Genomic DNA, 144179 nt, shown 5'->3' with positions numbered 1-144179 from the left:
AAGAATATGGCACAAATGAAATGTCATATGGAGCAGTGAAGTGTTATCGCTGCGGCAGAACAACACATGACCATAAGGATTGTTGGTTCAAGGACCAAGTGTGCAGACAGTGTGGAAAAGTAGGACACATAGCAAGAGTCTGCAGGTCGGGAAAGAAAACCAGCAGCAAGAAATCTCCACAGGAGAAGTACAAAAAGGTACATAAGGTGACGGAGAGTAGTTCAGACGAACAGAAAAGTGATACAGACTCCGGAAGCAAGGAGCTGGGTTGTCTGAAACTACATAATGTAATCAAAATGGAGGATCACCAAACTATCTGGGTCACGCTCAAGATAGGCTGAGTCCAAGTGAAAATGGAATTGGACACAGGATCAGCCCTAACAGTCATAAACCGAAGGGACTACAAGCGGCTATTCTCACATATACCCTTGAGAGATACAGAGATTGTCTTGAAGATGTACACGGGGCAAAAGGTCTACCCCAAAGGAAAAATAAGGGTGAACGTGATATACAACAGCAAGGAAACTCCAAAAATGGACCTATATGTATTGCCAGATGGAGGACCACCACAACTAGGACGTGAATGGATCCGGAAGATACAGCTAGATTGGCATTCCATACAAGCACTGACGGTAGATGCCAAAAAGGATGACGACGTCACACCTGGACGACTGTCAAAAATGCTAACTGACGCACAAGAAGTGTTCCAGGAGGGACTCGGAACACTAAAAGGCATAACAACGATGATCAAAATAGAGGAAAATGCAAGCACAAAGTTTTTAAGGCCAGACGGTGCCTTATGCAATCCGCCCAGCCGTCGTGCAGAGCTGGAAGGGTTGGAACGTTCTGCAGTGCTGTCCAAAGTGGACTGGAGCGAGTGGGCTACACCCATCGTTCCTGTAATGAAGAGGTCGTTGAGTAATACGCCTGGGGAACCAAAGAAGGTTCGCATCTGTGGGACTTTAAGGTGACAGTGAACCCAGTCCTTCACACGGTACAATATCTGCTTCCGCGGATTGAAGATATTTTCGCCTCGCTATCTGGAGGAAAACGCTTCACTAAGATTGATCTGGCCCAGGCGTACCTGCAAATGAAGGTAGAAGAAGCCTCGAAACAGTACCTCACGATCAACACTCACAAAGGTCTCTACCAATACAACCGGCTGGTGTTCGGGGTAGCATCAGCTCCGGCTATTTGGCAAAGGGCAATGGATCAAGTCCTGCAAGGGATTCCAGGGACCCAGTGTCATTTGGACGACATCCTGGTCACGGGCGAAAATGACAGTGATCACCTCGCCAACCTGGAGCAGGTGCTCACTAGATTGAAGGAATATGAGCTCCGAGCTAATCGCCACAAATGCGAGTTTTTCCAGAAGCAGATCTCATATTGTGGCCATGTTATTGATGAAGAGGGGTTACATAAGTCCCCTGAAAAGATTGAGGCAGTAGTCAAGGCTCCAGCACCGGAAAATGTGTCACAACTGAGGTCATTCCTCGGGCTGGTGAACTACTACCATACGTTCTTGCCGAATTTGTCTACCGTACCATACCCACTGAACACCCTACTGCAAACGGGGGTACCATGGAAGTGGAATGACGAATGTAAACGAGCTTTCCAGAAGTGCAAAGAATTGATCACATCAAAAGAGGTGTTGGCTCATTTCAACCCAGTACTACCAATTCGGTTGGCGTGTGATGCATCACCCTATGGTATTGGAGCGGTGCTGTTGCACAAATTCCCGGACAGCTCAGAGGGGCCAGTAGCCTTTGCGTCTCGGTCACTAACCTCAGCCGAGCGTAACTACGCCCAGATTGACAGGGAGGCCCTCAGCCTAGTGTGGGGAGTGAAAAAGTTCAACCACTATCTGCACGTGCAGAAGTTCACTTTGCTGACTGACCACCAACCACTTGTCTCCATCTTTAATCCAAAGAAGGGCATTCCGGTGATGACTGCGCAACGGCTACAAAGATGGTCCCTTTTTCTAGGGGTGAACCAATATGAAATAGAGTAGAAGGGCACGAAACAGCATGGAAACGCTGATGGGCTATCACGCCTGCCACTGCCTACTGTGGAGGAAGCACCAGCAGTGGACCCTTTCGAAATATTTTATTCGACTATAATTGAACGCTTGCCAGTAACTAACGCGGATATAGAGAAGGAGACCCGAAATGACCCGACACTGTCTCGGGTATATGATTTGACGGTGAAGGGATGGCCAACACATGGCGACTCACTGTTGCCAGCATTCTCATCCAGAAGAGAACAGCTGTCAGTATGCCAGGGGACCTTGATGTGTGGATCCCGAGTGGTAATTCCACCCAAGTTAAGGGAGAGAGTGCTCAATGAGCTTCACGAAGGCCATCTGGGAGGGGTGAAAATGAAAAGCCTTGCTAGGGCTTATGTGTGGTGGCCGGGGATCGATCAGCAAATCGAGGACCTGACAAAGAGCTGCTCAGGATGCCAGAAGGTCCAAAATGCACCACCACATGCCCCTCTACACCCATGGGAGTGGCCCTCCTCTCCATGGCAATGGGTGCATATTGATTTTGCTGGTCCATTCATGGACTCAATGTTCTTAATAGCCGTGGATGCGTACTCGAAATGGCCTGAGGTGATCAAAATGTCCTCCACCACCACGGAGAAAACGATTGCAGTCCTATGGAGCATATTTGCCAGGAACGGCTTGCCAGAGCAGATTTGCTCTGATAACGGACCACAGTTTGTGTCCGAAGAGTTTCGGAAATTTATGAGAAGGAATGTGGTAAGGCATTACACATCCATCCCTTATCATCCAGCCACAAATGGATTGGCTGAGAGGTTCGTACAAACCTTTAAAAAGGCAGTAGGGGCCATGTGCGATGACGACATTTCACTGCAGCATAAGGTGGACAATTTCCTGTTGGCCTACAGAAATGCGACACATGCAGTTACCAACCGGACCCCGGCCATGATGTTCTTTAACCGAAGGTTGAGATCTCGTCTGGATTTGCTCAGACCAAATGCACGAAGAAATGTTGAGAATAAGCAATTCCAGCACATCCATGAGAAGCCGACAAGGAGCTTCAATGTAGGGCAACTGGTCTTGGCCCGTGACTACCGAACAGAGAAATGGCAACCAGGAACGATATGCACACGGCAGGGGCCACTAATGTACACAGTGGATGTTGGGGAGAACATTGTGAGATGCCATGTCGACCAGGTCCTAGCGTCACAGGAACGAGTTAGCCCCATGTCTCGCGTACCTGGTGATGAACCCGACATACAGGTAGCATCTACCCCAGAAACAGTAGCATCGGAAGCTGATGAACCAACCGACGACAGGGGGGCAGAATCGCCTCCGCACCAAGAGCAAGACACTCAGGAAAGGCGCTATCCAGAAAGGATCAGGAAGCCGCCCCAAAGACTGAATTTATAAATGGACTATTTTCAGTTAATGTTACATGTTAAAAGTGTTAACTGTTAAATGAATGTTATGGTACTGTTAATCTAAAAGGGGAGGAATTGTAGTGTATGTACCTTTAAGGGGAGAACTACTTTTTACAGCTCCTGTATACTGTAGTACCGGCAGTGACCACACCTGTATATAAACCCTGAGTAGGGATCTGTACTGTTAGTTTTAGAGTAACCCTCATCCAGTAAACACCTGTTGATTGTTCCTCTGCAGTCTCTGTCTATTTATTGAAGGACAGCATACAGCAAGATTCACGGATTTAACAGAAAGAGATTACAAAATGCTACAGTTCAGAGGGGCCTGGGGGTCCTTGTGCATGAAACACAAAAAGTTAGCATGCAGGTACAGCAAGTAATCAAAAAGGCAACAAATGGAATGTTGGCCTTTATATCAATGGGGTTGGAGTATAAAAGCAGGGAAATCCTGCTACAACTGTACAAGGTATTGGTGAGACCACACCTTGAGTACTGCTTACAGTTTTGGTCTCCTTATTTAAGGAAGGATATACAGGTAGACTACCCTTTATCCGAACTTCCGAAAACCGAAACCCTCTAAAAACCGAAGGTTTTTTCGTTCAGCGTCAGCGTAAGTCGTGCGCACGACACCCCGCCGACCCCCCCGCGGACCCCCGCCGACCCACCTTCCGAAATCCGAAATTCTCCGAAAACCGAAACACGGCTGGTCCCGAGGTTTTCGGATAAAGGATAGCCTGCCTGTACTTGCATTGGAGGCAGTTCAGAGACAATTCACTAGGTTAATTCCAGAGATGAGGGGTTTGACTTATGAGGAAAGGTTGAGCAGGCTGGGCCTATACTCGTTGGAATTTAGAAGAATGAGAGGTGATCTTATCGAAACATATAAAATACTGAGGGGGCTCGACAGGTTAGATGCAGAGAGGATGTTTCCCCTCATGGGGAAATCTAGAACTCAGGGGCACAGTCTCAGAATAAAGGGTCGCCCTTTTAGAACTGAGATGAGGAGGAACTTCTTCTCTCAGAGGGTCGTAAATTTGTAGAATTCTCTGCCCCAGAGAACTGTGGAGGATTGGTCATTAAATATATTTAAAGTGGAGATAGACAAATTTTTGCAAGATAAGCGAGTGAAGGGTTATGGGGAGTAGGCTGGGAAGTGGCTTTGAGCCCTAGATCAGCCATGATCTTATTGAATGGCAGAGCAGGCTCGAGGGGCCAAGTGGCCTATTCCTGCTCCTATTTCTTATGTTCTTATGTTCTTATTAACTGGGAGATGTTTGCTACGTCGCCTGTTCCAGCCTGTGAGGATCCGCTAAAGAAAATATTCAGGACCACGGTGACCTTGAGGGCCACTGGCAGAGCTGTCATCGTCCTGCTCTGAGGCTGCAGGTCTGGTTCCAATAGGTGGCAGAATTCTGTGACCACCTCCTTGGTGAAGCGGAGCCTCCAAACACACTGCACCTGGCTTAGGTGCAGGTAGGAGAAGTTCTCCCTGAAGGTCCTAACAGGAACCTTCCTCCTCTGCCTGCCTTCATGCAGCAGTTCTCCGACAGCTACATCGGTGAATCTGGGGGCGGCTCACTGCCCAGCTGCACACAGGTGGAAGTGTATCTCCTAGTTGGTCTTATCCTCCTTTGGTGTGCCTCTGTCATTTTCGCTTGCCCTGCTCCTGTTCTGCCTCCGTCATAGAACATACATGGGAATGGCCAAAGTGAGCCTATGGTAAGTGCTCCATGACAGAAGGGTGGGATGAAAAAGATTTCCCTGCCTGAAAATGGTGAAAGGCAATTTGCAGAATCCTTTCTTAGCTGCACAGCTGAGAAATTATTTTTCTAATCACTCCAGTCAAACCTGATGGCCCCGATATTTCTAGGGAGGCGGGGAGGGAGTGGGGGATAGAGGTAGGGGGAAATCATTATAATTTTCTTCTTCCATTTCCCACCCGACAGCTAGCCAAATTGACAGGCTGACCGGCTGACAGAAATGAAAGGCAACGGGACTCTTTTTTAAATTCATTTTTATGGGATGTGGGCGTCGCTGGCAAGGACAGCATTTATTGCCCATCCCTAGTTGCTCTTGAGAAGGTGGTGGTGAACCACCTTCTTGAACCGCTGCAGTCCATGTGGTGAAGGTACTCCCACAGTGCTGTTAGGTAGGGAGTTCCAGGATTTTGACCCAATGACGATGAAGAATCGGCAATATATATCCAAATCAGGATGGCGTGTGACTTGGAGGGGAAGTTGGAGGTGGTGGTGTTCCCATGTGTCTGCTACCCTTGTCCTTCTAGGTGGAAGAGGTTGCGGGTTTGGGAGGTGCTGCCGAAGAAGCCTTGGCGAGTTGCTGCAGTGCATCTTGTAGATGGTACACACTGCAGCCACGGTACGCCAGTGGTGGAGGGAGTGAATGTTTAAGGTGGTGGATGGGGTGCCAATCGAGCGGGCTGCTTTGTCCTGGATGGTGTTGAGCTTCTTGAGTGTTGTTGGAGCTGCACTCATCCAGGCAAGTGGAGAATATTCCATCACACTCCTGACTTTTGGGGATGGTCCCTGGCAATCTGGAACAATCAGGGGTTGAAGTGGGGGGCGGGTGGAAGAGCCCAGCAATGGCGAGGGAGGGAGGGAAAGATCAGGGGTTGGGGGGAGGGTCAGCTAAACGCAGGGCAGGCTGGAGATCGGGCGTTGGTTGGGGGGGTGTCAGCTGATCGTGGGAGTAGGCCATAAATCAGGGGTGGTGGGGGTGGGCGTCGATGATCAAAGCGCTTGGAGAAGCTCCGATCGGCAGAAGGTTTGCTTGAGGGGCCGGGGGTGCACTCCTGCTCCCTCCTGGCCCAAAAGGAATTCCCTAAAAGGCACTTACCTGTTCCAGCCGGCTGTTCCCGTTTCCATTTCACTGCCAGGTTTCCCGTGTGCTGGGAAACATGGCCTTCAGCTGTTAAATTTAAATCAGGCTCCAAAGTGCACTGTGGGAGCCTGATTTAAATATTCTCATGGAGTGTTCCACCTCTCTAAGAAAGGGACACACGCATGTCTTGAAACCTGCCGTCTTAAAATGGCAGCAAGTGCGTATGCATGAGTTGGGGACGTTTTCCTTAGTTTTTATTTTTAAACCCAACCCCTCCCCCCCTCGACTTTGTCATGCCTGTCGTGGGGGTGTTAATATTGACCTCTATATTTCCAATCAGGTTTGTGCACAGTCAGAACTTGTGAGCTCAACCACTTCCTGGTTTGACGAGGTATGCAGATCATTTCCCTTTCTTATATACAAGCTTAAGTTAAATCTATTTCAATTATGGTAGAAATAGCAGAATTTCTGGGACAGCAGCTTTTCCCCTTATTATCTTGTAATTTGCATACATGCAGCACTTTGGGGAAGATGAATCTTCTGCCTGCAGCAAGCTCTACCAGAATTTAGCATGTATCTCTGGCATGTCTGACTTACGCCCCAAATGGCTATCACCTGCAGCAGATCTGCACCAAGTTTGAAGCACAACAAAAATCCAAATTTCAGGCCTGCCATTTTTTTGGGACTGTTTTGAATATTTTTCTTAAAAGGTGACTAATAAAGGAGACAATTTCTGAAGAGAGTTTCTTATTTTCAAAAGCTACTGTGAGCTTACTTCCACACTGTTGGAATGTAACAGGCAGTATTCTAACCCACATATTGTGATGGGCATAGAATATACATCTTAATGCCGAAAGTGGATATAAGAACATAAGAAATAAGAGCAGGAGTAGGCCATACAGCCCCTCGAGCCTGCTCTGCCATTCAATAAGATTATGGCTGATCATCAACCTCAACTCCACTTTCCCGCCTGATCCCCATATCCCTTGATTCCCCTAGAGTCCAAAAATCTATGTATCTCAGCTTTGAATATATTCAAAGACTCAGCATCCACAGCCCTCTGGGGCAGAGAATTCCAAAGATTCACAACCCTCTGAGTGAAGAAATTCCTCCTCATCTCAGTCTTAAATGGCCGACCGTTTATCCTGAGACTATGCCCCCTAGTCCTAGACACTCGAGCCAGGGGAAGTATAGAAATATAGAAACATAGAAGATAGGAGCAGGAGTAGGCCATTCGGCCCCTCGAGCCTGTTCCACCATTTAATGAGATCACGGCTGATCATCCAAATTCAGTACCCTGTCCCTGCTTTCTCCCCATATCCCTTGATCCCTTTAGCCTAAAGAAATATACCTAACTCCTTCTTGAATATTATTTAATAAGTTGGCATCAACTGCCTTCTGTGCTAGAGAATTCCACAGGTTCACCACTCTCTGGGTGAAGAAATTCCTTCTCATCTCAGTCCTAAATGGCTTACCCCTTATCTTTAGACTGTGACCCCTGGTTCTGGATTCCCCCGCCATCGGGAACATCCTTCCTGCATCTAGTCTGTCTAGTCCTGTTAGAATTTTATAAGTTTCAATGAGAACCCCTCGCATTCTTCTAAACTCTAGCGAATATAAGCATAATCAACCCAATCTCTCTTCATATGTCATTCCTGCCATCCCAGGTATCAGTCTGGTGAACTTTCGCTGCACTCCCTCCATGGCAAGAACATCCTTCCTCAGATAAGGCAACCAAAACTGTACACAATACTCAAGGTGTGGTCTCACCGAGGCCCTGTACAACTGCAGCAAGACATCTTTGCTCCTGTACTCGAATCCTCTCACTATGAAGGCCAACATACCATTTGCCTTCTTAACCGCCTGCTGCACCTGCATGCTTACCTTCATGGACTGGTGCACAAGGACACCCAGGTCTCGTTGCACTTCCCCTTTTCCCAATCTATTGCCATTCAGATAATAATCTGTCTTCCTGTTTTTGCCACCAAAGTGGATAACCTCGCATTTATCTACATTGTATTGCATCTGCCATGCATCTGCCCAATCACCCAATATGTCCAAATCACACTGGAGTTTCTCTGCATCCTCCTCACAGCACACACGCCCACCCAGCTTTGTGTCATCTGCAAACTTGGAGATATTACATCTAGTTCCCTCGTCTAGATTATTAATATATATTGTGAATAGCTGGGGTCCTAGCACCGATCCCTGCGCTACCCCAGTAGTCACTGCCTGCCACTCGGAAAAAGACCCGTTTATTCCAACTCTTTGCTTCCTGTCTGCCAACCAGTTCTCTATCCAAGTCAGTACCTTACCCCCAATCCCATGTGCCTTAACTTTGCACGCTAATCTCTTATGCGGGACCTTATCGAAAGCCTTCTGAAAGTCCAAATACACCACATCCACTGGTTCTCCCTTATCTATTCTACCAGTTACATCCTCAAAAAATTCCAGTAGATTAGTCAAGCATGATTTACCTTTTGTAAATCCATGTTGACTTTGTCCGATCCTGTCACTGTTTTCCAAGTGCTCTGCTATTACATCCTTTATAATGGACTCTAGCATTTTCCCCACTACCGATGTCAGGCTTACCAGTCTGTAATTCCCCATTTTCTCTCTGACGTAATAAAACTCACTACGCACTTGGTTTGAGCATAAAGCAAGGCTTTAATCAACTTGTTTCAGAACATGGAGGTCTAGCTGTATTTCACTAGCTCCTTGTCTTATAAAATGTCCCTGGATAGCTGGGGCCCACGCCCGAGTATTTATACTCCTTGGATGGCGCCACCAGCTGGCCGTCCAGCGTTATTTCATAAGTAGTTTGTTGATGATGAGATTTATAACACTCTCTACCACCTTTTTTAAATAGTGGGGTTACATTAGCTACCCTCCAATCCATGGGAACTATTCCAGAGTCTATAGAATTTTGGAAGATGACCAGCAATGCATCTACTATTTCTAAGGCCACTTCCTTAACTACCCTAGGATGTAGATTATCAGGCCCTGGGGATTTATCGGCCTTCAATGCCATCAATTTCCCTATCACCATTTCCCTACAAATACTGATTTCATTCAATTGCTCCCTCTCATTAGACGCTATGTTCCCCGACATCTCTGGAAGGTTATTTGTGTCCTTCTTTGTGAAGACAGAACCAAAGTATGTATTTAATTGGTCAGCCATTTCTTTGTTCCCCATTATAAATTCCCCTGATTCTGACTGCAAGGGACCTACGCTTGACTTCACCAATCTTTTTCTCTTCACATAGCTATAGAAGCTTTTACAGTCAGTTTTTATGTTCCCTGAAAGATTATTCTCATATTCTATTTTCCCCCTCTTAATTAATCCCTTTGTCCTCCTTTGCTGAATCCTAAACTGCTCCCAATCCTCAGGTTTGCCGCTTTTTCTGGCCAATTTATATGCCCTCTCCTTGGATCTTATGCTATCTCTAATTTCCCTTGTTAGCCACGGTTGAGTCTCCTTTTTTGTTTTATTTTTATGCCAAAGAGGGATGAACAAATTCTGTAGTTCATCCTTGCGATCTTTAAATGTTTACCATTGCCTATCCACCGTCAACCCTTTACGTAACGTTCCCCAATCCATCCTACCCAACTCACGCCTCATACCATCGTAGTTTCCTTTATTTAAATTCAGGACCCTAGTCTCTGAGTCAACTACTTCACTCTCCATCTTAATGAAGAATTCTATCATATTATGGTCGCTCCTCCCCAAGGGGCCTTGCACAACAACATTGCTAATTAATCCTATCTCATTACATAATACGCAGTCTAAAATGGCCTGATCTCTAGTTGGTTCCTCAACATATTGGTCCAGGAATCCATCCCGTATACACTCTAGGAATTCCTCCTCCACAGTATTGTTACTAATTTGGTTAGCCCAATCTATATGTAGATTAAAGTCACCCATGATAACTGATGTGCCCTTATTGCACGCGTCTCTAATTTCCCATTTAATGCCATCCCGAAACTCAGCAATACTGTTTGGGGGTCTGAATACAACTCCCACTAATGTTTTTTGCCCCTTGGTATTTCTCAGCTCTATCCATACAGATTCCACATCATCAGAGCTAATATCCTTCCTTACTGTTGTGTTAATTTCCTCTTTAACCAGTAATGCTACCCCACCTCCTTTTCCTTTTTGCCTGTCCTTCCTGAATATTGAATACCCCTGGATGTTGAATTCCCAGCCTTGGTCACCCTGGAGCCATGTCTCCATAATTCCAATTACATCATATCCGTTTACATCTTTTTGCGCAGCTAATTCATCCGCCTTATTACGAATGCTCCTCGCATTAAGACACAAAGCCTTCAGGTTTTTTTAACACTCTTAGTCCTTTTAGAATTATTATTTACTGTAGCCCTGTTTAATTTACACCCTTGATTTCTCTGCATTCCACTTTTGCTTTTCTCCTTCCTGTCTTTTGTTTCTGTCCTTGCTTCCCTTTCCTCTGTCTCCCTGCACAGGTTCCCAACCCCCTGCCATTTTAGTTTAAACCCTCCCCAACAGCACTATCAAATACTCCCCCTAGGACATCGGTCCCTGTCCTGCCCAGGTGCCAACCGTCCAGTTTATACTGGTCCCACCTCCCCCAGAACCGGTTCCAATGTCCCAGGAATTTGAAACCCTCCCCCTTGCACCATTCCTCTAGCCAAGTATTCACCTGAAATATCCTTCTATTTCTACTCTGACTAGCATGTGGCACTGGTAGCAATCAAGAGATTACTAACTTTGAGGTCCTATTTTTAATTTACCTCCTAACTCCCTATATTCAGCTTCTAGGACCTCATCCCGTCTTTTACCTACATCGTTGGTACCTATATGCACCACGACAACTGGTTGTTCACCCTCCCCCTCCAGAATGCCCTGCAGCCACCCTGAGACATCCTTGACCCTTGCACCAGGGAGGCAACTTACCATCCTGGAGTCTTGTTTGTGGCTGCAGAAACGCCTGTCTATTCCCCTTACAAAAGAAACAACCCCTCAGCATCATTGGATGAGACAATGATAATGATTTGAAAAAGATCTAATTGATATTTAATGACATAGATGAAATTACCTTTACTGTGATAACTACAATTATTATCATATTATGGATGATTTCTCCCAAACTAGCACTGCAAAAATCTGTTGCAACTGAGCAGGTCTTTGGTGACATTTAGGTTTAAATGAAGCAGAAACCATAACAGTGGGAGTGGGCACAATAAGCAGTGCACACAATGAACAGTCAGATGGCATCCCTATTCCTCCAGGAAAATATTAATTTGTGCAGAATTGCATAACATTCACAACTCAGGAATGAGCAAATCGTAAAGTATGTAATGGGTTCCAGCTGAAAGTTTAGCTGCTTCATCTACTTGTTAACGAGGCTTCCTCTCAGTGTTTACTTTAAATTTGGTAAAATTTAAATTCATAGAAACCTATAACCTGTACAGATAAGGTGGAAAACCCTTCCTGCTGGAATTATTGTGTAAGTGATATTATGAATGGCAGTAATGAGTTAAGTGGACAGTTGGGAACCTGGTGCTCACTCATCAAATTACCTCAGTCAAGATGTAATTGCGATTGACAGTTCAATGGACCAAACCCCCATCTCAGAGACTTAAGGGGAGCTGTTCCCAAAGTGCATACACTCATGTTCGCTTGTTTTCTCTCTCTCCCTGACACAGAGAGGGGAGTTGGAGTCAGGTGGGAAGTTAAAGTGTTAAAAATCTGAATCCCTACCCCAACCCACCTCCAACCCGCCCACTTCCGGTTTTAACAGAGGCGGGACAGGGGGGGACGGGCAACCAACCCACTCCCAGGAGCTGGGTCGCTTATTTAAATATTATAATGAGGCTGGCGTGCCTCAAATTTAACAACTATTTTAAATTTAACAGTGGCTGGTCTGGTGTTATAGACCTCAGGAAGCCCGACAGCTAAAGTAAGGCGAGGCCTGCTGGATCCAGGAGGTAAGTGCCTTTACATTTACCTCCAGGATCCAGGGTCCCTGCCTAACCCACCCCCCACAATCGGAGACACCCCCCCTCCCCACGAGGTCTCCAATATTCACCTCCCCCCCAGGCCTCCGATTCCCCCCCCCAAGGCCTCTGATTGACTTCCCTGCCTCTGACCCACCGATGATCTTCAGCCCCCTGATCAGCCCCCGGCCCCCCAATGCTTGAGTCCGGCACCCTGATCAGACTCTTGCCCCCCAATGCTCGAATCCGTCACCCCGATTAGACTCCAGCCCCCTAGATCATCTTCCGACCCCCTCCCCCTGATCAGCCCCTGCCTCCCCCTCCTTCCCAAACATGCTTCAGTCCTTCACCCCCCGATCAGCGCCTGGCCCCACTAACATCCTCCGGCCCCCACTCGATCCCTTCCCTCCTGCTCTCTGCAGCCTAGTGCCGTAGGCCTACCCATCTGCAGCCAGCCAGCCTCTCCATCTGGTCGCTGCAGGTGGGAAACAGAGGTTTCAAATGCAAATCAGGCTCTGCCATTAAAATCGGCAAGGCCTGCGGGAAACCCATTCTCCCGGGTTTCCCGACAGCTTCTGAGCCGCCCCCACCTTGGCCCCCTCACCCAACCTACCAAAGGATTAAAATTTAGGCCAGAGTGATCTGTAATGACAGCAGCAGTAATCAGCTGTCTCTTTATTTTACAAATCTGTACCAGCTTAGCACAAGTAGCTTAGCAAAAGGAGATAAGCCAGTTTACAGATTTAGTAAGTTTGTCTTTATTATTTTCCATACCTGAAGAGTGTAGTGAAATGAATTGATTGTACTCACTGTATATTGCTCATTCATGTATTTTATGTAACACTAGCGGGGGGGGCCGGCGTTGCCAGGGCAGTTTAGAGGGCCACGCGGTTGACGGCCGGCCGCTGCCGCTCCCCCGCCCTGAGTGTTGGGCCGCGCAGTTGACGGCCGCCCGCTGCCGTTCCCCCACTCTGTGTCTCGGGCTGAGCGGTTGTGAGACCTGGCCCGAGTGACCCGAACTCACCTCCCACTCTGGCGGGCCGACGCAGCTGCCCTGCCTGAGGAAAAGCAGGGGATAAAATGGCGGCGAAGTTTCGGGAGGCTGCAGGATTAGGTCCCGCCCATGACGCACCAATTGGTCAACCATCAGGTCACTGAACTGTAGGATTGGTGAAGCATCATGTCACTCAACACTAATGAGCGGTAGGATTGGTCAACCGCTAATGAGCGGATTTTTGTATACTGTCTGAACTATTTTTGTCTGACCAAAAAGTAAATACACTTATGACACTCCCCTGATCATCAGCTTTCTTTTGATATAACATATGTGTAGGTACGCTCTATAACTTTTGAGTGTATAGCAGACAGACAGACATACAGACAGACATACAGACAAATGGACAGACAGACATACAGACAGACGGACAGACATACTGCTTTATATATATAGAAGAAGATAGATAAACCAGTTGATGGTTTGAAACTGTTTCTGATCTCAATAAAGTGCTATTTCATCCCATGACACTATTTCGAGTTATCCCCGGTGTCTTGGCCAATATTTACCCCTCAAACAACATAACAAAAAACTGATTATCTGGTCATTATCACTTTGCTGTTTGTGGGAGCTTGCTGTGCACAAATTCGTTACCACGTTTCCCACATTACAACAGTGACTACATTTCAAAAAGTACTTAATTGACTGTAAAGCACTTTGGCATGTCCGGTGGTCATGAAAGGCGATGTAAAAATGTAATTCTTTGTGTCAGCTGTGGCTCTAAGTTAGAAGGTTGTGGGTTCAGAGTCCAACTCCAGGGACTTGAGCACATAAAGCTAGGCTGACACTCCAGTGCAGTGCTGAGGGAGTGCTGCACAGTCGGAGGTGCCGTCTTTCGGATGAGGCGTTAAACCGAGGCCCTGTCTGCTCTCTCAGGTGGACGTAAAAGATTCCATGGCACTATTTCGAAGAAGAGCAGGTGAATTATCCCCGGTGCCCTGGCCAATATTTATCCCTCAATCAACGTAACAAAAAAACAGATTATCTGGTCATTATCACATTGCTGTTTGTGGGAGCTTGCTGTGCGCAAATTGGCTGCTGCGTTTCCCTCAATACAACAGTGACTACACTCCAAAAGTACTTCATTGGCTGTAAAGATGTCCAGTGGTCATGAAAGGCGCTATATAAATGCAAGTCTTTCTTTCTATTTCAATCCACCTTCTGCAAGGAGAGATTTCAAGTGGCAACACATGATACATTTTAGTAACTAACATATGGAGTATGGCTACAATCCCTGGGTCATGCTGTCATTTACTAGATACTGGGCAGGGAAAGGTACACTTTGGATCCCATTGGGCGTGAGATCTATTGATGAGAGTGACTGAAATGCTGAACTTGAGAATATCTAGAAGTTGTAACACTATTATTTATTTCATAAACAGTGACCAAAAGTGTACATTCTACTACAAGTTTCCCCACTGCAACAGAATGTGGCAAGGAAGGGACTGTGGCTGGAGACACAGTAACAAAAGTTAAAAAAAATGTTACTGCTTGTGGTCGAATGTGAGTGTTCAATTTGTCTCTGTGTGTTGTGGAGGGAATCATATGAATTAGTATTACATGTGTTATCCCGAGAAGTACCTGGTGCCTTGTTATCTCATGTGGAGAGTGTGAAAGTAGAAGGTATCTTTTTAGAGTTAGTGGTCCTGAAAATCTGCTGGAGTTGGGCCAGTCGCCTGCAGTAACTCTGGTGGGAGATTGGCAGAACCCATCAGCAAATGGCAGGGTTGCACTAGGTCTCCGTGAGTTCCTGCATTTCTTGGCATGCCTTGTAAGGGGAGGAACCTCTGCCTGCCCCTTACATGGCGATTCTTGTTGGACACAAAGACAGGGGTGAGGATTCTTATGTCTAGAGTTCCCACTTCCAAGCTCATTCAGGACCTGGCATAGTAATTGGAGGCTGCTACACCAAATGAGATGAAGTATATTGGCCTCCAGATGGGTGGTAGTGGACCCCATCAGGCAAGCGGCCTGGACCCCCAAAAAATGGAAGTCTGCATGAGGTCTGGGGAGGGAGGTTGCCTAGAACCCTGGAGAATCTTCAAAGGTAGCCAGATGCCGGATATTCGATTGCATGCAGCAGATAGGCACCAGAGATGCATCCACAGTCATGTCTGTGGCCTTCTGCCCTATGCAAATTAGATGCCCTCCCAGTGACCTCACTTACTCTGATCAGGTCAGCACTGGAAGGTGGGTGTGATCCTGGCATAATTACTGGGGTTGTGTGCTGAGGATTTTCGGTACTGATGTGTTTTTCGCTCTCCCTTCATTGACAAAAGTGCAAATAATACAGGAATGAAACTATAGGTATGGAATTCTTTCCAAAATAACTTAGCCACCACAATGACCTATCAGGTTACAGAAAACAGCCACAAGTTGCAAAAATCCTTTGATCAAAACAAAAAACAACGGCCCAGAAATTCCAGAACGGGGCTTGCAGCGCGTGCAAGCCCCGTATTTACACTTACCCCGCGCTACTGCCGATCAGCTCCAGGGACGCCTGGAATTGGTGTTTCCAGAAGAAGAATCCCGGGCAGCGTATGACATCACGCCGCCCAGGAGTGCAGCCAGCGCGAAGTCAGGAGTGTGCAGTGCAAGTGAGACACGCCCCTTGAGGTCTCAGTTTCACTGGACACGCCCCCAATGTTTCTGTCAAACTGCTAACCATTTTTACATGCAAAGCAGCAGTTTAAATAGGTTTTTGGAAGTTTTTTGAAGATTTTGGTAACTTTCATAAACTTTTTTAAATGTTTACATTATTTTGAGTAATCTGAAGTAGTTTTAAACAGAATTAAAGCAATTTAAAGACTTTTAAAAGCCCTAAAAGAATTTTTTTAATTCCATTTATTTATTTAGCAATGTCGTCGTCATACGTGTCTTCACACTGTTCCCTTTGGGGAACTGTATGAAGTGGTGGAAGGATTTATGGCCATGATTAACGCTCATTCCGTGACCGTAACCATCTTTGAACCAGGCATTAGGGCGGTTAGTCCTATGGCGGGAGGGTTTTACGGGCTCCCACAAGCTATACAAGGAGGGGGGGCCACCCACACCCACGGACGCAAATATCCCACTGGATGTCAACCCAGAATTTAGAGCCGGAGCTCTGACTCCACTTGCCGGGACTGTCTGGAGTGGGGCTCGAAACCCTACCCTGATCTGGCCCAGCGGCGGGGATCCTACCGCTATGACAAAGGCCCAATCCGATTAGCAACGTGAAATGGCAGCATAGGGCTCCAGTCACGGGGAGGGAAAAGGCGCAGGAAACGTATGGGTATCACCTTTTGTGCGGAGTGGGCCTTTTGCGTAGCAGTAAGCATCCCCGCCGCTGGGCCAGAAGGAGTAGGGTTTTGAACCCCACTCCAGACAGTCCCGGCAAGTGGAGTCGGAGTTCCAACTTTAAATTCTGGGTGGACATCCAGCGGGATACTTGCGTCCGTGGGTGTTGGTGGCCCCACCCCACTCAGATGGGTTGTGGGAGCCCGTAAAACCCTCCCGCCATAGGACTAACCACCCTAATGGCTGGTTCAAAGATGGTTACGGTCACGGAATGAGCGTTAATCACGGCCATAAATCCTTCCACCACTTCATACAGTTCCCCAAAGGGAACAGTGTGAGGATACGTACGATGATGACCTCTTGCGCAATGCACCTCCTTGGACCCTCAGTCGCAGATGCAAGGGGGCAAGTCGTGCAATTGTTAAATTTTTCATTTTATTGACATGTAAAATGTTGGCCCAGTAATTCCCTTCCAAATGCGCTAGTACGGTCGGGGTACTTACGCATCTGGCTGGATGAAATGCCGGTTTTCAGCATGCACAGTGCATTTGGGGAAAACCGGCATTTCCTGTCCTCTGAACGAAGGGGTTCAGAGGCAGAACGCGTGCGACTGCACAGGCAGCGCGTGCGCAGTATAATTCGCCGCTTTCATTAATGCTTTCAGTGAGGTCAAGTCATTACAAGTTACACATGAAAAAAGCATGGGTACAGTTGCTCCAGAGGCTGCGGAGGAAGATATTTATTATCGTGGAGCTTCTGAAAGTATGTATGTCTGTATATATTCCTTTGCGTGTTATGTATATATTCCTTTACTTATGTGTATGAATGTATTATTTAATTATGACTTTCAGAGAAAGTAACTTATTGGAAAATCATAATTAAAAACATACATTCATACACATTAGTAAAGGAATATAAAACATACATACATATACGTAAAGGAATATATGTGGACATACATACATAACTCATTCTCACATTCCATTCACACAGCCACAATTGCTCCTTCTACCTACCGTTCTGAAAACCCGTTTAAAAAAAAAAAAATTAAAGTTTAAAACTTAGTTAAAATTTCTTAAAATAACTTCCCTCCCTTTCCCAAACCTAAATATTGCATTTCATAAGCTCCTCCATAAAATATATCTCCTTCCCCAGCCAATGAACAACTTTACACTTGCTTTTTTCACGTGTAAGTTCTAGGGACTTACCCTCACTGAATCCATCAGTGAAATCTACAAAGTTCACTGCGCAAGCGCTGCCTGTGCAGTCACACGCGCTGTGAATAGACCTCGGGTCTGGAAATGCCGGCGTTCCCCGCATGCGCTGTTCCTGCTGAACACCGGCATTTCCAACGGCCAGATGCGTGAGTAACCCGACCGTACTCACGCTTCTGGCCTGGAACCTCTGGCCCAACTTAAAATGTGTGCCCGGTTGTTGAAGATCGATGTAAAAGCATCTAAATCCATTAATAAACAATTATTGAATTTCAGTCACTTGTAACTTTACCAAACAAAAAAGTAATAAGAAGCATAAATTGTCACAAGCAGTTTTTATTTCTAACATGATTCAGTTTTCCTTCATTATACATTGTAATTGTGCATGAAGTAGTCGTACAGTAATCAAAAAAAAAAGCTGAAAAAATCTTGGTGGCAAACACAAGGGGAGAAAAATTCAGTTGGTTGCACCTCCCGTTAGCACCTTAAGAGGGTGCCAAGTGGGGCGCAAAGCAACTAGCGCCCGGGCGCAGCGATATCTGTGCCTCTCGCGAAATTAACTAGATATTTTGCGGCAGCGTTAAACACTACCGCCACGATCTCCTGCGTCAACAGATCATGACGTCAGTCGAGTGCACAATGCCCCGGACCGGATATTGAGTGGCGCCTGTACGGATAACCGTAGCTGTCGTAAAGACAACGGGGTTTGATTGACAGCTGGTTGCCAGCTGACGTCATATCCGGGAGCGGGATCCGACGCCATCTTGGCCATGCTTGAAGTACTGTACTACGAGACACAGAGTCAGGACTGAATAAATGACACTCCACTACAACTGCTTGGGAGACTCGTAATTACGTTATTAAGATAACATTACATGGTACCAGGATTTATAGAACTCACGATAAGGACATACTACAACAATGGAAGGAATAAAACCTCCGGCTAGCCTGCAACTAGAAGGAAATGTGGATGAAAATTGGCGTGTCTTCAAGCAACACTTTCTTCTCTACCTCACAGCGATTGACGCTTCGACTAGCTCTGGAACACGTAAAGTAGCTTTGTTGCTAACAGTGGCTGGCTTGCAGGCAATCGAGCTGTTTAACACATTTACATTGGCAGCCAAAGATGATAAAAATGATCTGGACAAGGTAATAGAACGGTTCGATGAATACTGCACTCCAAAAAAGAATGAAACGTATGAAAGATTCGTGTTTCACTCCTGCGTGCAAAAGCAAGGAGAATCCTTTGATTTTTTTTGACGGACTTGATGATACGCGATCAAGTCGTTTTTGGAATACTCAACAAGAAGGTGAGGGAGAGAATGCTTAGAGACAATGACCTAGATTTGGATGCAGCAGTGAAAATATGTCATGCTAGTGAACTCTCAGTCATGCACACGAAAACTTTCGAAGGGAGCAGAACAGCAGTGGGCGGGTGCGCCCTGGGGCTGAAAAACCTGCCGGTGGATGTGGTACACAAAAGGGACACAAGAGGGCCCACGGAGTTCAAGACGATGATGCCTTACGAATGCAGATGGTGCGGTAATAAACATGTAGCCAGACAGTGTCCTGCTTATGGGAAGAACTGTGCAAAATGTAAAGGCAGGAATCACTTTGCCAAGATGTGTTTTTGGGAAGGGAAAACTGAAGGTAAAAAGACAGTGCATGCTATTGAGACTGAAGAGACAGGAGCAGAGACTTTGTTTGTTGAAATGGTGCAAAATGAGTCAAAACAGGGCAAAAATGCTAATGAAGTGCACTCTGTAGGACCAAAGACTGAAGTTTGGATAGCTCCCTTGCTGGTAAATGGCACCATTGTTCCCTTTAAGCTAGATACAGGTGCTAAGGCAAACCTCATAAGTTGGAGTGATGCACGGAATCTCAAAGTGCGACCTAAAATACTGAACAAGACAGTGTCTTTGAAGGCATACAATGGACAAAGCATTGATACAAAAGGAACGTGTAGGCTGAATGTTAAGGTAAAAAATCACATTCACCCTTTGACCTTTGTTATAGTGCCTGAAGGACATGAGTCACTGTTGGGGGATAAGGCCTGTGTGGATTTGGGTTTGGTAAAACGAGTCTATACTATCAATGAACTGAACTGTGTGCAGAGTGCCCCCCAAGATAGTACAAATCTGACTCATGGGACTATAGCACACAAATATGCAGATGTATTTCAGGGTTTCGGAGCACTGCCCTTTACATACTCCATCAAACTGAGAGAGGATGCACAACCTGTGATTCACACACCCAGGAGAGTTCCAGTGGCTCTCTGTGAAAAGCTGAGGAAAGAGCTAGACTGCATGGAGGGACTAGCTGTCATAAAGAAGATTGAGGAACCGACTGACTGGGTAAATTCCATGGTCTGCGTCAATTCAAAGAAAACTGATAAATTGCGTGTCTGCATGGATCCCAAGGACCTTAACGCCAATATCAAAAGAGAGCACTACCAAATTCCAAAGAGAGAGGAAATAGTCAGCGAAATGACAGAAGCGAAAGTCTTCTCCAAGATGGACGCCTCGCATGGTTTCTGGCAGTTGAAACTTGATGAAGAAAGTGCTAAGCTGTGCACTTTTAACACCCCGTTTGGTCAATACTCCTACCAGCGTCTGCCCTTTGGTATTAGCTCCGCCCCAGAAATCTTTCACTGAGCAATGGAGCAAATCATCGAGGGCCTGGAGGGAGTGCAGGTGTACGTGAATGATCTGGTAGTATGGGGCTCCACTCAGGGGGAGCACGACACCAGACTGGAGAAAACACTTCAGAGAATACAGCAGTATGGACTCAACCTAAATAAAGACAAATGTCAGTTCAGTGTCAATGAAATCACATTCCTCGGAGACAAGATCTCTACAGAGGGGATTCAGCCAGACAAGTCAAAGGTAAAGGCTATACATGACATGGAGAAACCAAAGGACAAGAAAGGGGTTCAGCAGGCCCTTGGCATGGTTAACTACCTAGGAAAATTCATTCCAAATCTAGCAGTGAAAACTGTTCATCTGATAAAACTGCTGCACCAAGAGACAGAGTTCCAATGGGGACATGAACATGAGAGAGAATGGAAGGGGCTGCTGCACATTCTAGCAAGTGAACCCCTACTGAAGTTCTTCTGCCCTAAAAAGAGGACAAAAGTGTCCACAGATGCCTCTAAGAACGGATTAGGGGCTGTCCTTCTACAGGAAGATGAAGGAGAATGGCGACCAGTGGCATATGCGTCACGCTCCATGACGGTACGCGCAAATCGAGAAGGAGTGCCTTGGCTTGGCATTTGGGTGTGAAAAATTTCATACCTACATCTATGGTCTTCCCAAGGTTATCCTAGAAATGGACCATAAGCCACTGCTAGGGATCGCAAAGAAGAATCTGTGTGACATGTCACCACGGATACAACGCCTAATGATGAGACTTCAACGTTACGATTTTGAGCTAACATATGTGCCAGGGACACAAATGTTCATTGCAGACACACTATCCAGGGCTGCGCCTTACGCCACACAAAACAGTGAATCAGAAGAGGATGTGGCTCTTCATGTAGATATGGTCTATGCAGCATTGCCTGCCACACAGGAACAACTGTCAGTGATAGTCACAGAGACATCAAAGGACCCAGTCCTGAGTAAAGTAATGAGAAATCTTCAAGAGGGCTGGAAGAAAGGGTCATGTAAACAATATTATCACATTCAGTCTGAGCTCTCTGTGGTCAATGGACTACTGCTTAAGTGTGACAGGATAGTAGTGCCCACCTCTATGCGACGAGAAATGCTCAACAGGATACATGAAGGGCACCTGGGTGCAGAAAAGTCAAAAAGGAGAGCACGTGAGGCACTCTACTGGCCAAACATGAACTCTGATATTGACCAGTTGATCAGCGAGTGTGCTACATGTCAGGAGTATCACTACAAGCAAACAAAAGAGCCCCTCATTACCACAGAGCTCCCATCACAACCTTGGGAAAAGGTCGGAACTGATATATTTCACTATGAAGGAAAAGACTATTTGTTAATTATTGATTATTATTCCAATTATCCGGAGATGGCTCTCTTGTTCAGTACCACATCAAGAGCTGTGATAACTCACCTGAAGTCAATCTTTGCCAGGCAGGGCATCCCTCTAACCCTGGTCTCTGATAATGGCCCTCCCTATGCCAGTCATGAGTTTCAGTCATTTGCTTCAGAGTATGAGTTTAATCATGTAACCTCCAGTCCGCTCTATCCTCAGGCTAATGGAAAAGCGGAGAAGGGGGTACAGATTGTGAAAAGACTATTAAAGAAAGCAGCACACAGCAACACTGACCCATATCTGGCCCTGATGTCGTACAGGGCGGGCCCGCTAGCAAGTGGCAAGTTTCGAGCTGAGCTCTTACTGGGTCAGAAAATCCATACACGACTTCCCAGTTATGTCACACCTGACCACAGAGATGAGGTGTGGGCAGACAAGGCTCGGAAACTACAACAGAAACAAAAAACACTTCATGACCGCACAGCCACTACACTAGTGCCTCTACAGGAGAAAGATTTAGTTTGCATTGAAGGGCCTGAGTCATGGCCTAAAAGAGCCACCGTTCTACAACAGGTCACCCTCAGGTCATACAGTGTCATGACAGAGAACGGCAATGTGTTTCGCAGAAACAGGAGGCACCTACTGAAAACCACAGAGACCTTTCAGCCTCAGGACAATGGAGAGGATGACGAGATGAGGGAAATGCCACAAAGAGACGAGATGAGGGAAATGCCACAAAGTGACGAAGGACACAGTAGTGATAATGTGACAAGGGACCTGTGTGGTACAGACATGAACTTAAGGGATACAACTGGGGTGATTCAGCAAACACCCGTTCAGCCACGCAGGTCACAGCACACCAGAAAGCCTGTCGTTAAACTTGACCTGTAGACAGGGATTGATAAGATTGTAAACAGTTAATGGACTCCTGGGTGTGGGTAAGGTTTATACCTACCTGCAATTAGTTCAGCGGTGTAGTTACACTGATTATTTCTATATGATGTTAACAAGTGTTCTATATGTTATGTTATGTTACTGTGTTATGTCTTCATTGAAGGGGGAAGATGTACGGATAACCGTAGCTGTCGTAAAGACAGCTGGGTTTGATTGACAGCTGGTTGACGGCTGACGTCATATCCGGGGGCGGGGTCCGACGCCATCTTGGCCATGCTTGAAGTACTGTACTATGAGACACAGTCAGGACTGAATAAATGGCACTCCACTACAACTGCTTGGGAGACTCGTAATTACGTTATTAAGATAACATTACAGCGCCCTCTGCCTTACCGCCTGCCGCTAGCAACGACAGGTTGAGGGGTGCGTTCTGCAGTCAGAAAGGGACTGGGGGAGTGCTATTTAAAGGCGACCACTTCCTGCCTTTTTTTGCTGGTGACATTTTTGCACCACGCATTCTGAGAGAAAGACAGAGAGACTTCTGGAGAGATTCAACACTATGTAAAGGAGTTTAGGATACTAAGCAGCACTTTGCAGGTTCATTTTGATTTGCCCTTCCTTGTATCGATTTAGAAGAGACTGTGGGGGCTGCACTGTGAGCTCTTTCCCTGGGTCTCTCCATTGTTCTTTCCAGCAGATTTGATGTACAAGTCTCTCCAGGCCAAGATTCAAGGCTGCAATGAGCAGGATGTGGATGGAGCACAAGATCAACCCACCCCTTTAAGAACTGGCCGGTGCCATTGTGTCTGTGTTCCATTGCTGACTGACATCACATGAGCTTCGCCCGCCCTCTGAGTTAGTGCCTCGCTCCTCGGCCTTAGCGCCTTAAGACAGGAGTGTAGCGCCTTAAGACAGGAGTGTAGCGCCTGATTTAGTGCTTTAATCACCTCCAGGGACGATAAAAGCCAAGTTTGCTGTCGGAAGCGATAATTAGCGCCAGGCGCTAAACTTTGCGCACCACCAATATTGGCGCCCCAAATGGGGCGATACCAAATTTTTCCCCCAAGATGCTTTTGCCTTCCTTTGTTTGCATAGTGTTTATTTCTTAACTTACTGTACATGGTGCTAGGTAAAGTTTATGATCATGCTTTTGTTAACAAGTCTCATAAGGTTAATTATTCCTCTAAATAAAAATATCCAAATATCCAATAATATAATTTTACAGGAAAGAAAGCAATGCATATAAAGAGCACGTTGATTTTCTAAGGATGTATTTTCTGAATCCAAGCCTAGACATTTCTCTGATATTGTGACTCAATTAAGACTTGAATCATAGATGTTCAGCAGATACCGATTCAGGCGTAATTCCATGGTTCCATGTTCCCAGCGGTAGCAGGCTTGAAGGGAACATGAGTTGGAAATGGGGTTACAACATTGTAGTTTTGATTCTCTGACCAGCACTCCCTATGAACGCAGCTCATCACTAAGAGTGCCGAATTTGTTTCAAGCATAGATTTTCATTGTAGCAGTGTCAAGTGGCCAAGAGTGGAATATGGGTGGGTGTTCCATCCCACCAGAACTCTGTCCACTTTGCACTGTAGTGCACTTTCGGAGGAATGGACCCCAATGGGATAAGAAGCAACTGCATGAAACAGATGTTGCTTCATTTAAGTATTAATTTGGAACAATGACTTCCTGCATGCCATGTCCTGGCATTCAAGTGTATAGGATGTTGGTTCTAAAGGGTGCCCATGTGAAATCAGCATTCAGTGCAAGGGAATCATCTACAGTCATTGCTGATTTGAAAGACACATTGGGCCAGATTTTCAGTGTGCCGTGAGGCAGGCTTTCAGGCATGCGGGGGGCAAAAATCCCGAATTCGGGGGTCCCGACACCATCCCACCCAAAACCCGCCTCCATGTAAGTTTCAAAGGAGGCGGGTACCCGCCCCGCACTGGGACCCGCCAACCCGAGGCGGGAAGGGATTAGTGCCAATTAACTGCCTGTTAACAGGTAGTTAACAGGCAGTTTTTAGCCTAATCCCTATTTTGAGGGGTGTCGTGTGGATTTCCTGACGGCTTCAAACCACGTCAGGTTAGAGCAGGTGGGCCGTCGGGTTGAAGGACTTGGAGGGGCCGCGATGTCGGTGTTCAGGTGAGTGATGGGTGCATGAGTGCAAAGGTAAGTGTGTTTGGTGTGTCTAAAGTGTGTAAAGAAGTTTTACTTACCTGTACTTACAGGTAAGTAAAACTTTACTTACCTGTACTTCAAACAGCTGTGAAACACTGATATTTCATCTGTCAAAAACTCTTGACAGCTGAAATTTCAGTCTGTGATGTCACCTGTTGCCGGGTGGCCCTTAATTGGCCTGCTGAGCTCGCTGGGTGGGCTCAACAAGGTCAATCAAGGGACAATCGCATCGATTGGCTGGACGTCGATGGAGGCAGGACTAAAACCCGAAAGTTATAGTCCCGCCTCCTTCCCGACAGCGTAATGAAAATCCAGCCCATTGAGCCTGATATTCCTGCGAGGGGGTGGTGGTGGGGGGGTGGGCAGGGCAGGGGTGAGAAGCCACAACACAGGCGGATTGCTTGCAGGCTGGAAGAATTTTGGCTTTTCCACCAGGCCAACTTAGCAGGAAGAGGAGTCTTCTGAACTTTTCCAAAAACTTTCAGATTTATTCATCCCTATCCTGACACTTCCCTTTAATTGCCCCCTTCCCTTTAAATTTCACTTGCATGCAATTTTCTGTTCTCGCTGCTAATGTGCTCCAAACACCTGTCCAAATCTATACCTGAAGTAATTCAGATGAGATAACCTTAGAATATTGGGTGCAACAGCCACTTCAACTTGAGTCTGTCAAAAATCTGCCACTATCCATTTGGGACTAACCAGCGCCCATATCGGAGAAATAAGCTGCAGTGTGTACAGCCTAATGATAGTGGTGCCCAGCACCACCTTCTGCCAAAAGTGCCAAGTGGATGATCCATCTCGGCCTACTCCTGAGGTCCCCGCCATCATGGAAGCCAGTCTTCAGCCAATTTGATTCACTCCACGTGATATCATAAAACGGCTGAGCACACTGGATACAGTAAAGGCTATGGGCCCCGACAACATCCCAGCTATCGTGCTGAAGACTTGTGCTCCAGAACTAGCCGAGCCTTTAGCCAAGCTATTCCAGTACAGCTACAACACTGGCATCTATCAACAATGTGGAAAACTGCCCAGGTGTGCCCTGTCCACAAAAAGCAGGACAAACCCAATCTGGCCAATTACCGCCCCATCAATCTACTCTCAATCATCGGCAAAGTGATGGAAGCTGTCATCGACAGTGCTATCAAGAGGCATTTACGCACCAATAACCTGCTCACTGGTGCACAGTTTGGGTTCTGGCAAGACCACTCGGCTCCCGACCTCTTTACAGCCTTGGTCCAAACATGCACAAAGGAGATGAATTCCAGAGGTGAAGTGAGAGTGACTGCCCGTGACATCAAGGCAGCATTTTACCAAGTGCGGCATCAAGAAGCCCTAGTAAAACTGAAGTCAATAGGAATCGGGGGGGAAAACTCGCCACTGGCTGGAGTCATACCTAGCACAAAGGAAGATGGTTGTGGTGATTGGAGGTCAATCATCACAGCCCCAGGACATCGCTGCAGGAGTTCCTCAGGGCAGTGTCCTAGGCTCAACCATCTTCAGCTGCTTCATCAATGACCTTCCCTCCAACATAAGGTCAAAAATGGGGATGTTCGCCAATAACTGCACAGTGTTCAGTGCCATTCACAACTCCTCAGATAATGAAGCTGTCCATGCCCGCAAGCAACAAGACCTGAACGACATTTAGGCTTGGGCTGATAACTGGCAGTTAACATTCGTGCCACACAAGTGCCAGGCAATGACTATCTCCAACAAGCGAGAGTCCAACCATCGCCCCATGACATTCAACGGCATTACTATCGCTGAATCCCCCACCATCAACATCCTGGGGGGTCACCATTGACCAGAAACTTAACTGGACCAGCCACATAAATAATGTGGCAACAAGAGCAGGTCAGAGACTTGGGGGTGAAATTCAGTTGTTAGCGCCACCTGTTAGCGCCTTAAGAGGGCAATAAGTGGGGCGCGAAGCGGCTAGAGCCCGGGCGTGGCGAGAACAGCGCCTCTTGCGAAATTGAGCAGACATTTAGCGGTGGCGCAAAACCGCAACACCCGCTCAGCTGCGCGCGCAGATCCTGACGTCATTTCATGGTGCAACGATCCTTGGGGCGCCCCGAATCGGAACTTCAGTGGCGCCTCCCTCCTTTCCGCCTGGCGCTCCCAGCGACTGGTTGACTGGAACGGTTCCCAGTCGCTGTGGGGCTGGGGGGGCGCTATTTAAATGGGGCTCTTCCTGGCTTCTTTGTGGTAGCCATTTTTGGACCACTCCTGTGAGAGAGAGAGTGATTTGCAGAGAGACAAAGGGAGTGAGCTTTCTGCATTGAGTCAGCGCTCGCACAGGTACTTCTGGCTTCAGCCCAGAACTTTGTAGTTGGTTAGATTTTTCACTGGCATAACCTTGAGTGGCCACATACTATGGGGGCTGCAATGGGTGGAAACGTTGGGTTTCTCCATTGCATTGAGAGGGCTCAGGGACGCCGAGAGAGAGTGCCAATCATGGCCAGATGGAGGAGGGCCAACAGGCATCGGCACAGGAGGCCTTACCCTCCCAGGGTATTCCGCCAGCAGTTCTCCTACCTCAACATGTCTGAGGAGCAATGTTTTCGGAGGCTTCGATTCAGCAGGAAGGTGGTCACTGAGCTCTGCCACCTGCTTCAGCCAGATCGGCAGCCTCAACTGAGGAGCAGGACGTCTCTGTCGGTGGCAGTGAAAGTGACAGTGGCTCTCAACTTCTATGCCACCGGCTCCTTCCAATCCGCTACTGGTGACATTGCCAATGTCTCCCAGTTCGCGGTGCATTGCTGCATCCGCCAAGTCATGAATGCCCTCTTTAAAAGTAGACGTCAGTACATTTCCTTCCCCATGACCCTGGACAAGCAGCAAGAGCACGCAATGGGATTTGCAAGAATAGCGGGCTTCCCCATGGTCCAGGGCGCCATTGACTGCACGCATGTGGCTTTGCGGGCACCGCAAGAGAATGCCGAGGATTATCGCAACCGGAAGGGGTTCCATTCGTTGAAAGTCCAGTTGGTGTGTGATCATAGGCAGCTGATACTAGCTGTCAATGCCCGCTTTCCAGGCAGCAGCCACGACGCCTTCATCCTGCGCCAGACTTCTGTGGCAGACCTTTTCGAAGCCCCGGCTCACCCAGGAGGCTGGCTTCTCGGGGACAAGGGCTATCCTCTGTGCACCTGGCTGATGACCCCGCTCCGTGCGCCCAGCCCCCCTGCTGAAGAATGATACAATGAGAGCCATCAAGCGACCAGGAACATCATTGAGCACACAATCGGCGTGCTAAAGCAACGGTTCCGCTGTCTGGACCATTCCAGGGGAGCCCTTCAGTACTCACCTGTGCGAGTCTCCCATTTCGTTGTAGTGTGCTGCATGCTGCATAACCTGGCAATCCTCAGGACTCAGCCACTGCCACCAGACATTGGAGCACCAGCAGAGGAGGAGGAGGAGGAGGAGGAGGAGGAGCACCAGGACCGGAGGGAGGCACAAAGTGCAAGGGCCGTCCATCAGCAGCTTATTGCAAGTTGGCTCTAGGCCCCCTCTGAGGGAATGGCTTGTGCCATTGAAAGAACATGAATGGAACCGTTCCGCAACCCCTGAGCCGGTCAAGGCAACAAATAGTTCAAAGAGCAAACATGCACAATCTGAATAAAGACACTTCTTTATTTAACAAACTGTGTGCCCTTCCCGCATGACAAAGTAATAGAGAGAAACCCCCAAAAAAACAGTCAGACACATAACTGGCTCTCACAACCTGGAGACAATGAACAAAAGAGTTAACAAAAAATGACCACGATCCTCGGCCTTCACTAAAAAAATTAACAGCATTTTGCCACACCTCCTACTTTTTGCCCTTCGAGGGTGATCTGCTTCGCTTGCGAGATTGGCCCCTTCCCACCCTGCAGCTCCTCCGCAATGGGACCCCAGTGGCTGCAGCAAGGCTGGGGGAAGGCTGCTGAGTGTCAGAAACTGAGTCGGCAGATGCCCTTGATGGACGGCCTGGACCAGCTCTGGGCCTGGAGGGCCCGGCTGCTGACTGCTCCAACTCTGCATGGGTGGCAGCAGTCTGTCCTATGGGTGGTGGCAGCTGCAGTGGAGAAGTGACAGTGTTGGCAGCAGGAATGCTGCCATCCTGACAGAGGACAGGCACTCCCTGGTCGGACGACACACTGGCACTCTCATGGGGCAGCACTGCAGCATGCGGAGCAATCTGCTGAAGCACAGACAGCTGGCCAGCTGCGGCGCGGCGAGGGCCCCGGCGATTCGTGCCCGATCCAGCGAGGGTGGCAGCAGTCAGTGTTCGTGTGGCCTCAATCTGCGTCTGCATCAGACCAGCCACTGACTGCATTGCACCACTAAGCAGTTGCGTGGAAGCCGCCTGTGCTGCCTGTGCTGCACCGAACTCCTGCAGGCTCCTTGCCAGTGCTGCACCGAAGTCCTGCAGACTCCTTGCCTGTGCTGCACCGAAGTCCTGCAGACTCCTTGCCTGTGCTGTGCCGAAGTCCTGGACACTCCTTGCCAGTGGCTCAATGGATTCGGGCACCCTTGCCACTGCAGCCATGAGCTCAGTGTGCCTGTGCTCCACCTGGGCGCCCATTTCAGCGAGGAGCCGCACCTCTTCTGCGCTCACTGTAGCAGAACTGGAGGCCAGACTCTCCCTCCGGGGAGAAGGCCGCCAAGCTTCCCTATGCCCCCCCCCCACGTTACTGCAGCCCGCTGGGCCCTGGAGCTGCACCGTCCTCAGACCCTTCCCCCCTGCTCCCCTCCAGGGAAGACGTGTCCCCATTATGGCCATGGGCTGCCTCGGCTGAGGGTGGCACTGATGGTCCAGCTTCCTCTTCCTCCTCGCCTTCTGATTCACTCACAGTGCCAGCTTGAGGGCCCGCCTCCCCACCTGGTGAATCAGCATCTGAAAGCAGGGAGGTACAAGAGTTGCTTTAGCGTGAGCACAGGGCAGCAGCGAGGGAGGCATGAGTGCTGCAGCGAGGGAGGCATGAGTGCTGCAGCGTGGGAGGCATGAATGCTGCAATGCACTGTATTGATTTGATAGTGGCAAAGGATGCTGGTGTGAGGCACAAGTGGAAGGAGAGAGGTCAAAAAGGTGATGACCTTACCATTGCTGTCCAGAACGGGGTCGGCATCTCCAATGGCGATGGGGCCAATCATCTGGCCTGCCATAATGCTCTGGACTCGCTGCTCCAGATCGTTGAGGTCTTGAAGGTGAGGCCGGCCTCCCCCGGTCCATTGCTGCTGCCTCCTGTTATGGGCCAGCTTGCCCTGCAAGAGAAAGGGCGGGCTCTGAGTACAGTGTGAAGCCCTGATCTTGGCTGCATTGCCTCCCATGGTGGAATAGCCCTTACAGTGTGAAGCCCTGATCTTGGCTGCACTACCTCCCATGGTCGAATAGCCCTTACAGTGTGAAGCCCTGATCTTGGCTGCACTGCCTCCCATGGTCGAATAGCCCTTACAGTGTGAAGCCCTGATCTTGGCTGCACTGCCTCCCATGGTCGAATAGCCCTTACAGTGTGAAGCCCTGATCTTGGCTGCACTGCCTCCCATGGTCGAATAGCCCTTACAGTGTGAAGCCCTGATCTTGGCTGCACTGCCTCCCATGGTCGAATAGCCCTTACAGTGTGAAGCCCTGATCTTGACTGCACTGCCTCCCATGGTCGAATAGCCCTTACAGTGTGAAGCCATGATCTTGGCTGCACTGCCTCCCATGGACGAATAGCCCTTACAGTGTGTGAAGTGCTGAATGTGCATGTGAGTTTCATGAAAGGCCCATAGGTGTTGGATGAGGGCTGGGCATTGGGGCTTTCAGGACCCTTTGGCCATAAAGTGAGGTGCACATGCAGGGATGAAGAGGATACTGAAAAGGGTACTCACCCTGACGACCCGAGTGAGGTCGTTGAACTTCTTCCTGCAATGCACAGGGGTCCTAGGCACCATGCTGCTGGAGGTCACTCTGTGAGCCACCTCCCTCCAAGCTTTGCGATAGTCGGTGGACAGCAGCCTCCTGCCACTGTCTGGAAACAGGATAGATCGCCTGCGCTCCACCGCGCCAACCAGAACCTGCAGGGCCCCCTCACTGAACCGCTGTGCTCGCTCTCTGGCCCTCTCCATGGTCCTAGGCGTTAGAATGTGGCAGCAGGTCTGTCCAGGCCGAGAATCAGGGCTCCAATGTGTAGGGTGTGGCTGCAATCCAAGATCGATCCTCCCCTTTAAGAGCTGACTGGCGCCAGCGTGTCTGCGTGCAATCGCTAACTGGCCGCACCTGCGCTGCGCCCGCCCTCGGTGGTAGCGCCTCGCTTCTCCGGCTTAGCGCCTTAGGACAGTCGTGCAGCACCTGTTTTAGCGCTCCAAGCACCTCCTGGGGCGAAGCAGGTCAATTTAGCTGTAGGTGGTGATAATTTGCACCGGGTGCTAAATTTCGCGCCCGCTCGAGTATAACGCCCCAAATGTGGCGATACTGAATTTCTCCCCCTTGGTATTCTGCGGCGAGTGTCCAACATCCTGACTCCCAAAGCCTTTCCACCATCTACAAGGCACAAGTAAGGAGTGCGATGGAATATTCTCCACTTGCCTGGACCCGCAACCTCTACCACCTAGAAAGACAAGGGCAGCAGGCACATGGGAACACCACTACCTCCAAATTTTACTCCAAATCAACACCATCTTGACTTGGAAGTATATTGCCGTTCCTTCATTGTCACTGGGTCAAAATCCTGTAACTCCCTCCCTAACAGCACTTTGTACCTTCACCACACGGACTGCAGCGGTTCAAGAAGGCAGCTCACCACCACCTTCTCAAGGGCAATTAGGGATGGGCAGTAAGAACATAATATAACAAGTAGGAGCAGGAGTGGGCCATTTGGCCCCTCGAGCCTGCTCCATCATTCAGTAATATCATGGCTGATCTGGTATTGGCCTCAACTCTACTTTCCTGCCCGCTCCCCATAACCCTTGAAGCCCTTATTGTTCAAAAATCTGTCAATCTCCACCTAAATATATTCAATGACCCAGCCTCCACAGGTCTCTGGGGTAGAGAATTCCAAAGATTCATGACTCTCTGAGGGAAGAAGTTCCTCCTCACCTTTGTTTTAAATGGGTGACCCCTTATTCTGAAACTATGCCCCCTAGTTCTAGATTCCCCCATGAGGGGAAACATCCTCTCTGCATCTACCCTGTCAAGCCCCCTCAGAATCTTATACATTTCAATAAGATCACCTCTCATTTTTCTAAACTCCAATGAGTATAAGCCCAACCTGCTCAACCTTTCTTCATAAGACAACTCCTTCATCTCAGGAATCAACCTCGTGAACCTTCTCTGAACTTCCTCCAACGCAAGTATATCCCTCCTTAAATAAGGAGTCCAAAACTGTACGCAGTACTCCAGGTGTGGTCTCACCAACGCCCTGTACAGGGCTCAGTGAGTGGGCGACAGGCTCAGTGAGTGGACAAGAACATGGCAGATGGATTATAATGTGGATAAATGTGAAGTTATCCACTTTGGTAGAAAAAACAGAAAGGCAGAGTATTTCCTAAATGGTGAAAGATTGGGGAATGCAGATGCTCAAAGGGACCTGGGTGTCCTTTTACATGAGTCACTGAAAGCGATTGTGCAGGTACAGCAAGCCATTAGGAAGGCAAATGGTATGCTGGCCTTCATTACAAGAGGATTTGAGTACAGGAGTAAATAAGTCTTACTCCAATTATATAGAGCCTTGGTGAGACCACACCTGGAGTACTGTGTAAAATTTTGGTCTCCTTACCTAAGGAAGGATATACTTGCCATAGAGGGAGTGCAACGAAGGTTCATGAGATTGATTCCTGGGATGGCAGGACTGTCATATGAGAAGAGATTCACTTCACCTGAAGAAGGAGCAGCGCTCCGAAAGCTTGTGATTTCAAATAAAGCTGTTGGACTATAACCTGGTGTTGTGTGACTTCTTACATATGAGAAGAGATTGAGTAAACTAGGTCTGTATTCTCTTGAATTCAGAAGAATGAGAGGGGATCTCATTGAAGCATACAAAATTATTACAGGGCTTGATAGGGTGGATGCTGGGAAAATGTTTCCCTTGGCTGGGGAGTCTAGAACCAGGAGCCACAGCCTCAAGATAAAGGGTAGGCCATTCAGGACTGAGATGAGAAGAAATTTCTTCACACAGAGGGTGGTGAATCTTTGGAATTCTCTACCCCAGAGGGCTGTGGAGACTCAGTCATTGGGTATATGCAAAACAGAAGTCGATAGATTTCTGAATAGTAAGGGCATCAAGGGATATGGCGATAAGGCCGGTGAATGGAATTGAGGCAGAAGATCAGCCATGATCTCATTGAATGGCAGAGCAGGCTCGAAGGGCCGAATGGCCTACTCCTGCTCCTATTTCTTATGTTCTTATGTACAGTTGTAGCAAAACATCCCTACTTTTATACTCCATTCCCCTTGCAATAAAGGCCTTCCTAATTACATGCTGTACCTGCATGCTAACTTTTTGTGTTTCATGTACGAGGACCCCCAGATCCCTCTGTACTGCAGCATTTTGTAGTCTCTCTCCATTTAAATAATAATTTGCTTTTTTACTTTTCCTACCAAAGTGGATAACTACACATTTTCCCACATTATACTTCATCTGCCAAATTTTTGCCCACTCACTTAACCTATCTATATCCCTTTGCAGATTCTTTGTGACCTCTTCACAACTTGCTTTCCCACCTATCTTTGTATCATCAGCAAATTTGGCTACATTACACTCGGTCCCTTCATCCAAGTCATTAATTTTGATTGTAAACAGCTGAGGCCCCAGCACTGATCCCTGTGGCACCCTATTAGTTACAGTTTGCCAACCTGAAAATGACCCATTTATCCCGACTCTGTTTTCTGTTAGTTAGCCAATCCTCTATCCATACTAATATATTACCCCCAACCCCATGAGCTCTTATCTTGTACAGTAACCTTTTATGTGACACCTTATCAAATACCTTCTGGAAATCCAAATATACTACATCTACTGCTTCCCCTTTATCCACCCTGCTCATTACATCCTCAAAGAACTCTAGCAAATTTGTCAAACATGATTTCCCTTTCATAAAACTATGCTGACCCTGCTCGACTGTATTATGATTTTCTAAATGTCCCGCTACTACTGCCTTAATAATGGACTCGTACTCACTGGAGTTTAGAAGATTGAGAGGGGATCTCATCGAAACATATAAAATTATGGCAGGCCTGGACAGGCTGAATTCAGAGAGAATGTTTCCAATGGCAGGGGAGCACAGAACCAGGGGCCACAGTCTAAAAATAGCGGGCAAATCATTTAAAACAGAGATGAGGAAGAATTTCTTCACTCAAAGAGTGGTGAGCCTGTGGAATTCCCTGCCACAGAGGGCTGTGAAGGCTAATTCAATAAATATTTTCAAGAGAGAATTGGATATATTTCTGAAGGCTAAGGGGATTAAGGGTTACGGAGAAAAGGCGGGGACGGGGTACTGAACTGGTAAGATCAGCTATGATCTCAGACGAAGATCAGCCATGATCTCATTGAATGGCGGAGCAGGCTCGAAGGGCCGAATGGCCTACTCCTGTTCCTATCTCTATGTTTCTATGACTCCAACATTTTCCCAATGACAGATGTTAGGCTAACTGGTCTATAGTTTCCTGCTTTCTGTCTCCCTCCTTTCTTGAATAGGGGTGTTACATTTGCGGTTTTCGAAACCGGCGTGACCCCTCCAGAATCCATGGAATTTTGGTAGATTACAACCAATGCATTCACTATCTCTGCAGCCATTTCTTTTAAGACCCTAGGATGTAGGCCATCAGGTCCAGGGGACATGTTCACCTTTAGTCCCATAAGTTTGCCTAATACTTTTTTTCAATTGGTAGTGATTGTTTTAAGTTCCCCCTCCCTATAGCCCCTTGATTATCTATTATTACTGGGATGCTTTTAGTGTTTTCAACCATGAAGACTGATACAAAATATTTGTTCAAAGCCTCTGACATTTCCCTGTTTCGCATTATTAATTCCCCAGTCTCATCTTCTAAGGGATCAACATTTACTTTAGTTACTCTCTTCATTTTTATATGCCCGTAGAAGCTCTTACCGTCTGTTTTTATATCTCTTGCTAGTTTAATTTGTTACCATCCTTAACTTCCTTAGTTAGCCACAGTTGGTTCATTCTTCTCTTAGAGTCTTTCTTTCTCACTGAAATATATCTTTGCTGAGAGTTATTAAATATCTCCTTAAATATCTGCCACTGCTTATCTACCGTCTTACTCTTTAATCTATTTTCCTAGTCCACTTTAACCAACTCTGTCTTCATGCCCTTGTAATTGCCTTTATTTAAGTTCAGGACACTAGTTTGAGACCCAAGTTTCTCACCCTCAAACTGAATTTGAATTTCTAACATGCTATGATCACTCTTCCCTAGAGGATCCTTTACTGTGAGATCATTAATTAATCCTATCTCATTACACATTACCAGATCTAAAATAGCCTGCTCCCTGGTTGGTTCCGCAATGTTTTGTTCTAAGAAACCACCCCGAATACACTATGAACTCTTCCTCAAGGCTACCTTTGCCAATTTGATTTGTCCAATCTATATGAAGATTAACATCGCCCATGATTATTACAGTATCTTTCTTACAAGTCTCCATTATTTCCTGATTTATACTCTGTCCTACAGTGTAGCTATTGTTGGGGGGGGGCCTATAGACTACTGCCACCAGTAACTTCTTTCCCTTATTATTTCTTATCTCCATCCAAACTGATTCTACATCTTGATCTTCTGAGCCAATATCATTTCTCACTACTGCACCGATCTCATCCTTTATTGACAGAGCTACCCCACCTCCTTTTCCTTTCTGCCTATCCTTCCAAAGTGTCAAATAACCCTGAATATTCATTCCTAGCCTTGGTCACCTTGCAATCATGTTGGAGGAGCTGGCCTTGCCAGCGACGCCCAGGTCCCATGAACGAATAAAAAAAAATGAGAGGACGTGCAAACATCGAATCATCTTAACAATTTCAGCCAGTTGCCCACTGAAACTGTGATGGATACATTAGATTTTCATTGGCAATATATTTGCTACCTTACTTAGTTTTTAATGAAATAATAACGGAATATTTAACATCAGATATTAAACACAGTTAACTTCTGAGTGCAGGACTGGCTTAGATGTTAACACCTCTGCATTTCGAGCAAACATACGGGCCCATTTGAATAACCAAAATGTTGCTAGATTGTGAGACCATTAAAATGTTTAGATGATAACCATTTTTGGAGTTTCAAAATGGAATCTTGAAGCTGATTTTATAGGCAGTGTGCCGTTAATAGATGAGTAACAGTTCACATTTGTTTTTTGTCTTTAAAGGGTATTCTTTCGATGTATGGTGATTGAGAATCTTGCCTGACTTTTTAAACAATACTTACTGCTTTACTGAAAGCATGCCACTTTACCATTTCCATAAGATTTTGTTTTAAGTCATGTAGCTTTTACTTGTCCGGAATAAGAACATAAGAAATAGGAGCAGGAGTAGGCCATACGGACCCTCGGGCCTGCTCCGCCATTCAATCGGATCATAGCTGATCCGAATCTAGACTCATGTCCACTTCCCTGCCCTCTCCCCATAACCCCTAATCCCTTTATCTGCTAGGAAACTGTCTATCTCCATTTTAAATTTATTTAATGTTGCAGCTTCCACAGCTCTCTGGGGTAGCAAATTCCATAGATTTACTACCCTCTGAGTGAAGGAGTTTCTCCTCATCTCAGTTTTGAAAGGGCAGCCCCTTATTCTTAGATTATGCCCCCTAGTTCTAGTCTCACCCATCAGTGGAAACATCCTCCCTGCATCCACCCGATCAAGCCCCCTCACAATCTTATATGTTTCGATAAGATCGCCTCTCATTCTTCTGAACTCCAATGAGTAGAGTCACAACCTACTCAACCTTTCCTCATACGTCAACCCCCTCATCTCCGGAATCAACCGAGTGAACCTTCTCTGAACCGCCTCGAGAGCAAGTATATCTTTTCTTAATTATGGAAACAAAAACTGCACGCAGTATTCCAGGTGTGGCCTCACCAATACCCTGTATAACTGCAGCAAGACTTCCCTGTTTTTATACTCCATCCCCCTTGCAATAAAAGCCAAGATTCCATTGGCCTTCCTGATCATCTGCTGCACCTGCATACTAACCTTTTGTGTTTCATGCACCAGGACCCCCAGATCCCTTTGCACTGTAACACTTTGCAGTTTCTCTCCATTTAGATAATAACTTGCTCTTTGATTTTTTCTGCCAAAGTGCATAACCTCACATTTTCCAACATTATATTGCATCTGCCAAATCTCTGCCCACTCACTTAGCCTGTCTATGTCCTTTTGCAGGTTTTTTATGTCATCCTCACTCATTGCTTTCCCTCCCATCTTTCTATCATCAGCAAACTTGGATATGTTGCACTCGGTCCCTTCCTCCAAATCGTTAATATAGATTGTAAAGAGTTGGGGTCCCAGCACTGACCCCTGCGGAACACCACTAGTTACTGATTGCCAGCCCGAGAATGAACCATTTATCCCAACTCTTTGTTTTCTGTTAGATAGCCAATCTTCCACCCATGCCAGTATATTACCCCCAATCCTGTGATTTCTTATCTTGATCAGTAATCTTTTGTGTGGAACCTTGTCAAATGCCTTTTGGAAGTCCAAATACACTACATCCACTAGTTCCCCTTTATCCACCCTGTATGTTACATCCTCAAAGAATTCGAGCAAATTTGTCGAACATGACTTCCCCTTCATAAAACCATGCTGACTCTGTCCTATTAAATTATGTTTTTCCAAATGCTCTGTTACTGTTTCCTTAATAATGGACTCCAACATTTTGCCAACCACAGATGTTAGGCTAACTGGTCTATAGTTTCCAGCTTTTTCTCTACTTCCCTTCTTAAATAAGGGTGTTACATTAGCAGTTTTCCAATCTGCCGGGACTTTTCCTGAGTCCAGGGAGTTCTGGAAAATAATCACCAATGCATCCACAATCCCTACCGCCACTTCTCTCAAGACCCTAGGATGCAGGCCATCAGGTCTGGGGGATTTATCCGCCTTAAGTCCCATTATTTTACTGAGTACCATCTCCTTAGTGATTTTAATCATCTTTAGCTCCTCCCCCCCCCCATTGCCCCCTGTTTGTCCAGTGTTGGGATATTTTTAGTGTCCTCTACTGTAAAGACTGATACAAAATATTTGTTCAGCGTCTTTGCCATCTCCATGTTCCCCACCACTAGTTTCGCGGTCCCATCCTCTAAGGGACCAACGTTTACTTTAGCCACCCTTTTTCTTTTTATATAGCTGTAGAAACTCTTGCTATCTGTTTTTATATTTTTTGCTAGTTTACTTTCATAATCTATCTTCCCTTTCTTAATTAATCTTTTAGTTATTGTTTGTTGGCTTTTAAATGCTTCCCAATCTTCTATCCTCCCACTAGATTTGGCTACTTTATATGCCCTTGTTTTCAGTCGGATACTATCCTTTATTACTTTACTAAGCCACAGATGGCTGTCTTTTCTTTTACTCCCCTTTTTCCTCAGTGGAATATATTTATCTTGAAAGATGTGAAATATCGCCTTGAATGTAGACCACTGCTCTTGTACCGTCTTACATTTAATCTGTTTTCCCAGTCCACTTTAGTCAATTCTACTCTCATACCTTCATAGCCTCCTTTATTTAAGCTCAGTATGCTGGTTTGAGATCCAACTCTCTCACCCTCAAACTGAATATGGGCATTCTGTTGAAAATACACATTTGATGCAGTTTTCCTTGGCCATTTCACTTCACATACAGTGAAGTTTATGTAGCAAAAATCTACTGAGAAAATTGAAAATTACTCACGGCCATCTTTTCTTCGTTTCGTTTATTTCATCTCTGCAACCTTTTGTTGGCTGCCTGTCAGTCTTTGGCCACCAGTATCAGGCAGTCTGGGTAATACACTTTCCCAGGGAGAACATCAGCTCTACTCTGTATCAAGCAACAGCTGCAGGATGACTGCATTTCCTGATTTAATCTTCCTAACATGAACTCTCCGTCATGAGCGAATTTGGCTCGGATAAATAAAATTAAAGAGTTAAATGCGTGGCTCAAAGACTGGTGTGGGAGAAATGGGTTTTGCTTCTTAGGACACTGGCTCCAGTACTGGGACAGGAGGGAGCTGTTCCATTGGGATGGGCTTCACTTGGCCAGTGCTGGGACTAGAGTCCTGGTGGATCATATAACGAGGGCTGTAGAGAGGGCTTTAAACTAATTAGTGGGGGGGAGGTTTCTAGAGAGCAAATAACAGAAATGACAATGGAGAAGGTCATAGACTTAGGTAGCAGTGGGGAAATTAAAAAACGGAACGTGTCAGGAAGGGGCAGAAGGTATGGAGTAAAAGGTAAAGTAGTAAAAGGGGAAAAAACAGGAACTAAGTGTCACAAAACATATTTGAAAGTTCTTTATCTGACTGCATGCAGCATTCGTAACAAAATGAATGAGTTAACGGTACAAATAACTACATATGGGTATGATCTTGTGGCCATTACAGAAACATGGCTGCAGGGTGACCATGACTGGGAATTAAACATACCAGGTTATTTAACAATCAGGAAGGACAGGCAGGGAGGGAGGGGAGGTGGGGTGGCTATGTTAATAAAGGAAGGAATCACTGTAATACAGAGAAATGATATTGGGTCAAAGGAGCAGGATAGTGAAACAGTTTGGGTAGAGATAAGGAATGATAAGGGGAAAAAACACTAGTGGGCGTAGTCTATAGGCCTCCGAACAGTTGCAACTCTGTTGGACAGAGTATTAATCAGGAAATAGTTGCGGCTTGTAATAAGGGAACAGCTATAATTATGGGGGATTTTAACTATCATATTAACTGGACAAATCAAACTGGGCAGAGCAGCCTTGAGGATGAGTTCATTGAGTGTATTAGGGATGGGTTTCTTGAGCAGTATGTAACTGAACCGACCAGGGGGCAAGCAACCTTAGATTTGATCCTGTGTAATGAGACAGGATTAATTAAAAATGTCCTAGTAAAGGATCCCCTTGGAATGAGTGACCATAACATGGTTGAATTCCATATTCAAGTAGAGGGTGAGAAGGTTGGATTTCAAACAAGCGTGCTGAGCTTGAATAAAGGAGACTATGAAGGTATGAGAGCGGAATTGATTAGAGTGGACTGGGAAAATAGATTAAAGGGTAAGATGGTACATGACCAGTGGTGTACATTTAAGGAGTTATTTTACAACTTCCAAAAAATATATATTCCACCGAGGAAAAAAGGGTGTAAGAAAAGATAGCCATCCGTGGCTAAGTAAAGTAATTAAGGATAGTATCTGACTAAAAACAAGGGCATATAAGGTAGCCAAATCTAGTGGGAGGATGGAAGATTGGGAAGCCTTTAAAAGACAGCAAAAAATAACTAAAAGATTGATTAAGAAAGGGACGATAGATTATGAAAGTAAATTAGCAAAAAATATAAAAACGGATAGCAAAAGTTTCTATTGTTATATAAAAAGAAAAAGGGTGGCTAAAGTAAATGTTGGTCCCTTAGAGGATGAGACCGGGAAATTAATGGTGGAAAACATGGAGATGGCAATAACGCTGAACAAATATTTTGTATCAGTCTTTACGGTAGAGAACACTAAGAATATCTCAACACTGGACAAACAGGGGGCTCTAGGGCGAGAGGAGCTAAATACGATTAAAATCACTAAGGAAGTGGTACTTGGTAAAATAATGGGACTTAAGCCAGATAAATCCCCTGGACCTGATGGCTTACATCTTAGGGTCTTGAGGGAAGTGACGGTAGGGATTGTGGATGCATTGGTAATAATTTTCCAAAACTCCCTGGACTCAGCAAAGGTCCTGGCAGATTGGAAAACTGCTAATATAACACCCTTATTTAAAAAGGGTAGTAGGCAGAAGGCTGGAAACTATAGACCTGTTAGCCTAACATCTGTGGTTGGTAAAATGTTAGAGTCCATTATTAAGGAGACAGTAATGGGACATTTGGATAAACATAATTTAATAGGACAAACTCAGCATGGTTTCATGAAGGGGAAGTCATGTTTGACAAATTTGCTTGAGTTCTTTGAGGAAGTAACATATAGGGTGGATAAAGAAGAACCAGTGGACGTAGTGTATTTAGACTTCCAAAAGGCATTTGACAAGGTGCCACACAAAAGATTATTGCTCAAGATAAAAAATCATGGGATTGCGGGTAATATTCTGGCGTGGGTGGAGAATTGGCTCTCTAACAGAAAGCAGAGAGTTGGGATAAATGGTTCATTCTCAGACTGGCAATCAGTAACTAGTGGTGTTCCGCAGGGGTCAGTGCTGGGTCCCCAACTCTTTACAATCTATATTAATGATTTGGAGGAGGGGACCGAGTGTAACATATCAAAGTTTGCAGATGATACAAAGATGGGAGGGAAAGTAGTGAGTGAGGATGACATAAAAAACCTGCAAAGTGACATAGACAGGCTAAGTAAGTGGGCAGAGATTTGGCAGATGGAATACAATACTGGAAAATGTGAGGTTATGCACTTTGGCAGGAAAAATCATAGAGTACGTTATTATCTTAATGGCAAGAAACTGGAAAGTACTGTAGTACAAAGGGATCTGGGGGTCCTGGTGCATGAAACTCAAAAGGTTAGTATGCAGGTGCAGCAAGTGATCAAGAAGGCCAATGGAATGTTGGCTTTTATTGCTAGGGGGATAGAATATAAAAACAGGGAGGTTGCTGCAGTTATACAAGGTATTGGTGAGACCGCACCTGGAATACAGTTTTGGTGTCCATACTTAAGAAAAGACATACTTGCTCTCGAGTCAGTACAAAGAAGGTTCACTCGGTTAATCCCGGGGATGAGGGGGTGGTCATATGAGGAGAGGTTGAGTAGATTGGGACTCTACTCATTGGAGTTCAGAAGAATGAGAGGCGATCTTATTGAAACGTATAAGATTGTGAAGGGGCTTGATTGGGTGGATGCGGTGAGGATGTTCCCAATGATGGGTGAAACTAGAACTAGGGGGCATAATCTTAAAATAAGGGGCTGCTCTTTCAAAACTGAGATGAGGAGAAACTTCTTCACTCAGAGGGTGGTAGGTTTGTGGAATTTGCTGCCCCAGAAAGCTGTGGAAGCTACATCATTAAATAAATTTAAAACAGAAATAGATAGTTTCCTAGAAGTAAAGGGAATTAAGGGTTACGGGGAGCGGGCAGGAAATTGGACACGAGTCTAGGTTTGGAATGGTCATGGCCCTGTGGGTAGTGGAGCGGGCCCAGGGGCCGTGTAGCCTGGTTCTGCTCCTACTTGTGTTCTAATTCTGTGTTAGATTTCAGGAGATGGTTTTATTCCTGTTCCTGGCTGGGGTGGAGATCGTCTTTACAGAAGGTAAGTGCTGTCGAAAATATAGGGACAGAGTGATCTCCTGGAAGAGTTTCGATCGCCTAGATGGGTCGGAGAGGAATTTCCCAGATTTTTTCTCCCAAATTGGCCATTGGGTTTTTTATCTGGTTTTTCGCCTCTCCCGGGAGATCACATGGGTTCGGGTGGGATGGAGAGTGATAGAAGATTTGAGGTTAGGATCAGATCAGCCATGATCTTATTGAATGGTGGAGCAGGCTCGAGGGGCCGATTGGCCTACTCCTGCTCCTATTTCTTATGTTCTTATGTTCTTATTAATTCAAGCCATTCAGCCATAGAGAAACCCTTTCTATTGGACACACATACAGTATTACATTCTAGAATGACTGGAGTCTAGAATACGGTCTCTAAATACTGGATTGACCTCCAACGGGGTACACACATGCAAACGGGGTGATCGCTGGCTCAGTGCTCTAAGAACATTAGGTTTCAGTATCCCAACAAATATATGCCAAGGAGCCAGACACATCCTTAACACCCTCACTTTATGTCCTCACGAAGGAACTGTCTGGGGTTTTACCACCCAGTTTTGGGTCTAGGAGTGAATGATGCCTAAGTTGGCTTGCCGCAATGTCTTACATTAACCAGTTCGAATCAAATTTGACTTTATTTCATCAACACTTGATTAGGATACCCACTGGTTACCAAGTGAATCAACTAACCCTTTCTTGCCAAATTATCAAAGAAGAAGTCAGACAACAAGTCATGCACTAACAACTATTTTGGAGCATCAGCTCTGAATACCAGATTGAAATCTAGTGGGGGAACTTGTGTCCGATGCGTGCGGGTGGGCTCCTCTATTGCAAAGGGTAGGTGGGGCTCTTTAGCCTTGATTGTAACCCACCTAAGAGAAGATATTCTGGATAAAAACTGTGAGGAAGGCAATGGGAAATCACTTTTTTTCTTCTTTTCTTCTTGGCCCAGGGCTACTTTAAGAGCCCCGAAAAAATTAACGCCACCGCGGCCGAAATTCATCGGTAGCACCCCAAGAGGGAAGCAGTGCACTACTGGAAGCGCCCCGCCACCCTCTTGGGGCACTGCGAGGAAATATCACGGCGCTATGTGCTGTGGTACTGCAGGTCTTCCTCCCCTTCTTAAAGGGGAGTGGCCTTGCGCAGCGCGACCTGGGGCCCAGCTGGGCCACTGGGGATCGGAGTGCTGGCAAAAGAGCCTGGCACTCAAGAGAAATGCCGGGCTCACGGAGTGCAGTCGGCAGTCCGTGGGGGGGCTGGTCAGGAGGTCGGGGACGGCAACAGGGGCAGATGCTGGCAGGCAGCCAGCAACAAAAATGGCCACCCAGCACCTCGCCTTTAATTAGCGCCGCCCCGGCCGCAGGTAGGTCCCCCTGACCCCGTTGGACATAGCGTCCAGCGGTAAGTCAGGGGGCACTACTGAAGATCGCGGTCGGGGCGCTGCGCACGGTGATGACGTCATCGCCGGCGGCGCAGCACCACAGGGCGCTAACAGTTACCATCGCCGTTAACCTCCCGCTGAATTTCGCAGGAGGCGTTGGCGGTGCCGCACCCGGTCGCTAGTTGCTTTGCGCCCCGCTAACGGGAGGCGCAAAGCAACCAAAATTTTCCCCCCAGAGACTTAATTATTCTCATGATGCCTTATTTGTATAAGATATGTGATGCGCCTCAATAACTTCAAGGCTCAAAGATAACTGGATAAAACTACGCTTTTATTAGCAAAGAAAGATGCCTGTGTCTTCACCTAGCATTCTGCTGTTCTGCTGCAAGACAAGCCTGGGCTTGTCTTAAGTAGGGCCAGGTATGGGCGGAGCCGACACACCCAATGGGGAGAAAGGGGGCGGTGCACTATATACAATACAAGGTAAAAACACAGGAGCAGGCAATACAATATATGTAGTTAAATACAGAGTCTGATGAATGACATATTTCATCACATTCACCCCTTCTACAGATTTAGTCTGTCTGGGGGTGTGATAGTCCTCTGTGACCGACGTAACGGTTGCGGTGCCGCGGGTGCCGGCTGGGTGTCCCAGGTGACCTCCTGGGTCTCTGCCGGGGGCGCCACCGGGGTTGTTGAAGGAGTAGGTGGTGGGGGTACCGTTGGCTGGTGTTCTTCCGGGGGTGATGAAAGAATAGTGGGTGGAGTGGGTGGGTAATAGTTGTTGTGGTTGTTGTCGTTGTTGCTGTTGTTGTTGTAGTCATTGTCGTTGTTGCTGTTGTTACCGGCTGGGGCGAGGTCTTTTATGGACACAGTGTCCTCCCGTCCGTCGGCGTGCCGGACATATGCATATTGTGGGTTGGCGTGGAGCAGGTGCACTGGCTCCACGAGAGGGTCCATCTTGTGGCCCCTCACATGCTTCCGCAAAAGTACCGGACCTGGGGTGGAGAGCCATGACGGTATGGATACGCCTGAGGTGGATTTCCGGGGAAACACAAACATTAGCTCATGAGGCGTGGCATTAGTGGCGGTACACAATAGTGACCGTATTGAGTGGAGCACATCTGGGAGGACTTCCTGCCAGCGGGAGATAGGGAGGCCCTTGGTCCTTAGAGTTAGAGTGACTGCCCTCCATACTGTCCCGTTCTCTCGCTCCACCTGACCGTTACCCCGGGGGTTGTAGCTGGTGGTACGGCTCGTGGCAATCCCCTTGGACAGCATGTACTGGCGTAGCTCTTCACTCATGAAGGACGCCCCCCTATCCGTGTGGATATAGCTTGGCATACCAAACAGGCAGAACAGGCTGTTGAGGCATTTAATGACCGTGGCGCTGGTCATGTCTGGGCAGGGGAAGGCGAATGGGAAACGGGAGTATTCGTCCACAATATTCAGGAAGTAAACTTTGCGGTCGACGGACGGGAGGGGGCCCTTGAAATCTAAGCTAAGCCGCTCAAAGGGCCGTGTAGCTTTGATTAGGTGGGCTCTATCAGGGCGGTAGAACCGAGGCTTGCACTCAGCGCAAGTGCGGCAGTTCCTGGTCAGAGACCGAACTTCCTCAATCGAGCAGGGTAAGTTGCGGGACTTTATGAAGTGGAACAGCCGTGTGACCCCTGGGTGGCAGAGGTCGTTGTGGAGGGTCTGTAGCCGATCCCCGGTGGCGTTGGCACACATCCCTCGTGAGAGGGCGTCGGGGGATTCGTTAAGGGCCCCCGGCCGGTATATGATGTCGTACTCGAAGGTGGAGAGCTCGATCCGCCACCTAAGAATCTTATCATTTTTAATCTTCCCCCTCTGTTTATTATTGAACATAAACGCTACCGATCGCTGGTCGGTAAGTAGGGTGAAGCGTTTGCCGGCTAGGTAGTGCCGCCAGTGGCGCACTGCCTCCACGCTGGCTTGGGCCTCCTTTTCCACGGAGGAGTGTCTGATCTCAGGCCCCTGGAGGGTCCTCGAGAAGAAAGCTACGGGCCGCCCCGCCTGGTTGAGGGTGGCCGCCAAGGCAAAATCAGACGCATCACTTTCCACTTGAAAGGGAGTGTTCTCATCCATTGCCTGTAGCGTGGCCCGCTCAATATCCTGCTTAATGCTTTTGAAGGCAGCATGGGCCTCAGCAGAGAGCGGGGAAGAGGATGCTTTCAAGAGGGGGCGGGCTTTATCGGAGTAGTTAGGGACCCATTGGGCATAATACGAGAATAACCCCAGGCACCTTTTCAGGGCTTTGGGAGTGTTGGGCAGGGGCAGCTCCCGTAGGGGGCGCAATCGGTCGGGGTCTGGTCCGATTTCCCCATTCTCCACCACGCTGCCTAGTATGCAGAGGCGCGTGGTGTTGAAAACGCACTTGTCCTCGTTGTAAGTGAGGTTGAGTTTTTGTGCGGTTTTCAGAAACCTCGCGAGGTTTGAGTCGTGGTCCTATTGGTTGTGGCCGCAGATGGTGACGTTGTCGAGATAGGGGAAGGTTGCCTGCAAGTGGTGGTCATCGACCATGCGGTCCATCTCCCTCTGAAAGACCGAGACCCCATTCGTCACCCCAAAGGGGACTCTGAGGAACTGGTAGAGGCGTCCGTTTGCCTCGAAGGCGGTGTACGAACGGTCCTCTGGTCTGATAGGGAGCTGGTGGTACGCTGACTTGAGGTCGATAGTGGAGAACACCCGGTATTGGGCAATTTGGCTCACCATCACGGATATGCGGGGTAGCGGGTAGGCGTCTAGTTGGGTATAGATGTTGACTGTTTGACTATAGTCAATCACCATCCGTTTCTTCTCGCTACCCCTCACCGCCACCACTTGGGCGCGCCACGGGCTGTTGCTGCGTTCAATAATGCGCTCCCTCAGGAGCCTGTCTACCTCGGTCGCGATAAACCACCTGTCCTCCCAGCTGTACCTCCTGCTTTTGGTCGCTATTGGCCGGCAGTTAGGGGTAAGGCTCGCGAATAGCGAAGGCGGCTTTACCTTCAGGGTAGCCAGACCGCACACTGTGAGGGGCGGCTGGATCCCACCGAAATTGAGCGTGATGCTTTGGTGGTGGCACTGAAAATCCAAGCCCAAGATCACACTCACACATAAATTCTTCATAATTAACAGTTTAAAATTATTATATACAGTGCCTTTAACGGACAATCGTACCGTGCAGTAACCCGCAATAGTCGATATCTGGGTTTTGTCGGCCATAGAGATCGTGCCCTGAGTAGGGACTATAGTTAGAGAGAGTCGTTGTACCAGACCAGGGTGAATGAAGCTCTCCGTGCTCCCGCTGTCAATTAAACATTTAACCTTGCACCCGTTTACCTCGATGTCCACCATCGATTTGGATAGTGGGTGCGGTCTGGACTGGTCCACTGTGATCGACGCCACTGTAGGGCCCTGATCGGGACAAGATGGTGGGCCACACGAGGCCGGGTAAGATGGCGTCCACGATGTCTGCTCGCGAGATGGCGGACCCCACGAGGTCAGACAAGATGGCGTCCAAGATGGCCGCTCCCACGGCACGCACGCGGCGGTGGCGGGTTTGCCTGCGGGGTTCCCTCTGCACACCTTCCCAAAGTGCCCCTTCTTACCGCACTTACAGCAGGTGGTGCTTTTCGCCGGGCACAGGTTCCTGGTGTGCTTCGGCTGCCCGCAGAAGTAGCATTTGGGGCCCCGATGCGTCGTGGCGGTCGTAGGGCTTCTGGGGGGAGAGCAGGGCCCCGACGGTGTTGGGCTACCAGGCGGGGAAGATGTCTTCCAACATGGCAGCGCCCTTGGTGCGTACGAGGCGGTGTGGGCCGCGCGGCCTGAAGAGTAGGAGTCAGAGTTCTTCTGAGCCACATCCAGCGATCGCGCTGTGTCCACAGCCTGTGTCAGGTCTAGGCCCGTTTTCTCTAGCAGTCTCTGCCGGATGTAATTAGAGCTAAGGCCTGCGATAAAGGCATCCCGAATAAGCTCGTCTGTGTATACCGTGGCTTTCACGTCTTTGCATTTGCAGTCTTTGCCAAGCAATTTTAGGGTGACTAGAAAGTCCTCTAGCAACTCTCCGGGTCGCTGTGTGCAGGTAGCAAGCAGATGCCTGGCGTACACCTCGTTGGTAGGCCGCTGATAGTGGGCCTTTAGAATGTTGCAGGCATCCAGGTAGGTGGCGGCGTCTTGGATGAGTGGAAAAACCCGGTGGCTTACCCGATTCTGCAGGATCCCGAGTTTCACATCTCCGGTGGCTCTAGAGGCTGTGACGGCTTCGGAGTTGGCCATAAAAAATTCCAAGCACTGGAACCAGTGTCCAAACTGTGCCGATGCATCCGAAGCATGCGGGTCCAAATCCAAGCGTTCCGGTTTCAAAAGTTGATCCATCGTTGAAAGTTTGCTAATAAAATTGATGCGCATCAAGGCTCAAAGTTAACTGGATAAAACTAGGCTTTTATTAGCAAAGAAAGATGCCTGTGTCTTCACCTAGCATTCTGCTGTTCTGCTGCAAGACAAGCCTGGGCTTGTCTTAAGTAGGGCCAGGTATGGGCGGAGCCGACACACCCAATGGGAGAAAGGGGGCGGTGCACTATATACAATACAAGGTAAAAACACAGGAGCAGGCAATACACTATATGTAGTTAAATACAGAGTCTGATGAATGACATATTTCATCACAATATGTTCAGTGTGATAAGTTATTATTAGACACAGCATAGTATAAAAAATCACATTGTTAAGATTCTGTGACTGGCAGATACAAAGTACAAAGGGCTGTGTGCTGTTTTTAGTGTTATGCACACGGAGATATCATTTGGTGTATTTAGATTATTTTCTCCTGTGGGCTCGATTTACTGATCATGCCATCTATTGATTATTTTAGTAAACCTTCAAGTTGCCTGCAGCTTCATCCATCTGATGTTGTGGTTGCTTGGGTTCAATAGTCGCAATACTTAAAAAGGATGCTTTTTCACTCCAAATTCTTGGTGTAAGTTTCAATTACACCACTCCCACAGCTCCAATTCCCAGGATTATCATCCCTATTCAACAAGGCCGCTGCCTCCAATACAAAGCCACTGATGCTTTTGTTGGTTACACCCTGTTACTTCTTGTCTCTGTTGCAAGAAATCAATGCCCAAAAAATTGAGAGAGAGAAAGGGAGAGTCTTAGCCTTCATACTCCAGCACAGCATTGCAGATTCAGTGGTGTTAATAGCAGGGAGTGAAACTACAAAGTGCTGATGAAAATTATTGAGGAAACCAATTAAAACATGCGCTAGCAGCCAACCTCAAAACAATTGCAAAATTCCTTTATGATAAGATTACTAGGGGGTGAAATTGGGTGCCTTTGCACCTCCCGCTGGTGCCCCCGGGGAGTGCTAGCGGGGCGCAACTGGCTTTGTGACCAGGCGCGGTGCTGACATCAACTCCCGCCATATTTGGCGGGAGTTTTGCGGCGGCGCTACAGCGTTGTGCCCCGATTTCCTTCGCCCGGAGATCACTCTGCTTGAGTGTTGGGCTGATCGCGTGGGATCGCAGCTGCCTTGGTGGTCCATGTAGGCACTTTTAAAATTGCAGAGCCTGCAGTGATGGCCCTTCCCGTTAAAGGAGGGAAGGAGCCTTTGAACGTGGCAGCGCTGCACGGCCCAGTGTGCAGCGCTGCTGAAGTCTCCACCCCGCTCTCTGATGTTAGCGCCCTAAGAAGGAAGTGGTGTGCCTGATTTAGCTCTCCACTTCCCTCTTGGGGCGATAAAACTCAATTTCATGGTCTCCAGCACTAATTAGTGCCCAGGCGATGTTAGTGCCCCAAAATGGACGATACCAAATTTCTCCCCCCTTGTGCCTTCACCCAGTCACTTACAACTGCTCTTTCTAAATCCCAACTGCATAGCCTTGGCCCTCCATTTGCAAAAATGCTTCTGCAGCCATTGATCTGCTCATCCCCTCCCTCACATTCATCTTTGATGCCCTTGGCCCGAGCAAAATCTTTATTCTTTCCCATCCCATTCAATCCCACTGGTATGGCCCCATCTTTGCTCCCTCAAGTCCAGGAGGTGCAGACTTAAGCATACTGGTGTACATCTGATTAGCCATCCATCACCAGATCTGGCTGGACCCCATCAAGTGCTGTCAAGCCTCAGTCTCCTCTGCCAAAGCTGATCACTACTCCAGGATCATCCTGGAGAGCGATTAAACCCCTGTGTCTTTTCTACAGTACCAACCATCTCCTTAAACCCCTCCTTATCCTCTCCACCCTCACCTCCAATAACAAGTGCGAGGAGTTCATGAACTTCTTTGTCAGTAACATTGAGATCATCCATTTACTTGCCAATTACTCATGATCTAATTGAAATCCAGAACACAGTCAAGGGCTGAATAGGAACATTAGGAACAGGTATAGGTCATTCAGCCCCTCAAGCCTGCTCCACCATTCAGTTAGATCATGACTGACCTATACCTCAAATATATTTACCCACCTTTGCTCCATATCCCTTGATAACCTTACCTAACAAAAATTTATCAATCTCAGTCTTGACAATTTCAATTGACCCAGCATGTTGTAGGGGGTGGCGGGTGGCACGTGCGCCCAGTCAGTTATGCCCCTGACTGCCTGTGAGCGGTTCGAAATGCTCCAACGCCCCTGGGTTCTAGACACCGGACTTAGGTACAGGCGGCGATACAGAAAGACTCGAGTAGACAAGTGGTTTGGTGTAAGAAAAACCAAGATTTTATTAAAACAGAAACGAGAACACAGTCTTAGGAGAAAAATTACTTAGTATAAAATACAGGCAAATACGAAAATTATATACTTGTTTGGTCTTTTGTCCTTCTAGGTACCCCGTCGCCACGTGGTCTCAGGGCGCGGTGCTGGAGCTGCTGCTGTGACACACCTTTCTTCTCCTCAGCTGCCGTCATCGTCTCGTCACGATGGGTTCTCTTCTTCTTCTCCCTCGGGCGGTCGTCGGTGGTAACATTATGTTTATAGGGCAGTTGGCAATCGTAACTGCTTAGATTTTCCTACCCAAGTGTCAAACGCCCGTATATTCGTAGTGGCGTGGACACCTGCGTTATTGCAGTGTTCAACAAGGGTCTTGCCTCACTGTCCTCAGATACTTTCTTCTCCAAGCGTCAGCTTATAACTCGGCGCTCGGGTTTTAATTATTAATACGTCTTCTGCTGCCCTTCTCTGCACTTTGTCGGTTCTACCGTAATCTTTGTCTCGATTCGCCTTGATTCGTTGGGCTACTATACAAGTCCTGGGCTACCTGCTCAGTTTCGTCTCGCCCCTTTTTGCGGTCTGGGCGTCCTGGATGACTATGGACTCGGGTTTCGTTCCCCTCCCCTGCGGTTGGTATGGTTGTCCTTGACTGCTGGAATCTTACTGCAGGGAGCGAGGAGAGACCCGCCACGAGGCCAGGGCACGAGTGCGAGCAGCGGCAGCCCCAAGACCAGACGAGAGGTCAGAGTCAGGAGAAGAGAACAAGAGAGCGAGACTACTACTAGGGGTCTACAGTTATACTGCTTTGGATGGCCCTTATCTGCGCGCCAAATCAGGTTAGTTCATTGTTTCAATTTTGGCGGGCTGTTTTAAATGACTGTACCAATCTAAAATAACTGGTTTTAGATGGCCGTTTATCGCACCTAATGGCCTGTATTGTCATTAATGCATTTTAATCGGCCTGTCCAGCCTTGATGGCTCCCATCATAAGCTGTTTCCGATTATTTATGCGGACAACCTAATGGCCTCAAGTATAGGCCTAACTGGTTTTGATCTATCTACGATCTGACGTAATGCATATTCCATGTTTGCTGTCTGGCTTCCAAAACACAAAGTCCTTTTTCACAGAAACTGCATTTTTAAAGTTTGATTTCCCCAAAGCTGCTTGTGCTGCCACAGAGTCCAAGCTTTTAGAAATCTTGCAGGCTTTTGGTCACGAGGTGCGGATGCCATCTTTTGGGTACCCCTTTTTAAAAATGTCCATGCAGGGTCCCTTTTATTAATAACCTTGGGGGAATGTGGGAATTTTGCGAATCTTACACTCCCCCCTGTGATACTAAAACTTGCTTGAAGTGTCATTCTTACAAGGTGAGCAAAATTTTCTGATCCTCCATAGTCAACCTTCCCCCGTAATTACCTAACTAATATACCCACGACACATGCACTTCCCATTCCGTGAAAATGTAGTGTACATAAGCATACATAGAATAATTACAGGTTTTCACACATCCAAGCATGGAGGGGGTCCAACACCCCTGCACCACTTGGTACATATACATCTTTATTAACAACTCATCGCAAGAGTCTTTATTAAAAACAACAAACAAAAAAACAACAATCTTTAATCAAAAATGCAAGAAAAATACTCAAACAGGCGTATCTCCCGCCACCTTCACATAATGTTCCTTCCAGATCTTCTGGTTTCGGAACTCTAACAACTGAACTTTTCCCTTGCACTGGATGCAGACTAGATACAACACTATCCCTAACTGGCAAACTACGAGAATGTGGGAAGCCAGTCTGATCCACGAAGGGACCTCTATGCTATTGAAAATGTCCCACCAGGGTGGAATCACAATATCCAATATCTTAGCCCCTATCTCTACTGTTTTCTGCTCTAGAGTGTAAAAATGTTTCTGCGAAACTATAACGGCTTTGAGTATTTTGGTAAGGTGTTCAGGGAGAGGGGGAATTTCATAGTCAAAATGACTACGTGCTTCTGCAAATTCGTAAAATTCTCCTTCACAGTGAGGTGAACAGTGGAGGGTTCAGGAATGGGGACAATTCACGCCTGGGCCACTTGAACTTCTGCCTCGGGTTTAAAACAGAAACTGCTGTCACTAAGTGGACACCAGCTATGCTGTCCATGCTGGTAGTGGGACGCGCCGGTGGTGACACAATATGTCCCACCCCCTATATATGCTACCTGCGGGGGAACATGGCCTTGTGCCATTGCCTCCATGGTACAATTTATAGGTTTCGCGCCAGCAGCTCTGAACCCACACTACGGTTTCGAATAGGCATTCAAGTGCTGGGGACACAGTATTATGTGTGCTCCCCGGCTCCGGCACCCTGAGAGGTCAGTACCTGTCATAGCGTGCTCCCACTTTATGGCGTAAGGCGGGACCGCTGTGAAATGAATGTGTGCACCCCCCTGAATGACTCCAATGTTCTCTACCCTGTATACCGGTGCGGGTCGGGCTGTCCTACCCATGACCGGCATCCTAACTACTACTCCCATGATTGTGTGGTTGGACCGCCCACAATCCACGGGGACTGGGTAGGCTTCGGAGGCTAGCCGGAGTTGGCACAGGCTTAATGCATTCTCAAACGAATGGAGGGCTGCGAGGTGCTTGTTGCTGATCCAGGAGGGGACTAAACCCTGTTTAAAATCCTCCAGGTTACTGCGGCCCTCGGCCAGCAACCACGCCCCGTATAGCATGCACATCTTATTCTGCGCAGCCTGGTCAGAAGCATTTCTGTCCTCCCTTATGAGGGCATTTACCGTCTTTGCGTACTTCTCCAACTCCGCTATAATCTCCTTTAAATGGACCATCATGGCCTGGTCCTCATGCAACTCCGAGCCCACTACCTTGTTCTCATCCATTAATATCTTCCTTAACTGTGTTTTTAAACCATTTATCTGGGTCTGCAGCTCTATGTCATCCAAACTGTTGATGACAGAGGACCCAGTATTAAACGCAGTAAAAACATCATTCCATACTCCCCTTCTTTGTCTCCCTGCATTACCCAAAAACTCTCGGTGTGTGGTGTACAGTTCGGTTTTGTCAACATTGGTGAAATCGAACTCATAAAACTTCCTGAACATGTCCTTTAATAGGGCCTGGTATAGCTGCTCTGTTTCTTTGGGGCACCACTCCGGCAAGTGTACCTCGGTGAGATTTAAAATCACGGAGGCTACCACGTAGTGTACCCCCTGGTACAGCACCTGGTCTGTAGGCACTCTAACCAACCCATTCCCTGGTCCCTTGGTGGTGGTGGGGCACCCTTCCCTGTGTATCCTCGCTGCCGGCGCCGTGGGCGGGGGCTTTTGGGGGCGGGTTACAAGCTCAGTGGTATTGACTGGGATCAGGGAGAATGGGACTGCGCCCACTTTCCGGCTGGCATCCCACTTCATCCCCTCCCCGGCGTCTTGCCACTGCTGGTGGAAAATGATGGATATGCCTGCGGGGCACACCCTCTCTGACCCCCACATACAGATATAAATCCCTTGATCCGGTTCCCACTACTTGTCCCAACACACACTTAATCCTCCATGAGTCCCTGTAATCGTCCGGTGGGTATTGTTCCCCAACCGTTCCCACTTGACAGCGGGGCTTCTCATATCTTTGCTCAGCTTCCTGAGCCACCACCACCTATCCAGAGGAATGTGTCCCTTGCACGTTAAACATACACGTTTCCCTACGGTGACGCTGACCCTCGTGGTAACGACCCGTACCCTGGGGCACAGGACGGAGGCCTCCCCGTATGTGAATCCGATTTGGCTGGAGTACTGAGATGAATTGGACCGCAGCCATCCTGGCCACCTTCCCTTGTGGATGTAGATGGCGGTCTCCTCCATCTCCCGTTCACCACTTCCATCGGTTGCTATGGGCGCTCTATCTCACGAGCACCCGTAGATGTGGGAGTCTTCTACATCGCCCCTCCTTCCCCGGCTCAGTCCCATCAGGGCGAGTAGGATTAAGATCCCCTTCATCCCGACAGTCTTTCTGTAACAGATACAAAACATACAGCCAGGTCCCCAAGAGATTCTCTGGCTTGGGTGAAGCATGGTTGGGTCTCGTGACCTCGACCCAAACTACACACTCTTAGCAGGTTACTTTTTTTAACTAAAACTACCCATCACCTTATTTAACTTAAGTTAAAATACCCAAACTTAAGCTAAATACTTAAACTTAACATAAACTTACATTACCTAAACTATGTACATCCGCCGCCCGTCTCCGGGCGGCCAGGCTAATTCCTGGTTGGACTGCGGCACACCGCTTCCCCTGGCGTGGCCGCACCATCCTTCACTTTTGGTCCCTCGCCGCCCGTGGCTGCTGGCTGGGGACCTCTGTCCTTGGACTTCCACCTAACTCGAGGGGCGGCCCTTGGTAACTGGAGAGCTGGTGACCATGGCTTTCTCGGCTGGGGCATCCATGGGGACCTTCTAGGGGCTTTGGCGGGTGGGGCTTTCTTGGCCGATGGGCCTTTAACCCGGACCGCTGCTCCCTCAGGCTTGACCTCTCCTGAACCTGGGCTAGGGGCAGGCAACTCTTCGCAGCTTGCTGCTGCGAGCTGAGAGTCTCCGCCCCCAGGTTCCATGGCTGGGTCTGCGGCGGGGTTTTCGACCTCGGGTCCCTCCCCCTCTACACCTGGGTTAGGGGCGGGGTTTTCACCCTCGGGCCCCTCCCCTTCGCCTGGATCCCAGAAGAGTGGGGGAGTGTCCCAATCGATGGGCGGGATGGCCCCTCACTTTAAGCAAGCCACAGTGCCTGCCTGTGCAGTCTGTGAACTCACTCCTGCTGCAGGCTGAGGATCTTTATCCTCAGACCTTACCCCAAATGGCTGTTCTCCCCTTTCAGGTTGAAACAGTTTGCACTAGTTGATATGGAACCATTTTGTACGCCGGGGCATCTTCACGGCGTATACCATGGGGCTGGCTTTATCTACAATGCTGTAGGGCCCCATGTACAATGGTTCCAAACTACCTACTCGGGCATAGTTTCTCACCATGACCTGATCCCCTACCTGCCACTCGTGCTGCTTTCGGGGTTCAAGCAGCAATCGGTTGCTCCGATGCTGCCTTCCCATGTTCCCAGCCGCCTGCTCGTGGACTTGCTTCAGGTGCTCAAAGAGGTTTTGGGCGAACCTGTCCCGGTTTACCTCTCTGAGCTGACCCTCCATGAGCACCGGGGCTAGTACATGGGTGGGGGTCCACATAACCCTGCCAGTCATTAGCTCGTACGGGGAGTACCCCGTGCTTTTCGACTGGCTGGCCCGGATCCTCATCAGAACCAACGATAGGACCTCAGCCCATTTGCGGGGCGAGTTCACCGTCTCCTTCCTCAACCTTTCCTTTAGGGTCCTATTCATCCGTTCCACAATCCCCGATGACTGCGGGTTGTGGGCCACGTGCCATTTCCCCTCAATGCCTAACAGCATAAGGGTGTTCTGCATCACCTGTCCGGTGAAGTGGCTCTCTTGGTCGGACTCCACATACTGTGGTAGTCCCCACCACGAGAACACTTTCCGGACCAGGATCCTGGCAGTACCCAGAGCTGTGGCTGTTCTGCAGGGGAAGGCCTCTACCCATTTGGTAAACACGTCCACCAGGACTAGGCAGTACTTATAGCCTCCCTGGGCGGTGGGCAGGGGCCCGATGTAGTCGACTTGTATCGACTGCCATGGTCCCTCTACCCTCCTGATGTGTCCCATAGGTACCTTCCTTTTGTGGGGGTCGGGGTTATTTGCAGCGCACACAAGACAGCCTGCACAGAACTCGCGGACATCATCCCTGAGTCCCGGCCACCATCCCGCCTGTTCCACCCGCTGCCAGGTGGCCTCAGGCCCGGGGTGTCCCGCTCCTGGACCCTCATGGGCCAGTTGAAGGAATTCCCTCCGGTGCTGCTGCGGCACAACCCACTGTTCCCCCCGGAACAGCATGCCCTCTTTTACGCAGAGGGTTGCAGTGCCGTACGGACCCTCTACCCTTTTTCCCTCAGCGACTGCACTGAGGACTGCCTTGAGGACAGGGTCTTGGGCTTGGACCATCTTAAGGTCCAGGGCTAACGCTACCCCTGCACTCCCTTGGGTCCCGTCCCTACCTCTGACCGCCGCCATGGGTCTGGACCCAAATGAGTCGCAGAAAGTGCCTGGGCGGGCACCCTCCTTGGCGAGCAAGTCAGCCCGTTGGTTGCCCTGGCTGCGGGGTTCTGTGGAGGAATGGGCTTTCACCTTGTGAATGAAAACCTCCCCTTCCTCCCCCACTGCTGCTAGGATCTTCTCCAGCAGGGGTTTTACTGTGAGGGGTCTCCCATTGGCGGAGGTATATCCACGGTGGGACCAGATGGCCAGGTACTCCGTACACGAATTGCACATAAACATGCTGTCCGAGCAAATCGTGTAGGGGGTGGGGAAGATTTTGGGGTGTGTAACAATGTACACCACCGCGGACAGTTCAGCCTGCTGGGCGCTCATGGTGCTGGGGAGCTTAATCGCCAGGGCAATGTTCGCCGCTGGGTCATAAACTCCACACCCCGTGAGACGCTCGCCAGCAGATACCGTGCTGGAACCGTCTACATAGATCTCACGGCCCGTGGGATGTATCCCGGCCCATAAACCTATGTTCACTTCCCAAACCCCTTCAATGGAACACCGGTGGGCTGTTCCAGGATATACCAGGTTGGCTGCGAGCTTTGGCTCGCAGAGACCCTTCACTCTAAGATCCATCTGTGAGAGGAGCAAGGTCCAGCGGGCAATGCGGGCACTGCGGGCACTGCTCACTGTTCCATCCTTGATCCTCCCATCCAGAAGCATCTGGGTGGGTGTGTGATGGGTGAGGAGGGTGATGGGAGAGGTGCCTGTGAAGATCAATTATCTTTTCACAGCCCAATGTGTGGCCAAGTGGTGCCGCTCACAGTTGGAGTAGCTCCTCTCCACATTCGTGAGTATCCTGGAGGAGTAGACCACCGGCCTCAGCTGGCCGTGCCGCTCTTGGAGCAGCACAGCACTCAGGCTATCCCCGCTGGCTGCCACCTCCAGAAAAAACTCTTTCCCCCATCTATGGCCCCTAGAGTTGGTGCAGTCTGCAAGTCCCTTTTGAGCCTGACAAATGCTGCCTGGCAACCCTCATCCCAAAGCCACTCCACTCCCTTGTGTAGGAGTCGGAGCAGAGGGGCTGCGGTGGCTGCATAGTCCTCAATAAAGTCTCTGCAGTACCCGGTTAGCCCTAGAAACGACCTCACACCCGTTACTGTGTTAGGGACCGGTAACTCTTGTACCGCCTCCCTCCTAACCTTATCTATGGCCCTTCCTCCAGCGCGCACAGTCAGACCTAGGAATTTTACCTCCTACTGGCCGATCTGCGCTTTCTTTGGGTTAACCTTAAAACCCTTTTGCCCAAGCAGCTCCAGCAGTTCGGTCAATAGTGGGCCATGCTCCTCTTTCGAATCAGTGAACAGGAGCAGGTCATCCACATATTGTACCAACTGTCTGGGCTGGCTAAAATCCTTTAAACTGTTTGCCATGCACTGATGGAAAATGCTGGGGCTGTTGCGGAAGCCCTGCGGCAAGTAGTTCCACGTGTACTGTTGCCCTTTAAATGTAAAGGCAAACTTGTATTGATCCTCCCTCCTTAAAGGGATGGACCAAAACCCGTTGGAAATATCCAGCACCGTGAAAGTGGTCGCGGATGCTGGGATGCTCCCTATCAGGTCGGCAACTGCTGCTACTGTGGGTGCACAGGCTGGGATGTTACTATTGAGCACCCGATAGTCCACCATGGCCCTCCAGGAATTGTCCGGCTTTCTAACCGGCCACAATGGAGAGTTCATGTGGGTGGCTATCGGCCTCAGAACTCCTTGCTGTACTAACGAGAACATGGCTGCTTCCATGTCTGGCTCCGCTTCCCTGGGGAAGTTATACTGTTTCTGTGGTCGGGCCATGGGGTCCCCGTCTACGCTGACCTCAAACCCGTTGACCCTCCCGCAGTCATGCTTGTGTGTGGCAAATGTGGCTAGGTGGGCTCGCACAAATGCCTGGAACTCCTGTGGGGTGCTACTGACTATAAGCTCGAGGTTATAACCCTCTTTGGGCTTCATGGTGCACAGGGTCCCCTTCCCTTTCTTTCCTGGGATCACTACGACCTCACCGTTCTTTACTTTACCTGCCCCCCAAAGGCAGTGATTCCTCAAATCCACTAGGATCCCGTGGCCTACAATAAAGTCGGCCCCCAGGACCCCTCTTCCACCCTCCACTTCCCATTTCCTCAGGACACAGGTCCACTTGGAGCGGAGCGGTCCTAACCGAATGGCGAGCGGGATGGAAAACGAGCCAGCCTGTTCTTTGCCTGTGAACCCCGACAGACTGTATGGGACCCCATTAGAGAGAGGCGAGATGTTGGGGTTAGCTGAGTAGACCACGGTGCATGATGCCCCCGTGTCCAACAGATAGGTCCCCGCCACCTTTTCTACCTCCATCTCCAAAAGGGGTCTTTTCCATTCATCATACCGGAGAGAACACAGGTAAACAGGCTGCGCTGGCTCTAGTCAGTGCTGTGGGTTGGATGGGGCTGATGGGGTCAGAGCACCGGTGGCGGCTGCTACTCTCCCCTAGCCAGTCAATAAGGACCTCATGGTGTCCAAAAGTGACTCGACCACTGCGGGAGGGATTCCTATCCCCGCCCTTTGGGCTGGGGCTGTGGAATTCTTTCCCTTGTTATCTTTCCAAGGGTTTTTGCACTCCTTCCGCCAGTGACCATCCTTCCCGCATCCGTAACAATTCGTGTTTGTGTTGGGGAGGTTACTCCCTTCCTGGTGCCACTCTTTCCTACCCAGTCCGGGTTTCACCTCATGCACCTTTCCCTTGGGTGGGTGTGCATCGGTTCCCCTACCGTTTTTATAGGCTAGAGTTAGCTGCCTGATTACCGTAAGTTCGGTGGTCTGGGCGTATTTGGGGTCGAACCAGACTTCTGCCTTGGCCCGGACCTGTGGTAAGCTGTTCGCCACCAGGCAACGGAGCCAATGGGCCAGGGGATCCCTGTTCAGGAACGCCCGGTTCGGCGCCCCGGGCAGGCCCTCCGGTACACCGGCCATAACCGGTCCGCGAAAACCTACGGGGTTTCCCCTGCGAGCTAGACCGTCTTCTCCACACGGGAGAAAGGACTTCCCTCATTCATCCCCATGGCCTCCAGAACTGTACCTTTGAGCTCCTCATACCCGCTCTGCCCCCTCTTACACTCGTCAGAGAGGGATTGGAGGAGACTACTCTCCAGGGAGAATAGCAGCATCTTGGCCTGCTCAGCGCCATCACAGTCATTGACGCTGGCTGCCTGCTCTATGTTCCTGAAGTGGATCGAGGGGCCCCCCTTTTCGGACAGCTTTGGGATATGGTTGACCATAGCCCTAAGCTGTTGGGTGCTATAGGGTAATACGAACTGGTTTTGGAGGGGCCCCTCATCTTCGCCATTGACGGGTGGGCCGAACCTCCGATGCCGTGCTGGGCACATCGGTCCCAGCTCCGACCTCTCTGGCAGGGGTTGCTCTACCTCCGCTTCCACCCCTGGCTCCACCACCCACCTTGCTGCCAAACCGCGCTGAAACTTGACGCTACGGGTGGTGGTCGTGAGATCTCCTGTCCCTCAACAGGGTTGTCCCTGGGCACTACTGGTGACATTGGAACTGTCCTCCCCTCGTTCCCATAAAATCCGCCTGACCTGCCTTTGGGCTTATGAGGCATACTATGCCTTTTGCCCTCTGGAGGGCCCGGCTCAGATTTTCTAACCGCCCTTTACAGGAGCCGTGGTCTGCCTCCTCAAACCCCTGTTCACTTGCTAGCTTGTAAGTGGCCTTTACCTCCTGTACTTTCTCTTCCTGTTCCCTGATCTGCCTTGACAAGCGGGCGTTCTTCTCCCGCAACCTTAACTCATTTCCCTTGGCCTCGGTGACTTGGCACCGTAGATATTCCAACTGGGCCTTGTGTTCTCCCATTAAATGTACTCTCTCCTGATTCAAGGCCTGCAAAGCTACTAATAACTTCTCCCCTGCTAGAGCATTATCCTGGATCTCCAGGGCTGACTCCCTTAACTCGACTGCCTGTGCTGCAACGAGCCTGTCCAAAAGCTGGACCTGCTTTTTGAAACACATCAGCCAAACTGCCTTCTCTAAGGACTTCTTGTGTTCCTTTCCCTCTGTCCACTTAGCTGCTGCATCTACCGGACGCCCAGCCCTTAACAGAGTGGTGATCCACTTCTTAGTGATATTCACCTTGCTAAACACATAATCAGAAATCCTTTCCTCCATCATGGTTTGCTCATCCGAACCACTGTCTACTGCATCGCAACCCTGTTGGCGGTGTCCTGCCGCGGCCGCCATTTTCTGTAAGGGGTGGCGGGTGGCGCGTGCGCCCAGTCAGTTATGCCCCTGACTGCCTGTGAGTGGTTCGAATTGCTCCAACGCCCCTGGGTTCTAGACACCGGACTTAGGTACAGGCGGCGATACAGAAAGACTCAAGTAGACAAGTGGTTTGGTGTAAGAAAAACCAAGATTTTATTAAAACAGAAATGAGAACACAGTCTTATGAGAAAAATTACTAAGTATAAAATACAGGCAAATACGAAAATTATACTTATACAGGGAATGGGGAACACACGGCACATCGAGGGAAAACAACTACTTTAACAATCCCCTTATTCTTATCCCACCCCTATACCTAGCTAGATTAAGCTATGAGGGGCCAGAATTCATGCTCACCAATCCAAAGTAAAGCCAGCTGTTTTAACGGATGCGGGTTTTGAGGTTTGGTCTTTTGTCCTTCTAGGTACCCCGTCGCCACGTGGTCTCAGGGTGCGGTGCTGGAGCTGCTGCTGCGACAAACCTTTCTTCTCCTCAGCTGCCGTCGTCATCTCGTCATGATAGGTTCTCTTCTTCTCCCTCGGGCGGTCGTCGGCGGTAATGTTATGTTTATAGGGCAGTTGGCAGTCGTAACTGCTTAGATTTTCCTACCCAAGCGTCAAACGCCCGTATATTCATTGTGGCGTGGACACCTGCGTTATCGCAGTGTTCAACAAGGGTCTTGCCTCACTGTCCTCAGATACTTTCTTCCCTGAGCGTCAGCTTATAACTCGGCGCTCGGGTTTTAATTATTAATACGTCTTCTGCTGCCCTTCTCTGCACTTTGTCGGGTCTACCGTACTCTTTGTCTCGATTCGTCTTGCCTCGTTGGGCTACTATACAAGTCCTGGGCTACCTGCTCAGTTTCGTCTCGCCCCATTTTGTGGCCTGGGCGTCCTGGATGACTATGGACTTGGGTCTCGTTCCCCTCCCCTGCGGTTGGTATGGTTGTCCTTGACTGCTGGAATCTTACTGCGGGGAACGAGGAGAGACCCGCCACAAGGCCAGGGCACAAGTGCGAGTGGCAGCAGCCCCAAGACCAGGTGAGAGGTCAGAGTCAGGAGAAGAGAACAAGAGAGCAAGATTGCTACTAGGGGCCTACAGTTATACTCCTTTGGATGGCCCTTATCTGCGTGCCAAATCAGGTTAGTTCATTGTTTCAATTTTGGCGGGCTGTTTTAAATGATTGTACCAATCTAAAATAACTGGTTTTAGATGGCCATTTATCGCACCTAATGGCCTGATGTCCGGGCTGTATTGTCATTAATGCATTTTAATCGGCCTGTCCAGCCTTGATGGCTCCCATAAGCTGTTTCCGATTATTTATGCGGACAACCTAATGGCCTCAAGTATAGGCCTAACTGGTTTTGATCTGTCTACGATCTGACGTAATGCATATTCCATGTTTGCTGTCTGGCTTTCAAAACACAAAGGCCTAGAAAGTCAGTATAGCCAGTTTTGGGGCGGAAAAGTCGGGCGGCCGGTAAAGTTTGCGCCCGGCGCAAAGTCGAGGCCACTTCGCCGATATTCAGTAGCTTCGCACTAAGAGTTTGCTCGAGCGCTAAAACTGGCGTTACACAACTATCTTTAGGCGCAAAGCCGGCGGTACTGAGCTAAACCGCCGAGGCCTAGGCGCAGCGCAGGTGTGGTCATTTCTTGATTGACAGCAGACACCCTGGCGCCGGCCAGCTCTTAAAGGGGGAAGGGTCGAGTTCGTCTGCTGCCACGCCCTGGACACTGCAGCCCTCCAGCTAGGCCTAAACACTGCTGCTGAACAGAAATAGCGCCGGGAAAGATGCAGAAGGCCCGTGAACGAGCGCAGCGCTTCACTGGCCATGATTTGAGGGTGCTGGTTAGGGCTTTGGAGAGGAGACGCAAACTCTTGTTCCCGGACAGTGGCAAGAAGCCTACCACCAGCGTCTACAGGAAAGCCTGGAGGGAGGTCGCCCACAGGGTCACATCCAACAGCGAGGTCCCCAGGACTGGTGTCCAATGCCGGAAAAAATTCAATGACCTCACAAGGATTGTCAGGGTGAGTGCCCTTTCCAGTGTCCTCCTCATCCTTGCATGTGCACCTCACATTATGGGTAAAGGGACCTAAAAGCCCTAGTGGCCAGCCCTCATCCAGCAGCTATGGGACTGGCATGAACATCAATTGCACATTCTGCACTTTACACACTGGCCAAGCTATTCGACCATGGGAGGCTGTGCACACAAGATCAGGGCACCACACTGGCCAAGCTATTCGACCATGGGAGGCAGTGCACACAAGATCACGGCACCACACTGGCCAAGCTATTCGACCATGGGAGGCAGTGCACACAAGATCAGGGCACCACACTGGCCAAGCTATTCGACCATGGGAGGCAGTGCACACAAGATCACGGCACCACACTGGCCAAGCTATTCGACCATGGGAGGCAGTGCACACAAGATCACGGCACCACACTGTACTTAGAGGCCGTCCTTTCTCTTGCAGGCCAAGCTGGCACACAATCAGAAGAGCCGGACTGTGACCGGGGGAGGCGGTCCCCAGATCCAGCAGCTCAGTGACCTTGAAGAGCGTGTGGGTAGCCTCATGGGTGCCCGGGTGATTGGCCCCGTTGCATCTGGAGATGCCGACCCTGTTCTGGGCACCAATGGTAAGGACATCACCTTTTCGACCTCTCTCGTCCCACTTGCGCTTCAGATCTACATCCTTTGCCACTGTCCGACCAATGCGCTGAATGCCACCACTCATGCCTCCCTCGCTGACGCCCTCTCCTCACTCTAAAGCTACTCTTGTGCCTTCCTGCTTTCAGATGGTGAGGAGGAGGTCCCTGAACTTGCCAGTGACAGCCCCTCAGAAGAGGAGGAGGAGGAGGAGGAAGAGGAAGAGCAAGGCGGCCCATCAGGGGAACCCTCAGCCACGCCAGGGGATGCCAATGGAGGGGACACGTCTTCCCTGGAGAACAGCCAGGGGGAAGTGTCGCAGGGGAGTGTAGCTCCTGTGCCCAGTGGCGTGCAGCAACGCGGGAAGGGTCAGCCAGCTCGGCGGCCTTCTTCCCAGAGGGGGGAAGGGTCGCAGGGGAGTGTAGTTGCTGGGCCCAGTGGCATCCAGCAACGCGGGAAGGGTCGGCCAGCTCGGCGGCCTTCTCCCCAGAGGGAGAGTCCGGCCTCCAGTCCGGAGATGGTCCTCGCCAAGGAGGTGCGCCTCCTCGATCAAATGTCCGTGGACTCGGATCGCCGGCACACCGAGTTCATGGGGGTTGTGGCACGGTTGCCTGAGGCCATCGAGCCCCTGGCTCATAGTGTGGCCGATTTCGGCACCTCACAGGCCAGGAGTTTCGAACAATTCGAAGCAGCACAGGCCGCGAGTCGGGCAGAATTCGGGGCAGAGCAGTCCGCGAGTCAGTCCGATTTTGGGGCAGAGCAGTCCGCGAGTCGACAGGTGATCAGTGGTGCCGTGCAGTCACTGGCTGGTCTGATGCGGGCACAGACCAGGGCAGTACGGGCACTCACTGCTGCCACACTCGCTGTGTCAGCCAGGCATCGCCAGGGCACCCGCCGCGCTGCATCAGCACAGCGGTCTGTCCTTCAGCAGATTGCTGTGCATGCTGCAGTGATGGCCCGGGCGAGTGCCAGTGTCTCAGGCGAGCAGCGAGCACCTGCCATCAGCCAGCTTGCCCCCATTCCTACATCCGCCACTGCCACTCCCCCAGTGGAGCTGCGACGAGCTGCTGGAGAGCCTGCTGCTGCCCAGCCACAGCTGCAGCAGTCACCAGCCGGCCCCTCGAGGGCCAGAGCTCGTCTAGGCAGACCCCCAAGGGCATCTCCCGTCACGCCATGTGCCCCTCAGGAGCCTTCCCCCAGCCTTGCAGCAGCCACTGGGCACACTTTGAGAAGGAGCAGCAGGGCGGCCAGGGGCCGCAAAAGGCTGGTCAAGGAATCGCCCTCGCGGACCACAAAGTAGAGGGTGTGGGCAAATGTGTTTTTATATGGGGGTGGTTGTTTTGTTTATGGGGATGGTTGTTTTGTTTATGGGGATGGTTGTTTTGTTTATGGGGATGGTTGTTTTGTTTATGGGGATGGTTGTTTTGTAAGGCCGAGGATGAAGGCCATTTTTGTGGAAATGTTTTGTTATTCCTCCCCAGGTTGTGGGAGTGAGTCATGTGTGTGACTGTTTTTTGGGGGTGTTGTCTGTTTTTGGGTTTCATGTGGGAAGGGACCTGAGTTTGTTCAATAAAGCATTTTATTTATTCAGCTTGTCCATGTTTGATGTTTGAAGTGGTTGTTGCCTTAACCGGCTGAGGGCTTGCGGAGCGGCTGCATTCAGGTCCCTTCATTGCCACAAGCCATTCCCTGACAGGGGGCCTAGAAGTGACGTTCAATAAGCCGCCGACGGGTGGCCCTTGGACCTTGTGCCTCCCTCCTGGGCTGGTACTCCTCCTCCTCCTCCTCATGCTCCTCCTGCTCCTCCTCCTGAGGTGGTGCTCCAGCGTGAGGTGGCAGTGCCTGAGTCCTGCGGATAGCCAGGTTGTGCAGCATGCAGCAGACGACCACGACCTGGGAGACTCTCTCCGGCGAATACTGCAGAGATCCTCCGGAACGATCCAGGCAGCGGAACCGTTGCTTGAGGACACCAATCGTTTGTTCTATGATGTTCCTAGTGGCTTGATGGCTTTCGTTGTATGCCTCCTCAGCAGGGATCCTGGGCGCGCGGAGTGGGGTCATGAGCCAGGTACACAAAGGATAGCCTTTGTCCCCGATAAGCCATCCTCTTGGGGGAGGCTGTGCCTGGAACATGTCAGCCACAGTAGTCTGTCGCAGGATAAATGCATCGTGGCTGCTGCCTGGAAAGCGGGCATTGACAGCTAGGATGCGCTGCCTGTGGTCACACACCAGCTGTACATTGAGGGAATGGTAGCCCTTCCGGTTGCGGTAATCCTCGGCATTGTGGATAGGTGCCCGCAAATTCACATGCGTGCAGTGAATGGCGCCCTGCATCATGGGGAAGCCCGCTGTTCTCGCAAATCCCACTGCACGCTGCTGCTGCTTCTCCAGGGTCATGGGGAAGGAGATGAATTGGTGTCTCCTTCTGAAAAGGGCATTGGTCACCTGGCGGATGCAGCAATGCACGGCGAACTGGGATATGTTAGCAATGTCCCCAACAGCGGCTTGGAAGGAGCCGCTTGCATAGAAGTTCAGAGCCACCGTGACCTTCACTTCCACCGACAGAGACATCCTGCACCTCAGCTGTGGACGCAGATCTCTGTGAAGCAGATGGCAGATCTCTGCAACCACCTCCCTTCTGAAGCGCAGCCTCCTAACACACTGCGCGGCAGGCATGGTGAGATAGGACACCTGCTGTCGGTATTGTTAAGTCTGTGTGTTATAGTGAGAATTACTACACAGGCCACAAGAGTAAATTCAACAGGTCTTTACTGGTTGGAGGTCGGACTATACTGAATACAATATTATTACACTGTGCTTATATACCGGTGTGGTCACCACCGGTATTACGTATACAGCAGCCAAAGAAAGTAGTACCTTTCTTAAGGTGGACCAGGCTTAAGTTCTCTTAAGGTGGAACAGGTTACATACACCACAATCCTCCCTTTTTAGCTTAACAGTCATATCCCCAAATAAACATAACATATATACATATATAACTTCATGTATAACAGTTCAAAGGTTCAGTCTCTCAGGAGGCTTTCTGATTTGGCTTGGATAACGCCTTTCAGTGGTCTCTGATTCTTGTTGTTGAGGTGCCTCCTCTAGTTGGTTGCCAATGTATTGGGTGTCATCATCATCAAATACATTCTCGGCCGAGGTAGATGCTTCAGGTTCATGAACGTCTTCCACAGCTGTCTCTGTCACAACCATGGGTTCGACCCTTGCTCTCGACTCTACCAGTTGATCCGCATGACGCCTTATCACATTATGACCAATATCTACGGTGTACATCAGAGGTCCTTGTCTGGCCCGGATTGTTCCGGACTGCCATTTGTCGTTTCCATAGCCCCTTGCCATCACTGGTTGTCCTACGTCGAAAGTTCGAGTGGTCTTGCTGTTAATATGCCGAAACTGTTTGTTTTCCACTTCCCTCCGCACATTTGGTTTTAACAAGTCCAACTTGGACCGCAACCTCCTGTTATAAAACATCATAGCAGGACTTTGGTTAGTCACGGCATGATCGGCGTTTCTATATGACATCAGGAACTTATCGACCTTGTGTTGCAGTGGAATCTGATCATCATTCATGGCCTTAATAGCCTTTTTGAATGTCTGGACAAATCTTTCAGCCAACCCGTTTGTCGCCGGATGATATGGGGCAGAGGTATAATGTTTAACTCCATTCGTCTTTAAGAATTGTTGGAATTCTTCCGATACAAACTGTGGTCCGTTGTCCGAACAGATCTGTTCTGGCAATCCGTTCCTTGCGAATATTGTTCTTAACACCGCAATTGTCTTTTCTGAAGTAGTGGTATTCATCTTGATGACTTCCGGCCATTTGGAATGTGCGTCCACCGCGATTAGGAACATGGAGTCCATGAATGGACCAGCAAAGTCAATGTGTACGCGTTGCCATGGGGCTGAAGGCCATTCCCATGGGTGTAGCGGTGCTATCGGAGGTGCATTTTGCACTTTTTGACACCCAGCGCAGCTTTTCGTTAACTCCTCAATCTGTTGGTCAATACCCGGCCACCATACGTAAGCCCTAGCAAGACTTTTCATTTTAACTCCCCCCAGATGACCTTCATGTAGTTCTTTTAAAACTCTTTCCCTTAACTTGGGAGGAATAATCACTCTTGTCCCGTACATCAAAGTACCATGGCAGACGGACAGCTGGTCTCGCCTTGCCGAGAATGCCGGTAACAGAGGATCACCCCGTGTTGGCCATCCTTTCACTGTCACCTCATAGACTCTGGACAGTGTCGGGTCGTTCCTGGTTTCTCTTTCAATACTTGCGTTGGTGACAGGTAAACACTCGATAATGGTCGAATGAAATAACTCAACAGGGTCAACTTCCGTCGTGTCTTCATCTTCAGGTAGTGGTAGGCGCGACAGGCCATCAGCATTGCCATGCTGTTTCGTACCTTTGAATTCTATCTGATATTGATGTGCCCCTAAGAAAAGAGACCATCTCTGGAGACGCTGTGCTGTCATCACCGAAACACCCTTCTTAGGGTTAAAAATGGACACCAACGGTTGATGGTCCGTCAGAAGTGTGAATTTTTGGCCCTGTAGGTAATGATTAAACTTCTTCACTCCCCATACAAGGCTAAGGGCCTCCCTGTCGATCTGCGCATAGTTGCGCTCAGCGGAGGTCAATGATCTGGATGCAAACGTGACTGGCCTTTCCGTGCCATTTGGCAATTTATGTGAGAGTACTGCCCCAATACCATATGGAGAAGCATCACAAGCCAACCGAATAGGCAGTGTCGGGTTGAAGTGAGCCAACACTTCCTCTGAAGTGATCAATTCTTTGCTTTTGCGAAATGCCTTCTTACAGTTTTCGCCCCAGTCCCATGGTACCCCTTTCTGTAAAAGAGCGTTCAACGGATGCAGCACCGTGGATAGATTTGGCAGAAATTTATGGTAGTAGTTAATTAATCCTAGAAATGACCTCAACTGAGAGAAATTCTCCGGAGCGGGAGCCTTTACAACTGCCGCTATCTTGTCAGGAGACTTATGAAGCCCCTCCCGGTCAATGACATGACCACAGTACGAGATCCGCTTCTGGAAGAACTCACATTTCTGCCGATTTACCCTAAGTCCATACTCTTTCAGTCTGTTGAGCACCAGTTCCAAGTTAGCGAGATGCTGTTCATCACCATCACCTGTGATCAGAATGTCGTCCAGGTAACATTGTGTGCCTGGAATTCCATGTAATACCTGCTCCATGGCCCTCTGCCAAATTGCTGGAGCCGATGCCACACCAAAAACCAGCCTATTGTACCGGTACAACCCTCGATGCGTGTTGATCGTGAGGTATTGGCGTGACTCTTCTTCAACCTCCATCTGCAAGTACGCCTGCGCCAGGTCTATCTTGGTGAAGTGTTTCCCGCCAGACATTGAAGCGAAAATATCCTCAATCCGTGGAAGCGGATACTGCACCGTGTGAAGCACCGGATTTACGGTGATCTTGAAATCTCCACAGATGCGAACCTTCCCTGGATCTCCTGGCTTATTGTTCGCAGGACGTTTCATAACGGGAACAATGGGCGTAGCCCACTCACTCCAATCTACTTTAGACAGTACCCCTGAACGTTCTAGTGCTTCCAGCTCCGCTTCAACCGCAGGTCGTATTGCATAGGGTACCGGTCTGGCTTTAAAAAATTTTGGTTGTGCATGTTCATCAATCTTGATGTTTGCCATAATTCCTCTCAGTGTTCCCAGTCCCAGCTGGAACACCTCTTTAGCCTCATCCAATATTCTGGACAATCGTTTAGGTTTGACAGCTGTTTCCCCGGAATCTACCGTTAGTGCTTTCAAGGAGTGCCAGTCCATATTCATTTTCCTAATCCACTCCCGTCCTAGTAGTGGTGGACCTCCTTCAGGTAGCACATATAAGTCCATTACTTGGCTTCCTTCGCCCTTGTGGACCACTTCTACCTCTATTTTTCCGATGGGGTACACTCTTTGCCCCGTGTACGTTTTCAATATAATCTCCGTATCCTGTAAGGGAATATGTTGGAATAACCTTCTGTAATCTTTCTTATTCATGACCGTCAATGCCGATCCAGTGTCCAATTCCATTTTTACTTGGACTCCTGCTATCTTAAGAGTGACCCAAATTGTCTGAAGGTCTGTATCCTTACCAACATTGTGTATTCTTAAGCTATCCAGTTCATTACTGCTAGCGTCTGAATCTGACTTCTGTTCAGTCAAACTGTTCTTTGTCACCTTGTGTACCTTTGCATATTTTCCTTGCGGTGACTTTTTATTGCTGGTCTTCTTTCCTGACCGGCATACTTTAGCTATGTGGCCAAACCTGCCACACGTTCTGCATTCTTGGTTTTTAAACCAACACTGGTTCTGATCGTGCGTTGTCTTTCCACAACGATAACATTTGACAGAACTCAAACCCAATTTGTTTGTACCGAGTTCCGGTGGCCGTAGCTGCATTACTGCCGTGCCTCTCGCTGCGGCCTCGTGTGCTGCTGCCATAGTGACCGCCTTCTCGAGAGACAGCTCATTCTCCTCGAGCAGTCGCCTTTGTGTATCCTGTTTAAATAAACCACACACAAATCTATCTCGAAGTGCCTCTGTCAGTCCCGTTCCAAACTGACAATATTTTGCTAGCTTACGTAATTCCATCAAATATTCAGCATTGCTTTCATTTTGCCGCTGTCTTCTATCGTAAAATTTAAATCGTTCCGCTAGCATCAGCGGCGTGGGGCTAAGATGATTTTTTAGGACAGTAACAATCTGTTCGAACGTCTTATCCGCCGGTTCATCTGGTGATAACAGGTGTTTCAATTGCCCGTATGTCTTCGCACCCATTAAGTTTAGTAATGTTAGTGCTTTATCTGTCTCAGGAATTTTATTTGCCTTACAATAGTTTTGTATGCGTTCTACATACATAGCCCAGCCTTCTATATCACTGTCGAAGGCATTAATGTTCCCATGTTTAGGCATCGTAGCAATTTATCGTATTTTTAATGTTATCTAAGATGGCGGCTTCCCGCTCTTGCCGTCGTCCTCCGCCCACAAAATGGCGGTTTTCCCGCACTTGGCGGTCTTCACCCGTCCCCCGACGCTGTCTCCGTTTCACCGCGGCTCTCGCGCCTTCAGTTTCCCCAGACACTGCGCTTTTAGCCCGAATGCGGCCCTTATCTCCGGTCGCGATCGATGTCCCGCGCTGCGCCTCTCGCTCGAAAGCGGCCCGGCCCTTATCTCTGGTCGTGATCGACCTCACCGTCCTTATTCCTCCGTCTTCCCAGCCCCGTCTGCACAGCCAACGCGGTTGACTTTCTGTCGCGTCGCTGCCCGGCTTACCCACCACGAGGTAGTAGAAGAAGCTGACAGTCGCTGATGGAGGCTTCGAGGTCAGGATGTCTTCTGCACTCCAGTTGCTCGATGCCTGCCGCTTGACGTGTCTTCCCGTAGGTGATGAGGGTGGAAACCTCTCTTCGACGTCCTGTCTGTGGACGAAGTCGCCGTGGAAATTACTGCAGCAGGGTAAGAATCGGACTCGTCGCCACTGTTAAGTCTGTGTGTTATAGTGAGAATTACTACACAGACCACAAGAGTAAATTCAACAGGTCTTTACTGGTTGGAGGTCGGACTATACTGAATACAATATTATTACACTGTGCTTATATACCGGTGTGGTCACCACCGGTATTACGTATACAGCAGCCAAAGAAAGTAGTACCTTTCTTAAGGTGGACCAGGCTTAAGTTCTCTTAAGGTGGAACAGGTTACATACACCACAGGTATTTCCTGAGTGGGTAAGGCCTAGGTTGCGGACGCCTGTTGCCCCCTCTGCGTCTAGCCAGGGCTGCCCCTCTCACACAGCGTCTGCGAGCCCTTCGCACATAATGCTGAAACTGAGGGTTGGCACCCCATGCAGCCCCCATAATATACTGGCAAACAATGACCTCACAATGAAGGCGAATTGCCAAGCTCTGGCCTGAAGCCAAAAATACCTCTCCTATGTTGGGCCAAAGCAGTAAGCTCTCTTCCTTGGTCTCTGTCCAGAAATCCGTTGCACAAGGGTGATTGCTGCAAAATGGCTAGCCTTTATAGTTCAGGGTAAGTGCCCTTTAATTAGCGCTCCCCGAGGCCCGCATGTCCTCTGCTGCGTTCCAGTTCACAGTTCTTAGGAGCGCCACGCCCACATTGGGCGGGCGCGACTGAAGTTCCGGATTGGGGCGCACAAAGGGCGTTGCACGAGGAAATGACGTCATAATCTGCGCGCGCAGCTGAGCGCGCGCAAACACTTTGCGCCGGCGCTAAATGTCTACTGAAGTTGGGCGTAGGCGCAGATCGCCCTGCGCCCGGCCGCTAAGTGCCTAGCGCTCGAGATCTAGTCCTCCTAAGGCGCTAATGGCTGGCGCACGCAACTGAATTTCTAGGCCAAAGTCCTTTTTCACAGAAACTGCATTTTTAAGTTTCGATTTCCCCAAAGCTGCTTGTGCTGCCACAGAGTCCAAGCTTTTAGAAATCTTGCAGGCTTTTGGTCATGAGGTGCGGACACCATCTTTTGGGTACCCCTTTTTAAAAATGTCCATGCAGGGTCCCTTTTATTAATAACCTTGGGGGAATGTGGGAATTTTGTGAACCTTACAATGTACAGACTTTTGGGGGAGGAAGTTCCAGATTTCCACTACTCTTTGTGTGAAAATGTGCTTCCTGATTTCACTCCTAAATGGCTTAGCTCTAATTTTAAGGTTATGACCTCTTGTTCTTGATTCCCCCACAGGAGGAAATAGTTTCTCCATATCTACCCTATCAAATCCTTTTAACATTTTAAACAGCTCGATCAGATCACCCCTCAATCGTCGGTACTCAAGGCTTACTCCTGTTTCTAGGTAAGATGCTTGAAGGAATCATTAGGGATGCAATATATGAATGCTTGGGTAGAGAGGGACATATTAGGGACACCCATCGTGGTCTTATAAAAAGGTCATGGCTTACAAATCTAATTGTATTTTTTGAAGATGTTACAAAATTGGTGGATGAGGGAAGTCCAGTAGACATTGTCTACTTAGACTTCCAAAAAGCTTTTGATAAGGTACCACACAAGAAGCTTCTCTTTTAGATTGAAGCCTCTGGTATTAGTGGTAATATATTGAACTGGATTGAGAACTGGCTGGCAAGATGTAGGCAAAAAGTAGTTATGGATGGATTTGGATCAGTTTGAACAATGTCGTGAAGTGATAGCTAGAGCAAATAGGGTGTTGGGGTATAACCATAGGACAATTGAATGTAAGACAAGACATACTATGTTGTCCTTGTACAAGACCTTGGTCAGGCCTCACTTGGAATACTGTGTCCAGTTATGGTCTCCTCACATGGTGGGCGATATTAAGCCTTTGGAAAGGGTGCAGAGGAGTGCCATTAGACCAAGTCCCAGTTTAAGGCATCTTAGTTATCAAGATAGTCAAAAACAGAAAAACAGTTGGGACTCTACACTTTAGAGAAGCGTAGGCTTAGAGGTGATCTGATTGAGGTTTATAAGATAATGAAGGGAATAGATAATAATATAATAATAATAATCAACTTTATTGTCATTGTGATGTGCCATCAATAACTCAAGGACAAGAAGTTAAAGGATTCAACTGAAGGCTTTTAATCGCTAAGAACATTGCACGTCATTCCACATCGGATTCGTCTGGCAGAATGAATCATACAGCTCTTGAGACCTTTATATGACAAAAGACAGGGGCGGAGCCAATACACACAATAGGGGAAAAGGGGGCGGTACACACAATATAATGCAGGTAAAACACAGGGGCTGATGAAGACATATATTTCATCACATTCACCCCTTCTACAGATTTAGTCTGTCCGGGGGTGTGATAGTCCTTCCTGAACATCGCAACAGTACCTCGGGTTCCGACCGGGAGTCCGTGGTGCTCTCCTGGGCATACCCATGTGCTGGGGGTGATGCAGGTACTTCTGGGGGTGGTGAGTATACCTCTGGGGATGGTGGAGGTTCTTCTAGGGGTGGTGAGGATGGGTCGTCGTCGCTTCCTGCCGAGGCGAGGTCCTTTATGGACACGGTGTCCTCACGCCCGTCGGCGTGCTTAACGTACGCGTACTGTGGGTTTGCGTGGAGTAGGTGTACTGCCTCCACGAGGGGATCCGTTTTGTGGCCCCTCACATGCTTCCGTAATAGGACTGTCCATGGGGTGGAGAGCCACGAAGGTAGGGACACTCCCGAGGTTGATTTGCGGGGAAAAACAAACATCTTCTCGTGAGGAGTGGCATTAGTAGCAGTACACAGTAGCAACCTTATCGAGTGGAGTACGTCTGGGAGGACCTCTTGACAGCGGGAGGTAGGGAGGCCTTTAGACCTTAGTGCTAAGGTGACCGCCTTCCACACTGTCGCGTTCTCCCTCTCCACTTGCCCATTACCCCGGGGGTTATAACAAGTGGTCCGACTCGTGGCTATCCCCTTCGACAGCAGGTATTGGCGCAGTTCGTCGCTCATGAACGACGCCCCCCTGTCAGTGTGGATGTAGTTCGGTATGCCGAACGTGCAAATCAGGCTGCCGAGGTACTTGTTGACCGTGGCACTGGTCATTTCTGGGCAGGGGTAGGCGAATGGGAAGTGGGAGTACTCGTCCACAATGTTGAGAAAGTACACATTGCGGTCGGTGGAGGGGAGTGGTCCCTTGAAATCTAAGCTCAGGCGCTCGAATGGCCGTGTAGCTTTGATCAGGTGGGCTCGGTCGGGCCTGTAAAAACGGGGCTTGCATTCCACACAGGTGCGGCAGTCCCTGGTCATAGGCCGGACCTCCTCGATGGAATAGGGCAGGTTACGGGATTTTATAAAGTGAAATAGCCGGGTGACCCCCGGGTGGCAGAGGCCATTGTGGAGGCCCTGTAGCCTGTCCCCCTGGATGCTGGCACACATCCCTCGTGATAGGGTGTCGGGGGATTCGTTGAGGGCCCCCGGCCTATATATTATGTCGTACTCAAACGTGGAGAGTTCGATCCGCCACCTGAGAATTTTGTCGTTCTTGATCTTCCCCCTCTGTTTGTTGTTAAACATGAAGGCTACCGACCGCTGGTCGGCAAGCAGGGTGAAGCGTTTACCGGCTAGGTAGTGCCTCCAGTGCCGCACTGCCTCCACTATGGCCTGGGCCTCCTTCTCTACCGAGGAGTGCCTGATCTCGGGCCCTTGGAGGGTTCTTGAGAAAAAGGCTATGGGCCGCCCATCCTGGTTGAGGGTGGCTGCTAAAGCGAAGTCGGACGCATCGCTTTCGACCTGGAAAGGGATGTTTTCGTCCACTGCCCGCAGCGCGGCCTTCTCAATGTCGTGTTTAATGCTGTTAAAGGCGGCGTGGGCCTCGGCCGTGAGCGGGAAGGACGTTGATTTCAGGAGGGGATGGGCCTTGTCGGAATAATTGGGGACCCATTGGGCGTAATAGGAGAAGAACCCCAGGCACCTTTTCAGGGCCTTGGGAATGTTTGGTAGGGGTAGCTCCTGTAGAGGGCGCAATCGGTCGGGGTCCGGACCGATTTCCCCGTTTTCCACCACGCAGCCCAGGATACAGAGGCGCGTGGTGCTAAAGACACACTTATCCTCGTTGTAGGTGAGATTGAGTCTGAGGGCGGTTTTCAGAAATCTCGCGAGGTTCGAGTCGTGGTCTTGCTGGTCATGGCTGCAGATGGTGACGTTGTCTAGGTATGGATAGGTGGCTGTTAACTGGTTCTCATCGACCATGCGGTCCATCTCCCGCTGGAAGACCGAGACCCCATTCGTTACCCCAAAGGGGACTCTGAGGAAGTGGTAGAGGCGTCCGTTCGCCTCGAAGGCGGTGTATGGACGGTCCTCCGGCCTACTGGGGAGCTGGTGGTATGCCGATTTTAGGTCGATGGTGGAAAACGCCCGGTATTGCGCAATTTGGTTAACCATATCCACTATGCGGGGCAGAGGGTAGGCGTCTAGCTGGGTGTATAGATTAACCGTCTGGCTATAATCTATCACCATCCGCTTCTTTTCGCTACCCTTAACTACTACTACCTGGGCGCGCCACGGGCTGGTACTGCATTCGATGATACCCTCCCGCTTGAGCCTTTCTACTTCAGACGCAATGAACCGTCTGTCCTCCCAGCTGTACCGCCTACTCTTGGTCGCTATGGGTCGACAGTTGGGTGCGAGGTTGGCGAACAGAGAGGGTGGCTTGACCTTCAGGGTAGCCAGACCGCACACTGTGAGGGGCGGCTGGGACCCACCATAGGTAAGCGTGATACTTTGGTGGTGGCACTGGAAGTCCAGACCCAAGATCACGCTCACACAGAGATCTGGCATTATCAACAGTTTAAAATCTCTGTAATCAGTGCCTTTTACCGACAACATAACCGCGCAGAAACCTGTAATTTTTGAGGTATGAGTCTTATCAGCCATGGCGATTTTGCCCTGTGTAGGGACTATCGTTAGTGAAAGTCGTTTTACCAGGCTAGGATGAATAAAGCTTTCGGTGCTCCCGCAGTCAATCAAGCATTTAACCTTGTTCCCGTTTACCTCTATGTCCATCATCGATCTAGACAACGGATGCGGCCTGGATTGATCCACTGTGATTGAGGCCACCAGTGGGTCCTGGGGGTCCGTGTAGTCGGGACAAGATGGTGGACTCCATGAGGGTGGACAAGATGGCGTCCAAGGTGGCCGCCCCCACGGCGCGCACGCGGCGGTGGCGGAGTTGGAGGCGGGGTTCCCTCTGCAGACTTTACTGAAATGTCCTTTCTTCCCGCATTTAAAACAGGTGGTGCCCTTCGCTGGGCACAAATGCCTGGAGTGTTTGTCCTGGCCGCAGAAGTAGCATTTCGGGCCCCGATGCATCGCGGCAGTAGTGGGGCTCCTGGGTGGAGGCTGGGGCTCCGACGGTGCTGGGCTGGCCTGAGACCTGGGAGGTGAAGATGGCTTCCAAGATGGCGGCCCCCACGGCGCGCACGAGGCGGAGTGGGCCGCGTGGCCTGAGGAACAGGATTCAGAGTTCCTCTGGGCCATATCCAGCGATCGCGCTATGCCCATAGCCTGTTTTAAGTCCAGTCCCTCCATTTCAAACAGTTTCTGCCGAATGTAATTTGAACTGAGGCCCGCAATAAAGGAGTCTCGGATCAGCTCCTCCATGTACACGGTGGCAGACACGGCCTTACAGTTACAGTCTCTGCCCAGTACTTTTAGGCTTAGCATGAAGTCCTCTAGTGACTCACCATGCCGCTGCGTGCGAGTAGTCAGAAGATGCCTGGCGTACACCTCGTTTATTGGCCGCACGTAGTGGGCCTTCAGAATGGTGCAGGCATCCTCGTAGCTGATGGCATCTCGGATGAGAGGGGAGACCCGATGACTCACCCGGTTTCGCAGGATTCCCAGTTTCACGTCTCCGGTGGCGGTCGCGGCTGCTATGGCGGTGGCTGAGGTTTCGATGAAAAATTCGAAGCATTGGAACCAGTGTCCGAACTGTGTGGCTGCGTCTGAGGCATGGGGGTCCAGATCCAAGCGCTCTGGTTTCAGGAGTCGATCCATCTTGGTGTTTTAGCGATTAAAATTGATGTGCCATCAATAACTCAAAGACAAGAAGTTAAAGGATTCAACTGAAGGCTTTTAATCGCTAAGAACATTGCACGCCATTCCACATCGGATTCCTCTGGCAGAATGACTCATACAGCTCTTGAGACCTTTATATGACAAAAGTCAGGGGCGGAGCCAATACACACAATAGGGGAAAAGGGGGCGGTACACACAATACAATGCAGGTAAAACACAGGGGCTGATGAAGACATATATTTCATCACACATTGTTAGTGCACAAGTGCAGTACAACGAAATGTAGGCTTGCGGCTCCCGAGAGTGTACATTTAGATTAAGACATTTAAACATTCAACATTCATTTGGCTTGTAATACATTAACATAAACATAACCATAATAAAGTGCATTGGCAGATGTGCAGGCTTTAGAGTTTATTTGTGGAATTCAGTAGGATGACAGCCCTGGGAAAGAAGCTGTTCCTAAATCTGGTCGTTCGGGTGCGAATGCACCTGTAGCATCTCCCAGATGGTGAGAGTTTGTTTAAATTAAATAGGTTAGGGAGAACCAGGGGGCCACAAATTTAAGTTGTATAAGGTCAGATCTAGGTTAGATGTCAGGAGGTGGTTCTTTTCCCAGAGAATAGTGGACCTCTGGAACAGGCTGCCATCTCATGCGGTAGATGCTGATTCACTGAATTCCTTCAAGCGAGAGCTGGATCTGTTTCTGGCTGGGGCGAAGATCACCTCTTACAGAAGGTAGGTATGGCAGGGGATTCAGGGCCAGTGTGATCTCCTGGACTAGTTTCGATCGCCTAGATGGGTCGGAGAGGAATTTTTCAGATTTCTTTCCCCCAAATTGGTCTGGGTTTTTAATTTTTTTTGCCTCTCCCAGTAGATCACATGGTTTTGGGGGGGCTGGAGAGTATATAGTGTGATACACAGGGTATTGTAATTGTGCGGGACAGGCTCGATGAACCAGAGGGTCTTTACCTGTCCGTCATTGTTCGTTCGTATATCCATTTATGTCTGATTATGCCTCTGTGAGGCGCCTTGGGATGTTCTTTCTACATTAAAGGTGCTATATAAATGCAAGTTACCTAGAAACAGAAACAGGTCATTTGGCCCAACTAGTCTGTGCAGGTGTTTATATTCCACAGGAGTCTCCTCCCATTCTATCTACCTCATCTCAGCCTTTCAGCGTATCTTTCTATTCCCTTCTCTCATGTACTTGTCCAGTTTCCTTTTGAAAGCATCTAAGCTATTTGCCTCAGCCACTTCCTGTGGTAGCAAGTTCCACATTCTAACCACTCTCTGAGTAAAGAAATTGCTCCTTATTTCCCGATTGGATTTATTAGTAACTATCTTGTATTTATGGCCCCAGTTGTTGCCTGTTATTATCCATTGGTTTTGCCTGTGAATTTTCTTTTTCCCCATTGGTTAAATTTTCTTCCTCATTTTTAAGTTTCTGTGTTTTCATCTTTTTTTAATTGATTATTTTGACTATTTTCCAGTTTTGTGAGTCACTAATCACCTTTCAAGCCAAATATAAATTTTCTCCCCATACACATCCCAACAGAAATAAATTCTACCAATCACAATGCAGCAAATTAATTTTCTCTTACATACAGCTGCTATGATCCTCATTTCAGGCAATAAGTGGTGGTCCTCCTAACAATAGACCTCGACCCCCTAATGAAGAAGAAGCTTTTGAATATTCTGGAGAGCCATGTGACCCAAATCCTTCGGGTGATACATGGCAGAGGGTGAGTGGCACCTGCAGGTTTGTCTGGGCCATCTGCGGCTTGTCTGTATAATGGTTTGAGAACACAAACACACAAACAGGAAACATGATCAGGCACCTTCAAAAGCTACAAAGGAACAGTCACGGTAGCCGTACAATATTATAAACATCTCTTCATTTTCTTTTTCTCTAGATAACCCAAAACAAGATTCCACTAAGGTAGAGGAGGAAGAAAGAGGCAATTGGCCTTCTATCTCTGTCCAACCAGCCACGTCTTCACCCATGCCATCATTCCCCCCTTTCTTTTTCACTCACCAGCCCAGAAAACTCTATTTGGGAAGAACATAAATAGTTCTGATGAGGATTTTTTACTGCTGGAGACACAGCACACCAGGGTGTCAGGGGAGCCAGCGGTAACAGTGGGATCTGACAGTGAAGGCTCTGCAGAAGTCAATCTCTGGCTCCTACTCTAAAAAGAACAAACTGAATGAGCATCGCACACACATGAGGCACTGAGGGCCATCTCAGAGGCCTAAGAAAGATGGTAGGTGCCATGGTGCAGTCCAATGTCATCCTTCGTGCCAATATCTGAGAATAATTCAACACAATGCAGTACTTTCTTTATTTGACCCTGAACTAAGCTTCCGAAACTAGGGCCTAGAAATTCGAGACTGCTGGAAACCTGCCGGTGGCACCATGGGCCTCAGTTAACGGCCACCGAAATTTATAGTGCTGGCAGTACCGGTAAATTGGGGCTGCTTGGTAATTAACAGTAGCGCAGCGCTAAATTCACTATAAAAGACTGGTTCTCCTGGCGGTAGTCTCAGCAGGAGGCCCAATGTAGCGTGGCCGTGGCATAATTGCAGCAAGAACAGCATTTTCTTAAAGCAAGGCTGTCATTTTAGAAAGCAGTGCGGTCCCTTAAAGTGGAACTAAAATGAAAAAAAAAATCATTTAAAAATAGGCAGTTTTTAGCCCTTACAGCTCAACTGCCTTCTGAAAAAAAATTACATTAAAAAGAATTCCCAAATGGGAGTCTTCAGCACTTAAAGATGAATTTCCTCTGCACCTAAAAAAAACTGGGAAAAGTGCTTCAGCACTAACACGAATGGCTCAGCAAGCCAGGGAAAGGGCACCCAGAGTCTCGCACACAGCACTCCAGCTTTGTGCCGGGGATCAACACTGCAAGAGGAGCCACAGGGGCCAGGAGGCCCTCCAGAAAGAAGGACGTGGGACCAGATCAATGAGGCCGTCACTGCCAGCAGTGTCGCTCCCACGACCTGCCTCCACTGCCCAAAGAAGCTTCCTGACCTCAGACCAGTGGTTAAGGCCAGTGAATGCATCTTCAAAAGCCATCTTCTACCAACTGCAGCATTAGCCACTGCTCAATGCACAACAACCCCCTGCACCACCCCCCCCCATCACTCACCTACCAATAATCTGTACCAAACACGCGCCGCACCTCCCATTCCCAGCTTCACCTCACCCCATTGGAGGAGACGGTGCTGGCCATTCTTGGCAGGGGCATGGCTGAGCCCTTGGCCAGCAACGGGGCTGCAAGGATACAAGATGCTAGTACCCTCGCGGTCAATAACAGAGGGAAGGTAAAGTGTGGAACAAATGTTAAAATGGGAATTGGGGTTGTGGTCACTGGTACCGCAGGCGGATGATTGCATCCCAGATATCCCGGCCAGAAAGGGGCTGTCTGGGTTGCCTCCTCCCTTCTGCGTCTTTCTCTTCTGCGTCTTCCTCTTCCCCCTATGAGCAGATGCTGGAAATCCAAAATAAAAGCTGAAAATGCTGGAAATACTCAGCAGGTCAAGCAGCATCTCGATCTGAAACATTAACTGTTTCTCTCTCCAGTGAGCTTAGGACCCAGCGCTAAACTCAGCGCAAAGGTGCAAATTCGTAGAGCGAGGTGTGAAGTCTCTCCATATTTGCATGTCCAGGGCCAGCACTGCTATTGGCAGCACTATGGCCCTCATCAAAATGGCGGTCACCAAGTCCCGTGCCAGAGGCGGGTGTTAGAGTGGCGGCCGCCATTTTTTTTCAGGATGCCGGCACTAACAGGTGGCAGTAAGTAGCCCAATTTCTGGGCCTAGATCTTCTCCATTCCAAAAACAGCCTACTTCCACCTTTGTAACATCACCTGTCTCTGCCTCTCTCATATTTTGCCAAAATCCTCATCCATGGTTTTGCCACCTTCAGACTTGACTATTCCAATGCTTTCTTGGCCGGCCTCCCATCCTCTTCCCTCCATGCACTTCAGCTCATCCAAATCTCTGCTGACTGTATGTATCCTATCCTGCACCAAGGCCCGATTACCCATCAACCATGCTCATTGACCTACATTGGCTCCCAGTCTCCCAACACCTACAAATTAAAATTCTCATCCTCATGTTCAACGATGCCATCCACTCCCCTGTTGACAACGCATGCGACTTTTCCAGTAAGCCTCTTCAGGTGCCTTCTAATGTATCACCTGCATGGGAAAAATTTGCAGGGCTATGGAGAAAGGGTAGGGGTGTGGGACTAATTGGATATCTCTTTCAAAGAGCTGGCACAGCCACGATAGGCTGAATGACCTCCTTCTTTGCTATATCATTCTATGATTCTATGATTAGGATACAAGGCCAGGCTGCTCACACACCTACAGTGGAACCACAGCCTGCTGAAGAGTCCCCCTGGTACCCAGACACCCTGAGATGAGGACCACCTCAATCCCAAGAGGTTCCTAAAATCACAGCACCAAGCTGCACTAGTGTCCTGGTCTCTCAGGTAGCGCCTTGGTGCAGCACAGAGATGCACCAGGGACAGACACAGTGGCAAAAGAAGCACCTGTTGTCAATACATAGAACCACTTGGTGGTATTGGGGTTACATTAGATAACCCCTGAAAACAAATACAGGGAAGTGCGATTTACCCGCACCCATTGATTGCAATGCAGGCAGGACACCAACTTCATGCTGCCTGCTCATTTCCATGATTTCTGTAAGCAGCTGTTCATTGGCTGCACGCATCAGCAGGGGGGCCCAATATCATGAGTGTTTAGCAGTTAAAGCTAGCCTGCACCTCTTAAAGGGGAGGTGTATTATGACTTGTGGTGATGTTGAGATCATTCTGAATATTGTGCCATGGATGAATCAACAATGGTTGCCCATGGGAGAGAGTGCGTACCAAGGTTTTTGGACGCTGCACTGGCGATCTTGGTGGAAGAGGTGGAAAGAAGGGGAAATGTCCTGTATCCTCAAAGGGGCTGGAGGCCCTCAGACACATGCTCAGAAGGCAGTGGCTGTCAGGGTTGGGGAGCCACGGGGCCGTGTAGATACGGGGCCGTGCTCTCCGGGCAAGGTAGGTTCTGGACCCAAGTGCAGAAACCAGGCTAGAGGCAGGTATACAATCTTAAGGAACAGTACTTTATTCATTACTTAACTAGATTCACACGTAACTAGATTCATACAAGGAACACAACAGCATACATAAGAACTCGAGACAGGAACACCACATCATACATAGAACTCGAGAGAAGAACAATATACATAGAACTCGAGACAAGTTACAAAATGGCTAGTCAAGAATAGGAACCCAGGACAGCTTCCATGAGGCAACATACTTGTCCATACTGAGCTGGGATAAGCTTACCACAAGCGCAACCAGCTTGCCGAGACGAGACTCGAGACAAGCTATCACGAGGGGCTGCCGCAGGGGTAACAGGCTTCTCAATACAAAGCTCAAGACAAGCGCCAGCATGGCAACACGCTAGTCCAGCCAGCACCTTATCAAGACTAAGAACAACAAGAACACAGAGTTAGTTACATCTTAAATACAGAACTCGAGAGAACCATGGCACCCAGCTAGTCAAAGCCAGGAGCCACAGAGCAAAGGCTAGTCCCCGGATCCCCGGTTAGGACTGAGCAAGGAAGGAAGCAACCACAGAACTTATATACCAAGAAAACCAGGTGCAACCCATGAACAGCTAACAGGCCGTTAAGAATTAACACAGGAGGCTAGGAACAATTAACAAAGGGCTAGAGCCAAACAAGTGAAGGTGCCATCTAGAGGCTAGAAAAGGAACTGACTGGCACCGTCACAGGACCCCCCCCCCCAGGAACGGCTCCTGACGTTCCCTACACAGGGCTCGAAAAGACACAGGGCTCGAAAAGACACAGGGCTCGAAAAGACACAGGGCTCGAAAAGACAAAAGGCTCGAAAAGACACAGGGCTCGAAAAGACACAGGGCTCGAAAAGACACAGGGCTCGAAACGACACAGGGCTCGAAAAGACACAGGGCTCGAAAAGACACAGGGCTCGAAAAGACACTGGGCGCTAATACACAGGGCGCTAATACACAGGGCGCTAATACACAGGGCGCTAATACACAGGGCGTTCTTCTTAACTTTTCAAGCAATGATATTCCCCATTCCAACTGTTCACAAACTGCAGATGTTCAGAAATCTCAAGACAGAATCATCCTCTTCATCCACTAGCGGCAGAGACATGTCGTGGCGATCATCTGACCAAAATCTTGGTAAGCAACGGAGCCATCGTTTCTCCAGAGTTAGCACGCTCAATGGACTATATTCCGAAGGGATGCAAGAAGGACGAAGACTCGAGAATTTAACTTGTCCAGGAGAGCTTGAGAATTTAATTGTCCAGGAGAACTCAAGAATGTCTTATCCAGTAGAGCTCGAAAGTTTCATTTGTCCAGAAGAACTCGAAAATATTCCTATCCAGGAGAGCTCAAAAATTTAACTTGTCCAGAAGAACTTGAGAGTTTACCTTGCCCAGGAAAACTCGAAAATTTAACTTGTCCAGAGGAACTTGAAAACTTAACTTGCCCAGGAGAACTTGAAAACTTAATTTGCCCAGGAGAACTTGAAAACCTAACTTTTCTAGGAGAACTTGAAAGCGGACTTGAAAGTTTAACACAACGGGAGGCCCAGGAAGCTTGAGAACTTACTTGGGGTTTAACACGGTAGAGGCCCAGGAAGCTTGAGAATTTACTTGGGGGTCTAACAGTAGAGGCCCAAGAAGCTTGAGAGTTGACTTGGGGGTCTAACAGTAGAGGCCCAAGCAGCTTGAGAGTCTACTTGGGGGTCTAACAGTAGAGGCCCAAGAAGCTTGAGAGTTTGACTTGAAAATATAACACAGCAAAGGCCCAGGAAACTTGAAAGTTCACTCGAAATTTTAACACAATGAAGGCCCAAGAGACTTGAAAGTTCACTCGAAAATTTAACACTATGAAGGCCCAGGAGACTCGAAAGTTTTACTTGAAATTTTAACACAAGAGACTTGAAAATTCACTCGAAAATTTAACACAGGAGGCTCAAAAATTCACTCGAAAATTTAACACAAGACTTGAAAGTACACTCGAAAACTTAACACAGTGGGGGTCTCCTTCCAAGGAGAACTGAATATTGCCCAAGAGAACTCGAAAATTAACTCGAGAGTTTCAAACCTTAGCCGGTTGGTTTCTACTGGGTCCATGTATGGCTCAGTCCTACTGTCAGGGTTGGGGAGCCACGGGGCCGTGTAGATACGGGGCCGTGCTCTCCGGGCAAGGTAGGTTCTGGACCCAAGTGCAGAAACCAGGCTAGAGGCAGGTATACAATCTTAAGGAACAGTACTTTATTCATTACTTAACTAGATTCACACGTAACTAGATTCATACAAGGAACACAACAGCATACGTAAGAACTCGAGACAGGAACACCACATCATACATAGAACTCGAGAGAAGAACAATATACATAGAACTCGAGACAAGTTACAAAACGGCTAGTCAAGAATAGGAACCCAGGACAGCTTCCATGAGGCAACATACTTGTCCATACTGAGCTGGGATAAGCTTACCACAAGCGCAACCAGCTTGCCGAGACGAGACTTGAGACAAGCTATCATGAGGTGCTGCCGCAGGGGTAACAGGCTTCTCAATACAAAGCTCAAGACAAGCGCCAGCATGGCAACACGCTAGTCCAGCCAGCACCTTATCAAGACTAAGAACAACAAGAACACAGAGTTAGTTACATCTTAAATACAGAACTCGAGAGAACCATGGCACCCAGCTAGTCAAAGCCAGGAGCCACAGAGCAAAGGCTAGTCCCCGGATCCCCGGTTAGGACTGAGCAAGGAAGGAAGCAACCACAGAACTTATATACCAAGAAAACCAGGTGCAACCCATGAACAGCTAACAGGCCGTTAAGAATTAACACAGGAGGCTAGGAACAATTAACAAAGGGCGAGAGCCAAACAAGTGAAGGTGCCATCTAGAGGCTAGAAAAGGAACTGACTGGCACCGTCACACAACCTCAGTCTAGACCTTGCTCTCAGTGGAGCAGGTTGTGCTGCTGCTGCTGCTGCTGCTGTGTAGGAGGTGGTGGTCGCCTTGGCCTGGGAGTGGAGGGGAAGGAGTGACCCCAGGCCACCACTACCAGCAACCTACAACCATCTACAACCATCTACATCTACCGAGGTGCCTGGGGAGAGTGGAGGAGAGGACAGAGGAGGAGGCCAGCATTACACTTGGAGAGGCCTTCCATCACTGCCTCCCAATTTGGCCTCCAGTCCAGGAGAGGGAGAGAGGGGAGAGGAATACCACTCAGCTCCAACTTGGAAGGAGGGGAGGAGCTGCATCCTTTAACATCTGCAGGTGGGTGTCCTTTATGCATTCCCCTAAAGACTTTGCATTCTAGGCGGGGGGAGGAAAGAAGACGGGCCGGAAAGCCTGGCCTGGGTTGGCTGGAGCCTGCCCAGGTGAAGCCTTTTCCCTTACAGTGAGAAGACCTGGTGTGGGGCTGAGCCTGGGCTTTCTCCAGCCTCCCCAGGCGAAGACATCTTCTCCCCCTGCCCGAAGACCATCTGCCTAAGACTTTGTTTTTCCATCGGGGAGTGCACCCTGCCGACACCCACCCACAGAATACCACCTTGAGTGGGGACCCTGCCTTTGCGGCCCCCCCTCCTTCCCACCCCCCCTCTCTCTCTCTCTTTGTCCTCGCTTTGCCTCTCTGGAAAGGCACCTTCTTTAAATCTACTAATTGCCACTTGAGCAGAGGGAAGAAAGGCCCCTCTCCCAATTAATTCCATCAGGGGGAGAGGTGGGCCAGTTACTTTACACTCCCTCTGCTCAAGGGAAGACTTTTTTTACCAAGGCCATTAACATCTTCAGGCCTGTGACTTGGGGTGTGTGTGGCTCTTTAAAGAACCACCCCACTATGGCGTCCACATCTACGGCGGTGACGGGGCCAGCAGTGACTTATGCGGCAGCGACGGCCAAAGCCACGGCTGCTCCCGCTTCTGCTGCTGCCCCGTCGCCGTTCCGACTGATAACAAAGAAGCTTGGGGTGAAGAGCTACACCCACCCCAACATGACCATCGAGGCGTGCGTGAGGGCCATGGCTGGGGTTGTCGGCCCTCCAGCCATACTCGCCGCCTCGAAAATGTATGGGAAGGCTGTGTTCTTCCTGGAGTTGGAGCGGGCGGCGGCCCTGGCCATCACCAAGGGGCTCACCGTGGGCGGGACCTTCCTGCCGGTGGACCCTCTAGAGGCCACCGCGCAGAGGGTCGTGTTATCGAACGTCCCGCCCTACGTCTCGAGCGAGCTCCTCCTCCCCCACTTGCTCCAACTTGGGGAGGTGAGGTCGGGCATCACGCCGATCCCGCTCGGATTCCGGGATGCCAGCCTTCGCCATGTCTTCTCCTTCCGGCGCCAGGCCTTTGTTCAGCTGGCGCGGGAGGGTGAGACTGACGGGGCTTTTTCGGTCCTCCATGAGGGGACCCTTCACCGCGTCTTCTGGATGACGGACGGCGTGCGGTGCCACGCCTGCAAGGAGGTGGGGCATGTACGAAATAACTGCCCCGCCTCCAAGGCCGCCAGGTCGTCTGGCGTGGCTGAGGCTGGCGCCGCCGCCGCTCCTCCCCCCGGGTCTGGCCGTGCCCCCCCCCAAACAAATACTACCGGGGTGCGGTCGTCGTCGGAGGTCGATGCCATCCAGGCCCCCGGCGAGGGGGAGGAAGTGTGTCCGGTCGGGAGGAAGGCGCGGGGGAAAAATAAACACCGTAGGGCGGGTCCCCCCATGGAGGGCGTGCCCCATGACATGGAGCCCCTGACGCCCGAGAGCATTGCCGCGTTGATCGCGGGGGCAAGAGTGGGAGGGGCCTCGTGCCCGAGCCTGTGGCCGCGACCGCCGAGGCGGAAGCGCCAGAACCTGCGGCCGGGCTTGGGCCCGAGGGACCCGACGAACCTGCTCCACTGGAGGGAGCAGGGGAGGCCCCTGCAGAAATGGAGGTCTCCCCCTATCCCTCCACTTTAAAAAGAAGGCGCGACCCCCAGGATGAGGAGGAGGACCGGGAGGAGGAAGGTCCCTCCGGTCAGGGGGAGTCGTCGCCCGCCGCGGGTACTGCGCCCCACCCCACCGCTGTCACCATCGTAAGTGATCGGCAGGGTTCGCACATCCCTGGGGAGGCTGAGGCAGAGGTGTCTGCCCAGCTCGTGCCTCCCGGGGATGGGGACGAGACCCTGCCCGTGGGGGGGGTCGCGGAACAACCCGCGGCCGAGATCGATCCCCTTTCGGTGGCGTTACCCCTCGACGAGTCGGGCGGCTTGGAGTCTGGGTCGGGCGAGCTCGCGGAAGATGAGCTCGCCCAAAGCGGCCCGGACTTTTCCCAGGTGCTGCTCGACCTCGTCGAGGATTTTACTTGAAATACCCCTTCTGCTGGGTCAGAGGCCGGTGGCGCGGTAGCGGAGGGCCCTCTGTCTGTGTCTCTGGCGCCGGGCGACTTGGAGGAGATCGGATTTACATATTCTCCGGTCTCTCCGATCTCTCCAGTCGTTCCGGCGCCCGGGGCGGAGGGGGGCTCCGAACCGCCGCCGTCTTCTGGCCCGGTGCCCCTGCAGGAGCCCCTGGAGGAATCCTCCGCCACCGATCCTGGGGGTGGGATCCGGGCGGAGGCGGGGCCGGCCGTTGCGGCCGAGCCGTTCACTGCGCTCTGCGTGACGGACGGGTTGGCCGCTGGTGGCAACCCCCCGGAGGAGGACGGGGACTCGGTGGTGGGGGCGGAGGACGACTGGGATTCCATCGCCGATGAGGCAATGGATGACCTCCCATCCCTCGCCGGGACCCCCCTCATTCCCATTGAGGAACTCCGGGACTTTGTGGCCACGTGCCAGGGTCGTCACAGGATTCGTGTGGCCCTTGACAGATGGCCGGACCTGGCGCTGCTCCTTGGGTCGGCCCGCACCGCCGTCAAAGCCATGGACGCGGGCGCGGGAGAGAGCCCGCTCGTGCGGCGTCGGCTCCGGTCATTCCTCACTGGGCTGCTAAGGGAGTGGCGGTTGACTAGCGGCCGCCCTCTCCCTTCCCCCGTTAGTCTTAAGTAGAGGGTGGATTATGCTTCTGAAATGAAGATAACCATAGCCAGCCTCAACATCAACGGCAGCAGGGAAGCTAGCCGCAGATTTAATAACTTTTCGGTCCTTCGGGATGGGAAGTATGCGGTGTGCTTCCTGCAAGAAACCCACACCGTTCCGGGAGACGAGGCCACGTAGCTCCTGGAGTGGCAAGGAGGGGTCAGCATGAGTCACCTCTCCAGTGTTTCCAGTGGGGTGGCTATCTTGCTGGCCCCGCATTTTCAGCCGGAGATCTTGGGGGTCAAGGAGCTCGTGCCGGGCCGCTTGCTCCAGGTCACTGTTCACCTGGGGGGCGTGCCGCTCCATCTAGTGAACGTGTACGCCCCTGGGGACGGTGCGCAGCAAGCGCGCTTCTTTGAAGAAGTGTCCACTCTTCTGGGCTCCATCGACGCGGGCGAGTGCGTCATCCTCGGGGGGGATTTTAATTGTACCCTCGAGGCGAGGGACCGCATGGGCACCCTGCCATGCCCGGCGGCGATGGAGAAGTTGAAGGACCCGGTCGGGTCCCTCGACTTGGTGGACGTCTGGCGAAATCTCCATCCCGACTCCAGCGCCTTCACTTGCGTGAGGTCTGGGAGAGGAGCGTCCAGGATCGACCGCCTCTACATTTCCCGGGCATACGTCTCCTGCGTTCCGGCGGCTTCCATGCGGCTGGTGCCGTGCATGGACCACCACCTGGTGTGGGCGGAACTCGTTCCGCTGCGCGCACGGGGTGGGTCCGCGTATTGGCACTTTAACAACCTGCTGCTGGAGGACGCACGGTTCCGGGATTCGTTTAGTCGGTTCTGGGCCGGCTGGAGAAGGAAGCGGGGGTGTTTCCCCTCCTTGAGGCTATGGTGGGATGTGGGCAAGGCTCACATCCGTCTCTTCTGTCAGGAGTACGCGAAGGGGTCGACCAAGAGGCGGGAGGCCCGGGTCGGGCAGTTGGAGAAGGAGGTGCTCGACCTGGAGTCCCGTCTTGGTCAAGTCTTCGAGGACCCGGCCCTGCAGACGGTGTACGAAGAGAAGAAGGGCGCGCTGAAGGACCTGCAGCTCGTCGGGTCCCGAGGCGCGTACGTGAGGTCGCGGATCCAGTTCCTGCGGGACCTGGACCGCGGCTCCCCCTGCTTCTACTCGCTGGAAAAAAGACGGGGGGTCCGTAAGCAGCTCTTGGAGCTGCTGGCCGACGACGGATCTCTGGTCTCGGATCCGGATGGAATCCTGGCGGAGACCCGCGCCTATTACGGGGCTCTGTTCTCTCCGGATCCGTCCAGCGAGGATGCGCGCGGAGTTTTGTGGGAGGACCTGCCGAAGGTCGGCCTGGAGGACGCCGAAAAATTGGACGCTCCTCTGAGTCTGGAGGAGCTGACCGGCGCCCCCCGCCAGCTCTCTAGGGGAAAGTCCCCGGGGCTGGACGGTCTGACCGTGGAGTTCCACAGGGCGTTCTGGGACGTCTTGGGGGGCGACTACGCGCGGGTCCTGGGGGAAAGTCTGGCGACCGGGGAGATGCCCCTCTCTTGGCGCAGGGTGGTAATTGTCCTGCTGCCTAAGAGGGGTGATCTCCGCCTCCTTAAAAACTGGCGCCCGGTGTCCCTCCTCAGCACGGACTATAAAATTTTTGCCAGGGCTATGTCTGCTCGCCTAGGCGCGTGCTGGCCCACATGATCCACCCTGACCAGTCCTACACGGTCCCGGGCCGGACCATCCATGATAACATCCATCTGGTCTGGGACCTGGTCCACCATTCCCAGAGGGCTGGTCTGTCGGTCGCCTTCCTTTCCCTGGATCAGGAGAAGGCGTTCGACAGGGTGGATCACGAGTATCTCTTTGGGACTCTGCGCGCATTCGGGTTCGGGACGCATTTTGTCGCCCGGATCCGACTTCTGTACGCTGCCGCGGAGTGTCTGATTAAAGTTAACGGGTCCTTGACGGCGTCCCTTCGCTTCGGGAGGGGGGTGCGTCAGGGATGCCCCATGTCCGGCCAGTTATATGCCGTTTGCGTAGAGCCTTTCCTGCGCCTCTTGCGGAAGAGGTTGACGGGACTGGCTCTGCAAGGGCCAGGCGTGGAGGTGGTCCTCTCGGCTTACGCCGATGACGTGCTCCTCATGGTCACGGATCCCGCTGACTTGCGGAGGATGCGGGAGTGCCAGCAGATTTACTCGGACGCATCCTCCGCCAAGATCAATTGGGAGAAATGTTCTGGACTCCTGGTGGGTCAGTGGCGGGTGGACTCCCTGCCGGAGGAGTTCAGGCCCTTTGCCTGGAGCACCACGCACCTCCTCTACTTGGGAGTCTACCTCAGCCCTGCCGAGGACGCCTGGCCGGCGAACTGGCAAGAGTTGGAGGCCAAAGTCACCGCTCGCTTAGGACGCTGGACAGGATTGCTCCGAGTGTTGTCCTACAGGGGGCGAGCGATGGTCACAAACCAACTGGTGGCCGCCATGTTGTGGTACCGGTTCGTCACTTTGATCCCTCCCCCTGCGTTTGTCACCAAGATACAGAAGAAGCTCGTCGACTTCTTCTGGGACAAAAGGAAGCACTGGGTCTCTGCCGCGGTTCTGAGTCTCCCGCTTAGGGAGGGCGGTCAGGCGTTGGTGTGCCTCCGCACCCAGGCTGCAACTTTCCGTCTTCAGACGCTGAAGAGATACCTGTACGTCGAGAATCCTCCGAGATGGTGTGCGCTGGCGACGTATTTTTTCCGCCAGCTGCACGGCCTCAATTACGACATGCAGCTTCTGTTTTTGGAAGTGGGCGGCAGGCGTGCCAGCCTGCGGGAGCTGCCTGTCTTCTACCAGGAACTGCTATGGGTTTGGAACTACGTCGCCTCCAGGCGGAGCTCTCCCCCGTCAGGAATGGCAGCTGTCCTCCGGGAGCCGCTGTTCAGGAATCCGCACCTTCACGTCCGCGAGTTCGGGTGGCTGGCGGAACGCAGGGCTGTGCCTGGCAGGGTGACTAGAGTCGGGGACCTACTCGATGGCGGAGGAGCGGGCTGGATGGCGCCGGAGGAGTTGGCGCGGTGCATGTCTTGGGACAACGTCCGGCTCGCGGTCGATGCCATCGAGGCGGTGAAAGCGACGCTGCACCCCGGCGCCACGAGGTGTATCGAGGCGGCTCAAGCACGTGGGGCGATCCCGTCCGAGCTTTCCCCCGTTCGGACGGAATTCCTTATCGGCGCCCTGCCCCAAAACTCCCCTCGGGGATCGGCGCCTCACAACTTGAGCCGTCTCGAGGAGATGCCCTCCGTGCCTTTTCATTCTGCACGGAGGGGTTTCCTGTACGGGCTGCTCCTGCACACCTTCCACTTTGTCATCTTCGCCTGCCGTCCGGTCACGCCGTGGCGTGCCGTTTTGCCTTCCGGCGGAGGCGGAGGTCCCCAATGGAGGGCTCTCTATGCGGGAGTCCTCCCTTGTTCTATTGGGGACTTGGCCTGGAGGGTGTTGCACGGAGCAGTCCCGTGCAATATATTGTTAAATAGGTTCACGGACACCCAGACCGCCTGTTTGTTTTGCGGTCTGGAGGAGTCCGTGTTCCACGTTTATGTTCAATGTGTGAGGTTGCAGCCCCTCTTCCATTATTTGAAGGGGCTGCTCCTTGATTTTTGGTTGCACTTCAGTCCCACGCTCTTGATCTACGGTCACCCGGTGCGGAGGGGAGCGGGCAGGCTGGAGGACCTCCTCGTGGGTCTGCTCCTGGGCCTGGCAAAAAAAGCCATTAATTGGTCCAGGCAGCGGGCGGCCGAGGGGGTCATCCAGCCAGATTGCCTCCCTCGCTTCCGCGGCCATGTTCGCGCCCGGGTGGCCCTGGGGATGGAGCACGCGGTGTCCGCCGGCGCGCTCGAGCACTTTCGTGACCGGTGGGCGCCGCGGGGACTGGAGTGCATAATTGGTTTAAACAACCAAATTTTTATTTGATTTGTTAAGTTTTATTTAAAGATTTATTAGAGTTTTAGTTACAGTTTATTTGTTTAATTTATTTTGGTCTTACAAAAAGAGGGCCAAACAAGTGAAGGTGCCATCTAGAGGCTAGAGAAGGAACTGACTGGCACCCTCACAAGCTCATTCTGGACCTTGCTCTCAGTGGAGCAGGTTGTGCTGCTGCTGCTGCTGTGTGGGAGGTGGTGGTCGCCTTGGCCTGGGAGTGGAGGGGAAGGAGTGACCCCAGGCCACCACTACCAGCAACCATCCATCTACAACCACCTACATCTACCGAGGTGCCTGGAGAGGGAGGAGTAGAGGACAGAGGAGGAGGCCAGTATTACAACTGGAGAGGCCTTCCATCACTGCCTCCCAATTTGGCCTCCGGTCCAGGAGAGGGAGAGAGGGGAGAGGAATACCACTCGGCTCCAACTTGGAAGGAGGGGAGGAGCTGCTGCATCTTTCAACATCTGCAGGTGGGTGTCTTTTGTGCATTCCCCTAAAGACTTTGCATTCTAGGCGGGGGGAGGAAAGAAGACGGGCCGGAAAGCCTGGCCTGGGTTGGCTGGAGCCTGCCCAGGTGAAGCCTTTTCCCTTGCAGTGAGAAGACCTGGTGTGGGGCTGAGCCTGGGCTTTCTCCAGCCTCCCCAGGCGAAGACATCTTCTCCCCCTGCCCGAAGACCATCTGCCTAAGACTTTGTTTTTCCATCGGGGAGTGCACCCTGCCGACACCCACCCATCGAATACCACCTTGAGTGAGGACCCTGCCTTTGCGGCCCCCCTCCTTCCCACCCACCCCTCTCTCTCTCTCTTTTTCCTCTCTTTGCCTCTCTGGAAAGGCACCTCCCCTTTAAATCTACTAATTGCCACTTGAGCAGAGGGAAGAAAGGCCCCTCTCCCAATTAATTCCATCAGGGGGAGAGGCGGGCCAGTTACTTTACACTCCCTCTGCTCAAGGGAAGACTTTTACCAAGGCCATTAACACCTTCAGGCCTGTGACTTGGGGTGTGTGTAGCTCTTTAAAGAACCACCCCACTATGGCGTCCACATCTGCGGCGGTGACGGGGCCAGCAAGAACTTATGCGGCGGTGGCGACCAAAGCCACGGCTACTCCCGCTTCTGCTGCTGCCCCGTCGCCGTTCCGACTGATAACAAAGAAGCTTGGGGTGAAGAGCTACACCCACCCCAACATGACCATCGAGGCGTGCGTGAGGGCCATGGCTGGGGTTGTCGGCCCTCCAGCCATACTCGCCGCCTCAAAAATGTATGGGAAGGCTGTGTTCTTCCTGGAGTCGGAGCGGGCGGTGGCCCTGGCCATCACCAAGGGGCTCACCGTGGGCGGGACCTTCCTGCCGGTGGACCCTCTAGAGGCCACCACGCAGAGGGTCGTGTTATCGAACGTCCCACCCTACGTCTCGAGTGAGCTCCTCCTCCCCCACTTGCTCCAACTTGGGGAGGTGAGGTCGGGGATCACGCCGATCCCGCTCGGATTCCGGGAAGCCAGCCTTCGCCATGTCTTCTCCTTCCGGCGCCAGGCCTTTGTTCAGCTGGCGCGGGAGGGTGAGACTGACGGGGCTTTTTCGGTCCTCCATGAGGGGACCCTTCACCGCGTCTTCTGGACGACGGACGGCGTGTGGTGCCACGCCTGCAAGGAGGTGGGGCATGTACGAAAAAGCTGCCGTGGCTCCAAGGTCGCCAGGTCGTCTGGCGTGGCCGAGGCTGGCGCCGCCGCCGCTCCTCCCCCAGGGACTGGCCGTGCCCCCCCCCAAACAAATACTATCAGGGTGCGGTCGTCATTGGAGGTCGATGCCATCCAGGCCTCCGGCGAGGGGGAGGAAGTGTGTCCGGTCGGGAGGAAGGCGCGGGGGAAAAATAAACACCGTAGGGCGGGTCCCCCCGTGGAGGGTGTGTCCCATGACATGGAGCCCCTGACGCCCGAGAGCATTGCCGCGTTGGTCGCGGGGGGCGACAGTGGGGGGGACCTCGTGCCCGAGCCTGTGGCCGCGACTGCCGAGGCGGGAGCGCCAGAACCTGCGGCCGGGCTCGGGCCCGAGGGGCCCGACGAACCTGCTCCACCGGAGGGAGCAGGGGAGGCCCCTGCAGAAATGGAGGTCTCCCCCTATCCCTCCACTTTAAAAAGAAGGTGCGACCCCCAGGAGGAGGAGGAGGACCAGGAGGAGAAAGGTCCCTCCGGTCAGGGGGAGTCGTCGCCCGCCGCGGGTACTGCGCCCCACCCCACCGCTGTCACCATCGTAAGCGATCGGCAGGGGTCGCCTGTCCCTGGGGAGGCTGAGGCAGAGGTGTCTGCCCAGCTCGTGCCTCCCGGGGATGGGGACGAGACCCTGCCCGTGGGGGGGGGGTCGCGGAACAACCCGCGGCTGAGATCGATCCCCTTTCGGTGGCGTTACCCCTCGATGAGTCGGGCGGCTTGGAGTCTGGGTCGGGCGAGCTCGCGGAAGATGAGCTCGCCCAAAGCAGCCCGGATATTTCCTAGGTGCTGCTCGACCTCGTCGAGGATTTTACGAGAAATACCCCTTCTGCTGGGTCAGAGGCCGGTGGCGCGGTAGAGGAAGGCCCTCTGTCTGTGTCTCTGGCGCCGGGCGACTTGGAGGAGATCGGATTTACATATTCTCCGGTCTCTCCGGTCATTCCGGCGCCTGGGGCGGAGGGGGGCTCCGAACCGCCGCCGGCTTCTGGCCCGGCGCCCCTGCAGGAGCCCAGGGAGGAATCCTCCGCCACCGATCCTGGGGGTGGGATCCGGGCGGAGCCGGGGCCGGCCGTTGCGGCCGAGCCGTTCACTGCGCTCTGCGTGACGGACGGGTCGGCCGTCGGTGGCGACCCCCCGGAGGAGGACGGGGACTCGGTGGTGGGGGCGGAGGACGACTGGGATTCCATCGCCGATGAGGCGATGGATGACCTCCCGTCCCTCGCCGGGACCCCCCTCATTCCCATCGAGGAACTCCGGGACTTTGTGGCCACGTGCCAGGGTCGTCACAGGATTCGGGTGGCCCTTGACAGATGGCCGGACCTGGCGCTGCTCGTCGGGTCGGCCCGCACCGCCGTCAAAGCCATGGACGCGGGCGCGGGAGTGAACCCGCCCAGGCTGCGTCAGCTCCGGTCCTTCCTCACTGGGCTGCTAAGGGAGTGGTGGTTGACTAGCGGCCGCTCTCCCTTCCCCCGTTAGATATAAGTAGAGATTGTTCTATGCTTCTGAGATGAAGATAACCATAGCCAGCCTCAACATCAACGGCAGCAGGGAAGCTAGCCGCAGATTTAATAACTTTTCGGTCCTTCGGGACGGGAAGTATGCGGTGTGCTTCCTGCAAGAAACCCACACCGTTCCGGGAGACGAGGCCACGTGGCTCCTGGAATGGCAAGTCGGGGTCAGCATGAGTCACCTCTCCAGTGTTTCCAGTGGGGTGGCTATCTTGCTGGCCCCGCATTTTCAGCTGGAGATCTTGGGGGTCAAGGAGCTCGTGCCGGGCCGTTTGCTCCAGGTCACTGTTCGCCTGGGGGGCGTGCCGCTCCATCTAGTGAACGTGTACGCCCCTGGGGCCGGTGCGCAGCAAGCGCGCTTCTTTGAAGAAGTGTCCACTCTTCTGGGCTCCATCGACGCGGGCGAGTGCGTCATCCTCGGGGGGGATTTTAATTGTACCCTCGAGGCAAGGGACCGCATGGGCACCCTGGCATGCCCGGCGGCGATGGAGAAGTTGAGGGACCTGGTCGGGTCCCTCGACTTGGTGGACGTCTGGCGAAATCTCCATCCCGACTCCAGCGCCTTCACTTGCGTGAGGTCTGGGAGAGGAGCATCCAGGATCGACCGCCTTTACATTTCCCGGGCATACGTCTCCTGCGTTCCGGCGGCTTCCATGCGGCCAGTGCCATGCACGGACCACCACCTGGTGTGGGCGGAGCTCGTTCCGCTGCGCGCACGGGGGGGGTCCACGTATTGGCACTTTAACAACCTGCTGCTGGAGGACGCACAGTTCCGGGATTCGTTTAGTCGGTTCTGGGCCGGCTGGAGAAGGAAGCGGGGGGGCTTCCCCTCCTTGAGGCTATGGTGGGATGTGGGCAAGGCTCACATCCGTCTCTTCTGTCAGGAGTACGCGAAGGGGTCGACCAAGAGGCGGGAGGCCCGGGTCGGGCAGTTGGAGAAGGAGGTGCTCGCCTGGAATCCCGTCTCGGTCAAGTCTTCGAGGACCCGGCCCTGCGGATGGTGTACGAAGAGAAGAAGAGCGCGCTGAAGGACCTGCAGCTTGTCGGGTCCCGAGGCGCGTACGTGAGGTCGCGGATCCAGTTCCTGCGGGACCTGGACTGCGGCTCCCCCTTCTTCTACTCGCTGGAAAAAAGACGGGGGGTCCGTAAGCAGCTCTTGGAGCTGCTGGCCGACGACGGATCTCTGGTCTCGGATCCGGAGGGAATCCGCGCGGAGACCCGCGTCTATTACGGGGCTCTGTTCTCTCCGGATCCGTCCAGCGAGGATGCGTGCGGAGTTTTGTGGGAGGACCTGCCGAAGGTCGGCCTGGAGGACGCCAAAAAATTGGACGCTCCTCTGAGTCTGGAGGAGCTGACCGGCGCCCTCCGCCAGCTCTCTAGGGGAAAGTCCCCGGGGCTGGACGGGCTGACCGTGGAGTTCCACAGGGTGTTCTGGGACGTCTTGGGGGGCGACTACGCGCGGGTCCTGGGGGAATGTCTGGCGACCGGGGAGATGCCGCTCTCTTGGCGCAGGGCGGTTATTGTCCTGCTGCCTAAGAGGGGTGATCTCCGCCTCCTTAAAAACTGGCGCCCGGTCTCCCTCCTCAGCACGGACTATAAAATCTTTGCCAGGGCTATGTCTGCTCGCCTAGGTGCCGTGCTGGCCCACATGATCCACCCCGACCAGTCCTACACGGTCCCGGGCTGGACCATCCATGATAACATCCATCTGGTCCGGGACCTGGTCCACCATTCCCAGAGGGCTGGTCTGTCGGTCGCCTTCCTTTCCCTGGATCAGGAGAAGGCGTTCGACATGGTGGATCACGAGTATCTCTTCGGGACTCTGCGCGCATTCGGGTTCGGGACGCATTTTGTCGCCCGGATCCGACTTCTGTACGCTGCCGCGGAGTGTCTGATTAAAGTTAACGGGTCCTTGACGGTGCCCCTTCGCTTCGGGAGGGGGGTGCGTCAGGGATGCCCCATGTCCGGCCAGTTATATGCCGTTTGCGTAGAGCCTTTCCTGCGCCTCTTGCGGAAGAGGTTGATGGGACTGGCTCTGCAAGGGCCGGGCGTGGAGGTGGTCCTCTCGGCTTACGCCGATGACGTGCTCCTCACGGTCACGGATCCCGCTGACTTGCGGAGGATGCGGGAATGCCAGCAGATTTACTCGGACGCATCCTCCGCCAAGATCAACTGGGAGAAATGTTCTGGACTCCTGGTGGGTCAGTGGCGGATGGACTCCCTGCCGGAGGAGTTCAGGCCCTTCACCTGGAGCACCACGCACCTCCTCTACTTGGGAGTCTACCTCAGCCCTGCCGAGGACGCCTGGCCGGCGAACTGGCAAGAGTTGGAGGCCAAAGTCACCACTCGCTTAGGACGCTGGACAGGATTGCTCCAAGTGTTGTCCTACAGGGGTCGAGCGATGGTCATAAACCAACTGGTGGCCGCCATGTTGTGGTACCGGTTCGTCACTTTGATCCCTCCCCCTGCGTTTGTCGCCAAGATACAGAAGAAGCTCGTCGACTTCTTCTGGGACGAAAGGAAGCACTGGGTCTCTGCCGCGGTTCTGAGTCTCCCGCTTAGGGAGGGCGGTCAGGCGTTGGTGTGCCTCCGCACCCAGGCTGCGACTTTCCGTCTTCAGACGCTGCAGAGATACCTGTACGTCGAGAATCCTCCGAGATGGTGTGCGCTGGCGACGTATTTTTTACGCCAGCTGCACGGCCTCAATTACGACATGCAGCTTCTGTTTTTGGAAGTGGGCGGCAGGCGTGCCAGCCTGCGGGAGCTGCCTGTCTTCTACCAGGAACTGCTATGGGTTTGGAACTACGTCGCCTCCAGGCGGAGCTCTCCCCCATCAGGAATGGCGGCTGTCCTCCGGGAGCCGCTGTTCAGGAATCCGCACCTCCACGTCCGCGAGTTCGGGTGGCTGGCGGAACGCAGGGCTGTGCCTGGCAGGGTGACTAGAGTCGGGGACCTACTCGATGGCGGAGGAGCGGGCTGGATGGCGCCGGAGGAGTTGGTACGGCACATGTCCTGGGACAACGTCCGGCTCGCGGTCGATGCCATCGAGGCGGTGAAAGCGACGCTGCACCCCGGCGCCACGAGGTGTATCGAGGCGGCTCAAGCGCGTGGGGCGATCCCGTCCGAGCTTTCCCCCGTTCGGACGGAATTCGGCGCCCTGCCCCGAAACTCCCCTCGGGGATCGGCGCCTCACAACTTGAGCCGTCTCGAGGAGATGCCCTCCGTGCCTTTTCATTCTGCACGGAGGGGTTTCCTGTACGGGCTGCTCCTGCACACCTTCCACTTTGTCATCTTCGCCTGCCGTCCGGACACGCCGTGGCGTGCCGTTTTGCCTTCCGGCGGAGGCGGAGGTCCCCAATGGAGGGCTCTCTATGCGGGAGTCCTCCCTTGTTCTATTGGGGGCTTGGCCTAGAGGGTGTTGCACGGAGCAGTCCCGTGCAATATATTGTTAAATAGATTTACGGACACCCAGACCGCCTGTTTGTTCTGCAGTCTGGAGGAGTCCGTATTCCACGTTTATTTTCAATGTGTGAGGTTGCAGCCCCTCTTCCATTATTTGAAGGGGCTGCTCCTTGATTTTTGGTTGCACTTCAGTCCCACGCTCTTGATCTACGGTCACCCGGTGCGGAGGGGAGCGGGCAGGCTGGAGGACCACCTCGTGGGTCTGCTCCTGGGCCTGGCAAAAAAAAGCCATTAATTGGTCCAGGCAGCGGGCGGCCGAGGGGGTCATCCAGCCAGATTGCCTCCCTCGCTTCCGCGGCCATGTTCGCGCCCGGGTGGCCCTGGAGATGGAGCACGCAGTGTCCGCCGGCGCGCTCGAGCACTTCCGTGAACGGTGGGCGCCGCGGGGACTGGAGTGCATAATTGGTTTAAACGACAAGATTTTAATTTGATTTGTTAAGCTTTATTTAAAGATTTATTAGAGTTTTAGTTACAGTTTATTTGTTCAATTTATTTTTTGTCCTACAAAAAGAGGGCCAAACAAGTGAAGGTGCCATCTAGAGGCTAGAAAAGGAACTGACTGGCACCGTCACAGTGGCAAGAGATAGTGGTGTGGGTCAATGCCAGGAGTTTAGCCCCACGGACCAGAATGCCAAAGAAAAATAAGAAAGATTTGCAGACCATCTCAAAGTGCTATGCAGCCAATAAATTACTTTTGAAATGTAGTCACTGTTGTAATGTAGGAAACATGGCAGCCAATTTGCACACAGCAAGCTCCTACAAACAGCAATGTGATAATGACCAGATAATCTGTTTTAGTGATGTTGATTGAGGGATAAATATTGGCCAGGACACCGGGGATAACTCCTCTGCCCTTCTTCAAATTAGTACCATGGGATCTTTTACATCCACCTGAGAGAGCAGACAGGGCCTTGATTTAATGTCTCATCTGAAAGACGGCACCTCCGATAGTGTAGCACTCCCTCAGTACTGCACTTGTACCCACACCTTCTGACTCAGAGGCGAGAGTGCTACCAACTGAGCCATGGCTGAGACTGCGCAGGAAGAAGTTTAAAGATCTCATAGAAGTTGTCAACATCAATGAATGCATCCTCAAATGGAAAATGCTACCAACTGTACCCCTGGCCATGCAAGTTCAAACTGCTGCCATCATGGCTCTGGATACCAGTGTGCAAAGGGGCTTCCAGGGCATCACAGCAGTCCAGCAATCTGTTCTCAAACAGAGTACTCGGATTGCTGAGGCGCTGCCTCGAGAGAGTGGCAGTGGTGTGGGGTTTAAGTGGTCCTGTAGGATTGACACAATGGGCCAGAAATTCCAGGCCAGAAGCGTGAGTACGGTCGGGTTACTCACGCATCTGGCCATTGGAAATGCCGGCGTTCAGCAGGAACAGCGCATGCGGGGAACGCCGGCATTTCCAGACCCGAGGTCTATTCACAGCGCGTGCGACTGCACAGGCAGCGCTTGCGCAGTGAACTTTGTAGATTTCACTGATGGATTCAGTGAGGGTAAGTCCCTAGAACTTACACGTGAAAAAAGCAAGTGTAAAGTTGTTCATTGGCTGGGGAAGGAGATATATTTTATGGAGTGATACGCTTATCAATTACTTCATAAAAGGTGATGAGTCGAAGAAGAGATGATGAGTCGAAAGAAGAGATGAATAAGGCTTTTATTAGCTAAGAAGAGACCATGCTTCTTCGTGAGTGACTGAACAAGTCTGAACGAAACCCACACAGTGGTGGGTGGAGTCAGCTGAGGCATGCCTCCATACACAGCACCACCCAGAGGTGGCAATATACAATACAGTGGTTTACCACATTCACCCCTTGTTTAATGTGAAGTCCGGCGGGGTGAAGGGTACTACAAGTTAAGTCTATCAGGAGGCCTTGTCTGACGTCCTGATCGTCGTGGTGGCGGCGGTGGTGTTGCAGCATCCGACGTCGGGTCTGGTGTCTGGGTGGTTGGCGAAGATTCCTGGGGCTTTGGCATGCCGTCTGCAGGGGTTGGGTTGGGAGGGGTGGTGGGGGATAACAGTGGTAAGGGGGATAACGGTGGTAAGGGGGATAACGGTGGTAATTCAGGGGTACCCGAGGGTGCGAGATCTCGTATGGAGACCGTGTCCTCCCGCCCGTCTGGGTATGTCACCCAGGCATACTGGGGGTTGGCGTGTAGGAGGTGCACCCGCTCGACCAGGGGGTCCGTTTTATGCGTCCTCACGTGCCTCCGCAGTAGGACGGGCCCAGGAGAGGTCAACCATGCCGGTAGCGAGGTTCCCGATGTAGACTTCCGGGGGAAAACGAACATTTTCTCATGAGGGGTCGCATTAGTGGCAGTACAAAGCAGTGACCGAATGGAGTGAAGCGCTGCAGGGAGGACCTCCTGCCAGCGGGAGGTCGGAAGGCCCTTAGATTTTAGTGCTAAGAGGACTGCCTTCCAAACCGTCGCGTTCTCCCTTTCCACCTGGCCGTTCCCCCGGGGGTTGTAACTGGTGGTCCTGCTCGTGGCGATACCTCTTGTTAACAGGTACTGCCGAAGTTCGTCGCTCATGAACGATGAGCCCCTGTCGCTATGTATATAGCTGGGGAACCCGAACAGAGCGAAGATGTCATTCAGACACTTGATGACCGTGGTACTGGTCATGTCTGGGCAAGGGATGGCAAAGGGGAAACGGGAGTACTCATCAACTATGTTGAGGAAGTACACATTGCGGTCAGCGGAGGGGAGGGGCCCTTTAAAATCGACGCTCAGGCGTTCGAAGGGGCGGGTGGCCTTGATCAGGCTTGCTCTGTCCGGCCTATAGAAGTGCGGTTTGCACTCGGCGCAGATTTGGCAGCTCTTGGTCATGGTCCTGACCTCCTCGATGGAGTAGGGCAGGTTACGGGATTTGATAAAATGGAAAAACCTGGTGACCCCCGGGTGGCAGAGGTCATTGTGGAGGGACTGCAGCCTATCACTCTGCGCGTTGGCGCATGTACCACGTGATAGGGTATCTGGGGGCTCATTGAGTTTCCCTGGCCGATACAAGATATCATAATTGTAGGTGGAGAGTTCGATTCTCCACCTCAAGATCTTGTCGTTCTTGATTTTACCCCTCTGCTTATTATTAAACATAAAAGCTACTGAACGCTGGTCAGTGAGCAGGGTAAATCGTTTCCCGGCCAGGTAATGCCTCCAGTGACGCACCGCTTCTACAATAGCCTGGGCCTCCTTTTTGACGGAGGAGTGTCTCGTCTCGGGGCCCTGGAGGGTCCTTGAGAAAAAGGCCACGGGTCTGCCCGCCTGGTTAAGGGTCGCGGCTAGGGCGAAGTTGGAGGCATCGCTCTCCACTTGGAAGGGGATGGACTCATCCACCGCGTGCATTGCGGCCTTCGCGATATCGTTCTTGATAAGAGTGAAGGCTGCACACGCCTCTGGTGTCAGGGGGAAGGAGGTGGCTTTGATGAGGGGCCTGGCTTTGTCTGCATAGAGGGGCACCCACTGGGCGTAGTAGGAGAAAAACCCCAGGCATCTCTTCAGTGCTTTTTGGCAGTGGGGAAGGGGTAGCTCCATTAGGGGGCGCATTCTGTCGGGGTCGGGCCCGATGACTCCGTTCTCCACCACGCAGCCGAGGATGGCCAGGCGCTTGGTGTGAAACATACATTTTTCCTTATTGTACGTTAGGTTCAGCCGTTGGGCCGTACGGAGGAAATTTGCTAGATTAACGTCGTGGTCCTGCTGGTCGTGGCCGCAGATGGTGACGTTATCCAAATAGGGGAAGGTTGCCCGCAGCGCGTTCTGGTCAACCATTCGGTCCATCTCCCTTTGGAAGACCGAAACCCCGTTGGTGACGCCGAAGGGGACCCTAAGGAAGTGGTAGAGGCGGCCGTTTGCCTCGAAGGCAGTATACTGGCGGTCCTCATGGCGGATGGGCAGCTGGTGGTACGCTGACTTAAGGTCGATGGTGGAGAATACTTTGTATTGCGCAATCTGATTGACCATATCAGATATGCGAGGGAGGGGGTACGCGTCCAGCTGGGTGTACCGGTTTATGGTTTGGCTGTAGTCGATTACCATGCGGCGTTTTGCAGTGGTTTTAACGACTACAACCTGGGCTCGCCAGGGGCTAGTGCTACCTTCGATAATGCCCTCCTTCAAGAGCCGCTCCACCTCAGAGCTGATAAAAGCTCTGTCCCCGGCACTGTACCGCCTGCTTTTGGTAGCGATGGGTTTACAGTCGCGGGTGAGGTTAGCGAACAGGGGAGGGGGGGGACTTTTAATGTGGAAAGGCTGCAGGTGGTTTGCAGCGGGCGATTTAAAAGTTGTTGGTTGCAGACTGTGAGTGGGGGGAGGGGTCCACCGTATGCTAGTGTGACACTCTTAAGGTGGCACTGAAAATCCAACCCTAGCAGGACGGCAGCGCAAAGACGGGGCAGGACTAGCAGTTTAAATTTTTGATATTCAGTGCCCCCTACTGACAGGGTCACCACACAGTAGCCGCTGATGTCCATTGACTGGGACTTGGACGCCATAGAAATGCGATGGTGCGTTGGCAGAATCGTGAGGGAGTGGCTACGTACCGTGTCGGGGTGGACGAAACTCTCTGTGCTCCCGCTGTCGATCAGGCAACTGGTGGCACGGCCGTTTACCGCGATATCCATCATGGAGCTGGATAGATGGTGAGGGTGGCCTTGATCCAGCGTCACGGAGGCCAGTATGTGGCTTAGTGAGTCACTATAGTCATCCGCCGAGACGGTGGTCGGTTCCGGTGACGAAATGGCGGTTGAGTGCGTTGGATACGATGGCGGCGGATGCCATGCGGCCGGGGGTACACAAAATGGCGGATAAGATGGCTGCTCCCACGGCCCGCACGCTGCGCTGCTGGCTGGCTTCCCCTTGCAGGCGTTAGCGTAATGGCCTTTCTTCCCGCAGCCCGAGCAGGTAGCTGTCTTAGCTGGGCAGTGCGCTCTGGGATGTTTTAACTGGCCACAGAAATAGCATTTTTGGGCCTGGTTACTGGGCATCGAAGCAGTTCTTACCGGAGGCTGCTGTCTCGGTTGGGTCGCTGCAGCGGTTGGTGCCGGGGGCGGCGGTCCCGTGTCCCACGGTTTCGATTGCCATGTCTCGGCGCCGTTACGGGGGTATGCCTCGAGGTTTCGGTGGGCCTCCTCTAACGAGAGCGCAAGGGCAATGGCCGTCTTCAGGTCGGGTTCCTTGCTTTCTAGCAGTCTCTGCCGGGTGTGGTCTGACTGGAGGCCCCTGACGAAGGCATCACAGGCGAGTCCCTGCGCGTGCTCCACAGCCGTTACCGCTTTACAATCGCAGTCTCTGCAGAGTGCCAGTAGCGCCCGTGCAAATGCCCCTACCGATTCTCCCGGTTGCTGCCTGCGGGATCCCAAGAGGTGTCGGGCGTAAATTGTGTTCACTGGGCGCGTATATTGCCCTTTTAGTAGCTCGAGAGCCGCCACGTACGTATTAGAGTCCCGGATTAGCATATATACTTGATGGCTCACCTGGGCGGTCAAAATTTTCAGTTTGTGATCCTCCTCTGTAACCTGTGAGATTGCGAGGAAGGATTCAAAGCAGCTCAGCCAGTGTTCAAACTTGGCTGACGCACCCACATCTTGAGGGTCGAGGTCCAGGCGTGGTGGTCTGAGGGCTCTCAGCAATGTCTGCTGTATCCGTTGCTGTTGTTGCTCCTCAGGTGTCGCCATTTAACTTTTAGCTAATAAAATTGATACGCTTATCAATTACTTCATAAAAGGTGATGAGTCGAAGAAGAGATGATGAGTCGAAAGAAGAGATGAATAAGGCTTTTATTAGCTAAGAAGAGACCATGCTTCTTCGTGAGTGACTGAACAAGTCTGAACGAAACCCACACAGTGGTGGGTGGAGTCAGCTGAGGCATGCCTCCATACACAGCGCCACCCAGAGGTGGCAATATACAATACAGTGGTTTACCACATGGAGGAGCTTATGAAATGCAATATTTAGGTTTGGGAAAGGGAGGGAAGTTATTTTAAGAAATTTTAAGTAAGTTTTAAACTTTAATTTTTTTTTTTTTAAACGGGTTTTCATAACGGTAGGTAGAAGGAGCAATTGTGGCTGTGTGAATGGAATGTGAGAATGAGTTATGTATGTATGTCCACATATATTCCTTTACGTATATGTATGTATGTTTTATATTCCTTTACTAATGTGTATGAATGTATATTTTTAATTATGATTTTCCAATAAGTTACTTTCTCTGAAAGTCATAATTAAATAATACATTCATACACATAAGTAAAGGAATATATACATAACACGCAAAGGAATATATACAGACATACATACTTTCAGAAGCTCCACGATAAGAAATATCTTCCTCCGCAGCCTCTGGAGCAACTGTACCCATGCTTTTTTCATGTGTAAGTTGTAATGACTGGACCTCACTGAAAGCATTAATGAAAGCGGCGAATTATACTGCGCACGCGCTGCCTGTGCAGTCGCACGCGTTCTGCCTCTGAACCCCTTCGTTCAGAGGACAGGAAATGCTGGTTTTCCCCACATGCACTGTGCATGCTGAAAACCGGCATTTCATCCGGCCAGATGCGTAAGTACCCCGACCGTACTAGCGCATTTGGAAGGGAATTACTGGGCCAACATTTTACATGTCAATAAAATAAAAAATTTAACAATTGCACGACTTGCCCCCTCGCATCTGTGACTGAGGGTCCAAGGAGGTGCATTGCGCAAGAGGTCACCATCGTACGTATCCTCACACTGTTCCCTTTGGGGAACTGTATGAAGTGGTGGAAGGATTTATGGCCGTGATTAACGCTCATTCCGTGACCGTAACCATCTTTGAACCAACCATTAGGGTGGTTAGTCCTATGGCGGGAGGGTTTTACGGGCTCCCACAACCTATCTGAGTGGGGTGGGGCCACCAACACCCACGGACGCAAGTATCCCGCTGGATGTCCACCCAGAATTTAAAGTTGGAGCTCCGACTCCACTTGCCGGGACTGTCTGGAGTGGGGTTCAAAACCCTACTCCTTCTGGCCCAGCGGCGGGGATGCTTACTGCTACGCAAAAGGCCCACTCCGCACAAAAGGTGACACCCATACGTTTCCTGCGCCTTTTCCCTCCCCGTGACTGGAGCCCTATGCTGCCATTTCACGTTGCTAATTGGATTGGGCCTTTGTCATAGCGGTAGGATCCCCGCCGCTGGGCCAGATCAGGGTAGGGTTTCGAACCCCGCTCCAGACAGTCCCGGCAAGTGGAGTCGGAGCTCCGGCTCTAAATTCTGGGTTGACATCCAGTGGGATATTTGCATCCGTGGGTGTGGGTGGCCCCCCCTCCTTGTATAGCTTGTGGGAGCCCGTAAAACCCTCCCGCCATAGGGCTAACCGCCCTAATGGCTGGTTCAAAGATGGTTACGGTCACGGAATGAGCGTTAATCATGGCCATAAATCCTTCCACCACTTCATACAGTTCCCCAAAGGGAACAGTGTGAAGACACGTATGATGACGACATTGCTAAATAAATAAATGGAATTAAAAAAATTCTTTTAGGGCTTTTAAAAGTCTCTAAATTGCTTTAATTCTCTTTAAAACTACTTCAGATTACTCCAAATAATGTAAACATTTAAAAAAGTTTATAAAAGTTACCAAAATCTTCAAAAAACTTCCAAAAACCTATTTAAACTGCTGCTTTGCATGTAAAAATCCTTAGCAGCTTGACAGAAACATTGGGGGCGTGTCCAGTGAAACTGAGACCTCAAGGGGCGTGTCTCACTTACACTGCACGCTCCTGGCTTCGCACTGGCTGCACTCCTGGGCGGCGTGACGTCATACGCTGCCCGGGAATGTGCTTTCTATTTCTGCAAGTTCAGGCGTCCCAGAAGCTGATCGGCACGAGCGCGGGGTAAGTGCAAATACGGGGCTTGCACGCGCTGCAAGCCCCGTTCTGGAATTTCTGGGCCTATGTTTTAAATATCCTTTTCCACTGGCAGTGGCTCCATGGAGTACAATGTACACATGTAGTGTATGTACCTTTAAGGGGAGAACTACTTTTTACAGCTCCTGTATACTGTAGTACCGGCAGTGACCACACCTGTCTATAAACCCTGAGTAGGGATCTGTATAGTTAGTTTTAGAGTAACCCTCATCCAGTAAACACCTGTTGATTGTTCCCTGCAGTCTCTTGTGTAATTATTGAAGGACACAACATCAAGATACACGGATCTAACATTGGCGACGAGAAGATTCAAACCTACCTGCAACTCTGCATCACCTCCCAGGGATTCGCTCCGGGAGAACAGTGGAGGAAGGCCGAGTCCAGAAGCACGGGCGTCGACCACGGGAAATCCCCCAGTCATCCAGTGGAGATTTGAGCATCGCAGGGGAGGCTGTCGAGAGACAGGCTTGGTTCTCCAGTTCACGGTGGTCCAGCGAAACGGGCTGGCAACAGGTACTGCACAGACCCTTCCCGGACAGCAGCGGCTAGAGCCAACCGACGGCACAGAAAAAGGCCGAGCAACGTCGACGGGGGGGAGAGAGAGGGTAGAGCGCACAGGGCGCAGCCGGTGTTCAGGACCGAGCGGCGTCAACAAGAGAGAGCAGAGCGCAGCCGGTGTTCAAGGGCCGAGCAGCGTCAACGGGAGAGAGAGGCGCGCAGGAAAACGCGCAGAGTGCAGCCGGTGTTCAAGGGCCGAGCAGCGTCAACGGGAGAGTGAGGCGTGCAGGAAAACGCGCAGAGTGCAGCCGGTGTTCAAGGGCCAAGCAGCGTCAGCGGGGAAGAAAGGAAAGCGTGGGAGACGCCATTTTGAGCCGCAGCGGGGAAGAAGGGAGAGCGCGGGAGATGCCATTTTGAGCCAGTCTAACCACACCCAGGGATGCCGAAGAGTGGCAGTGTCACAGTGTTCGACAATGAAGTCGAAGATTGGACGACATATGTCGAATGCATAGAAGTGTACTGCAAGGCGAATGAAGTGCCAGATGACAGGAAAGCGCTGGTATTGTTGAATTCAATGGGTGCAAAAACGTATGGCTTACGGCGAAACCTAGTAACCCCAGAGAAGCCAGTGGAAAAGGATTTTGAAAACATAGTGTCAATCCTACAGGACCAGTTAAACCCCACACCGCTGCTGATAGCAGAAAGATTTAAGTTTCACAAAAGGAACCAGCATAAAGATGAAAGTAATGCTGAGTGTTTAACGGAACTGTGCAAGCTATCGAAACACTGCCAGTTTGGAACGGGACTAGCAGATACTTTAAGGGACAAGTTTGTGTGTGGGCTTCAAAGTGAAGGAACCCAGAAACGGCTTCTATCAGAAAAGGATCTTACACTGGACAAGGCTTTCAGCATTGCAGTATCACATGAAGCAGCAGCACGGGGCGCTGCAGAGATACAACGGAGACCGCAAGAATATGGCACTAATGAAATGTCATACGGAACAGTGAAGTGCTATCGTTGCGGCAGAACAACACACGACCATAATGATTGCTGGTTCAAGGACAAAATGTGCAGACAGTGTGGAAAAGTAGGACACATAGCAAGAGTCTGCAGGTCGGGAAAGAAAACCAGCAGCAAGAAATCTCCACAGGAGAAGTACAAGAAGGTACATAAGGTGACGGAGAGTAGTTCAGATGAACAGAAAAGTGACATAGACTCTGGAAGCAAGGAGCTGGGTTGTCTGAAACTACATAATGTGATCAAAACGGAGGATCACCAAACTATCTGGGTCATGCTCAAGATAGCAGGAGTCCAAGTGAAAATGGAATTGGACACAGGATCAGCCCTAACAGTCATAAACCGAAGGGACTACAAGTGGCTATTCTCACATATACCCTTGAGAGATACAACGATTGTCTTGAAGACGTACACGGGGCAAAAAGTCTACCCCAAAGGAAAAATAAGGGTGAAGGTTATATATAACGGCAAGGAAACACCAAAAATGGACCTATATGTATTGCCAGATGGAGGACCACCACTACTAGGACGTGAATGGATCCGAAAGATACAGCTAGATTGGCATTCCATACAAGCACTGACTGTAGATGCGAAAAAGGATGACGACGTCACACCTGGGCGACTGTCAAAAATGCTAACTGACGCACAAGAAGTGTTCCAGGAGGGACTCGGAACACTAAAAGGCATAACAGCGATGATCAAAATAGAGACCGGTACCTATGCGACCCAGCCGTCGAATCAGAGCTGGAAGGTTTGGAAAGTTCAGGAGTACTGTCCAAAGTGGACTGGAGCGAGTGGGCTACACCCATCGTTCCTGTAATGAAGAGGTCGTTGAGTAATACGCCTGGGGAACCAAAGAAGGTTCGCATCTGTGGGGACTTTAAGGTGACAGTGAACCCAGTCCTTCACAATGTACAATATCCGCTTCCGCGGATTGAAGATATTTTCGCCTCGCTATCTGGAGGGAAACGCTTCACTAAGATTGATCTGGCCCAGGCGTACCTGCAAATGGAGGTAGAAGAAGCCTCAAAAGAGTACCTCACGATCAACACTCATGAAGGTCTCTACCAATACAAGCGGCTGGTGTTCGGGGTAGCATCAGCTCCGGCTATTTGGCAGAGGGCAATGGATCAAGCCCTGCAAGGGATTCCAGGGACCCAGTGTTATTTGGATGACATCCTGGTCACGGGCGAAAATGACAGTGATCACCTTGCCAACCTGGAGCAGGTGCTCACTAGATTGAAGGAATATGGGCTCTGAGCTAATCGCCACAAATGCGAGTTTTTTCAGAAGCAGATCTCGTATTGTGGCCACATTATTGATAAAGAGGGGTTACATAAGTCCCCTGAAAAGATTGAGGCAGTAGTCAAGGCTCCAGCACTGGAAAATGTGTCACAACTGAGGACGTTCCTCGGGCTGGTGAACTACTACCATAAGTTCTTGCCAAATTTGCCTACCGTACTACACCCACTGAACACCCTACTGCAAACGGGGGTACCATGGAAGTGGAATGACGAATGTAAACGAGCTTTCCAGAAGAGCAAAGAATTGATCACATCAAAAGAGGTGTTGGCTCATTTCAACCCAGCACTACCAATTCGGTTGGTGTGTGATGCATCACCCTATGGCATTGGAGCGGTGCTGTCGCACAAATTCCCGGACGGCTCGGAGAGGCCAGTAGCCTTTGCGTCTCGGTCACTAACCTCAGCCGAGCGTAACTATGCCCAGATTGACAGGGAAGCCCTCAGCCTAGTGTGGGGAGTGAAAAAGTTCAATCACTATCTGCACGGGCAGAAGTTCACCTTGCTGACTGACCACCAACCACTTGTCTGCATCTTTAATCCAAAGAAGGGCGTTCCGGTGATGACTGCGCAACGGCTACAAAGATGGTCCCTTTTTCTAGGGGCGCACCAATATGAAATCAAGTATAAGGGCACGAAACAGCATGGAAATGCTGATGGGCTATCACGCCTGCCACTGCCTACCGCGGAGGAAGCACCAGCAGTAGATCCTGTCGAAATATTTCATTCGACGATAATTGAATGCTTGCCAGTAACTAACGCTGGTATCGAGAAGGAGACCCGAAATGACCCGACACTGTCTCGGGTATAAGAACATAAGAACATAAGTAATAGGAGCAGGAGTAGGCCAATCGGCCCCTCAAGCCTGCTCCGCCATTTAATAAGATCATGGCTGATCTGATCCTAACCGCCAATCTACTATCACAGAACCATCTCCTGAATCTAACAGAATTAGACACACGAAATAGGAGCAGGATCAGGCTACACGGCCCCTGGGCCCGCTCCGCTACCCACAGGGCCATGTCCGATCCGAACCTAGACTCATGTCCAAATTCCTGCCCGCTCCCCGTAACCCTTAATTCCCTTTACTTCTAGGAAACTGTCTATTTCTGTTTTAAATTTATGTAATGATGTAGCTTCTACAGCTTTTTGGGGCAGCATATTCCATGGACCTACCACCCTCTGAGTGAAGTAGTTCCTCCTCATCTCAGTTTTGAAAGAGCAGCCCCTTATTCTAAGACTATGCCCCCTAGTTCTAGTTTCACCCATCATCGGGAACATCCTCCCCGCATCCACCCGATCCAACCCCTTCACAATCTTATATGTTTCAATAAGATCGCCTCTCATTCTTCTGAACTCCAATGAGTAGAGTCCCAATCTACTCAACCTTTCCTCATATGTCCATCCCCTCATCCCCGGGATTAACCGAGTGAACCTTCTTTGTACTGACTCGAGAGCAAGTATATCTTTTCTTAAGTATGGACACCAAAACTGTATGCAGTATTCCAGGTGCGGTCTCACCAATACCTTGTACAACTGAAGCAATACCTCCCTATTTTTATATTCTATCCCCCTAGCAATGAAAGCCAACATTCCATTGGCCTTCTTAATCACTTGCTGCACCTGCATACTAACCTTTTGAGTTTCGTGCACCATGACCCCCAGATCCCTTTGTACTTCAGTACTTTCCAGTTTCTTGCCATTAAGATAATAGCTTGCTCTACGATTTTTCCTGCCAAAGTGCATAACCTCACACTTTCCAGTATTGTATTCCATCTGCCAAATCTCTGCCCACTTACTTAGCCTGTCTATGTCCCCTTGCAGGTTTTTTATGTCCTCCTCATGCACTACTTTCCCTCCCATCTTAGTATCATCTGCAAACTTTGATATGTTACACTCGGTCCCCTCCTCCAAATCGTTAATATAGATTGTAAAGAGTTCGGGACCCAGCACCGACCCCTGCGGAACACCACTAGTTACTGATTGCCATTCTGAGAATGAACCATTTATCCCAACTCTCTGCCTTCTGTTTGATAGCCAATCCTCTATCCATGCCAGAATATTACCCCCAATTCCGTGATTTTTTATCTTAAGCAATAATCTTTTGTGTGGCACCTTGTCAAATGCCTTTTGGAAGTATATGATTTGACGGTGAAGAGATGGCCAGCACATGGCGACTCACTGTTGCCAGCATTCTCATCCAGAAGAGAACAGCTGTCAGTATGCCAGGGGACCTTGATGTGTGGATCCCGAGTGGTAATTCCACCCAAGTTAAGGGAGAGAGTGCTCAATGAGCTTCACGAAGGTCATCTGGGAGGGGTGAAAATGAAAAGCCTTGCTAGGGCTTATGTGTGGTGGCCGGGGATCGATCAGCAAATCGAGGACCTGACAAAGAGCTGCTCAGGATGCCAGAATGTCCAAAATGCACCACCACATGTCCCTCTACACCCATGGGAGTGGCCCTCATCTCCATGGCAACGGGTGCATATTGATTTTGCTGGTCCATTCATGGACTCAATGTTTTTAATAGCCGTGGATGCGCACTCGAAATGGCCTGAGGTCATCAAAATGTCCTCCACCACCACGGAGAAAAATATTGCAGTCCAAGGACCATTTTTGCCAGGAACGGCTTGCCAGAGCAGATTTGCTCCGACAACGGACCACAGTATGTGTCCGAAGAGTTTCGAAGATTTATGAAAAGGAATGGGGTAAGGCATTATACATCCGTCCCGTATCATCCAGCCACAAATGGATTGGCTGAGAGGTTCGTACAAACCTTTAAAAAAGCAGTAAGGGCCATGTGCGATGACGACATTCCACTGCAGCATAAGGTGGACAATTTCCTGTTAGCCTACAGAAATGCGACACATGCAGTCACTATCCAGACCCCAGCCATGATGTTCTTTAACCGAAGGTTGACATCTCGTCTGAATTTGCTCAGACCAAATGTACGAAGAGATGTTGAGAATAAGCAATTCCAGCACATCAATGAGAAGCCGACAAGGAGCTTCAATGTAGGGCAACCAGTCTTGGCCCGCGACTACCGAACAGAGACATGGCAACCAGGAACGATATGCACACGGCAGGGGCCACTAATGTACACAGTGGATGTTGGGGAGAACATTGTGAGACGCCATGTTGACCAGATCCTAGAGTCACAGGAACAAGTCAACCCCATGCCTCGCCCATACGTACCTGGTGATGAACCCGACGTACAGGTAGCATCTACCCCAGAAACAGTAGCGTCGGAAGCGGATGAACCAACCGACGACAGGGGGCCAGAATCGCCTCCGCACCAAGAGCAAGACACTCGGGAAAGGCGCTACCCAGAAAGGATCAGGAAGCCTCCCCAAAGACTGAATTTATAAATAGACTATTTTCAGTTAATGTTGCATGTTAAAAGTGTTAATTGTAATTAGTTTGATATTTAATTGTTAATTGAGTGTTATGGTACTGTTAATCTAAAAGGGGAGGAATTGTAATGTATGTACCTTTAAGGGGAGAACTACTTTTTACAGCTCCTGTATACTGTAGTACCGGCAGTGACCACACCTGTATATAAACCCTGAGTAGGGATCTGTACAGTTAGTTTTAGAGTAACCCTCATCCAGTAAACACCTGTTGATTGTTCCCTGCAGCCTCTTGTCTAATTATTGAAGGACACAACATCAAGATACATGGATCTAACACTGTCCTTTCTCAGGATGACAGCATATGTACTCGCACCCCTGCCACTTGCTGTTGCCTGTCAGCCAGCCAGCCCAGACTGCTGAAGACCAGGCTGAAATGGCACAATCTGAAGCCAGGCCTTCTAGGCTCAGAGCTGCTCGAGGTCACCCTCCAAGGCCATCTGCAGTCTTCACCACTGAAAGTCAGCAGTCATGCTGTAGCCACTGAGGAAGCACCTCGTAGGAACACTAGGACAGGCAAAGTCACACAGAAGAGGCACTAAGGGAATACACAAGGGTGATTATTTTATTTTTGTATGCAGTATGGCATGATTTAAATTTGGATTGGAATGTGTATTTTGTGTTGGCTTTTATTTCTGCATTGTGTGAAAGAGGACAATACGATGCTCAGTGACAGAGGGAAGGGAAAGGGTGTGGAACTGTTGGTGAATGGGGAATTGGAGTTGAAGTTACTGGTATCGTTCATGAATTGTTTGTTCACGTAGTGCCTGGGCAGAAAATGGCTGTCTAGGTTGTAACCTCCCTTCCTCTTTCTCCTCTTGCACCCCCTCCTCTCCTGCTCTTCCTCAGCTTCTCACCTGATAGGTGGTGGCAAGGGCTGTTCCCTCATGATGGCCAGGTTAGGCAGCCTGCAGCATACCATGACAAATCTTGAGACCCGCTCAGCTGAGTACTGCAGGGCTCCTCCAGTGCAGTCCAGGCTGCAGAACAATTGCTTGAGGGCACCAATGGTCTGCTCTAAGATTCCTTGTGGCAGCATTGCGCTCATTGTATGCCTGCTGTGCATGTGTGCGTGGGTTCCAGACCGGAGTCATGAGCCATGTCATGAGTGGATAACCCTTGTGGCCCAGTAGCCACCCTTCGGTTTGCCATGGTGGTTGAAATACAGCTGGCACAGAGGACTGCCACAGAATTAATGGATCATGACTGCTGCCAGGATACTGGGCACTGACCTGCAAAATGCGCTGCCTATGGTCACACGCCAGCTGCATATTGAGGGAGTGAAATCCCTTTTGGTTCAGATACATGGCCGAGTTCACATGAGGCACACGCAAAGCAATGTGTATGCAGGCAATGGCACCTTGCACCATGGGAAAGCCTGCAAATCCTCTTGCTTGCTCCGCCTGCTTGTCTCTGGCAAGCGGGAATGAGATGAAGTTGTCTCTCTTTGCTGCAATAGCCAGAGGAAATAATCCAGCAACTAACCTGTAAGTAGTTCATAATCCCTTTAAATAGCGATGGTGGGGGGTCCTTCATTGCGTTTAATGCCATCTTCAGCTGTGCGAGGTTAAGAGAGGGCATAGGCTGGAGCATGGAGGTCCAACATGGCAGTGCTGGCATCAAATCAGCATTACACGCTGATTGACGTCATGATCTGCCTGCTCTGCATGCTGCCAGCGGTCGTTAGGTGCACGCGCGCAAACCCCTTTACCAAGATGATGACCAGTGCACTTCCTACTGGAAGTGTGCAAGCATGTGGCATATGCCATTTTCATAACTTAAGAGGCCTCATAGCGCCCAAAATACGGGGGCTACAGAGCCAAAAAAATCTAATGTTTTGAGGTATGTCTGTTCTTGTCTTTTTTTGTTTGAGAGGATGTTTGGAGGTCAATTTGCAATGAAACACAGTTACTTCTAAGCCTCCTTACCAACTGTTGCCTCTTAAGCAGACCTCTTCTGAAATATTACTGAGGAAGTAGTGTGGTCTATAGACTGGTGGAAGGGTATCTGCTGTTTGCCTTTGCCTCTTTTGATGTAGACGATGCTGCATTTCCTCTGTCATTTCCTCTTCCTCCTATTCCTGTTCTGCCTACATTATAAGGGCATATATGGAAATGCCCATAGTGAACCATAGGTTAAAGGCCCCATGACAGAATGGTGGGAAGAAAAATATTTCCTTTCCTGAAACTGCTGAAAGTCAATTTGCAGAATCCTTTCTCAGCAGTACAGCTGATAAAAAAAATTCTAACTGCACCAGTCAAAGCCGGTTTTTCAGACAAAGATGTGAATAAAGCCTGTGAACTCCACCACTTCCTGGTTTGACAAGTCATGCAAGTAACTCATCTGGCTTTTTTGCAGGCTTAAATTAAGTCAGGTGCAGTTCTAATGTAATTAACAGAATTTGTGAGACAGTGGGGTAGATTTTGACCTTGAGCGATAGTTAAAACAGGTAATAGCAAATCAGCAGCCAGTTTTAAATCTCATCTGAGTTTTATTTCCATTGAAGTCAATGGAAATACAAATCAGGAGAGAAGTAAAACGGGCCGGCGATTTGCTATCACTCGTTTTACACTATCACTCAAGGTCAAAATCTACCCTTATCGGGTTTTGCCCTCATTATCCTGTCATTTACATTCATGCATCACTTTGGAGGTGGGAGCATCTTCTGCCAACAGCCAATTCTACTAGAATTTAGTATTTCAGAACAAGTGTAACTCTAGCTATTAATGTTGTTTCTTTGGGGGTTCTATCAGTCTCCCATGGAAGTTACAACAAAGAAGACTGAAAAAAAACCACAGAATTTAAGGGCCAGAATTTCATATTTTCCCAACACATATCTAAGGAGGAACTTTAACTTCCTCCACCCAGCATAAACTGGGAGGAATGTGGGCTAAAACCCAAGTGGTACACTTACTGCTCGTTTCCTGCCCCATGTCTATACTCACGCCACTGGTCTTTTGGCTGGTTGAGGTGCCCGCTTGACTCACTCGGGAGCCTCATGAATACATGTAAATTGGCGTCCAATTATGTAATTACGTTCCTGATACAATTTTAACTACCTTATGAGTATAGCATTTGCTGCTGATGCTCTGCTCATTAAAACCTGGCGAACACCCAGCAGAATAAGGTAAGTGAGAAACTTGATTTGTGCAACCCAGAGGAGCGGTAGTGCTCCTCAGGGCCCCAAAATGCCCCAGCCCCCTCCCCCCCGCCACCCTCCTGAACCCACTCCACAACTTGCCTGACTACCAGCCTGGTGGCTCAAAGCCAGCAAGCTGCCTCTGGATGCTCTATTCAGGTGGAAAGTTAGCCAGCGGATTGTTAATAATGCCCTTCCACTGCAGTTTCTGGGCAGGTGGCCTGGGACTCTTGCTAGCTTTCTGCCCATGAGATAAAATACCCCCTCAAGAGAGGTGAGGGAAGATGAGTTTTCCACATGTGTCAAATGAATGAGGTTTGGATTGTGAATCAAGCCTTACTATTAAATACAGATGGCAGCTGTAATGTGGCTTACCGAGGTGCAACTGATATTTTAAGATTTCAAAGTAAAGGATTTGGTTCAACAGGATAGAAAAAGAAAAGTCAAAGCCCACAAAACACACGGCCTCTTAATTAAGTTTAACTGATTACTGATCAAGGCACTGGACCATTTTCTTCATCTCTATGATTTAAGAAAAAATTGTTTCCAGCATATTGACCTTGCATTTCTATAGCTTGCAGCTTTTCTGGATTGATTCATTTCTAGCTGAATTTTCCTCCGCTGTACCAAAAAATGTAAATGATAAATGGGGGGCGGCTTTGGAAAAGGGCTAGGTTTCCTGCCTCCCCACTGCAGTACTGGTGACCCCAAGTACTGGCAGAAGAGTGGTGGCAATATATGGTGAGGCAGTGGCAGGATCATGCTGATGGTCCTGTTGGAGCGAAAGGGTCTGGTAGTGGCCATCAATTCCTCTTCTTCACTGCCTCCTCCACTGACCCAAAAGGTTGATGCCAAACTTTCACTGCCTGACTGATGACAAGACCTGGATGGGCCAAAGTTTCCTCCAGCCGACTGTTGGTAAAACTGAGACCATTCTCTTCAGTGCCCATCAGCACCTCTGTGCTTCTGCCATGGATTTCATCAACTTTTCCAGCTGCTAAGCCAAGTAGCTGCAAAACCTTGTCAGATCACCTGACCGTGTGTTCAGCTTCCTCCATCATATGCACTCTTTTTCCAAAACTGTTTTACATAGCAACATAGGAATTGCTAAACGAAAAAAGACGCTGGTCCATCTAGTTCACCTTCTACCATCATGGTTGTCACATGATACGACAATAATGAAGTTGTTGACTAATCATAGCAATCAATCTCTATCAATTAGACCCAGAATTAGACACAACAGACCCAGAAATGACATAAGGAGAGCTTTGGGAACCATAGGTCCAAAATCACCTGTTCCTTCCAAGCATGCTACACTTACCACATGTCATGTCTCAAAATTACTCATCTCCCAAAATATTGTTTTCTGGAAGAAAGCTATCTCATTTACATTTTAATGAATCAATACTAACTGCTTCCACCATCTCCCTAGGGAGCCTGTTCCATAGATTATCCACTTGCTCACTAAAATATTCTGCAGATTAGTTTTGAATTTACTCCCCTTCAAGGGCAGTCTGTGTCCTCTGGTTCTACTGTCCTGGACAAGGTGAAATAGCTGGTCATGATCTACATTATCTAGTCCCTTTAGAATCCTAAAAGCAGTAATCATATCATCTCTCAAACATCTCTTTTCCAGTAAGAACATTCCCAATTTATAGATTGACCACTAGCCTCTGAATTATTGGGGGTAATTTTAACCCTAAAAAATGGGTGGGTTTGGGTCAGATGAGAAGTTAAAAATGTTAAATTTCAAACCCATCTCGAACCCACTCACTTCCGGTTTTAACTGAGAGGGGATGGAGGGTGTGGAGCAGGCAACTAATCCGCTCTCAGGTGGCGGGTCAGTTGGTAAAAGCTTTTAAAGAGGCTGCTTGCCTTTATTTTATCATGCTTTTTATTTTTAACTCATGTCGGTCAGGTTTCCCTGACCTCGGGAAACCCAGCAGGTTAAAGGAGATGATAAGGGCTGGATACATAAGCTAAGTGCCTTTACAGCACTGCTTGTGGGCCAGGAGGTGCAGGAGTCTTTCCTCCAGGCCCAGCAAGCTAACCTGTAAACTCCCTCCCACTATCTGTCCGACGCCCCCCACCCCCGCGATCTCCCCCGCGTGATCCGTCCCCCACCCCCGACCACCATCTAGCACATCCGGCACCATCTTATCGCCCCCCACCCCCCTTGACCACCATCTCACCCCCACAACCACGCACTATCCCCCGGCCACCATCTCGCCCCCCCACCCTGTGATCTCTCCAAATCCTCACTCGACCCCCCACCCATGATCTCTCCCTGTCTCCCTACCTGCTCCTCCGCTGCGTCCTGCTGCAAGCCTTCCTGCCTGACAGGCAGCCACCCTGTCAATCAGGCTGCTGTCAGGCAGGAAACCTGGAGAAAAAATTTGTTTTGAACTTACCCCCTTCAAGCGCAGATTATCTTTCACCTCTGCAACACTTTATGCCTCCATTGCTTCGCTTCCCCTCTGTTTCAAAAGTTCTAGTCCATGGGTATGTCACCTCAAAGCTTGACCTCTCTAATGACCTCCTAACTATTATCCCTGATTCAACTTTCCACAAGCTTCAATTAATCCAAAAATCCACTTTGCACGTCTTCACCACACTAAATCCCACATCCCCATCACTCCTGTCTTCTGAAAGCTCCACATGTTCACCGTGTCCCAACATGTTGATTTCAAAATTCTTGTCCTTTTTAAAATCTTACCATGGCATCACCTCACCCTACCTTTGTGACCTCCTCATTTCCTTCTCTTCACCTTTGGTGGCCATTTGTTCAACCATTACACTCTTATCCTCTGAACCTCTCTGTGCAGTTTCCTCTGTCTTCCTGTTTTCAAAAATCCATTCAGAAGCCTTCTCTTCAACTGTATCTTTAGTTTCCCCATCCTAACCTTTCCATATTTCCTCCACTTTCCTTATGCTTGATGTCCACGATATCTTTTTCCTCCTTATTGTAACACATTCTGAGATGTCTTCCTGCCCGTGAGTAGTGCTTATAAAATGCAAGTTGTTGTTATTGAAGTCTGACATCCTCTTCCAGCTATGCTAACAGACTTTCCTTGCAGATGATCCCATGTTGATCTCCTGTGTAATGATCAAATAGCTGTTTGGCTGTCTCGTGAGTTAAGCAGCATTCTTGCAGATCCAATTGACCATTCAGTTGTGCATTTTCTTAGTGCATCCTATAGAACTTGAACTTCCATAAACTGACAGCAAAGTTGTGTATTTATGCAAGTGCTTTAAAAAAGGACAAAAGAAATTAGTTTTCATTTAATACACTGCTTTGCTCTAGAAATAATTCCAATCTCAAAGTGTTTGAAAACATCATGTAGAACAAAATGTTTTTAAATATATAAGTGGGGAAATGTGAGGTTATTCACGTTGATAGGAAGAATAGAAAAACAGATTTTTTAAATGGTGAGAAACAATTTAATGTTGGTGTTCAGAGAAATTTAGGTGTCCTCATACAAGAAACACAGAAAGTTAGCATGCAGGTACAGCAAGCAATTAGGAAGGCAAATGGCATGTTGGCCTTTATTGCAAGAGTAAGGAAGTCTCACACCAATTGTACAGGGCTTTGGTGAGACCACACCTGGAGTAATGTGCACAGTTTTGGTCTCCTTATCTTAGGAAGGACATACATACCTTAGAGGCGGTACAACAAACGTTCACTAGATTGATTCCTGGGATGAGAGGGTTGTCTTATGAGGAGAGGTTGAGTAGATTGGGCCGATACTCTCTGGAATTTGGAGGAATGAGAGGTGATCTCATTGAAATATATAAGGTTCTGAGGGGGATTGACAGGGTAGATGCTGAGAGGTTGTTTCCCCTGCCTGGAGAGTCTAGAACTAGGGGGCATAGTCTCAGGATAAGGGGTCGGCCATTTAAGACTGAGATGAGGAGGAATTTTTTCACTCAGAGGGTTAGGAATCTTTGGCATTCTGTGCCCCAGAGGGCTGTGGATGCTGAATTGTTGAATATATTCAAGGCTGAGATAGATAGATTTTTGGATTCTATGGGGTTCGAGCGGGAAAGTGGAGTTGAGGTCGAAGATCAGCCATGATCTTATTGAGTGGTGGCGCAGGCGCGAGGGGCTGTATGGACTACTCCTGCTCCTAATTCTAATGTTCTTATGTTGGGCCCTCTGACGCACTCCTGCTTTAAATCCTTTGGTTATGCAGTGGAAGGTCCCGGGAATTGGCCAGAACCTGGATAGGCCGGGTTTTGGCCTTTGCTGGGAGTTTCCAGATGGCCTTGTCAGAGGCAGATATGACCTGGAGCCCTGAAAAAAATCATCCCCCTTTGTAAAAGGGCTGAAGGGACAAAAAAATAATTTCCCAAAGTGGGGAGGGGATCCGGGACCCACCAAGACAGGAGCAGGCGCTGGAGTTTCCAGCCTGTGTGCTTTGGGAAGTGTCCAAGATGCGCCTGTAGCGACATAGGTACACATCAGGCCCGTGAAAATGAGCTGCCCTCCCAATGACTCTGTGAACTCTGCGGGGGGCAGCGCTGGAGGTCACCACAAGTGGCAAATGTGACACCATTGTTCAAGAAAGGGTTTAAGGACAATCCTAGTACTGTAATTACAGTTTAACACCAGTGGTGAGTACAGTTTTAGAAACAATAATCCAGGAAAAAATTAACGGGCGCATGGAGAGGTTTAAGCTAATTAAGGAGAGCCAACACAGGTGTGTAAAAGGCGTGTGTGCTGTGAGGAGGATGCAGAGAAACTCCAGTATGATTTGGACAGGTTGGGTGATTGGGCAGATGCATGGCAGATGCAGTATAATGTGGATAAATGCGAGGTTATCCACTTTGGTGGCAAAAACAGGAAGACAGATTATTATCTGAATGGCAGTAGATTGGGAAAAGGGGAAGTGCAACAAGACCTGGGTGTTCTTGTGCACCAGTCACTGAAGGTAAGCATGCAGGTGCAGCAGGCGGTTAAGAAGGCAAATGGTATGTTGGCCTTCATAGTGAGAGGATTCGAGTACAGGAGCAAGGATGTCTTGCTGCAGTTGTACAGGGCCTTCGTGAGACCACACCTTGAGTATTGTGTGCAGTTTTGGTCGCCTTATCTGAGGAAGGATGTTCTTGCCATGGAGGGAGTGCAGCGAAGATTCACCTGACTGATACCTGGGATGGCAGGAATGATGTATGAAGAGAGATTGGGTCGATTAGGCTTATATTCGCTAGAGTTTAGTAGAATGAGAGGGGATCTCATTGAAACTTATAAAATTCTAACAGGACTAGACAGACTAAATGCAGGAAGGATGTTCCTGATGGTCAGGGAGTCCAGAACCAGGGGTCACAGTCTAAGGATAAGGGGTAAGCCATTTAGAACAGAGATGAGGAGGAATTTCTTCACCCAGAGAGTGGTGAACCTGTGGAATTCTCTACCACAGAAGGCAGTTGAGGCCAATTCATTAAATATATTCAAGAAGGAGTTAGATATTTTTCTTAAGGCTAGAGGGATCAAGGGATATGGGGAGAAAGCAGGGACAGGGTACTGAATTTGGATGATCAGCCATGATCTCATTAAATGGCAGAGCAGGCTCAAGGGGCCGAATGGCCTACCCCTGCTCCTATCTTCTATGTTTCTATGCAAGACAGATTCTGTTTGCCTAATCTAATTGAATTTTTTGATGAAGTAACAGGGAGGATTGATGAAGGGAATGCAATGGATCTTGTCTACATGGATTTTCAGAAGGCGTTTGACAAAGTACCACATAGAAGGATGGTTAACAAACTTGAGGCTCATGGAATGGGTGGGCCAGTGGCAGCTTGGATAAGAAATTGGCTTAAGGACAGAAAACAGTGAATTGTGGTAAATGGCTGTTTTTCAGGTTGGAGGATGGTAAACAGTGGTGTTCCCCAAGGGTCAGTGCTGGAGCCACTGCATTTTTTGATGTATATAAATGACCTGGATATTGGTATACAGAGTAGAATTTCTAAATTTGCCGATGACACCAAACTTGGGGGTGTGGTAAACAATGAGGATGATACCAATCGACTGCAACAGGACACAGAGGGGGGAAAATTCAGTTGTTTGCGCCTCCCGTTAGCGCCTTAAGAGGGCGCTAATGGGGCACAAAGCAACTAGCGCCCGGGCGTGGTGATGTTTGCGCCGCTCGCAAAATTAACTAGACATTTTGCGGCGGCGCTAAACACTAACGCCACGATCTCTTGCGCCGGCAGATTGTGAAGTCAGTCGAGTGCGCAACGCCCTGTTAGCGCCCCAGACCGGATATTGAGTGGCACCCCCTGCCTTACCATCTGCTGCTAGCAATGACAGGTTGAGGGGAGCGTTATGCTGTCAGAAAGGGACTAGGGGAGCGCTATTTAAAGGCGACCGCTTCCTGCCTTTTTTTGTCGGTGACATTTTTGCACCACGCATTCTGAGAGAGAGAGAGAGACTGACTTCTGGAGAGATTCAACGCTGTGTGAAGGAGTTTTGAGTACTGAGCAGCACTTTGCAGGTTTATTTTGATTTGCCCTTCCTTGCTTCGCCAGCGCTCTGAGGTAGCGCCTCGCTCTTCGGCCTTTGCGCCTTAAGACAGGTGTGAAGCGCCTGATTTAGCGCTCCAATCACCTCCAGTGGCGATAAAAGCCAAGTTTGCTCCAGGAGGCGATAATTATCGTCAGACGCTAAACTTTGCGCACGGCCGATTATGACGCCCCAAACGGGGCGATACTGAATTTTTCCCCCAGAAAGTCTAGCAGAATGGGCAGACAAGTGGCAGGTGGAATTTAATACAGAGATGTGTGAGGTGATGCATTTTGGCAGAAGGAACAGGGAGAGGCAATATACACTTAATGGCACAGTTTTAAAGCGTGTGCAGGGACAGAGGGACCTGGGAGTTAATGTACATAGGTCCCTGAAGGTGGCAGGACATATTGAGAGAGTGGTTAGCAAAGCATATGGGATCTTGGGCTTCATAAATAGAAGTATTGAGTACAAAAATAGAGATGTTATGCTGAACCTTTATAAAGCGCTGGTTAGGCCACAACTGGAGTATTGCATCTAGTTCTGGTTGCCACACTTTAGGAAGGATGTGAAGGCACTTGAGGGGGTGCAGAGGAGATTTACCAGAATGGTTCTGGGGGTGGGGAACTTAGCTACAAAGACAGGTTGGAGAAGTTGGATTTGTTTTCATTAGAGCAAAGGAGGTTGAGGGGTGATTTAATAGAGGTGTACAAGGTTTGGATAGGCTAGACGGGGAAAGGCTGTTCCCACTAATTGTTGGTACAAGGACTAGGGGACACAGATTAAAGGTTTTGGGCAAGAGATACAGAGGGGACGTGAGGAAAAACTTTTCTACGCAGCGAGTGATGAGGACCTGGAACGCGTTGCTGACGGAAGTGGTGGAAGCGGAGACATTCAATGTTTTCAAGGGGTAAACTGGATAGGCACTTGAGGGAAGTAAACTTGCAGGGATAGAGCGGGGGAATGGGACTGACTGGATTGCTCTACAGTGAGCCGGCACGGACTCGATGGGCCAAATGGCCTCCTTCTGTGCCTTTGACTCTGAGAGAAAAATTCGGTTGCTTTGCGCCTCCCATTAGCACACTAAGAGGGTGCTAATGGGGCGCAAAGCAACTAGCACCTGGGCCCGCTGTCGCCAACGCCTCCTGCAAAATTCAGCGGGGGGTTAGTGGCATCGGTAACCGTTAGCACCCTCTTAGTGTGCTAATGGGAGGCGCAAAGCAACCGAATCTTTCTCTCAGAGTCAAAGGCACAGAAGGAGGCCATTTGGCCCATCGAGTCCGTGCCGGCTCACTGTAGAGCAATCCAGTCAGTCCCATTCCCCTGCTCTATCCCTGCAAGTTTACTTCCCTCAAGTGCCTATCCAGTTTACCCCTTGAAAACATTGAGTGTCTCCGCTTCCACCACTTCCGTCAGCAACGATGACGTCATCGGCGTGCGCAGTGCCCCGGCCGCAATCTTTGGTAACGCCCCCTGACTTACCACCGGACGCTATGTCCGACGGGGTCAGGGGGGCCTACCTGCGGCCAGGGCAGTGCTATTTAAAGTGGGGGTGGCGGGCGGTCATTTATGTTGTTGGCCGCCTGCCAGCTCCTGCCCCCGTTGCTGTCCCCGGCCCCAGTGAAGCCCCCCCCCCCCCCCGTGGGGTTCCAGCTGCTTTCCATGAACCCGGCACTCCTCTTGAGTGCCGGGCTCGTTTGCCGGCACTCCCGATCCCTGGTGGCCCAGCTGGGCGCTGGGACGCGCTGCGGCAGGCCCCTCCCCTTTAATAAGGAGAGGAAGGCCTGCAGTACTGCGGCTCATAGTGCCGCGATATTGCCTCACAGCGCCCCAAGAGGGACATGGGGCGCTTCCAGTAGCGCCCCTCCTCCCTCTCAGAGCGCTACCTGGGAAAAGCGGCCGCAGGGGTGCTAATTTTTTCGGGGCGCTAAAAGTAAGTGCCCCAAAGCGGGCGCAACTCAGTTTCCCCTCTATGACATGCACGGTCCCAGTGTAACTGATGGGAGTGCAACCCATGCAAATTCCAGCAAGATACTGGGTTCGAACTCTGTTCCGGACACTCCCAGCGAGTGGAGACCAAGGCCGCGATTTTCTCCTCGGTGTCGGGATGGGTCCGGGCCAGTTGGTTTCCGGGTTCAGGTCTCGCCCTCAGCTGCCTCCGCTCCACAGACATGATTTTCCCTTGATTCGCTTTGTTCCTGCGGGCTTACCAGCCAATTAACAGGAAGCAGGACCATGCACAATTTTATTTTGTCTGTTGATTTTTCAGTGTTTGCCAGCATTGAGTTGCTGAAAACACTGACAATCACTGCACAAAGGTGAACTCTTGCACCCAGGCTCTCCAATGACTCCCTTCATATGCTGGAATAGATGGCAGCTGCAGGTGAGATGACAGAAGCGACCTGTCACTGGTGAAAGAGATTCTCCCAATGAGGTGGCACTGGACATACAGTTGGATTTAAAAACTTGTAAGCTAAAGAAATCTGTATATGTATTAAAAATGCAGTAACCAACATTTTCTTTGCTCTGAAACTCACCAGGTGCAACATTGCATCCTTGACGCCACTTCTGCAGCTGTCATCTTTTCACAAACATTAGACTAGACTCACAACACGTCACACTTACCTGGCGTGTTGTCCGGACATCATGGAACCCGACCCAGAAGCTGGGAAATCGAAAAACAACATGAAAACTACTGACAAGTACCTGGTAATAGGCAGTTAATTGCCTTTAATCCGTTTCCCGCCGCTAGGTGTCGGGTTCATTCACAAATCGGGGACCCAACACTTGGGAAGGTTGTTTGGAGGCGAGTTTAACCTCTGACCCACCTCCAAACCCACCCTCTGAGCGCCAACAAAACCGCAGCCCAGATCTCTGGCACTGAATTCTGGGTTCACATCAGGTGGCCCCACCTTCATCATATAGCTCGTGGGTGACCATAAAATCCTCCCACCATATAGGACTAACCACCCTATCGGCTGGTATAAAGATGGTTAAGGCTTGTTCACATCATGGCTTTTCAGAGTGTTAATTAGCCTACGAATCTTTCAACTACTTCACACTATTTTCCAAGGGTGAAGATATGAGAAACAAACAAACCACCTGCAAAGAGGTGTTTTGGTATGAAACAGAACTGTTCTTAAAGCAGTAATTTGTATCATGGAAACACCTAAAAGGAAACAGGAAGTGAGCCTGAAACTTCTTGAAGTGTATATAACTGACTGAAATTAGACATGAGAGAGGGGGGAATATAATAGTGGAATGGATTGCAAGAGAAATGCCAACACACCAGCTGGGGACTATGGTGAAGGAAGCAACATTGGTAGTGAGGGACAACGCTCTAACTGCGAGCAGCCCTCTCCAATGCAGGATGAGGTTTAGTGATGTCACAAGGTCAGAAAAGTTAACAAGTGCCAGAACATTTATATGATTGTTGTCAGAAATATTATTGTGATATTCATGATTTTTCTTCTGAAAACAAAGCTGTTGTGGAACTGAAAAATATGTTTACAGACTTGAGACCCTCATGGGAGTGTTCTGAAGAGTATTTCTTCCTTTCAGACGCTGATTTCCAACACTTTTTGTTTTCATTTCAGATTTCCAGCTTATTGCATTTCTTTCTTTTGATTTTGCTCAAATCTACATCCAAAAGAAATGAAAAAAATATTTATTTTGACTTTAAACAGTTGAGATTACATTAAAGTGCATGGAAAAATAACTCTATGGAAATAGCACTGTGTACATGATGATTTGCTTGTGGCTCAACAAAACATCCTGTCTGCATACTGAGAATCAACATGATGATAATGTGACTTTCATTATATAATGCTGTATGACTGCCATTTTAGCCCCTATTTTATTCATGAGTTACCTTTAAGGGTCTCTGTCAGCTTGCATTTAGTTAATAGCAAGGCACAGTGTAAATAATAGAAAAACCTTATAGCCTTAACACTTTGAGTTCCACTTCTCCCAAATTCCAAGGCCTGCGATCCATTGCAACCACCCACTCAGGCCGACACCGACACTGTCTGAAATTCTGGGGTCAGCATATTTAAATTTTGCTGTGCAAAACAAAGACTCATATCCCACCAGCAATCAGAGAGTAACACTCGGAGGCCTGGAAAATTCATGGGTGGGTGGGGAGCGGAGGAAGCCTTTGTAAAGGCGGAAGTGCTGCTCTTAAAGCTGGACTGTTCTTAAAGCAGTAAATTGAATCATGGCTCTAAAAGGAAACAGGAAGAAGAGAGCCTGAGGCCGCTAAACTCAGCTGCGTAGCGACAGGTCTTTCAGCGCTACAGGTGCCGATTTGGGTCCAAAATGGCATCCATGGCACACGTGCACAATTCTGGTGCGGGCCACGCTGGATGCCATTTTAGGTACGTCATTAGCGCGGACGCTGTAAGCGTGTGCTGAAAGTATGCAGAGTACACAGATCATGACATCAATCAGCGTGTAATGCTGATTTGACACCAACGCTGCCATTTTTGACCTCAATGTTGCAGCTAACGCCCTCTCTTACACACACACAGCTGAATATGCGTTCAACAGCAGGAAGGACCCCCACCGACGCTATCTAAAGGGACCATCACCTGCTTTCAGGTTAGTTGATGATTGGTTCCTACTTGTTCTAGGTGAGTTTGTAGAAGTGTTGTTCTCTGTTATCATATTTGAAGTTGCTGAAGTGTCCAGGGAGCGGTGTGTCAGGTTACTTCAAGGCTTCTGTTCAGACCACTTGCTCCGAGACATGGGTGCAGTAGTTTGTATCCCCTTTAGCCTGCAGCATGACAGGGAGAATGAGCAGAGGCGACACAGAGGAGGACAAGCTGCTCAAAGAACTGAGGAGGAGGAAGAGAGGAGCAACCAACAGAGCTCCTTTCTGGGCAGGATGTCCGTGATCAACTCATCCGACTGCAGTACTAGTGAACGCAACCCCAATTCCCCATTCACCAACAGTCCCACATCTTACTTCCCTCTGTTGCTGACCATTACAGCGTCCTCTTGGCCACAGTGCTACAGTTAAAAGCCACCACAAGACAAACATTCCAAACCAGATTTATAAATCATACCATCAAATATTACATATCAAAGTCAACTAATCCCCCTTGTGCATTCCCTTAGTATCTGTCTTCTGTGTGCCTTTGCCTGTCCTAGTGCTCCAATAAAGTGCTACCCCAGTGGCTGCAGCATGGCTGTTGGAAGGCTGCTGACTTTCAGTGGAGGAGACTGCAGATGGCCTTGGAGGATGACCTTGAGCAGCTCTGGGCCTAGAAGGCCTAGCTTCAGATTGTACCACCTCAGCATGGGCAGCAGCAGTCTGGATAGCAAGGGCAGTGGTGGGAGGACAAATGCTGTCATCCTGAGAGAGGACAGCAGGTTCGTCCTCCATGGAGCCACTACCACTCCCCCGGGGTGGCGCTTCAGCAATCCTAGTATTCCGTTGGAGGATGGACTGCTGTGACACCCTTTGAGCACTGTTATCTGCAGCCATGCTGGCAGCAGTCTGAGCTCACGTGGCAGCAAGCTAAGCTTGCAGGACTTCAGACTGAGCTCATGTAGCAACAAGCTAAGCTTGCATGACAGAGGTCTGAGCTTCCACTGCAGCACTCAAACATTGGATGGCTTCTGCCTGTGTTGCAATGGAATCAGCCATCAGATGCTGCATCATGGTTGGGTCCGCAAGTGCGTTAATGGAGTTGCCCATCATTTCCATACTGGAAAGGATGGGCTCCAAGCTCTGAGCAAAGCCCTGTGCAAGGTTGGTGCTGAACTCCTCCACACTCCTTGACATTGCACTCAGGATTTATGGTAGGCATGCCAATGCATGAAGCATTTCATTGTGCATACTTCTGTAGGAGTGTGTCAGTGAGTGTGGTGCAATGTGTTTGGGTGATGTGTCTGTTATGGTTGAATAGCTGGTAGTGTGTGCAAGCTGTAAGATGTGGGTATGAGGCTTGCAGCAGTGGTAATTGTATGAAGGTGAGGTGAAGCTATGAATGAGAGATATGAGTCGTGATAGATAGAGATTGTTGGTAGCTGAGTGAAGTGGGTGGTGAATTGAGCAGTGTCTCAGCCTAGTGGTACAGTTATAAGGTTTATGGAATTTGAGGATGAATTCACTGATATTGACCACTTGTGTGAGGTCATTAAACTTCTTGCGGCACTGGATCCAGGTCCTCGGGGCTACATTGCTGGCATTGACTGCGATGGCTATCTGCTTCCATTGCCTTCTCAGAGTTTTTCTGGAGGGTCTCCTGGTGCCCTGTGGATAGACGACCTCTCACCTCCTGCATCAAGGCCTCCAGTGCTGTGTCAGAGAATCTTGGAGCCCGCTCTCTGCCCAGTTGCACCATTACTCCGTGTTGTTCCTACTCAGAATATGTTCTCAGCAAGATGAATCACCTGCTGCAGCCAGAAGGCAGCTCCCCTTTAAGAGGTGCAGGCTGACTTTAAGAAGCAGCTTTAAGTGGTGCTAGCCTTGCACAAACATGGACCCCTTGCTGAGGCATGCAGCCACTCAGAAGCACGTTCAGTGGTGGGCTACATGCCACAATCATTATAATGAGCAGGCAGCACAAAGTTTGCCTGCTGCCTGGATTACTTAGAATGGACGTGGGTTGATCGCGCATCCCGCGCTCATTTTCAGGGGCAATCAAATTTTTAGCCCAGTAATTTTTGAAGTGTATATAACTGAAATTAGACATGAGAGAGAGGGGAACATAATAGTGGGAGTGGATTGCAAGAGAACTGCCAATACAGCAGCCAGTGACCATATTGAAGGAAGCACCATTGGTAGAGCTTCAGACACTGCGACACATCAGGGAGGGGGAGAAGTACCTGGACTCTGTGTATCAGGAGGTGGTCACACCTATGAAGTTAAGTAATTCAGATGTAGCCCATGGTCAGGGACAGGACAGTGTGACTACGAGTGAGGCAGGTACGGGGATCCAGGAGGTAGAGCTGGAGGAGCCACAGCCCTTGCGCTTGACCAACAGGTTCGAGGTTCATACTCCCTGTGGGGATGGGAGCAGGGACTGCAGGGAGGATGAGCAACCTGGCCACAGCAGCGTGGAACGGGGGGCCATTCAAGAGGGGGGAGTAAATAGAAATGTTGTAGTGGTAGGGGATATTATTATTAGGGGGATAGATAGAGTTCTCTGCAGCCAAGAGCGAGAGTCCCGAAGGCTGTGTTGCCTACCCGGTGCCAGGGTTAAGGAGATCTCCTCTGGGCTGGATATAAACTTGCAGTGGGAGGGGGTGGATCCAGTTGTCGTGGTCCATGTTGGTACAAACGACGTAGCTAGGACTTGCAAGCCGGTTCTGTTAAAGGAGTATGAGCAGCTAGGGGTCAAATTAAAAAACAGAACCTCAAGGGTAATAATCTCTGGATTATTACCTGAGCCATGAGCGAATTTGGCTAGGACAAATAAAATTAGAGAGTTAAATGCGTGGCTCAAAGGCTGGTGTGGGAGAAATGGGTTTTGCTTCCTGGGACACTGGCACCAGTACTGGGGCAGGAGGGAGCTGTTCCGTTGGGACGGGCTTCACTTGGCCAGTGCTGGGACTAGAGTCCTGGCGGATCATATAACTAGGGCTGTAGAGAGGGCTTTAAACTTACTAGTGGGGGGGAGGTTCCTAGAGAGCAAATAATAAAAATGACAACAGAGAAGGTCATAGACTTAGGTAGCAGTGGGGAAATTCAAAACCAGAGCGTGTCAGGAAGGGGCAGAAGGTATGGAGTAAAAGGTAAAGTAATAAAAAGGGCAAAAGCAGGAACTAAGTGTCACAAAACATATTTAAAAGTTCTCTATCTGAATGCACGTAGCATTCGTAACAAAATAGATGAGTTAATGGCACAAATAATTACATATGGGTATGATCTTGTGGCCATTACAGAAACATGACTGCAGGAAGATAGAACAGATGAATGCGTGGCTAAAGGGATGGTGCAGGAGGGAGGGCTTTAGTTTCCTGGATCACTGGGTCTGCTTCTGGGAAAGGTGGGACTTGTACAAGTCGGACGGTTTACACCTGAACCAGAGGGGAACCAATATCCTTGCGGGGAGGTTTGCTAGCACTGCTGGGGGGGGTTTAAACTAACTTGGCAGGGGGATGGGGTACAGAGTGGAGCTATAGTAGGGGGTGATTTACAGCCAAATACAGAGGAAAAAACAAGTCAGCTGGGAAGGCAGAGCAAATATGTGAAGGCAAAAGGGAATATGGCAGGGCTGGAAGGCATTTATTTTAATGCAAGGAGTCTTGCAAATAAGGTGGATGAACTGAAGTTGTTGTTGAACACATGGGAGTACGATATTGTTGCCATCACGGAGACATGGTTGAGGGAGGGTCAGGACTGGCAGCTCAATATTCCGGGGTATAGAATCTTCAGGCGAGACAGAGGGGGGTGTAAAAGGGGAGGGGGTGTTGCAATATTAATTAAGGAGTCAATTACTGCTGTAAGGAGGGATGATATATTAGCGGGTTCCTCAAATGAGGCCATATGGGTAGAACTTAAAAACAAAAAGGGGGCAAGCACTTTGCTGGGAGTGTACTATAGGCCCCCAAACAGTCAGGGGGAGATAGAGGAACAGATATGTAGGCAAATCTCAGAGAAGTGTGAAAATAATAGGGTAATAATAGTGGGGGATTTCAACTTCCCCAATATAAATTGGGATAGTCAGAGTGTGAAAGGCTTAGAGGGTGCAGAATTCTTAAAGTGCATCCAGGAGAGCTTTTTGAGCCAACATGTAGAAAGTCCTACAAGAGAGGGGGCGGTACTGGACCTAATTCTGGGGAATGTAGCCGGGCAAGTGGTGGAAGTGTCAGTAGGAGAGCATTTTGGCGACAGTGACCATAATTCGGTGAAATTTAAGGTGGTCATGAAAAAAGACAAAGACGACCCGGAAATAAGGGTTCTAAATTGGGGGAAGGCCGATTTTAATATGATAAGGCAGGATCTGGCCAAAGTGGACTGGGAGCAGCTGCTTATAGGAAAATCCACATCAAAACAGTGGGAGACTTTCAGAAGGGAAATAGAGAGAGTACAGCGCCAACATGTTCCTGTAAAGGTCAAGGGTGGGACCAACAAGCAAAGGGAACCTTGGATGACAAGGGAGATACAAAAATGCATTAGAAATAAAAGGGGGGCTTTTGGCAGTTACAAAAGACTAAAGACGGAAGAAGCCCTAGAGGAGTATAAAAAGTGCAGGGGCATACTTAAAAAAGAAATTAGGAGGGCGAGGAGGGGCCATGAAATAACACTGGCGAGCAAAATAAAGGAAAATCCTAAGAAGTTTTATAAGTATATTAAGGGCAAGAGGATAACCAGGGAAAGGGTAGGGCCCATTAGGGACCAAAGTGGCAACCTGTGTGTAGAACCAGATGATGTAGGCGGGGTTTTAAATGAATTTTTTGCATCTGTGTTCACTATGGAGAAAGACGATGCAGACATAGAAATCGGGCAAGGGGATTGTGACATACTTGAACATATTAGCATCGAGAGGGAGGAGGTGCTAGCGGTTTTAGCAGGCCAAAAAGTCGATAAATCCCCAGGACCGGACGAGATGTATCCCAGGTTGCTGTGGGAGGCAAAGGAGGAGATTGCAGGGGCTCTGACCCAAATTTTCAGAACCTCTCTGGCCACAGGGGATGTACCAGAGGACTGGAGAACAGCTAATGTAGTACCATTATACAAGAAGGGTAGCAGGGATAAACCAGGGAATTACAGGCCAGTGAGCCTAACATCTGTGGTAGGGAAATTATTGGAAAAAATTCTGAGGGACAAAATTAGTCTCCACTTGGAGAGGCAAGGATTAATCGGGGATAGTCAGCATGGCTTTGTCAAAGGTAAATCATGTCTGACAAATCTGATTGAATTTTTCGAGGGGGTGACTAGGGAGGTGGATGAGGGAAATGCTGTGGATGTGGTTTACATGGACTTCAGTAAAGCTTTTGACAAAGTCCCGCATAGGAGACTGGTCAAGAAGGTAAGAGCCCATGGGATCCAGGGTGCCTTGGCGCGTTGGATCCTAAACTGGCTGAGTGGCAGGAGGCAGAGGGTGATGGTCGAAGGTTGCTTTTGTGACTGGAAGCCTGTGTCCAGTGGGGTACCTCAGGGATCGGTGCTGGGTCCCTTGTTGTTTGTGATCTACATAAATGATTTGGATGAGAATGTAAAAGGGATGATCAGTAAGTTTGCAGATGACACGAAAATTGGTGGGGTGGTAAATTGCAAGGGGGAAAGCCTCAGGCTACAGGACGATATAGACGGGTTGGTCAGATGGGCGGAAAAGTGGCAAATGGAATTTAACCCTGAAAAGTGCGAGGTGATGCATTTTGGACGGACAAATAAGGCAAGGGAATACACAATGAGTGGTAGGACCCTAGGAAGTACAGAGGGTCAGAGGGATCTCGGTGTACATGTACATAGATCTCTGAAGGCAGCGGAACAAGTAGATAAGGTGGTTAAAAAGGCATATGGGATACTTGCCTTCATTAGCCGAGGCATAGAATATAAGAGCAGGGAGGTTATGATGGAGCTGTACAAAACGCTGGTGAGGCCACAGCTGGAGTACTGTGTGCAGTTCTGGTCGCCTCACTATAGGAAGGATGTGATTGCTTTGGAGAGGGTGCAGAGAAGATTCACCAGGATGTTACCTGGGATGGAGCGCCTCAGCTATGAAGAAAGACTAAACAGGCTGGGGTTGTTTTCCTTGGAGCAAAGAAGGCTGAGGGGGGACCTGATTGAGGTGTACAAAATGATGAGGGGCATAGATAGGGTAGACAAAGAGGAACTTTTCCCCTTAGTAGGGGGGTCAATAACAAGGGGGCATAGATTCAGGGTAAGGGGCAGGAGATTTAGAGGGGATTTGAGGAGGAACTTTTTCACCCAGAGGGTGGTTGGAATGTGGAACTCAATGCCTAAAAGGGTGGTAGAGGCAGGAACCCTCACAACATTCAAGAAGCATTTGGATGAGCACTTGAAATGCCATTGCATACAAGGCTATGGACCAAATGCTGGAAAATGGGATTAGACTGGACAGGGATGGATGGGCGGCGCAGACACGATGGGCCGAAGGGCCTCTTCCTGTGCTGTAAAACTCTATGACTCTATGACTCTAGGGTGACAATGCCTGGGAATTAAACATACCAGGCTATTTAACGATCAGGAAGGACAGGCAGGAAGGAAGGGGAGGTGGGGTGGCTATGTTAATAAAGGAAGGAATCACTGTAATACAGAGAAATGATATTGGGTCAAAAGATCAGGATAATGAAACAGTTTGGGTGGAGGTAAGGAATAATAAGGGGAAAAAAACACTCGTGGGCGTAGTCTATAGGCCTCCGAACAGTTGCAACTCTGTTGGACGGAGTATCAATCAGGAAATAGTTAAGGCTTGTAATAAGGGAGCATCTATAATTATGGGGGATTTTAACTATCATATTAATTGGACAAATCAAATTGGGCAGGGCTGCCTTGAGGATGAGTTCATTGAGTGTATTAGGGATGGGTTTCTTGAGCAGTATGTAACTGAACCGACCAGGGGGCAAGCAACCTTAGATCTGGTCCTGTGTAACGAGACAGGATTAATTAAAAATGTCCTAGTAAAGGATCCCCTTGGAATGAGTGACCATAACATGGTTGAATTCCATATTCAATTAGAGGGTGAGAAGGTTGGATCTCAAACAAGCTTGCTAAGCTTGAATAAAGGAGACTATGAAGGTATGAGAGTGGAATTGAGTAGAGTGGATTGGGAAAATAGATTAAAGGGTAAGACGATACATGATCAGTGGTGTACATTTAAGGAGTTATTTTACAACTTCCAAAAAAAAATATATTCCACTGAGAAGAAAAGGGTGTAAAAGAAAAGACAGCCATCCGTGGCTAAGTAAAGAAATTAAGGATAGTATTCAACTAAAAACAAGGGCGTATAAGGTAGCCAAATCTAGTGGGAGGATAGAGCATTGGGAAAACTTTAAAAGACAGCAAAAAATAACAAAAAGATTGATTAAGAAAGGGAAGATAGATTATGAAAGTAAATTAGCAAAAAATACAAAAACAGATAGTAAGAGTTTTTATAGTTATATAAAAAGAAAAAGGGTGGCTAAAGTAAATGTTGGTCCCTTAGAGGATGAGACCGGGAAATTAATGGTGGGAAATATGGAGATTGCAAAAACACTGAATGAATATTTTGTATCAGTCTTTACAGTAGAAGACACTAAGAATATCCCAACACTGGACAAACAGAGGGCTATAGGGGGGGAGGTGCTAAACACGATCAAAATCAATAAGGAAGTGGTACTCGGTAAAATAATGGGACTCAAGGCAGATAAATCACCTGGACCTGATGGCTTACATCCTAGGGTCTTGAGGGAAGTGGCGGTAGGGATTGTGGATGCATTGGTAATAATTTTCCAAAACTCCCTGGACTCAGCAAAGGTCCCAGCAGACTGGAAAACTGCTAATGTAACGCCCTTATTTAAAAAGGGCAGTAGACAGAAGGCTGGAAACTATAGACCGGTTAGCCTAACATCTGTGGTAGGTAAAATATTGGAGTCCATTATTAAGGAGACAGTAACAGGACATTTGGATAATCATAATTTAATAGGAGAAAGTCAGCATGGTTTTATGAAGGGGAAGTCATGTTTGACAAATTTGCTGGAGTTCTTTGAGGAAGTATCATATAGGGTGGATAAAGGAGAACCAGTGGACGTAGTGTATTTAGACTTCCAAAAGGCATTTGACAAGGTGCCATACAAAAGATTATTGCTTAAGATAAATAATCACGGGATTGGGGATAATATTTTGGCATGGATAGAGGATTGGCTATCTAACAGAAGGCAGAGAGTTGGGATAAATGGTTCATTCTCGGACTGGCAATCAGTAACTAGTGGTGTTCCATAGGGGTCAGTGCTGGGTTCCCAACTCTTTACAATCTATATTAACGATTTGGAGGAGGGGACAGAGTGTAACATATCAAAGTTTGCAGATGATACTAAGATGAGAGGGAAAGTAGTGAGTGAGGAGGACATAAAAAACCTGCAAGGGGACATAGACAGGCTAATAAGTGGGCAGAGATTTGGCAGATGGAATACAATACTGGAAAGTGTGAGGTTATGCACTTTGGCAGGGAAAATCGTAGAGCAAGTTATTATCTTAATGGCAAGAAACTGGAAAGTACTGAAGTACAAAGGGATCTGGGGGTCCTGGTGCACGAAACTCAAAAGGTTAGTATGCAGGTGCAGCAAGTGATTAAGAAGGCCAATGGAATGTTGGCTTTCATTGCTAGGGGGATAGAATATAAAAATAGGGAGGTATTGCTTCAGTTGTACAAGGTATTGGTGAGACCGCACCTGGAATACTGCATAGAGTTTTGGTCTCCATACTTAAGAAAAGACATACTTGCTCTCGAGTCAGTACAAAGAAGGTTCACTCAGTTAATCCCGGGGATGAGGGGATGGACATATGAGGAGAGGTTGAGTAGATTGGGACTCTACTCATTGGAGTTCAGAAGAATGAGAGGCGATCTTATTGAAACATATAAGATTGTGAAGGGGTTGGATCGGGTGGATGTGGGGAGGATGTTCTCGATGATGGGTGAAACTAGAACTAGGGGGCATAGTCTTAGAATAAGGGGCTGCTCTTTCAAAACTGAGATGAGGAGGAACTACTTCACTCAGAGGGTGGTAGGTCCATGGAATATGCTGCCCCAAAAAGCTGTAGAAGCTACATCATTACATAAATTTAAAACAGAAATAGACAGTTTCCTAGAAGTAAAGGGAATAAAGGGTTATGGGGAGCGGGCAGGAATTTGGACTTGAGTCTAGGTTCGGATCGGTCATGGCCCTGTGGGTAGCGGAGCGGGTCCAGGGGCCGTGTAGCCTGATCCTGCTCCTATTTCGTGTGTCTAATTCTGTTAGATTCAGGAGATGGTTCTGTGATAGTAGATTGGCGGTTAGGATCAGATCAGCTGTGATCTTATTGAATGGCGGAGCAGGCTCGAGGGGCCGATTGGCCTACTCCTGCTCCTATTTCTTATGTTCTTATGTTCTTATGTAGTGAATGGCATGCACTAACCCTTAGCACCACTCTGCAATGCAGGATGAGGTTTTAATGATTCCAAAAGGTCAGCAAAGTTAACAAATGCCAAAACATTTATATGATTAAAGGATGAAAAGGCTGGGTCTCTTTACTCTTGAAAAGAGAAGACTGAGGGGTGGCCTAATAGAGTTCTTTAAAATTATGAAAGGTTTTGATGGAGTAGACACAGAGAGCGTGTTTCCATTTGTGGGGAAGAACAAATCTAGAGGCCATCAATATAAGATAGTCACCAAGAGATCAAATAGGGAATTCAGAAGAAACTTCTTCGTCCAGAGAGTGGTGAGAATGTGAAACTTGCTAAGATAGGCAGTATTTTTTAAAAATTTGTTCCTGAGATGTGAAAGTCCCTGGCAAGGCCAGCATTTATTGCCCATCCATAATTGCCCTTGAGAAGGTGGTGGTGAGCCGTCTTCTTGAACTGCTGCAGTCCGTGTGGTGAAGTTACTCCCATAGTGCTGTTAGGGAGGGAGTTCCAGGATTTTTGAAGTCAGGATGGTGTGTGACTTGGAGGTGGTGGTGTTCCCATGTGCCTGCTGCCCTTGTCCTTTTAGGTGGAAGGGGTCGCGGGTTTAGGAGGTGCTGCCGAAGAAGCCTTGGAGAGTTACTGCAATGCATCTTGTAGATGGTACACACTGCAGCCACGGTACGCCGGTGGTGGAGGGAGTGAATGTTTAAGGTGGTGGATGGTGTTATGAATCTTGTGATCCATGAAGAAAGACTCATGAAATAACACTGGACGGCCAGCTGGTGGCGCCGTCCAAGGAGTATAAATACTCAGGCGTGGGCCCAGCTTTCCCAGGACATTTTGTAAACAGGAACTAATGAAAGATAACCAGACCTCCATGTTTTGAAACAAGTTGATTAAAGCCTTGCTTTATACTTGAAGCAAGTGCGTAGTGAGTTTTACTACGTCAATTTAATCAACTTGATATCGACTCCATGCTCTGAGTGATTTCGGGAACAGCCAGCTACGACTTCAACTGCAGAAGGGAACTCCGGCGTAGTAATCAATCCATCATGGACAAACTACTTAGACCCGCCCGTCTTGACCTGGACCCAAATTCACTTACAGCTGCTAAGGTATGGAAACACTGGTATCGTACCTTCAGCAACTTCCTCAGGGTTTGTGGAGAGAATGTTCCTGATAAATTAGAGATACTTGCCAATTATGTATCTCCTCATGTGTTTGACTATGTCGAAGACTGTGTAGACTATGACTCCACTATCCTAATATTACAGCGACTATATGTTAAGGCCTCAAATGAAATCTTTGCTCAGCATCTATTGGCCACAACTCAACAACAACCCGGGGAATCACTTGACGAATTCCTTCAAAAGCTTCGCAGGCTCAGCAAGGATTGTAACCTTAAAGCTGTCACAGCTGAGTAGTACCAGAAGGAGCTAATTCGCGATTCATTTATTAATGGAGTTACATCTCCCTTCATACGCCAGTGTCTGTTGGAGAATAAAACCCTCGAGTTACAGGCTGCCTATGACCAGGCGTGTTCCCTGGAGTTAGCAAAGAGGAATGCAGATACCTATCTTTTACCTCGTGCATGGGCTGCTGCTATCACTTTTAATGACTCCTTCGATAGGTCTCAGGTGGAAGCCCTCACTGATGATGACTCTAACCTAGCAGATGACAATCCTACCCTAGAAGCCTTCACTGATGACGACCCTGCCCTAGCGGCATCTTGGCAATCTGGAAGGAAGTGTTTCTTCTGTGGAGGTGCGTTCCATTATAGAAAATTTTGTCCTGCTCGTAACGCAACCTGAAATCATTGCAGCAAGAAAGGTCACTTTTCTAAGGTATGCCAGTCAAGAGCCTCTGTTAGTAAGAAAGGCTCCTTTTCTAAGGTATACCGGTCGAGAGCTCCTATTAGTTTTGCAGCTACTATCTATAAAACTGCTCCACCCCCAAGAGCCACTACTAAGGTTATAGCTGCTATGATTGAAACTGCTCCTCTCCCAAGAACCACTACTAAGGTTACAGCTGTCAAGGGTATAATTGCCCCTCCTCCCATCACAGCTGTTTTTCCCCAAAGTCTGTCCCATGCAGCCACGAAGGTTTCGGTAAATGGACACATTCTGAACGCACTAATTGACTCATGCAGCTCTGACAGCTTCATTAGTGAATGGGCTGTCAGTAAGTTAAAACTGAGTATTTACCCCTCGGACAGGGAAATTGCAAGGGCTCTGACAACACTGACCACCAACTCTTCCGGCTTTTGTCTTGTCGACCTTATTCTCAATGGCTGCACTTATTTCTCCACCCAGCTCAGGGTGCTCAAAAACCTATGCAGTGATGTGCTCCTGGGACAGGATTTCCAGAAACAACACAAAAGACTCACTTTCGAGTCTGGAGGGTCAAAGCCGGAGCTTACTATTTCCAAAGGACCGTTTTGTGCGCTTTCGGCAGATTTGCTCGACGAGCCCTCCTTGTTTGCCAATCTTTCCCCCTGATGTAAGCCCATAGCCACTAAATCACGACATTTCAGCCAAGATGATCGATCCTTTATCGAGGCAGAAATCTCTCACCTTCTAGCTGACGGTATCATTGAGCCATGTTCATCTTCCTGGTGGGCTCAAGTCGTCGTTGTTAAAAATCCTCTGAAGCAACACAAGAAACGTCTTTGCATCGATTACTCGCAAACTATTAGCCAATATACCGACCTGGATGCCTACCTACTACCATGTATCGATGACATGGTCAATAACCTTGCCAACTACAAGGTATTTTCAACTTTTCATTTAAAGAGCGCATACGATCAAGCACCGTTAAAGGACTCTGATAAAAAGTATACGGCCTTTGAGGCCAATGATCGGCTTTACCAGTTTTGTCACCTTCCATTTGGGGTCACCAATGGGGTGGCCGTTGTAATGTATGTACCTTAAAGGGAGATAACTACTTTTTACAGCTCCTGTATACTGTAGTACCGGCAGTGACCACACCTGTATATAAACCCTGAGTAGGGATCTGTACAATTAGTTCTAGAGTAATGAGGAAATCTACATGATATAAGGGGTTAATTTCAAGTGCTTGCTGGGTAAAAGTTTTCAGACTTGACACTGGGCAAGTGTCGATGTGTAACTAGAGCTATTGCACGTACTCGAACTACAGCCAAGAACAGATGCCTGCCCACCTAATGAGAATGTAGAAGTGGAATAATGAGTTTCTTTGATGTACCAATGACCTGATAACTTGTGACCGAAAGCAAAGCTTGCCTCCCTTATATATGATTAAAGAGGACCTCCGGTTACACGATTCATGCCCTGTTATAGATTAACGGTTGACTTATGTGTCCAGGATCCTTCTGTCAATATGTTATTTCTACCTGATGATTAATCTAAAATGTATCCTGATAGAGGAACAAAGGGATTTCAATCAAACTTGTTTGTTACACTGTATAAATATAGAACGTTTACACTGTATCATTGGAATAGTAGCCTCACCCCTTGAGTGGAGGTACTGATTCCCCTTGCAAGAGAAGTTAAATAAAAGGCCTGTCCGTCTGACGAATCCAAGTGTGTATTGAGTCATTACCCAGAGCTAAGAAGTAAGGCACTTCTACAATTTGGAGGTTCCACCGAGATGGCTTGCTGTACCAATTGGTGAGTTAACAGACGCCGAGTACGTTGCTCGGTTGGGAAAATCCCATCGGCCGAAGGTGGTGTTTTGCCACATTTTTGGGACTTTCCCTGCCATAAGCATAGCTGCGCACAGTCTGTTTATTCCATTGGACAGCACTGCCATCAGGTAATTGACTCACAAGGTTCGGGGGTTAAACTGCCGTTGTGACTGCTTCCCTTTCAGAAACGGAACAGAGGACCAGCCATGAGGCGCTGACGCCCCGCGAACAGGATCGTGCAGAAAAGGACTGTAGGAAGCGCTGAAATAAAGGTACCAGAGAGAGAAGGTTAAGTCAGGAATTTGATTAACTAAGGAGCTAGCGATTTATTGGAAATTGAACTAGCCAGGTTCCAGCTTGCTGAGAGAGAAGGTTAAGTCAGGAATTTGATTAACTAAGGAGCTAGCGATTTACTGGAAATTGAACTAGCAAGGTTCCAGCTTGAAGTTAGCTGGGACAAATTGAAGGCCCTTTTTGCTAAAGATTTGGCTAAAGGGAGTAGGGTAGAAGGAGAGAAGAGCTTGAAGTTAGCTGGGACAAATTGAAGGCCCTTTTTTTGCTAAAGATTTGGCTAAAGGGAATAGGGTAAAAAAAAAGAGAGAAGAGTGGGCGGTTGTCTGAAACACAGTGTCAATGTTTAATGTTTATGAGAGTGAGTATTTAACTACTTGTTATTATCAATCAACTTTGCAGCTTTGTCCAGTAAGGCTGCATAGGTTGGGGATTTAGTAACACTTTGGTTGTTGTTTAACAAGTGTATTGTTTATTGTTTATTGTTATATGTATTAATGTTTAGTCATGTCTGATCTGTAGAGGCGTCCCACGCAGATCATAGAGTGTTACGGAATTGTTGTATGTTTTAACTAAAATATTTAAGCTGAAAAAAAACTGCAGAAGGGGTTGGAAAAGACCCAAGCCGGGGAAGTGAGTCCCGCGGCAGAATGTATGGTTGAGAAAATAGTGATGTCTTTTACATGATCCACTAAGCTATTGTGGATTCAGTATTTTCCCCAGTTAGAAATACCTTCCACGAGGGTTGAGAACCCTCGAGTTTTATACGTATGTATAGTTTATTAATCTGATCTGTAGGGGCGTACAACGCAGATCATGGATTGTCACGGGAGTTTAGATTGTTTTAAGTGAACCATTTAAGCTGCTAAAATGAGTGCTAGCGCCAGTAAGCCACCCGAGAAAGGCACGCCAGCAGCCTTTATGTTAAAGAACTGGTCAATCATCCATTGATCACCTACCAAATTGGTCCAAATGGACTGTAAATAAGACTAGACCCTTTCCCTCAGATAGTCATTTAACATAGAAAGAATTACTTGCCTCGAGAAATGTTTAACGGACGAGAGAGAAATAGAGAACAGCCAGATAAAAAGACTGCCTCTATGTTTGTTGAGTCAGAAAAAAAAATTACCCCGAAGAAACACCTTTCTCCTCTATTATGGTAGGATAACAAGGTAACTATAGAAGGATGAATAGAGGGGAATATAGAGGAAGACGTGGTAGAGTAAGAGGGTATGGACGATCTGGTAATTGTTACAATTGCGGACAACCCGGACATTGGGCAAACCAATGCCCTGCGAAAAATCGTCAGAATAAAACCTCCAATAATGGACCTCCGTTAGAGAATAAAGGTCCTAATTTCACTGTCCATAACCCTTTTTCGGACCAGTCAGGAGGTTACCCTACAAACGGACAGGGATTTAGGAGAAATAGAGATCAGAATTACTGACTGACACCAGCAGCCCCAGGCGCCACAGACCACCAAATGCCCGTTGTTTCTTTAAATTCACGCAGCGAACCTGAAATTAAAATGCAAATAGCTGGGAGACCTATGTCATTTTAGTAGATACAGGAGCAACCTTTTCAGTGTTAGGGAAAGGATATTCTGAAGGAATGCCTATTAATGGGAAAAAGACCCCGATAGCTGGATTGGCTGGAATACTACAACGCTTGAATCAATCGACTCCCCTCACAGTAAAAGTAGAAGAATTTGAGGAAGAACACTCCTTTCTGTTATCAGGAGATGTCTCTATGAATTTATGTGGAAGAGACTTGCTGTGCAAAATTAATGCTACAATTATTTGCTCCCCATCAGGAGTAACGGTAGAAATCCAAGTAGATAAGGCATATGCGTACCCAGTAACAGAAATAAAACACCCTGTTCTTTACGCATGGGAAATTGCCGACCCAAGTTTGAGTCCCAAACTTGTCAGTCTGTTAGGAGCGTGGGGATTCGTTACAAGCTCCATTAAACAATACCAGGAATCCCTGAAACTAGGGAAATGGCATTCAAAATTGCACTGCACGGCCTGCTATGACAAAACAGGACAAGATTTAAAATACCTCCTAACTATTAGACTGCACAGCCCTATAAAGTTACAATTAATCCAGCTGCACCATTACCCAAAAGGTCACAGTATCCATTGTCAGAGAAAGCAGAAAAAGGAGTTGAGCCAGTGATGAGATCATTGTTAAAACAGGGAGTTAACGCCGGATAGAATAAAGGTTGTTTGCAACACATCGTTGCCAAAAACTAAAGGAGAAATGAAGCATTTTCTAGGAATGACTGGCTATTGTAGACAATGAATACATGAGCATGACAAATTTGGAAAATTCATGGTTACCTGACTTCCTCGGGAACCCAGATTAAAAATGCACAAGAAGTGAAAAATCTTTTACTAGCTATTCAGAGACGTAAACAGATTGCAATTATTAAGTGCCAAGCGCACACGGGGCATTTGGACAAGGTTGCGCTTGGAAACGCTGCTGCAGATAGCGCTGCTAAGTCAGTAGCTATATCAAGTACTGAACGACAAGTTTCAGCCTTCCCTGTTAGGGAAAAGCCAGAGATACCGCAGCCCCCGTCCTTAGATGATGTGCTGACCCATCAAAATAGGGCCAGTTCTGATGAAGTAAAGGAATGGGTTGTTAATCATTGTTTTAAAAACACTGACGGCTTATGGGTTCATCATGACGGCCGCATGGTGGCAGCCAAATCATTACTATCACCAATTGCCCGATGTGTTCATAAATTCACCCATGCGGGCAAAGAGGGGATGGCGGACTGTATCCTCAAGACCTGGTATGCACCAGGAATCTCAAAATTGGCAAAACAAATTTGTGAAAATTGTATTATCTGCCAGACCATGAATGCAGGAAAAAAAATCAAGAAGGTACAGCCCGCATCCCATCCAAACCCCATGGGTCCTTTTGTACACTTGCAAATGGATTTTATTGAACTACCTGTGTGTATGAGCTTTAAATATGTATTAGTTATTGTTGATATGTTTTCAAGATGGATTGAAGCGTTTCCTTGTAGAAAGAGTGACGCCACTACTGTTGCTAAATGTTTATTGAAGGACATTGTACCTCGCTTTGGGATACCAGCAAAACTGTCAAGTGACAATGGGTCCCATTTTACGGGAACAGTGATTAAGGAACTATGCAAAGCTTTACAGATTAACCAGCACCTTCATTGCAGTTATCATCCACAGTCGGCTGGACTAGTGGAAAGATATAACGGGATGCTGAAAAACAAGCTTGCAAAACTATGTAAAGAAACTGGACTTAAATGGGTTGATTTGTTACCCATAGCTTTAATGACAATGCGGTCTGCTACCAACAGAACTACAGGATTGTCGGCTCACGAGATCGTCATGGGAAGACCACAAAGATTGCCTTTTTCGGCACCTTTAACAGCTAAACAAATGGACATCCATAAAATGGAGGAAGATATGTTGAGTTATTGCATTGCACTAACCAAATGCATTTCTAGTTTCCATCAACAGGTGAAGGAAGCCCAGGTCGATCCCGCTGAAGGAAAGTGCCATACTTTCGAGCCAGGAGATAACGTCTACATAAAAATCTTCAAACGAAAGAATGGCCTTCAACCCAGATTTGAGGGACCCTTCCAAGTACTCCTGACCACAAACACCGCTGTAAAAGTAAAGGAGCGACCAACATGGATACACGCGTCCCATTGTAA

The sequence above is a fragment of the Somniosus microcephalus genome, chromosome 1, assembly GCF_052327205.1.
Source record: "Somniosus microcephalus isolate GS21.2 chromosome 1, FLI_Smic_1.0, whole genome shotgun sequence".
Lineage (NCBI taxonomy): Eukaryota > Metazoa > Chordata > Chondrichthyes > Squaliformes > Somniosidae > Somniosus > Somniosus microcephalus.
The sequence above is the reverse complement of the archived record's forward strand: the minus strand, read 5'-3'. Positions refer to the sequence as shown.